The following is a 137,519-nucleotide window of genomic DNA, read 5'->3' on the forward strand; positions in this document are numbered from 1 at the left end:
GTCACTTTGAGGTGCGCCTGACCCAAGCCAAGATATTTTCAATTGCCTTATATGTGTGTGAAAGCTGGACAATGAATAAGGAAGACTGAAGAATTGATGCCTTTAAATTATGGTGTTGGCAAGGAATATTGAATAATGCCAAGGACTGCCAGAAGAATGAATAAATCTGCCTTGGAAGAAGTACAGCCAGAATGATCCTTAGAAGCAAGGATGAGGAGACTTCGTCTCACGTACTTTGGGTATGTTATCAGGAGGGACCACTCCTTGAAGAAGGACATCATACTTGGTAAAGTAGAGCATCCGCAAAAGAGAAGAAGACCCTCAATGAGATGACTTGACATAGTGTCTGCAACAATGAGTTCAAACATAGCAATGATTGTGAGGATGGCACAGGCCCGGGCAGTGTTTCGTTCTATTGTCTATAGGGTTGCTATGAGTTGGAACGAAACTGACGGCACCTAACAATAACAACAAAGGATGTTAAGACAACCCAAAGTCATTTGATTGGATTTGGATATCCTCTGAGTTGTCATAAGGCAGGTCACTTCTGCAATTGCTTAATATCTACCCCGCCTATTTTTCCAGCCTTATTTTGTTCTACCCATTCCCTACCCTGGGTCATCCCCTAGCATTCTTTGCTCTTGGCACAGAGAATTTCACACCATTCCTGGAACTTGTCTTGGCTGTGCACACTTCCGGGCCCTCGCACATGTCACTCCTTCTCCTTGTAATGCCTCTTCCCCAGATATCTCCTTTAAACTCAGTTCATATGTTACCCCTCTGTGTTGAGTATCCTCAACTCCTGGCTACATTTTTTTTTGCTGCTTTCATGGAATTGTCTAATACTTTGTATTTTGGAGCCCTGGTGGCACAGTGGTTAAGACCTTGGCTGCTAACCAAAAGGCTGGCAGTACAAATCCACCAGCCATGCCTTGGAAACCCTATTGGGAAGTTCTACTCTGTCCTATAAGGTCACTAGGAGTCAGAATCGACTTGACGGCAATGGGGTTTTTTTGAGGTGGTATGAAAAACACAGCTCTAATAGACTTATATCATTATTATAGTAATTTTTTAAATGTTTATCCCCTCCATTAACATATGATCTCTTTGAAGGTTTCAGTGTGTCTCATTCATCATGTGTCTCCAAAGCTGACTAAGGAATTTAGTACTTAGTAATTTTTTATGCACTCAGTAAATATAAAATGAATGAATACAAGTACCTATTAGCTTTTACTTTCCTTATCAGTATTGATCCAAATATATTAATGAATAGCTAAACACAAGTCAGTCAGATAAATTGTTGAATCGACTTGATAACCCTGTGGAAATAAACGAACATCGACTCAACTTCTCCCTATAAAAAAAGTTAACTCAAAGTGGAGATCATAGACCTAAGTGTAAACCTAAAACTATAAGGTTTCTGGAAGTACACACAGAAGAAAATCTTTGTAACTTTGGGGTAGACAAACATTTCTTAGAACACAACCAAAAAACAAGAACAGAAAAAGCTGATAAATTGAACTTCGTCAACATAAAGACTTCTGCTCTTCAAAAGACAACAGAAAAAATGAAAAGATTGAGAGAAAATATTTGCAACACATCAAAGTATTTGCATCCTGAATATGTAAAGAATCCCAAAACTCAAAAATAAGAGACAAACAACCCAATTAATAGTGGCCAAAAGATTTGAGCAGACACTTCAGCAATGAAGATATATGAATGGTCAACAAACATATGAACAGATGTTCAATATCATTAGTCATTAAGGAAATGCAACTTAAAACCACAATGAGTTGCCACCACACACCCATTAAATTGGTTAAAATTGGAAAGATTGTCCACACAATCTTTGTGACAATGTGGAGTAAATAGAGCTGCTGGTGAGAATGTAAATGGTACAACCACTTTGGAAAACAGTTTGGTAATTTCTTAAAAAGTTAAACATACACTTATCATCAACTTACCCATTCTGCTCCTAGTTTTTGCCCAAGAGAAATGAAAATATATGTTTGCACAAAGATGTGAACATTAATATTCATAATAGCTGTATTTTAATAGCCTAAAATGGGAAACAATCAAACGTCTATCAACAGGTAAATGAATAAACACACCACGGTAAATCTATAGAATGAAATATTACTCAACGATAAAAAAGGATGAACTATTGATGCACTGAAGCGGGTGGATGGATCTCAAAATAATTACGCTAAGGCAAAAAAGAGTATATACCTGTGATGGTTAAGATTGTATGTCAACTTGGCTGGGCCATGGTTCTCAGTGTTTATATATGATCACTCCCATGATTGAATGTGCTGTGAGTAGCCAATCAGTTGAAAGGATTTTCCTTGGGGGTGTGGTTTGCTTCTGAATATAAGCAGATGTTGTGGCTTTTTTGCTCACTCTGGATCCTGCGGCTGCCTCCTGTTGGTTGGACCTCTGGCTCTTGGGACTTGACCTATCAAGCTTATCTGCAGATCTTGGGATTAACTGATCTTCACAGCCTGAGAGCAGGAGCCCTGCTCTCCAGCCTGCTGATCTTGGGTTCACCAGCCTCTGTGGCTACCTGAATCAAGAATCCAGCTTCTACAGTCACGTGAGCCATTTCCTTGATATAAATCTCTTTCTGTATGTATTTATACGCTTTACTGGTTTTGCTTCTCTAGAGAACCCAGCCTAAGACAAGACCATATGATTCCACTTCTGTAAAATTCTATAATATGCAAACTCATGTGCAGTAACAGAAAGTAGAGCAAAGGTGGAGGAATGAATGGATTGGAAATAGGCATAGTCTTTTAGGAGTGATGGTGGTGTTTCTTATCTTGATTGTGGTGATGGTTTTAAGAGAGAATGCATAAGGCAAAACAGGTCATATTGTATCATTTAAAAATGTACAGTTTATTGTATATGAATTATATCTTCACATTGTACAAAAACATAAATGACTTAGCTAAGTCAGAAGTGCAAAAAGAACTGGTCTAAAAGTACAGTGCCTTTAAAATACATACCTTAAAAATAGTAAATAAGGGATAATAGAACTCAAAGCATTTGGGGATCTTTGGAGTTAAAACAAATTGATTACCCAACTATGTTATTTTTCATGATGCAATTAAAATCAGAGCCACGCTACAAACCAGAGTATAGAATGCTATAAACATTGAATGTGTAAAATAATAATGGCTACTAGAATTCAGTGATGGGAGGAATGTAAGAGGATATATAAAACTGCCAATTTCCAAGTATTTTATTCAGGGAGTTAATTCAAACTTTCTGAAAGAGAAATAAATGAAACCAAACTGAGTGCAACCCTAGAGGACAGAGTAGAACTACCCCATAGGGTTTCCAAGACTGTAATCTTTACAGAAGCAGGCTGCCACATCTTTCTCCCATGGAGCGGCTGGTGGTGAACAGCCAATGTTTCAGTTAGCAGCCAAGCACTTTAATTGCTGTACCACCAGGGCTCCTTAAAAGAGACATAGAGATTAAAAAGAAGAAAAAGACTCTCATAATAGGTAAAAATCAGATCATTGATACTATTTAAATCAGTTTTTACTCACGCATTTACCAGTTGTAGATGGTGAGACAAAGGTTTGAGTACAAGTGGTTTATTTGGGGCAGGATCCAAAGAAATGCTGGTAGAAGAGTAGAGAAGTGAGACAGGGAAGGAAATGAAACCAATTAAGGATACTTGATTGAGAAGTTACTACTGTGGGTGATTTCAACTTATTCCCACTGAGGAATTCTGGAACAGAACTCTGCAACAGACATTTCAGAGTCATCTTACCTGAGGGAAGAGGGAACTGGGGTATATGGCCACCAACTCCTGTCAGTCAATGGTTGAGAGCCACTTGCAGAGGGTCTTATTTCCCAACACTTCCAGCCTGTTCATAGGCAAACAGAGCAGGCTGCAGTGGCAAAAGAGAACCCTGAAGCATAGTCATAGGGGCTGAAAGTCGGAAGTTGGGAACGGAAATAGTACAAGTTAAGGGGCTAAAGGCAGGAAAGATGTACACTGGTCATCTATTACATGCCAGGTTCTATGGGCTATAAATAGACAGATGGCAACTTTGAGAAGCTTAAATTCTAACACAAACACCAACTATTTTCTTAATTAGTTCTTGACTTTATCTACATTTCCTCTAAGTTGAACACATCTTTTAATTTTATGTTAACTTTCTCACCTACACTACCATACACATGCAAACAATAGCAGAATGTCAGGAAGCTGTTATAAACAACTATCAAGTCTTAAATATTTAAGATACCAAAACTGGAACTCAACCTTTTTATTTTTTCTTCAACTCTGTGTGCAGGCAGTCGTTTATAACAGCAATAATGAAGAAGCAGGAGAACCCAATTTCTTAATATGACATTTAGACTTGCTTTGTTATTAAAAGTCAGAATCGTGAGAAAAGAAATGCCAAGTTTTGTTAAACCCTAAATGCTCGGTGAGAGTCTGTGAGAGCACTGTCCCTCAAAAAAATCATCCATGTGTGTGAGGGAAAAAATGTATATTACAGCTGTTTTAAAACAACCACCAGGAGAACTATTTTCTTGATGTTTTGATCCAAGTTGGCAATATCTTTTTTAGCTGGACACAAAGTATTTTTCCAAAGATGGAATGACTCTATTGAAATGACATGAAAATTTCGTAGCTGGAATCCTAGAAGGATGTGTGGTTTTCAATAAAGTATTAATGAAAAAAAGCATCATTAAAATGACACATTTCCTTGGCATCGTTTGACCCTCTGAATCCAGAGCTATTTCTGTACTTTTCACTTACATGTGCCAATGTTGTTGCTGTTGTGTGCTGTCAATTTCGGCTCATTGTGACCCTATGGGACAAGGTAGAACTGCCTCATAGGATTTCCTATGCTGTAATCTTTACGGGGGCAGATCACCAGGTCTTTTCTCCCTCAGAGCATGTGGTAGCTTCAAACTGCTGATCTTTCAGTTAACAGCTGTGGGTCTAACCATTGTGACACCAGAATTCCTTACACAAATGAATAAATTGTGTGTGTGTTTCTGTATTAGTTTGAGTTTTTTTTACTGTCACTTGAAATTCAGAGTTTTAACTACTACAGAAATTGGTACCAGGAGTGGAGTGGTTTCCAAGCAGCCAAACTCTACCTATGTCCATCACAGAACCGTGAAGAACATCCTGTAGAAATACAGAATGTTTAAGTAGAAAGAAGTTGTAGCATTATCTGACCCAGCCATGTCATTTATGGATAAGTAAATAAATCTCCAAGAAATTAAGCAAATTCATATGCCTTCGATGAATGAGAATTTACTGTGGGTCATTACAGCACAGCACCCTAAACATCTACAGGAAAAATACTTTTCGGGAAGAACACTCAAAGTCAATATACTGCCGTTTGAAGCTCTGCTGGTAGGAACTGGTCTCAGTTCCTGGTGCAGCTGATTTATTTATTCACTCAATGTTTTTTTAAGCAGAAAAATGTGTCATTCATTTAGTTAGATTATGGACATAGAGCAGTAAACAAGAGCACCAGGGACTCTATCTTCAAGGAACTTTGTATTTAACGGGCAAGAAAGTCAATAAACCAAGAGTTTTACAGAAATACTGTTACTGTTATACATACTGCTAAGAAAAAGTGCAAGGTGATATGAGTGAATTTAAGAGAGAGCCTGCCCTTATATGGGGGATCAAAGAAGTCTTCTATGAGGACATGACATTTAAATGGAGACCTGAAGGATAGTAGAAATTTGCCAGGTGGAAGGAAAGTGGGAGGCAGGGTGGAGAATTCCAGGAATGTGCAAAGTCCCTGAGGTAGGAAAAAGCTTGACTTCTTAAAAGAAAACAAACCAACATAAATGAAAAATTAGTGAGATGTTGTTGCTGTTGTTAGGCGCCATCGAGTCAGTTCCGACTCATAGCGACCCTATGCACAACAGAACACTGCCCAGTCCTGTGCCATCCTTACAATCGTTGTTATGCTTGAGCCCATTGTTGCAGCCGCTGTGTCAGTCCACCTTGTTGAGGGTCTTCCTCTTTTCTACTGACCCTGTACTCTACCAAGCATGATGTCCTTCTCTAGGAACTGATCCCTCCTGACAACATGCCCAAAGTATGTAAGACACAGTCTTGCCATCCTTGCTTCTAAGGAGCATTCTGGTTGTACTTCTTCTAAGACAGATTTGTTTGTTCTTTTGTCAGTCCATGGTATATTCAATATTCTTTGCCAACACCACAATTCAAAGGCGTCAATTCTTTTCCGGTCTTCCTTATTCATTGTCCAGCTTTCACACACATATGATGCGATTGAAAACACCATGGCTTGGGTCAGGCGCATCTTAGTCTTCAAGTTGACATCTTTGCTCTTCAGCACTTTAAAGAGGTCCTTTGCAGCAGATTTACCCAATGCAATGTGTCTTTTGATTTCTGACTGCTGCTTCCATGGCTGTTGATTGTGGATCCAAGTAACATGAAATCCTGGACAACTTCAATCTTTTCTCCGTTTATCATGACGTTGTTCATTGGTCCAGTTGTGAGGATTTTTTTCTTCTTTATGTTGAGGTGCAATCCAAACTGAAGGCTGTCGTCTTTGATCTTCATTAGTAAGTGCTTCAAGTCCTCTTCACTTGCAGCAAGCAAGGTTGTGTCATCTGCATAACACAGGTTTTTAATGAGTCTTCCTCCAATCCTGATGCCCCGTTCTTCTTCATATAGTCCAGCTTCTCATATTATTTGCTTAGCATACAGATTGAATAGGTATGGTGAAAGAATACAACCCTGATGCACACCTTTTCTGACTTTAAACCAATCAGTATCCCCTTGTTCCGTACGAACAACCACCTCTTGATCTATGTAAAGGTTCCTCATGAGCACAATGAAGTGTTCTGGAATTCCCATTCTTCGCAATGTTATCCATAGTTTGTTATGATCCACACAGTCTAATGCCTTTGCATACTCAATAAAACACAGGTACACATCCTTCTGGTATTCTCTGCTTTCAGCCAGGATCCATCTGACATCAGCAATGATATCCCTCGTTCCACGTCCTCTTCTGAAACCAGCTTGAATTTCTGGCCATTTCCTGTTGATATACTGCTGCAGCTGTTTTTGAATGATCTTCAGCAAAATTTGCTCGCGTGTGATATTAATAATATTGTTCTATAATTTCCACATTCAGTTGGATCACCTTTCTCGGGAATAGGCATAAATATGGATCTCTTCCAGTCAGTTGGCCAGGAAGCTGTCTTCCATATTTCTTGGCATAGATGAGCGGGCACCTCCAGTGCTGCATCTGTTTGTTGAAACATCTCACTTGATATTCCATCAATTCCTGGAGTGTTGTTTTTCGCCACTGCCTTCAGAGCAGCTTGGACTTCTTCCTTCAGTACCCTCGGTTCCTGATCATATGCCACCTCTTGAAATGGTTGAATATTGACTGATTCTGGTATAATGACTCTCTGTATTCCTTCCATCTTCTTTTGACGCTTCCTGTGTCGTTTAATATTTTCCCCATGGAATCCTTCACTATTGCAACTCAAGGCTTGATAGGGGAGGGTAACTCAAGATGAGGCTAGGGAGGAGGTAGATCACACAGAGACTTCCTGGCATGTTTGGAAAGGAGCTTGGATGTTATTCTGAGAGAGCCACTGAAGGGCTTTACTCGGGGTGGGGTGAGTTGTGCTTTGAGGGGGCCAGAGTAGATGCAGAGAGGTAAGATAGGCATTCGCGCCACAATCCAGGCCAGGGATGACGGCTTAGAGAGTTATGGTTTAAGTGGAGGCAGCAGTGAAGATGAGCAGATGAAGCTAACTCGGTTAATATTTAGGAGTTAAATGCAATATATTTTTTTTTTTTTTGTAGTTTAAGTTGTGTTTGTGTCAACTTCTTTTACTTTTAATCTCTTAAACACTTTATACCTGTTGCTCTCTAGTTGATTCTGACTCATAGTGATCCTACAGGACAGAGTAGAAATTTCTCATAGGGTTTCCAAGGAGTGGCTGGTGGATTCAAACTGCCAACCTTTTGGTTAGCAGCTGAGCTCTTAACCACTGTACCATCAGGGCTCCCTTAAATACTTTGGTATCACTAACGTGTTGATAGAACTGAAAAGAGTTCCAGAGAACATTAGTCAAATCTCTTGAATAGATGAAGAAAGTACGGTGTGCACAAGTTAACATGATAGCCCTATGGCACACCTTTCGCTACCAGCCAAGTCAGGACCAGCATTTGACTGGACCTTAGAATTGGTCAAAATCAACAGATTTTAAGGTATCACAACTTCCTATCACAGCTGACAGATTACCGCTCATAGCATTACTAACACGTATTTCGTATTTACCACGTGCCAGGGACTTTATGTACATTATTCCATTTCTTCCTTACAACATTGGATGAGGAGGGTCATTGTCAGCTCTATCCTGGCAGGTGGGGATCCTGAAGAGCAGAGAGGGTCCATAAGGTGTCCTAGGTCACACACAATCAGAAAATGGCTGAACTCAGGTTTTATCTCAGTTTTGCTAAATCTAGTGTTGGAGCTCTCACTCCGCCTCACGTCATAATTTGATGTGGGTTCCCAGTTATTACAGAGAACCATTTCCAAATTCCATACCATTTTTGAGTATCATTTTAAAATTCAAGAGGAAAAACTCAATAGACAAACTGTGCTGATTTTAAAAAGGCGATAGGGGCTGAGGGAAAAAATCGAGCCTTTATGTAGACTAAAAAATCTTGGTCCAGCTGTTATATTTGACATGTGTACAAGCTAAATAACCAGTCAGACTCAGTTTTGCCAAACAAAACGTAGAAAAGTGGAAAACTAATTTTCCCGTTCTCCAAATTCTCTTCATTCTTGCTCTCACACAAAGCACCATTAAAACCAAATAGCATAATTTACAGTATGGCCTTTTTCTAAATAAGACTAATTTTTAACGATTTTTTAAACAGACTAATCTACTTGAGAACCAAATGTTTCTTTTAAAGTTGGAAGGACTGTTATGTTCAACTAGAAAGTAATAAACTTACGTTTTAAACTTGAAATATAAAGGAAAAGAAACACACTTCCAAAGTAACACCAAAACACATGGTTTTTAAAAGCTTTTAATTAAAAAAAGGTAAAACAGGAGGCGGCATTTAAAAAGACAAGATGGTAATTAAATCCTAATATGTAGTTGTGTTTCTTTTAATTTGCTGTAATAATTCCTTTTCTTTGGAATACCTTTTTTATGTTCACACACAACATGCACACACACAAAAAGTTACCCCCAAAAAGCCTTCCAACATAAACAACGTGTTCAGGGTCTCCTTGGGAGCTATAAACAATGGGTGCACTTTCTCACTGACAACACAAACATGTAAAGCTGATGAAGAGGAAACTGCACCTGATTCTTCCATATTTATGCATATGGTGAAACAAACACGAGCACTTTGTGTCGAAGACTCAAGAGAGTATTTCCAGTTTTGACCTGCAAAGAACAAAAAAACCAGGACAGAGCTCTCCGTCTCTTTGCTAGAGAAGTTCCATCTGCTTTAAATACCAATGCTGCAATTGTGAAATGATTTGACCTAAGGTTTCACTGTCTAAATTCTTCCATTCAGAGTATAAACACATGCTGGCTGCTCCTTTAAGAGGTTTATGTTGTGTGTCTATTGCATGTGTCCTCTGTGTGTGTGTGTGTGTGTGTGTGTGTGTGTGTGTTTTTAAGTTCTGAAAAACTTGTAGCATAAAGGTTTGATGGAAGGATTAGAACTTCATTCAGCCTGCACAGGGTTCCCCCCAAGGCCCACCACTCTGCTGATAAAGTCAAGCCTTTTGGTACTCCTCAGAAGCTTACATCATACATAGAAAGGGAAAGGCAAAAATGAAAAAGAGGACAATGAAAAGGTAGGAGAGGAACAGAAAAACATAAGAAAGCTTGCCTACCATTTTATTAAATAAGAATATAATGATTTGTACTCCTGTGAAATTCAACATATTTCTGAATTCAGTTATGAATTTATGTTCATTTTGGTTTATCAAAGACAATTTATCTACTATGTATAAATACCAGGCAATGTTTACACATAGATCTAAATTTGTAAGATTGTTGCCCTGTTTTCAGGATGAGTTGGGATGATTATTTCCTTATTGGGTCACTTTTCTGTGACTGTGGTTAGGTTTTGTATGTTTGTGGCTTTTTTTGCTTACAAATACCATAGAAAAATAATTATCAAACCTCTATGAGTCCATATAAATGCCCATTTTCAAGATAAATTCAGCAAAAGTCAAAACAATTTGCAATGGAAGCACTGAATATGAAATAGAAAGTATTTCAGATAAATTACTAAACCTTGTGGTGGTGTACACAAAATGCTAAATGGTCATTTTGGAAGTGAAAGAAAAACTCAAATTGATTTTCTGGCCGGTTAATTTTTCAAATATTGGACTTTTCAATGTAAGTCATAATTTCTGAGATTTATAGTGGAGAAAATTCAGCAAGAAAATGCTGTCAGCATTTCAACCAAGAAAAAAAAAATTTTTTTTTTCTCATGCTGCTATTAAAAGGCTCGATCTCTATGCATACAAAGATACTATCACATTTTGCTATTAGAAAATATCTTTTCACTCTCCAATGGAACGCCATAGTCATATACCTTAAACAAAATTTAAAAAGAAACAAGGGGAGGGGAAAAAGGAGGAGGGCTTGAGGGGCAGAGGAAAGAACCAGCCTCATGCTCTTCCCAATATGGATTCAGTATGGCACAGGGGAAACCCTGGTGGCATAGTGGTTAAGTGCTACAGTTACTAACCAAGAGGCTGGCAGTTCGAATCCACCAGGTGCTCCTTGGAAACTCTATGGGGGCAGTTCTACTCTGTCCTGTAGGGTCACTATGAGTCAGAATTGACTTGAGGGCAACAGGTTTGGTTTTGTTTTGGTATGGCACAGGGTAACGCAACTTTTGCCAAACTTTAGCCCATAGACTGTATGTTTTAGAAGTATACTAAATTTGTGGTTCCCAGATTTTAAAACCCCTTGGAAACCGTATGGGGCAGCTTTACTCTGTCCTATAGGGTCGCTATGAGTCGGAATCTACTCGGCGGCAACGGTTTTTTTTTTTTTTTTTTTTAAAGTAGCAGTTATCAAAGGCAGAAAAAATACTGCCTCCTGGTAACCTCCTGAGTATAGAAAATAATTAGCACTTTCAGGTAGTGAGGATTGGAAGCAGAGCAAATTGTCCCTAAATCCTCTTCCAAATCTACCTAAAACTTTGGGATACAGCAGAGGAGTTCCAAGGTATAAAATTATACCAGGTTCCAAGGTCCGACATTTATCATTCTAGAATATTCTAGAGGTCTATCAGTGACTGCTGGAAATCCTGCCCAGCTTATTCAGATGAGCACCAATAGTTGAGCATTGTGGGTAAACCTGGCCCTCACGAAAGAAAAAGGCATTGCTGTACCCAAAGTCTTTAGAGCAGATTTTTCTGTGAGACTAGCCAAAGGAAGGGAAGGGATTTGAGCTACCAATCAATCCAAGTGACACCTGTGGGGTTTACTGGCCATGCTGAATAAGTAGAAAGAAAATGATCATGGAGGTGAGGGAATCATGTTCACCTGCTGGCTCCTTCACTGAAACCCTATTTGTGGGTATAGAGTATGCGTTTCCCTCATCTTAAGTACCCAGACCAAGGATGGCAGACCTAGAACCAAAAATATAAAATAACGATGTCAGCTCTAACGGTAAAATGAGGAATCATCAAATTCAACAGCAAAGATAAGCGTTTCACATCATAACAGTAGTTTCTTAACAAAATGAACAAACCACAGGTCAGTTAGCTGATCCAAACAAACCAGCAAGCAAAAAAACCCCAATGAGTTATTACCCTAACATTTTAGATATAACTTTGTTACTGCCATAATGGTGTTGCATACAAATAGTGATTGATACCTACATATTTCTTTGTAGTGCGGAGATTGTAATATATTTCATGTATCTTTTCAGGGTAAGACTTCTGCTGATATAAAACCTATGCTATACTACTGGATCCCAATATATAGGCTACTGTATTTATAGGGTCACTATGAGTCAGAACCGACTCGATGGCACCTAACAACAGCACACTTATACTAATAAAAGAGTATTTTTTTATTTTACACTTTAAGATCACTTTCTACACATGATGGAAATACTTAGTATTTTTATTTCCAAAAATGCCTCTGTACAATGGAATACATCTTATTCATACCTGTGTGCCTTATAAACCAAAAAAGAAAAAACAACCAACAAACCCATTACCATCAAGTTAATCTCAACTCATAGAGACCCAATAGGACAGAGTAGAGCTGCCCCATAGAGTTTCCAAGGAGCACCTGGTAGATTTGAACTGCCAACCTTTTGGTTAGCAGCCATAGCTCTTAACCACTACACCACTAAGGTTTCCATGTCTTACAGAATAGCAATTGTACTGGGTATGTTCATTTCTTTCTGTAATAAGTTCCTTATTTACCCAATAGGGATGATATATGCCCTACTAAACTCACTAGGCTGTTGCAAATCAAGGAGCTCATTTATGCATAAACCACTTGAGATGAATAAAGCATTTTATGCAAAATGTCCTTATGCTGATACCAACTGGATTCAATCAGATACCTTTGGGGAATAGAATATTGAACTTCCTCTACTGTAGCTAGGAGATAAGACCTGCCCGGATCCTTGGCTTACAGCTGGGTAACCCTAGAGGGAAAAAAAAAAATTTTTTTTTTTTTTAAGGACCTTTCTAAAGCTCTTAAGAAGTCGAATTTTTTTTTTTTTTTTTTTTGCCAGTGGAATTAGCTCAACTATATATTTGGTACACTTTAACTTTGAAGGTGGTCTTTGATTTCCACCTATTGCTCAAGAGTTTAAAAAAAAACAGATGGCCACAACTCCTGATGACTTGAGAGAAAATGTTTTTGTCTGTGGGTAAACACAAATCACATCTTTTGGCTAAACAAACCCCTTGGGTTTAACACAGTTATTGAACTTCCTTTCAGAAGCTATTGTTGCATAGGGTTTAGTCTTCAACAAAACTAAACAATTTTTCTTGAGAAACACCCCCAGACCTGCATCATCCTCTTAACACTGTCCAATTCACTGAAATCTGAGTGCTTCCCCAGATGTATTTTAAATAAAGCACTGTAAACATAATCTTCATCTTATCTAACCTTTTATCTCCTACATACACATCTCAGCATAGGGGCCAGCGTGTACTCAGACTGTTTTAGATATGTATTATAATGGAAAACACAGTCAGCAAATAAATACAGGAAAAGAAAAAAAAAGACTGGGAGGAACTACATTAAAATGACAACAACCTTTTCCATTGGTTGGTAGGAGCTGGCTAATCTTGATTTTGCTCCATGGACCTGTATTTTCTAAAAGTTTTTTTTTTTTAAAATAACAAGTATGTATTACTTTTATAATGGTGGGAGGAATTGCATAGAAAGAGTCTCAGGAATGCTACCTAAATATATCAGATGACACTGAAATGATTTAAGACACCAGGAACTGGAAGGCTCACAAATGTTCATTTTCAGACAGCTCACCCTGCTCAAACAATTTTATATGAGTGATTTTTTTTTTTTTTTTTTAAAGAACATTTTAGGGAAAAAAAAACTAAAGAAAAGCACATTCCCTTTTAGGGGCAACTAATTTAGCAAAATTTAACAGAGCCTTTTAAACTCAATAGTCACGGAGCACCATTCAATATCCATACAAAAACCATCCAGGCAACATCAAGAGTAACATTTCCTTGATCATGAGATGCCTGAATGATTTGCTTACAATTCAAAAATCAAAAGGAAAACAGCATGAAATCTTCAGTGCATCCTGTTGGGGCCGACATGGATGATGATGTGTTTCTCATAAACCCTTTTCATTGTTTTCTCAATTTGCTTCAGAAAAACTTGTGGGATTCGTCCACATAAAGTGTGGACAGTCTCCAAAAACTTCAACTGAAGAGGGTAATACATGGATTGAAAGAGATTGTCTTGAAAGGGAAACTGAAAGAAAGAAAAAGTTTATTTTAGTTGCTGAAATGCCACTTAAAATGCAAAAAAAAACTTACTAGAGAAACGAAAGGGCCATTACTGCAAGGATGCAGTCATAGTTTTGTATTTTGTATGTTCTTTCACATAGTGACTAGGAGGAAAGGCCTGGAGATCTACTTCTGAAAATTAGCCAATGAGAACATGATGGATCGCAACAGAATATTGTCCGGTAAAGTGCTGGAAGAAGAGCTCCCTAGGGTGGAAGGCACTCAAAACACACAGTGGCTGCACCAACGGACTTGAGCGTGCCAACCATTGTGAAGATGCTGCAGGACTGGGCAACTGTTGTCTCTGTTGTACATGGGTCACCATAATTTGGAGCTGACCCCACAGTAACTAACGATAACAACAAACATAGCAAAAAGGACCTCAGAGAACCCTAGGTTTAAATCCTGACTTGGCTGTGCAGCCACAGGCAATCATTGAACTTCTCCGGACCTCAGTTTCTTTACTTCTAGAAAAAAGATGATTTATTTGGGTCCTTAAAGCTCTTAAAATCTAAAGACAAAGCATATCTACTATTCTCTATATAGCACCTTCTTGTTGAGTAGGAGAAAGACTGAAGTAGATACTTGAAATCTACAATATCAAGACATGGAATTCTTCCTATTTGTAGCAATCTTAACGAAGAAACTTCAGGGCCTGTCTATGGTGATCTGAAATCCACAGTTTAGCAATTACATACTACTGAAATTTGTTAGCAATGAACTTTATTTTAATAATTCAAGTACTGGATACTGGCTGTTGTTTTTTCCACTTAATATTGAGCTTTTTAGATTCTGTGATTTTGTTCTTTTTAATTCTTCTGTTTCCCATTGAATGTGTCCGCGAGCAGTATTTTCCAAAATAAATCTTTCAGGCCATTTAGTTACAACCATGTGTCAAAGTTTTATTACAATCTTGCTGCAAGGGAAAAAGCCTCTAGTTGGTCAGGTCAAAGATTTGTTCTTGGCAAAGACATTGTGTATGAAAAGACTGGAGGAAAGAAAAGGGAAGAATTAATGGTTTAAGGTTAGTAGATTCTTGCCTGACAGTTGGCAAAGTGGATGGGTGTCTGGTTTCCTAGAACAAGTCTTAATCCCTTCTCAATTCATCAGAAATACTGCCTAAGCATGTTTATCAGAAATCTCAATTTCTTCCCAGAAGGGATTATGCATTAAAAAAAAAAAAAAAAATTTTTTTTTTTTTTTTTTTTTAATATAAAAAGGTGGTTTGATGGTAGAATCAAACCCAAGTTTGATTCCAGGCCAATGCAACCTCATGCAGAGCCACCACCCCTCTGTCGCTGGAGGCCTGCATGTTTCTATGATGCTGAACAGGTTTCAATGAGGCTTCCAGATTAAGACAGACTAGGAAGAAAGGCCTGGCAAGCTACTCCCCCCCCCAAAAAAAAGCCAATAAAAACTCTGTGGCTCACAATGGTATGATTTGCAACTGATCATGGGGACGATGCAGGACTGGGCAGCATCTCTATTGTGCATGGGGTGGCCATGCATTGGAGGCCAACTTGATGGCACTAACAACAATACAAGAAGGTTCTATCCCAGATCAGGTTGGGAACACTTTTTCTTTTACAGAATTTAGACAATTGATAGACCCTGTAAGGCCGGTCCTTAATCTGTCCTTTTCACCACTGTATCCCCAGCAATGGAATCCCTCAGTGGCGCAAATGGTTAAGCACCCAACTACTAGCCGAAAGGTTAGTGGTTCAAACCCACCCAGAGATGCCACAGGAGACAGGTCTGGTGATCTGTTTCCAAAAGGTCACAGCCATAAAAACCCTATGGAGCAGCTCTACTCCGCACACATGGGGTCACCATGAGACAGAAATCGACTTGACGGCAACTGACAACATCCCCAGTGGAGGGAAGAGAATAGGTTAAAAACTGGTGTCACCCTTGATTCCTTTCTTCCCCTCACAGCCCTCATCCAACCCTCCAGCAAGTCTTGTAGCTGCTTCTACAACAGTTCCTGAACATGGCTGCTCGTCACCACCTTCCTGCTACCACACAAGTCCATGCCAGCCCCTTCTCTCCCTTGGAGGGCTCTAATAAGTCTCATAAAGAATTTCTGTGTTTTCCCCCCATCCCCTTCCACCAAGGGTCATATTTTTAAAGTATAAATAGAACATATTACTCTCCCATAGAGGCTTCTCACTGCAATTAGAACACCATCCACACTCCCCCCTTGTCTTAAAGGCTCTGTGTGACCTGGAACCCTCCACTCTCATCTCCTCCTCTCCCTCCTACATCACCACTAAGGTCACCATGGTCACACCAAACTCTTCCCTGCTTCTGGGATTTCCTCCTGGCTCTTCCTTCACTGGAAACCCTGGTGGCGTAGTGGTTAAGTGCTACAGTTGCTAACCAAAAGGTTGGCAGTTCGAATCCACCAGGCACTCCTTGGAAACTCTATGGGGCAGTTCTACTCTGTCCTATAGGGTCACTATGAGTCGGAATCAACATAACGGCAATGGATTTATTCCTTCACTAAGGAGACCTGGTGGTGCAACGGTTAACCAACTGGCTGCTAAATGAAAGGTTGGTGGTTTGAACCCAGCAGCCACTTGGGAAGGGGCCGGTGGAGACCTGGTGATCTACTCCCCGTTGCTAAGTGAGAATCACTCAAAGGCACACAACACCAATTCCTTCTGCTTAGCAGGCTCTTCCTGCAGATCCACCTATAGCTGCCTCCAGCTGACCAAGCCTCAGGCTGGCAGGCATCTTCCCCGATGACCCCTGCTAATGCAACACTCTTCTCACCCCGCTCTGGTTCCTTTCTGACACCATTCATGATCTGGTATGATCTTTGTTTCTTTGTGTATGTGAATATTGTCTGGCTTATCCCACCAAAATACACACATCCTGAGGACAAGGACTTTGTCAGTCCTGTTATCTTCTAATTCTGAGAACCTGGGATTGGTCCTAGCATAAAATAGATGCTTCATACATGATTGTTGAAAGAATTTCTGAAAGAATGCCTATCTGACAGATGGATTTCCAGGGGCCATGATGGGGAGAGATTGCCTTATCTCCTCCAGGAGGTAGGAAAGTACATAAACATACACAGGGATTAGGACTAGGGCTAGGGTGTTGGAGGGTGAGAGAGCCAGATGCAGGGAGGAAGGGAAGGAGAGAGCAAGAGCGAGTGAGAGAGAAAGAATGTTTTCAGAGACAGGTGCAGAGAAAAAGAGAACTTAAGATAGTGAGAGAGAAAATACTTATAAACAGACATTTTTATAAAAAATCCATTTCAGTACAACTAGATGTTGCCCAGTTACCATCACTGAGTGCTCTGACAGGGATCACAATAGAAAATCCCAGGCAGAGCTGGAGAAAAATATAGAACAAAATTCTAACTCACAAAAAAAGACCAGGCTTACTGGCCGGACAGAGACTGGAGAAACCCTGAGACTACTGCTCCAGGACACCCTTTCAGCTCAGTAATGAAGTCATCCCTGAGGTTCACCCTTCAGCCAAAGATTAGACAGCCCATAAAACAAAACAAGACTACAGGGGCACACCAGCACCAGGGCAAGGACAAGAAGGCAGGAGGGGACTGTAATAGGGAACCGAAGGTCAAGAAGGGAGAGTGCTGACATGTCATGGGGTTGTTAAACAATGTCATAAAACAATATGTTTACTGTTTAATGAGAAGCTAGTTTGTTCTGTAAACCTTCATCTAAAGTACAACTAAAAAAGAAAAAAAAATGCATTTCACAGGTGATGAAAACTGAGGTCCAGAAAGGTAAGGACACAGAATTAATGACTGATAACCAGAAAATGACAAAATTGGGATTTGAACCCAGGTCTGTTATCCCCAAAGCCAAGGTCTGACCTACTATTCTATGGTGCACAGCATTGTGGAGGATGGGGAAATATATCCTTTATGATGGGGTTGGTCTAGATGTACTCACGCTTGGGGGATGAGTTAGTGATATTCCTGATTGAAATGCCTGAATGAAAATGGTCTTTTAAGGCCCAACTGAAGAACATCATTGAGTGTTTCGGGCAGGATCGTTCATGAGACAAAATTATTTGGCTTTCTTTCTGGTTCCCCATAAAACAAACAAGTTGTAACTCAAGAGCCACAACTGCTCAAGTCCAAACCACGGCTGACAGATTATAAAAGAAATCTGAGAGCAGCTATGATATCCCCACATTCTTGTTTAACTTCCACTTGTACTCCTGAATGGGTTTGCCCCTGGAGTCAGTGTTTGAGTATCTAAATGTGATGGTATCACTAGGAACAGAACAAATTGTCTGTGTAATCAAATCACCTGGCCTTTGGAAACCAAACAGCAGGAAAATACAGCAGAGAAGAGAGAGGTGTTCAATTATACACGTACTAAACTCTTTCCCTGCACGGAAGACAATTCTGAGAATTCCAGAGTTACAACTATTTGGGACTCTCCCTAGCAAAAGCACATTTTCATACTCAAAAATGTGTTACCAGTTTACACGATACATCCCCCTACCTCCCTCCTACCAAAGACTGTTCATGAAAACCCAAGGTTCCCAGGCCCTGATGAAAAAACCCCTGATGAGGTCTACACAGTTTATGTCAGTGGTTGGCAAACTTTGTAAAGGGTTAATACTAGCTATATTAGGCTTTGCAGGGCATACCTTCTCTGTCGCAATTACTCCCCTCAGCCGGCTCTTGTAGAGTGGAAGTAGTCGGAGACAACTTGAAATCAAATGAGCGTGGCTGTGTCACAGTAAGACTATCGAGACTGAAGCTTGAATTTCATATAATAGTCTCAGGTCATAAAATATTCTTCTTCTTTTATGTATTAAAAAATGTAAAAACCATTCTCAGACCACATGTTTTATAAAAATAGGGAGCAGGCCAGATCTGCCCAAGTTTCCTAACACCTACTCTATGTATTGGAATTACGGATTCAAAAGAGTAATCCCCGAAAGTAGCGTTTGCTGGTTTTCACACGGCAATCTCAAGGTAAAAGATGATGTGAACTGAAGAATTTCCCAAAGCATGAGATGCAAGATGCCAGCAGGTAGCGCTTGACCTGATTGTAGGTGATGAACCACAAAGTAAGGTTCTTTCAACCTTCCATTTACTACCAGAAGGTACAGGTAGTCCCCAACTTAACGCGGGGTTCCATTCTGACAAGTCCATTCATTGTAAGTCCACTCCGACGTAAGTCGAATCCTTTTTTTTTTTAATTTTCATAGCCTGCTGTGTGGCAGTGGTTTGATCAGTAAGTCATAATGTGGAACATCTGAGAATGATAGCACCAGCCAATCACGCGCTGCAACGTTATATGTAGTACACATTACTGATGGTAAGATGTACCAAGTGGGGTTCTTTGTAACTCCAATACATCCGAGGTCAGGGACTATCTGTAGTTCTAATATGTCTTTAACGCCTCCCTAACACTTGCTAATCGATCTCTTCAATGAAGTTAAGGGCGGGCTTCAGGTTCTAAGGAGCCTGGCTACTGGCAAAAATCCTGCGGGTGATGGTTCAGGCCAACCACAGGCAATTAAAAGGCTTTGCCTGGCAGGCCACAGGGAAGCTGCCCTTCCACGCCAGGCTCGGTGCCCAGTCAGTGCACTGCAGTTTTCTCGAGGGAGTTGTAGGCAAGGATTCAGGCCTCTCCCGTCAGCCATGCTCATATGCCCACGGCACCTAGATTCGTGGCCTCCTTATTAAAGATCTCGCCTAAAGCATTTTTTTCCATTTTGACTCAATACCTCTTCAGTCCCAGACTTTTCCCCTCTCCTTCCCCTCACCTGACCCACGGGTCAGTAAAAGGCAGGAGTCTGCTTTGGGTGCTTCTCAGCAGTAGGATGACTCCCTCTGTCTGCGCCGCACCCACCTTCTCCTTGCCAGGGCCGTTCTATGGGGAAATGGAGCACCGGGAGCTCATCTTGCCTCTTGCTTGCCCTGTCACAGTAACGGAATAAAGGCTTAACTGTTACTGTCCGTTTAGCTCACGTCCTAATTGACCACCTGGATACCTGATTACTTGAGAGGTTGGAGCAAGCAACCAGGCAACATATTTAGCTTGAACTGAATAATGCTGTTTTATTTTTGTTGTATTATCTTTGTTGTTGTTGGTTGTTGTGGAGTCAGCTCTAACTCATGGAGATCTTATGCATAACAGAATGAAACATTGCCTGGTTCTTCTGCATCTTCATGACTGTTGGTACATTTGGTAAGCTCAGCTTCCAGCCCTATATCGGACAATATTCTGTTGTGATCCAGAGGGTTTCCATTGGCTGATTTTCCAAAATTTTCCAGGCATTTCTTTCTAGTCTGTCTTAGCCTGGAAGTGCCACTAAAACCTGTCTACCATAGGTGACCCTGCTGGTCTTTGAAATACCAGTGACATAGCTTTCAGCATCACAGTGACACGCAAAGCACTACAGTATGACAAACTGACAGACAGGTGGTGGGTATTATCTTTACCCTTGCCTAATGCTCTCTATTATGGCAAAGGGCCCAGGATTTCCCTTCCTGGTATAAAATATCCTCCCTGTCATGGATTGAATTATGTCTCCCCAAAAACGTGTGTATCAACTTGGTTGGGCCATGATTCCCAGCATTGTGTGGTTGTCCTCCATTTTGTGATTGTAATTTTATGTTGAGAGGATTAGGGTGGGATTGTAACACCACCCTCACTCAGGTCACCTCCCTGCTCCAAGGTAAAGGGAGTCTCCCTGGGGTGTGGCCTATAAAAAATACCACCTTTTATCTCTCAAGAGATAAAAGGAAAGGGAAGCAAACAGAGTTGTGGACCTCATAACACTAAGAAAGAAGCAGCAGGAGCAGAGCATGTCCTTTGAACAAAGGGTCCCTGTGCCTGAGAAGCTCCTCGACCAGGGGAGGATTGAGGACAAGGACTTTCCTCCAGAGCCAACAGAAAGAGAAAGCCTTCCCTGGAGCTGACACCCTGAATTTGGACTTTTAGTCAACTTTACTGTGAGAAAATAAACTTCTCTTTGTTAAAGCCATTTACTTATGGTATTTCTGTCATAGCAGCACTGGATGACTAAGGCACTCCCTCAGTAAATTTATTTAAGTAAAAAAAAAAAAAAGAGCGACTTACTTGGAAACAGTAAAAAAAAAGAGTGGATATAGTAGAATATTAGGTGGCATGTGGCTATAGTGAAAACAGAGTGACTGGAGTTGGGGTAAATCGGTGTCATTCAAAGCTTCTGAAGAGCCATTTGGGCTTCAAAGGGACTGATGACCAAGTTCCCATCTGCTTCATGCTGTAAGCACGCACGGCTGCCTAACAGTGGCAGGAGGACACTTACATCCCGTATTGCTTCGTAGAGGGCTTTGAAAGTTGGCTGCTTATCATCATGGTAGACACCTCGGTTCCCATGCAGAACAGACACACCTTCACGTTCAGCCTCTTTGCAGTTGCTTCCGTACATGCAGTGATCGGGACGGTAGTTCCAATGGCAGGGGAACACATAGAGACACTCTGGTGGTGACAAAGAAAGACATATGCCCACAGTGAGTGTCAGCTCACATCTTATGCCTGGCGATTAAAACAATGGTTCTACAAACTGCAGACCATGCAAAATGTAAGTGCATATGAGTGTGATCATGATTCATGGGCCCAATTTCATGACATTTGTTAAACTTCTGATATCAGGAATTAAAGGGGCACACAGTAGTGATATTTTAAGTTTCATCCAAAGAAGGAAGACAGTATAGCATCGTGTACAAGAAGGCAAACCAGGGCATCTGGCAGCCTGGGTCTGAATTGCAACTCTTGCACTCACAAACAGTGAGACCTAGGTCCAATGACTTAACCTCCTTGTGCTTCAGTTTCCTCATCTGTAAAATGGGAGTAACAGGACCATCCTCTTATTTGATGATTGAGTGAAAAAATGCATGTTGTGCTCAGTAGTGTTAGTAGTTATTATCACAATCAATTCTTCACAAAGTTTTTGTGAAATGGACAGATGCAGAAAATAGAAGTCAAGCTTGATTACAAATAAACAAAAATCAAACAAGGGAAAAAAAAAACCTTACAATAGCAAAGACAAAAAAACTGAAAGTATAAAACAAAAATATCCCTACACCAAGGTGACTATATTCTTGGTGTCTCTCTCTCTGTGCATGTGTGTATTTGTTTTTGAATCTCTAACCTAGTGGTTCTTAACCAGGGGTGGTTTTGCCCCCAGAGAACACATGGCAGTGTTTGGAGGAAGACATTCTTGGTTATCACACATGGGGTAGGGTGCTACTGGTATCTAGGTGTACACACCAGAGATACAGTTAAACATCTTATAATGCACAGAACAGCCCCCCACAGCAAAGGATTATGTCAGTAGGGTCGAGGCTGAGAAACTGCTCTAATTCTACTGGACTCAGAAAATTTCCCTTTGATGACTCGCATTATAATTAGCAACAAGTTCATGACCCCCTTGCTTCCGGGTTCCTCAGCATGATTCCAGTACAGGCTGGAATTAGAGGAGTTACGGATGAAAGCTATCTGCAAATGTGTGCCACTGACGGTGAGGAAGGCCTTGGTAAGAGAGCACAGAGGATTAGAGCAAATCAGTGACCACTACTGGAAAAGTGACTTAAAGCAGGGCCTGTTGGTGGGCTGAAGGTATCCTCTTCTCAAGCAGAGGATCACTGCTTAGAGATTGCAGAGGGCTTCCAGATGAAAAGCAAAGAACGACGAGACCATCACACAGCCCCTCTGGTGGACCGTGTATATATATCTAGCAGGTTCTGTCTTTCAGAGGCCACAGCGACATCAGGAACCCTCTATCAAATTCCTGATTGTTCACAATGCACTATCAGATTTTCCTTCTCACAGATGAACTCCATTCCACCATGATGCACTTGTCCATAGATAGTCCATCAGCAGGGCGCAGTAGTAGTCATCCCTAGATTTGAATCCCAACTCTTCTGTTTATTACCTGTGTGACATCTTTGCATTTTAGTTCCCCCTACACTGGTAGCAAAGTGGTTAAGTGCTACGACTGCTAACCAAAGGTTCGGCAGTTCGAATCTGCCAGGCACTCCTTGGGAACTCTATGGGGGTTCTACTCTGTCCTATAGGGTCACTATGAGTTGGAATCAACTCAACGGCACTGGGTTTTTCGTTTATCTGAGAAAGGGGGAGTGCAATAATAGCTATCTCGTAAGGTAGAGGAGGCCCTGGGTGCCACAGATGGTTAAGAGCTTGGCTTATAGCTGAAAGAGTGGTGGTTAAAGTCCACCCAGAGCACCTCAGAAGAAAGGCCTGGTGATCTAGTTTCAAAAAACCAGCTATTGAAAACCCTATTGAGGTCAGTCCTACTCTCACACATCTGGGGTCACCATGAGTTGGAATCAACTCAATGGCAACTGTTTTTTGTTTTTTAAATAGGGTGGATGTGAGGATTAAATGAGTAAAACATCTAAAAAAGTGCTTTTGAACAGTAACTGGCACACAGTAAGTTCCCCACAGCCCCACTGCTTCCTTTTGTAACCCAATGATGAGGACACCCACCTGGGCATCTGTACTTGCCGCCTCTGCCGATGCCCCGGCTAATGTTCCCCGCTGAGTGACCGTCCCGGAGCCCACCTGTGTTTTTCTAGATGCACTGATTGTTTGACTCAAGTATTTATCGAGTGAGTACCTGATATGTGCACTGTGGACAAAGCAAATAACAGGAAAGCCCAGTCCCTGTCTTCATGGAGTTTCAGGTTTGGTGATGAATGGCTTTGCCTCTTCCCAAGTAGTTTAGGCCTCCACTACGGCAGCCTCCTTGGAGGACTGAACCCAGTGAGACAAAGAGAAAGTGGAAAGGGGCTTTGGAATCAGACATACATAGGTTCAAATTTGGGTTCTATGGGTTTTATAATGTTGGTGAGTTACTGAAACACTTCACATCAATTTAGAAGCCATACCAAGCCAAAAAATCAAACCTGTTGCAGTCAAGTTAATTCCTACAGATAGCGACCCTACAGGACAGAGCAGAACTGCCCTACAGTGTTTCCAAGGCCGTAAATCTTTACGGAAGCAGTCTGCGACATATTTGTCTCACAGAACGGCTGGTGGGTTCAAACCATCGACATTTTGGTTAGCAGCCAAGTGCTTAACCACTGCACCACCATGGCTCCTTTAAGAAGCAGTATAGAGAAGTCAAATTATCCAGGTTTGAATCTTAGCTTTACCACACATTAACTGACAGCCACAACAATGGACTCCAACACGAACAGTCGTGAAGATGGTGCAGGACTGGGCAGTGTCTCACTCTGTTATACATAAGGTTGCCATGAGTTAGAGCTGAAATGCCCCATAGGATTTCCAAGCCTGTAAATCTTTATGGGAGCAGATCGCTGGGCCTTTTCTCCCGCGGAACTGCTGGTGGGTTCAAACCGCTGCCCTTTCAGTTACCAGCTGAGCACTTAAAATTATTATTACCATTGTTATACCAAGAACTATTGCATTAGGTTGCTGAAAGGATTAAATGAGGTAAACTGAGTGAATCTTATTGTTTTTGACATACATGCCTGTGATACATGTTTTACTCCAGTTCTAGGCATAGGTACTCCAGGTACCTAGTCATTCTTAACCTTTTATAGGTCACAGATCTCTCTGCAAATCTCACAGAAGTTTTAGACTCTGTCTTTGGAAAAGTACAACTGGGTATATATTATAGATTGAATTGTGTCCCCCAAAAGGTATGTTGAAGTCCTAACCCCCAGTGCCTGCGAACATGAACTTGTTTGGAAAGAGGGTCTTTGACAATGTTATCAGTTAACATGAGGCCACACTGGAGTAGGGTGGGTCCTAATCCAATACAAGTGGTGTCCTTATAAAAGAGGAGAAGAGGTACAGGCACACACCCAGAAGGAAGATGGAAGCAGAGACCACAGCGATACATCTATAAGCCAATGAATAAGAAGGATTGCCAGCAACCACTGGAAGCTAGAAAGGAGCAATGGAGGAACTTCCCCCAGAACCTCAAAGAGAGCATAGCCCTGCTGACACTTTGGAGACTTCTAGCCTCCAGAGCTGTGAGACAATACATTTCTGTTGTTGTAAACCACCCAGTTTGTGGTACTTTGTTACAGCAGCCTAGGAAACTAATACAGTATATGTAAAGAACATCTGTTTCCAAGTTTAGGGTGTTACAGATTTCCCAAGGACCACCTAAGAATCCCAGCTGTCTAACCTCAAATATAAAACTGGATTCCAGAGATTTCAATTCACATCTTTACACCCTCTCCCTGCAGAATTCTCCCAGAGGAAGAAAAGTAAAACACATTGGGCGTATAAATGAAATAAGTATTCATTCACCACATTATTGCAAAGCACTGGTGTCACCACAATGCTAAGGAGCTGCTCTTGCCCTCAAGGAATTTATACTCTTTAAGGGACACAGAAGTCCTGGTGGTACAGTGGTTAAGCCTGGACTGCTAACTGAAAGGTCTGTGATTCAAACCCACCAGCTGCTCCGTGGGAGAAAGACATGGCAGTCTGCTTCCGTAAAATTAGAGCCTTGGCAACCCTATGGGGCAGTTCTACTCTGTCCTATAGAGTCGATATGAGTTGGAATTGACTTTACGGCAATGGGTTTAAGGAAGATAGTACATAGGGTGGTCAAAATAAACAAATGCCATGTCTTATTGGGGCTCAGAGAAAGGAGAGTTTATTTCTGGGAGGTGAGATGAGAGGAAGTTTTGAACTTTCACTTGAACTTCAAGTTAGGGTAGAATTTTGGCAGTCAGAAACAGAGGCTTCGAGAAGCATTTAAGGTAGAGAAAAACAGCCTGATCACAATGAAAAGTTTGGAAATTAGAGAATGTTTCAGAAAAGATAAACCATTTTAGCTTTGCTAGGGCAAAGGCCATCTCTTTGAGGGGAGAAGATAACAGTAGAAAAGTAGTCATATAAATATACTGCTTTGGTCTAAAATGGGAAACCCTGGTGGCGTCGTGGTTAAGTGGTACAGCTGCTAACCAAAGGGTTGGCAGTTCAAATCCACCAGGTGCTCCTTGGAAATTCTATGGGGCAATTCTACTCTGTCCTATAGGGTCGCTATGAGTTGGAATTGGCTCAATGAGTTGGAATTGGCTCAATGGCAACGAGTTTGGGTTTTTTTCGGGGGGGGGTCTAAAATGTTCAAGAAATATAATCCTAGATTAAGTTGCAAGTAGCCACGTTTGGTTCTAGCTTGTTAAGCCAAAAAAAAAAAAAAAAAGGGTGGGGTGGATATTTTCTTTTTGAAAGGAGAGAAGGTAGCTCATAAAATAAGAGGTAAAGATGAATTGGGCAGGAAATGGGTAGTTCCTGGGGTCTAGGGGATGGGGACTAATTCATATCAGCTTTTCAGCATTCTGCCAGGATGAATCAGCCTCAGTCACTCTCTGCTCTTCGGTAATTCCTCTCTAGGCTCAAGTTCCCAGGAGATAGTCTGCCTGGCTTTGGGGGAGCCAGGGGAGGGCAGGGCTCTAAGACTCCATGCAATGGGGGAAGAGTGACTCCCCTAAGGAAACTGGGGTGTTGTCATCGAAAGGAAAGGAAATCAATAGATATGTCTTTTTAGTCACAGATAAATTTTGCATGGGTTATACTTTGATATCTCTATTTCGGTAATGAGGTAGGGAGGGCGGTGCTGAGTTAGCCTCGTGGGCTGGGCAGAGGGAGGAAAACCTCTGTAGATGAGCTAATGAACATATAGAATGAACTAATGACAGCTATTTGGCACATGATCGATACCTGTCCTGAAACGGATCTCGTTTAAGCAAGATTATCAGTGCTGGGAAAATATGATGCTTAAAAAAGATGGCATGGTGAAATGTTCAGGAAATAATACACTGAATGCTTGTAAAATCTCAAATCCCCAGACCCCAAAACACTGCAATTTATTATACACTACTTTCTTCCAGCCCACCTATCTTCAAACCCTGGGTCTTTGCTATTTTTCTCTCAATTTTACATAGATAAAGAAACTCATTAACTGATAATCCCTTAGTGATCCCTTCAGGAGTCATATTTACTTCCAGGGTCTCCTAACTACTCACAAAGTACTGGGTGAATTGATTGCTCCTTACATTTCTGATTATTTCACACTCTTGGGGTCTCTAAGATTATGGAATAGTTTATGTCTAGTTATTTTAGTTCATGGTGAAACAGGCTTGCTCCTCAGCAGCTACTCTGTATCAATGGAATGGAGACTGATTACATTATTAACAGTTTTCTTTTAAATGTCCCATTCTGGAACTCAGCTTTCCCAGCATTCTTTTTGTCCTTCTCCCAGAATGCACCTTGCCCCAGAAACCAGTTAACCTGTTACACTAGAGTCGGTTCTGGCTCATGGTGACGCCACGTGTGCTCCAAAGGGTTTTCAATGGCTGTGATAACCAAGTCTTCTTCCAGGTTGCTTCTGGGTGGATTCTGAACTGCCAGACCTTTTGGTTTGTAGCTGAGTGCTTAACCTTTTGCTCTACCAAGGGACTCCTTTACCCCAGAAAAGGGAAATTAATTCTTCCAAGAAGACTTCACTGACCACACAATCTTAAACAAGCTCTCCTCTCTCTCCAGCTCTGATATGCTCCTTCTCAACCCCTCATCTGTTTCCCACATAGCACTTACCACAGTTTGTGGTTATTCTGAATGACAAGTTACTGTTCTTTGTGAGTCTATTTCTTCCAGTAGAAGGGGTTTTGTGAAAACAGGGTTTTGTTTATCTCGTCTGCAGCCATATGCCCAGCACCTAGCCCTATAGCTGGCATACGGTAGGTGCTCAATAAACATCTGCTGAATGAATGAATGAAACCATATGCCTCCTTCTACTATATAGGGAGAAACCCGTGAGAGCCGGAACTTGGCAGGACTGCCTTGTTTTTCAAGGTCTCACAAGTTTTCCGCCTTTGACAGGGTGCAGTCTTACCACTTTTTCTCTCTCTCTCTCTGTTAGTGGAAAATATTTGAGTTTTCCTTCTCTGACAGGTTTCCACCTAACACACATCCCAACTTTTGCAGGTTTTACTGTATATCCTTTTCCTCTCTCTTGCTGTCTCCCTCTCCTTTTCCTCCCCACTTCCCTTTTCTCTCATTTTCCTTGCAGTGGTCTCCTTCTCTTCCTCTTCCTTTCCCCTTTCACTCCATTCTCCTAATTCCATTCATTCAACCAACCAAGACTTGTGAACCCCAACTCCATTTAAGTTACGCACCATGAAAGACAAACACATAAAGTAGACACAACTCCTTCTCACAAGGAAACTAAAATCTCTCTCCTTCTCTTTTGTACTTTACATCAGAGCTCCTGAATTGCCCCGGCTCCCAGAACAACAATTCATGATCAGTTTTCCTGAACAGTCCTGATACCAAAGAGTTGAGCCTGTCAACCCTACAACATGCTCAGAATTGCCAGCTGCTGGGTGCTTTTTGGTATGGAAAATATGCTTGCATACTCAAGGGCAGGGCTCCAGTCATTCCAGACAGGATGAGAATAAGGTCCTGATAGTGCCGTAGAAGAGGCTTATGAAATTCCAAGTCAAGGACAGTAAAGCTTGTCCCATATGACCAGGTGTCCTGCTCCCTCTGGCCCTAGCTGCACCTCTCCTGACTCCCTGTTGTCACACTCAACACAAGGGAAATCTATGTGTTTATTCCACGGCCATTTCAGCTCTTCTCTCTCCCTTTGGGCAGAACCCCACTGCTTCTTCTCTGGCTTGATGCCTTGCCTTGTCATCTATACATGTCTAGTTTAAGTTTCTTTCCTGCCCACAAGCTACTTTTCTAGAAACTGACCCTGAAGAAGGCGTAGACCTAGAGGGCTATGTTTGTGTCACATGATCTTGTCCCTCTGGCCACCGATGACCACATGGAGGGTAGTCTCCTGGCTCAAAGAGAATTGATTCATAGCTGGGCTGGAAATCAATTCATAGGCTGAGTGGAGCCATTCTCAAGACTTTGAATTAGGAACCATAGGAAATCAATCATCTTCAATTTTAGACTTGTATAGTTGTGTTGACTTGGGGTTGGCAGTCATGCTGGGCCATGTGCAAACAAAGGATGCTGGCTGTGAGAGAGAATGGAAGCAGAGGCACAGAGAGAAGCAAAGATGACAGAGACCATAAGGCCTCTGAAGGATGAACAAATCAGCTCTGGTCCCTGGCAGCTCCCCAGAGCTAGTTCTCATCTGCCTGGCTTTACCTGATGCATGTATTCATGAGACCGCCCCAGGATCCTCCCAATATCTTCCCTTACTTAACTAAATGGCTTGAATGGTTTTTTGCTCCCTGCAACCAAAGTGCATTAATACACACCCATCTTTCTACTTTGGGTTCTCTTTTGGCCCTTTCCAGATTTGCCCCTTCTATGCACCTCGTGGGCAGCCAGCACTTGTCAGTCAGTGGAGGCCTACACGTTGCTAACGTGCTGACCAAGTTTCAGCAAAGCTTCCAAACTAAGGCAGACTAGGAAGAAAGGCCTGGAGATCTACTTCCGAAAATCAGCCACGGATCACAATGGTCTGAACCGCAACAGATTATGGGGATGGTGCAGGACCAGGCAGTATTTCATTCCATTGTACAGTTGGGGGCCAAGTCGGTGGCAGCCAACAACAACATGAAACTCTACTCTTGACTCAAACTCAAAGATGTACATGCAGTCTTCCACCCCTTGAAGAAGCTGCCTTGGCTTACCTATCAGGAAGTGTCCTGTGGGCAAGCTACCTGCATACCTGCTACAGGCTTGAGTCAGTCTATTACTGAACCCTGCAACAATGTACCCGCAGGCATTTACTCTATCTAATAATATGAAGAGTTTTAAACCAAACTCAGTACTGAAGTCACTCCTGAGGTTCACCCTTCAGCCAAAGATTAGACAGGCCCATAAAACAAAACAAGATTAAATGGACACACCAGCCTAGGGGCAAGGACGAAAAGTAAGGAGAGGATAGGAAAGCCAGTTAATGAGGAACCCATGGTTGAGAAGGGAGAGTGTTAACACGTAGTAGGGTTGGTAATCAATATCACAAAACAATATGTGTATTAATTGTTTAATGAGAAACTAATTTGCTTTGTAAACCGTCATCTAAAATACAATATTAAAAAAAAGTTTTAAACCATTTTTTCTTTAATGACTTTTAATCACATTTGAAAAAGAAATGCTATTGGCTACAGGAGGCTATAATAATAACACTCTAGACAAGCTCTACAGGTTTTACATGCATTGCTTCATCCATGGCAACCCAAAGAATCACAACAGTAAACATGGTTATCTCTTGTCCTGGGGCTAAAATTGCCTCCCTCTCTCTTTCCAGGGATAAAGGTCACAAATTATTTTCTCAAATGTAGTTTGGCCTGGTTAATAGAAAGTGCTCACAATCAATATGAACAAAGAAAAACCTTTAAATGTGACTGTGATCACTGTATCACTGGAATTCAGTTCAAAGAGCTCCTGCTTAAGAAAGTACCTGGGTCAAGTATGAAACAGGAAGACTAAACGCAGGCCACACCAAGAACAATCAAGGAGTTCTCTAACACTCCCTGACCTAAAGCCAGAGAGTTTGGTTACTTATTTGCTACTGCTCGGAACCAGGGGTTCCAGCAACTTCGCGGTTATTTTACAACATCCTTGTACTCCATGCCCATCTGGATCTAAAACGGGGAGTGCGGAAGCTATTAAGCTCAGCTGGTTTTCTGCCCCAATTAAAGACAAGGGGGCTGGTGTCTAATTGCAAAGCTGCTGACACCTGCCTTTGAGTATTACTCACTGATCATGTCCTCAAATAATCTGCAACAGGTTAAGAGGATTTCTGGGGAGGCAACTGTTTGAATCTTTTGAATTCCTCAGTTTGGGAAGACAGATTTGCTTACATCAGATGGTTCTAGATTCACAACAGAAAGGAAAATACAGCATTTAAACGTAAAAAAAAAGTAATGTAGCTGAGACATACTTTTTAGGGTATTTGTCCAGCTCTCTAAGATCCCCCATCTCTGGAAACCTCTCCTCTCCCCCAAATACACAGAGATAGAGTTGGAGTGGCCTGGGTTCAGAGTGTGGCCCCAGTACTCTCTGGATGGGTCTGTAAATTCTTTAACCCTTTTTCCCTTGGTATTTTTTCTGTAATATGGGGATTATATTCTTAGGGTTGTTCTGAGGATGATATAAGATAATGCTTAGAACAGCACCTGGCACTTAGGAAATAATCAATGTTATCCATTATTTCTTGGTTCCATGCTCCAGGTCCAGCTGACCCATACTGGAACCATCCGATTTGGGATGGCAGTTTGGGATTGGGATGAAGTTAGTCTTTCCATGTGGGTAAACCCATAGCATGAAACCCCCGTACTTTGCTTTCAGGTCTGAGGAGCAGGGAATACAGTCTCAGTGAGAGCAAGAGAGTTCACTTCGGGTTCCTCATTGCTTTTCCTTTCCTATGTCCAGTCCTGTGCTGAGCCTGCCTGCCTTCCTACCCTTGGCTTTCAAGAGACACCCGTTTGCTTAGAAAAAAGTAACCTTTCCGTCCACCCAGATGTGCCTGAGAAGAAAGGCCTGGCAAACTACTTGCAAAAAATCAGCCATTGAACCCTATGGAGCACAGTGCTACTCTGACACCCATGGGATTGCCACGAGTTGGAGTCGACGCCATGATGCCTGGTGTTTGGTTTTGCTTAGACTAGCTTCGTCAGTCTATTATTTGGTTAGAGTTCTAACCAATACACCTAAACCCAGAAAAAAGAAGAGATCTGCTTAAGATGGAAAAGGAGGAGGTGCAGACCTTAAATTCCGTTACCGTCAGATTGAAATGGATTAAAGCATGCAAGAAGGGAATGGCCACGTTTCCTTCTAATGAGTTAGTATTGGGACTTTTTCCCAGAAACTCCATATTGACCTGCTTTTTTTTTCATTTCCACGGTTTGATCTTTTTTGATCTAAGGACATATAAGATTAAGTTCTACTATAAAAAAATAAATAAAGATACACAGTTGGTGCTTCGAAGTAACACATAGCCACAGACAGAGCTCTTTATAAAAAGAAGTCTCCACTTCAGGATTTTTAAAGGGTAGTGTGGGTTGGAGGAAACCCTGGTGGCGCAGTGGTTAAGTGTTACAGCTGCTAACCAAACAAAGGTTGGCAGTTGGAATCCACCAGGCGCTCCTTGGAAACTCTGAGGGGCAGTTCTACTCTGTCCTATAGGGTGGCTATGAGCGGGAACTGACTCGATGACAATGGGTTTTTTTTCTTTTTTTAAGGAGAAAACATGGTTTTGATTTTTATGACATTAAGGTTTTAGCAAGAAGAAATAACAAAAGAAGGAAATTGTATTAGCCTTAGGCGTTAACGTAAAAACACAGACCAGAACTTTCCATTTCTCCCACCCTCATTGCCACCACCAAATCATCGATGTAGGAGTATAAGAATTTCCCTTGCCCTGAATGAAAAGAAAAATGGGATTTGGGACTGTAAATCCCAGTCTAAGGAGCCCTGGTGGCAAAGTGGTTAAGCACTTGGCTGCTAACGGGAAGATCTGCAGTTCGAACCCACTAGCAGCTGCTCTTCGGGAGAAAAGACCTGGTGATCTGCTTCCATAAAGATACAGCTTTGGGAACCCTATGGGGAAGTTCTACTCTGTTCTCTAGAGTCACTTTGAGTCAGAGTTGAATCCACAGCGGCAGGGTTTTGTTATTGTTTTAAGTCCTTATTCTAGGCTCTTTTAACCCTGAGCGAGTCACTTAATTCCAAGGATCCTGAAAATCCTTCACTCTAGTAACTGTTTAGGCTGCAGAGGGTCTGATGCCCAGACTGTCATCTTTTCGTGTAGTTCTGTGCCTCAGGTTAATTTTGATTGCACTTCTAAGAAGAGTGGTCCAGGAAAACTTAAGAAATACTCTTTAAAAATGGAGTCCAGTGTCTGAGGTTTCAATAAGGGCCTTTTGTGTCAGCAGCATGAAGACACGCCTCCGTCAGATACCCAGGGGGCGGATGAAAAGGAGTGCCGGTGGCAGGGTGGGAGGGGAACACGGGCTGCCCTGGGCACAATTCCAGCCTAGTCAATAGCAGAGGCCTGGAATGCACGCTTAGGCGTCGAGGTGGGCGTACTTCTACGCAAACCGTATTCTCTAAAGACAACCTACCTGGGTTGAAATAAAATATAATATTTAATAAATCTTGGTCTCCCCATGTGATGGCATTCTTGTATTTCTGGTACAGAGGGTATAACATGTCCTCCCAAGCCAGGCCTGTTGAAATCAAGCTGTTCTGGAAAAGAGAAAACCATCAGAGCGCTGAGGCAAAGCAAGTGTATTTTGTCCATTATGAAACTGTGCAGGGGAACGGGCTTTCCTTCCCCCTAGGGGAATGAAGCAAGTAGAGGAGGGGTCCAGCTAGCCTCAGGGCATAGGACAAGGCTGGTGGATTTACATGTTGGACCCCTTCCTTTCTTTCTGCCCTGTTTTTGTTTTGTTTTAAAGCTACAGATTTAGAGTTTAGTCAGATGTACCCGTGGATGGACCAGGAACTGGTAGTGGGGAGTATGGTTTCTACTCAGAAACCCATGCCAGAAATTGAACCTCTTTCTTATTATGCTTAGTTCTTGTCTCTGAAGTGAGGGAACAAAATACAGAGAGTAGAATTAAGGTAATCTTAAAGGCAAACAGGGGACAGTGGGAGATGGGGGAGGTCTGGGTTTGACTTCTGGCCAGTAGATCTCTTGCACAGCCACTGCACATCTGTCTGGAGGCTTGCGTGTTGCTACGATGCTGAATAGGCTTCAGCTGAGCCACCAGACTAAGACAGACTAGGAAGAAAGACATGGCAATCTACTTCCAAAAATCAACTCATGAAAACCCTGTGGAACACAAGGGTCTGATCTACAACCAACCCTGAGGCTGGCATAAGACCAGGCAGAGGTTTGGTCCGTTGTGCATGGGGTCACCACAAGTTAGGAGACAACTCAATGACAGCTAAAATAATTATTTATTGTCTTGAAATATTTGTTTATTTTTAAATATTTATTTATTTTTAAAATAACCACAATAAAAGTTCAATCAGCACAGAAAGATATAAAGTGGAAAAGTAAAAATCTTCAGCTATCCCCTATGATTTCCATTCTCATATTCTCCAAAAGTATCCACAATTTACAGTCTCTTAGGTATTCATCTAGGAGTTTCTAGGTGGACACAAATGGTCATGCTGTACAGCATTATACTGTGTTGTTGTTGTTAGGTGACATTGAGTTGGTTCCAACTCATAGCGACCCCATGGACAACAGAACAAAACACTGCCCAATCCTGTGCCATCTTCACAATCATTATGCTTGAGCCCATTGCAGCAATCTACCTTGTTGAGGGTCTTCCTCTTTTTCACTGGCCCTCCACTTTGCCAAGCATGATGTCCTTCTTCAGGGACTGATCCCTCTTGATGACATGTCCAAAGTATGTAAGACGTAGTCTTGCCATCCTTGCTTCTAAGGAGCATTCCAGTTGTACTTCTTCCAAGACAGATTTGTTTGTTCTTTCACCAGTCCATGGTAATTCTTTGCCAACAACACAATTCAAAGGCGTCAGTTCTTCTCCAGTCTCCCTTATTCGTTGTTGTCCAGCTTTTGTATGCATATGAGACGAATGAAAACACCACGGTTTGGGTCAGGTGCACCTTACTCTTCAAGGTAACATCTTTGCTTTTCAACACTTTAAAGAGGTCGTTTGCAGCAGATTTGCCCAATGCAATGTGTCTTTTGATTTCTCGACTGCTGCTTCCGTGGCTGTTGATTGTGGATCCAAGTAAAATGAAATCCTTGACAGCTTCAATCTTTTCTCTGTTTATCATGATGTTGCTTATTGGTCCAGCTGTGAGGATTTCTGTTTTCTTTACGTTGAGGTGTAATTCATACTGAAGGCTGTGATCTTTGATCTTCATCAGTAAGTGCTTCAAGTCCTCTTCACTTTCAGCAAGCAAGGCTGGTCATCAGCATATTGCAGGTTGTTAATGAGTCCTCCTCCAATCCTGATGCCACCTTCTTCTTTATATAGTCCAGCTTCTCAGATTATTTCAGCATACAGATTGAATAGGTATGGTGAAAGAATACAACCCTGACGCACACTTTTCCTAACTTTAAACCACACAGTATCCTCTTATTCTATTCGGACTACTGCTTCTTGGTCTATATACAGGTTCCTTGCAAGCACAATTAAGTGTTCTAGAATTCCCATTCTTCTCAATGTTATCCATAATTTGTTATGATCCACACAGCCGAATGCCTTTGCATAGTCAATAAAACACAGGTACACATCCTTCTGGTACTCTCTGCTTTCAGCCAGGATCCATCTGACATCAGCAATGATATCCCTGGTTCCGTGTCCTCTTCTGAAACCAGCCTGAATTTCTGGCAGTTCCCTGTCGATGTACTGCTGCAGCCGCTTTCGAATGACCTTCAGCAAAAATTTACTTGTGTGTGATATTAATGATATTGTTCTATAATTTCTGCATCCAGTTGGATCACCTTTCTTGGGAACAGGCATAAATATGGATTTCTTCCAGCTGGTTGGCCACGTAGCTGTCTTCCAAATTTCTTGGCATAGGCGAGTGCGCACTTCCAGCACTGCATCCGTTTGCTGAAACATCTCAATTGATATTCCGTCAATTCCTGGAGCCTTGTTTTTTGCCAATGCCTTCAGAGCAGCTTGGACTTCTTCCTTCAGTACCATCGGTTCCTGATCATATGCTCCTCCTAAAATGGCTGAATGTCAACCAATTCTTTTTGGTACAGTGACTCTGTGTATTCTTTCCATCTTCTTTTGATGCTTCCTGTCTTGTTGAATATTTTCCTGTAGAATCCTTCAATACTGCAACTCCAGGCTTGAATTTTTTTCAGTTCTTTCAGCTTGAGAACATTTTAACTCTTTCACTTAGATATCTTATTTATCACCAGTTATGTTGTTGCTACTGTCTTGTGCTGTCTGAGCAGATTTCAACTCATGGTGACCCCATATGTTATAGGGTAGAACTGCTCCATACGGTTTTCTTGGCTGTAATCTTTACAAAAGCAGGTTGCCAGGCCTTTCTTTTGTGGCAATGCTCGGTGAGTTTGAATCACTTGGTTACCGCCAAGCTTAAATAGTTCATGTCACGTAGATTTACCTAACTCCTTTTAATAGGGGATAATTTTTTTTTGACTCATTCTCCACTGATATTCATTTAGATTCTTTCCATTTCTCTGCTAGGATAAAAGATGAGGCAATGAACACCCTTGTACAAATATCTCTGTGGGTGTATATAAATATATCCCTAGGATAATTCCTAAAAATTTTCCATGGTTTTTGAAGCCTTGGATAAGCACAGAGTTCAAAGATTATGGAATTCAGAAATGCAAAATGATATTTCTGAATGGTAGGTAACCCAGCTGAATCGTGAAATTCATAGCTACTTAGGCTTTTCCTAAACAATGAAGTATTCCCTAACTTTCTAAATACTTTTCTCTCCCTTGGGTCCTCCCATTCTCACCCAAGGCCACATATTTCCAAAATCAGCACACTGACACTCCCTAGCAATGTCACTGTTCAAAAGATACACTATAGCCCAGATTTATACACAAGGAATTTTAAAGTATTTCCTTACCTTGAACTGGGTACTTCTGATGCGTGTTAAGTTCATTAACATGACTCCTGAATTAACTCCCGCAGCACCATAGAAAGGGTGACGAGCAAAACGACTGTACCAGCCAATCTTGGGGATTTCATGCTCAGGGGCCATGGCTGCAAGCTGGGTGGAATTAAAGTGCCTCAGAAGCTTCCAGATATCATCGACAGGTCTCAGGAAGAGAACATCAGTGTCCACATAGAGAAGGGAGTCCACATCCTTTAAAATCACCTTTGTGTGTATCAGGAGCAGAGGTGGAGAAAAACAAAAACAGGTCAGAAATAATGAAGTGTTCTGATACATATAAAATGTCACCAATTTTCATTGATTAATGTGGGTTCTAGAAAGAGTACCACCCTTGGCTCCCTTCCTTCCTTCTCTTTGGACTTGAGGAATAAGGGTCAAACAAGTGGCAGAGACTTTAAAGGAAGATAAATCTTGATCTAGATTGGTTCAATTCCAGGACCCTGGGCTGTATTTAATAATGGTTGAGTTTTTAAATGAATGAAAAAAAAAATCTGCAAATTACCGAGGCTTTCTTTTCTTCCTTCCTCCAGTAAGATCATTTTGTCTTTCTCTCTTAGAGCTAGCTTTTCCTTGGAACCGCCAGGTCTGCATGAGAAAACCTGAAGTGGACAATCTCTAGACCAGCTCATGCCAGGCTTTGGGGTAAACACTCTGTCTCTGGATTCATTTCACCTAGTGTTGGTGGTCATGGTTCTGCATCTTTGTGAAATGATATTTTTAGCTAAGATTTGGACTTGGGAATAGGCAAAGCAAGTTTTTGGCCACCTTCATTGGTACATCAGGTATCGGTGAACTCTTTCTTAAAAAAGGCAAGACAGTGAATATTTTACTCTCTGTTGCAAACTGCTCGAATCTGCCGTTAGAGCATGAAAATAGCCATTAACAATACGTAAATGAATGAGTGTGGCTGTGTTCCAATAAAACTTTATTTAGGGACACTGAAATCTTCATTTGATTTTTCCAACAATTTTAAATGTAAAAACCATTCTCAGCTCATGGGTGGTAGTTTGCCATTTTCCTTTGCAGACCATTCAAGCCAGCCACCTTAGGTAAACGAGTTCTCCAATGCTAACTGCTCAGCTTTACCAGAGTTTTGCCCTGGGTTTTGAGAATTCAAAACCTCAGCTAACAATAAAATGTTATTTGCCTTGTTTTGCCATCGTTCCCTAAATTTAATGGTGGCTTAACCAAAGAAACAATAGAATTTTCTTAGATTCCTGGGCTATCATCATCCTAATACCATAATAACACTCCATTGGGGCCCTCAATATTTAAAATTGATAAATAGGGGCATTTCAAGGAGATTTCAGACTTGAGTAATTTCAAAGCCTATGCCATGATTAGGATTTATCTTTCTTTCCTTACCTATTACAGGAATGGATTTTACAAACTAATAAAAAATAACTATCATCTACCATCATCACCATTTCATAGAAGAAGATGATCTTGACACCTATTTTAACTACCTGAAAATCCTAATGTCAGAATTAGGATGAATTCTTTAAATTGAGTACACTAATTTTTTTTTTTTTTAAACCCACCATATTATCCTTTTTTTTTTCTTATATTTCTTACGGGAGGGAAAACTTTGTCACAGATAAGCACTAGTCTGCCAACTATTTTTTGAAAACTACAACTACAGAGCCCTGCAGAGAAAGGGCAAAATATCTTTAAAAGCATTAATATATGTTATGACACTAATTAGGTATTACATGGAAATACTAGTTAAGATATCCTAGATGCCCAAGACACTCCCAAGGATTCACCCTCCTGCCAATCTCATCTCACTGGGAAGGAAAACTGAAGCATAGCCAAGTGTTCTGTCCAAGTTTGTGTGTCATAAAACATTAGTGATTGCGAGATTTTGGAAAATAAAGTTACAGCCAGATGAAGCCATGCTCTAGAATGTGTTTAAAGGAACATGAGACTTCATGGTGTTCCAAGAAACAGTCAATTTAGAATTAGAGCATCAGAGAGGAAGAGAAAATGATCTCAACCCTTGTGAAAAAGTACAAATTTTTTTCTCTTTAGAGCTGAGTATCTTAGAAGGCTTGAATAAAAGCATATGATGTTAATGTTTTAATTACATAACGGTTATGCAGAAATGTGTTGAGCAAATTCAAGCTCACTCATTTGGTAAGTTTCTTTTTTTTCCTTGGTCTTAAGGCATTAATTTCTTCAATTGAACAAATGTGATTACCGCTCCTCAATAAAACAAATAAAAAAAGAAAACAAAAATAGTTGAAGAATCTAGAAAAAGAAAACTAAAAAGATCTGGAGGCTGGAGGAAGTTCTGTATGAAGCTATACTAAAGACAGTGTCTTTAATCAGCAATGAAAAAGCCAAACGGGCTGTATCAGAAAATTTATAGAATCAGAACAATTTTAAATACACTAAGTTTTTTACCTAACCAATATCCTATTATTCGACATCGAGATTGCTCCCACTTTTTTACTATTATGAGCAACACTACAATAGATATCTTTTTAGAAAAATTTCTGAACACATAATATAGCATTTCATTTTAAAAAAATTTTATTAAATATTTACATGGTGTAAAAATAAAAGTATATTAAGGCAAATTCATTGATAAGTTTTTCCTTCTTTTTCCCTCAGTTACCAGGTCTGCTACTTAGAGGTAAACAATGTTATTGAATTCCTCTGCATTGTGCCAGAGACATTTTATGCATATAAGAATAAACAGCTATCCATATTCAGTTTCCCCTTTTTATGCTACAAATGGTATATCAGTCTTTACAAATGTCAACGGCCTTTTTTTTTTTTAAACAATAGTACACGTAAGAGATCTTTCCATATCAGTACATAAAGTGTTTTTATTATTTTTTATGCCGGTATAGTATTCCATCACGTGGATTTACTATAATTTATCCAGGCTGAAAATACAGAGCATTTAAGTTGTTCTCAAGCTTTTGTTATTACAAACAAGGCTGCAATCAAAAACCTCATGTTGAGTCATTTCAAACACAGATGAATCTATCTGTAGGATAAGAATATATGCACTTGTAATTCTGACAGACATTGCCAAACTACCTTCATAAAAGTGGACCAATTTATGCTTCTACCCACCATGTGAGGAATGTCTCCTTCCCCTCATCTTCACCAACTCAGTCTCTGATCAAACTTTTGGATCTCTGCCAATAAGGGGGCAACCCTCAGGTAGTAGTCTAACAGCTCATTTTAGTTAATCACTTCCTAGCCTTACCCTAAGGAGCCCTGGTGGTACCATGGTTAAGCACTTGGCTCGTAACCGCAAGGTTGGCAGTTCAAACCCACCAAGCGCTTTTGTGGGAGAAAAGATATGGAAAACTGTTTCCATAAAGATTACAGCCTAGGAAACCCTATGGAGCAGTTCTACTCTGTCACATGGGGTTGCTATGCTACGAGTCGGAATCGACTCCATAGCACCCAATAACGACAATAGTCTTACTGTGGTGGGTTGGTCTGGAATCCAGTAGCGGAAGGTGGTACAAAGTTAGCAGACAAGTGGCAAGCATTAAAAGGACCCTTGAATAACAGCTCTGGTTCCCACCAGATGGCAACCACACAAGCCCCAGACCCAAATCAGCATGGATGGGAGACCCTCTAAAGAGCCTTTCTCTAGAACCTTCCTCTGATGATGCTCCATTTTGAAGCCATGCTTTCTGGTGAGTTGGCTGCTACTTTTGGGAAACATACAAATCTTCACTTAAGGAGCCAGTTCAGCCTAAACTAGAGGTTGAAAACTGTGGGTCAAATCCAGCGTATAGATGGGTTTTGCTTAGCATCAAACCAACCAAGCTCACTGCCGTCAAGTTGATTCCAACTCATAGTGCCTTTATATGACAGAGTAGAACTGCCCCATAGGGTTTCCAAGGAGTGGCTGGTAGATTCGAACTGCCAACCTTTGGGTGAGCAGCTGAAAGCTTAAACACTGTGCCACCAGGGCTCCTTGCTTGGCATATATAGCATATTTTTAAAAAATAATATTTTATTATGTTTTTGGTGAAAGCTTACGCAGAAAGTTAGGTTCCCCTTTGACAATTTTCAGACAAATTGATCAATGACATTAGTTACATTTTCCACATTATGTCAACGTTCTCATTAATTGTGTTCTGGCTGTTCCATTTCCAGCACTCTAGCTTCCCTGCCCCCTTATCTTCTCACCTTCACAGTGTTTTTTTTTAAGTCACATGAATAGACAGATGCACATCCATGTCCATTGCAGCGTTATTCATGATAGCAAAAAGACGGAAACAATCTAGTACTCATCAACAGATGAATGGATAAACTATGGTACACACACACAATGGAAGACTACACAACAATACAGAACAATGATAGATCTGCAAAGCATCTCACAACATGGATGAATCTGGAGGCCATTATGCTGAGTGAAATAAGTCAATCACAAAAGGATGACTACTGTATGAGGCCACTACTAGCTACTATAAAAACTCATGAAGAGGTTTACACAAAAAAAGAAACAATCTTTGATGGTTAGGAGGGAGGGGAGGGGTGGAGATGGAAAAACACTAAACAGACAACAGATAAGTGGTAACTTTGGTGGAGGGTAAGATAGTACACAATACTGGAGAAGCCAGTACGACTTGTCCAAGGCAAGGTTGTGGAAGCTCCGTAGATACATCCAAACTCCCTGAGGGACCAAATTACTGGGCTGAGGGCTGTAGGGACCATGATCTCAGGGAACATCTAGCTCAGTTGGTGTAACATAGTTTATAAAGAAAATGTTCTACATTCTACTTTGGTGAGTAGCCTCTGGGGTCTTAAAAGTCTGTGAACAGCCATCTAAGATACTCCATTGGTCTCACCTCATTGGGAGCAAGGCAGAATGAAGAAAACCAAAGACACAAGGGAAAGATTAATCCAAAGGACTAATGGACCACAACTAGCACAGCCTCCACCAGACTGAGTCCAGCACAACTAGATGGTGTGGGCTACTACCACTGACTGCTCTGACAGGGATCACAACAGAGGCTCCCAGACAGAGCTGAAGAAAAACGTAGAGCAAAATTCTAACTCACAAAAACAAAAACAAAAAAGACCAGACTTACTGGTCTGACAGAGACGGGAGAAAACCTGAGAGTATGGTCCCCGGTCACCATTTTAGCTCAGTAATGAAATCATTCGCGAGGTTCGCCCTTCTGCCAAAGATTAGACAGGCCCATAAAACAAAATGTGACTAAATGGGCACATCAGCCATGGGGCAAGGATGAGACGGCAGGAGGGGACAGGAAAGCTGGTAATGGGGAACCCCAGGTCAAGAACAGGAAAGTGTTGGCATGTAGAGTGGTTGGCAACTGACATTAAAAAAAGTAATCCCAAAGTTACATCTCAGAGACATAGTACAAACACAGTGTCTAAGAATCTTGAGTCTGGCATTTCTGAGTTCAGATCCTGGCAGCATGACCCACTAGCCCTGTAACTTAGGACAAGTTGCTCAGTCTTTCCAGGTCTCAGTTTCCCCATTTGTAAAAGGTGGAAAGCAAAACCACCACCACCTCCAGCCCCACCCTGGGTTGTTATAACAATTAAGTGAAATAACGCACACACGGTACTCAATACTGTGGCTGATATACAGTAAACGAAAACCTGTTGCTGTCACGTTGATTCTGACTCACAGTGACCCCATAGGACAGAGCAGAACTGCCCCATAGTGTTTCCATGGAGTGGCTGGTGGATTCGAACTGCCAATCTTAACCACCGAGCCTGCCAGCAGGGCTCCGGTACATAGTAAGTGCTCAATAAATAGCAGGTACTGTTGCTGTAAGTGGTCTCTGTGTTGGCTCATTTAAAATGGCAAGTGTTAATTCGTTACCATTCGCATCACTCCCCACAGCACTTCAAAACGTGTCGACAGTAAAAAAAAGGCTTTTTATAGAGTCAAGCAGTGAAAAACTGAAGTTTTTGAATGTTTTTAATACCATAATCCACTTATTACCTTAACTGAAAACAAGTATGGGCGGCCTTTTTACTCTTTATCTGGAGGAAAAAAAAGACAAAAAAATCACGTTGCCTCTGTGAAGGCTAATTCTGCAGCAAGTATTGTTGGTATTAATTTGAAGAGGATCATTGTTGGCCGTGTTATGATGGAAGAGGAAAATTTACCAAAAGGATATAAAATTAGCCATTATAATTCCTTTATGGAAATTAGTCAGCACTAGAAACGAAGCCTTTGTTTTCTTAGAGTGGGGAAAAAAGGCCGCACACAACAGCTATTTGTACATGGTGCTGCTGGTTGTCACGGGTCTCCCCGTCCCGCCCCTTCCACTGCTCCAACCTGGGCAGCTGCCTTGATGACCTGCTCAGCCCTCTGGCCACAGGCGGGACGGGGACCGCAGGCGGGACGGGGACCGCAGGCTCACCGCGCACCTTCCAGTTCGTTTTGCTCAAACCTCTTCTGACTTTGACGGGACGACTTGGCGGCTGAAAGCTTGGGGTCTGCAATGTGACTACCTGTGTTCCAACCCCACTTCCACCACTGACTGTGTGATCTTGGGCAAGCTGCTTAAGCCGGGAAAGCCTCAGTTTCCCCAACCTATAAAGAAGGTTGAGAGCCCGCTTCACAGTGCCGCTGGGACCATTACGGGAGACCCTGTGTGTGAAGCCCCGGCGCCTTCAGTAAATGCCGTCTGATATCATCACTCTCACCGCGGTCTCCAAGGCCAGGTTCCTTGCCTCAGCCCAGGTCATTGTAACTGGCCTTGGTGGCGGCAGTGTTAGCGGCAGCAGAGGTAGCGGCAGCGGTAATAGCAGTAGAAGCCACAACAGCAGTAGCAGTAGCAGTAGTAGCAGCAGTAGAGTATTAGCACTAGTAATAGCCACAGCCACAATATGGTGGCAGCAGCAGCAATAGTAGTAGCAGTAGTAGTAGTAATTGTAGCCGCAGTAGTGACAGTAGCAGTAGTAGCAGCGTCAGCAACAGTAATCATAGTAGTAGCAGCAGCAGCAGGTGTAGCAGCAGCGGTAGTAAGGGCAGCAGTAGCAGCAGCAGCAATAGTAGTAGCAGCAGCAGCAATAGTAGTAGCAGCAGCAGCAATAGTAGTAGCAGCAGCAGCAGGTGTAGCAGCAGCGGTAGTAAGGGCAGCAATAGCAGCAGCAGGTGTAGCAGCAGCGGTAGTAAGGGCAGCAATAGCAGCAGCAGCAATAGTAGTAGCAGCAGCGGTAGTAAGGGCAGCAATAGCAGCAGCAGCAATAGTAGTAGCAGCAGCAGCAATAGTAGTAGCAGCAGCGGTAGTAAGGGCAGCAATAGCAGCAGCAGCAATAGTAGTAGCAGCAGCGGTAGTAAGGGCAGCAATAGCAGCAGCAGCAATAGTAGTAGCAGCAGCGGTAGCAGCAGGAGCAGCAGCGGTAGCAGTGGTAGCAGCAGCAGGAGCAGCAGCAGCAGTAGTAGCAGTAGAAGCAGCAGTAGTAGCAAGCAGCAGCAACAGTCGTAGCAGAAGTAGTAACAGCAGCAGTAGCAGCAGTAGTGGTGGTAGTAGCAGCAGTAATTGAAAGTAATAAAGAGAATGAGATACAGTTCTCAAGGCAGACAGATAAGAGGAAAAGTACAGTGTAGGTGACGACAGGGCTGGCACAGAAGCACAAAGCAGAGCACATAAACCAATCTGACGTGAAACTAGGGAAGGCTTCCCAGAAGTGGCACCTCACGTGAGAGATGAGTCAGTGAAGAGCAGGGCAAGGGTGCTGAAGGTAAGTGAAACAGCATGTGAAAAGGCCCAGAGATGAAAAGAAAGCATGCCACATGGTAGGGCTGCAAGTTGTTGGGTGGGGCTGTGTGGTGGGAGAGCGAGGAGTGGTGAGAGATTGAGCTGGTGAAGTGCCTTCCCACACCCCCACATCCAAGTCTCGGCAAGTCCAATAGGTTCTACCTCCAGAATACGTCCGAGTCTACCCATTTCTCTTTCTCCACTGTCTCGTTCTGAGCCCAGGGTGCCATTACAGCTCCCTGGCACTCTGAAAAGATCGATCCCGTCTCCCTACATCCACACTCGCCCAACTCCAGTCCATCCCCCACACAGCAGCCAGATGGATTCTGACATTTCCAGTGTGATGTCTTTTTTTGGCCCGTGGGTTACTTAGAAGCATGTTGCATAATTTCCAAGTATTTGGGATTTTCCAGATAGTTTTTTGTTATTCATTTCTAATTTAATTTCCTTTTAGTCAGAGAACATGCGGTATATGATTTCAATCATTTTAAATCTACTGAGATTTGTTTTATGGTCCAGAGTCCTGGATGGCATAAACGGTTAAGCACTCGCTGCTAACTGAAAGGTTGGAGGTTCATTTCCACCCAGAGGCTCCTTGGAAGAAAGACCTGAAGATCTGCTTCCGAAAAATCAGCCACTGAAAACTTATGGCCCAGCGGATGGTCTCTCTTGGTGAATGTTCCCTGTACGTTAGAGAAGAATATTTATTCTGCAGTTGTTGGCGGAGTGTTCTATAAATTCTATAGCTGTCAGTTAGGTCCCTTAGCTGATAGTGTCTTCTACATCCTGACCGATTTTCTGTAAGGGAGTGTTGAAACTTCCAGCCATGACTGTGGATTTGCCTGTTTCTACCCTCAGCTTTGTCTCTTTTTGCTTCATGGGTTTTGAAGTTCTATCGTTACATGCACATTCATTTAGGGCTGTTATATCTTCCTGAGGTACTGACCCTTACGTTATTACGAAATGACCAGAGGGCTTGGGGAAAGAAAAAAAAAAAAACCTACATTAGGTCTCGTTGCTTTTATCCTTAAACGCCTTGAAGACTTTTCGCTGCCCTTTAAATAGAGTTCAACACCGTACCATGGTCTGTAAAAGGTTTGGAAGGACGTACGTACTGGGGCCACCTCTCCAGCCTCATCTTCTGTCAGTGGCATTCTTTCACCTCCTAGAACACCCCGAGGGTTTTCTGGCTTTAGAGCCTTAAACTTTTTCCTTTTTTTTCTTAAGGTTTCAAGTTTAATCATCGTACTTTCTCCAAACACAAAAAAGCAGCAGTTACAATTCAACTCAACACAGAAGCCTGTGTACAAAGTAATTGAGAACTGAGAAACTGTGTAAAAAGTTAGGCTAAAGATGACTTTGTGCTTTGTTTCATGTGTGTTTAGTTTTGTTCAAGAGTATGGCCCTTCTTCGGTCATCTGAATTCAACAAAGAAATGGCTGCCTTGGTGAAATACCAACAGCAAACACACAGTAAAAACTGACAAATTCTAAAAATTAAAAAAAAAAAGCATAATTACCAAAAAACCCATTACTGCTCTGCATTTTGCTCTTTAAACTTGTGGGTATTTTTGTTTGTTTTTAAGGTATTTATTTATTTATTTTTCATCTTGAAAAGTGGACAGTAAAACAGCTCCTGGGAGAATTTACAACAAACTGAATGAGGGTCTGGGAGGCTGAGGGGCTGGAGCAGGTTGGGATGATTGGATAGGAAGGGGTTCCCTCCTCAGTCACTACAGCCTCACTGTATGACCAAGGAGGGATTCCTTAGTTAAAAAGGAGGGAATGAAGAAAAGGAGGAGGAGGTAGGAGGTGGTGGCAGGGGTGAGGGCAAAGAGAATATAAAAGGTCACTGTTGCTTGTTTGCATCCAGAGAGAAATGCCCGGCCCTGTGTAGAGGGAAAACTCCCTGGATAATGCAAATAGTTAACGTGCTCGGCAGCTAATGGAAGGTTGGAGTTCGGGTCTACCCAGAGATGTCTTGGAAGAAAGGCCTGGCGATGTAATTCCTACAAATCAGCCACTGAAAGCTGTACGGGGCACAGTTCCACTCTAGCACCCATGGGGCCGCCATGAGTCAGAATCGACTCAACAGCAACCAGTGGTGGTTGTGTACAGGAGGAAGAAGCTCCTCAGAGGGGAGGCAGTGGGATAGAAGGTGGCCGGGCAGGATGACCTCGTCCCCTAGCACCACAGCTCCCAGTGGGGTAGAGGAGGGGTCAGAAGAAGTGGCTGGTGAAGGACACTGGTGGGGGCCTCCAGGAACCCTGGGGCACCTGGCTACTGCATTAGAGCCGTAAACTTTTAATTACAGTTCTGTTATTGTCAAGGTCAGCACAGGGTAGGGAGTGAAATGAACCTAATAGAGAGTTGACGAGCTTTTAATTCTCTTCCTACTTATGACCAGGGTCTCCTCTGTCTGAGAGGCTCTTACATCTTCACTTAGATAGAAAGAAGCAAGTAAGTCCCCTCTTTCAGAAAAAAAAAAAAAACCTATGGATTTTTCATTTAACAAACGAATCAGCTTTTGGAATTTCTCTCACTTCACTCTCTATGCTCACCATAATGAGGTGGAGAAGGCCCTCAAGTGTGTTTAAAAACTACATCTTTATCAATTACAAAATACATGCACAACCCCTAATGCTTTAGTTATTTTCAAGGTTTGTGAACTATCGTTTTAGACAATTGCCTAAAGTATTAAAACTATGATGAGCGTGGAAATTAATGATGGTTCTGTTGATGTAAATGAAGTAGCAGTAAGTTCACATCCTCACCCCCTTTGGGGGTTCCAGAGACAGTTCCACGCATCTCCCAGAGGAGCCCCTGGGTGCCACAAATGATTAAGTGCTCGACTACTAACCAAAAGGTTGGCAGTTCAAACGTACCCGGGGTGCCTCAGAATAAAGCCCTGGTGATCTGCTTGAAAAGGCTACAGCCTTGAAAACCCTATGCAGCACAGCTCCACACCGCAGCACATGGGGTCACCATGAATCGGGATCAATCTGATGGCAATGGGCTTGGTGTTTTGGTTTTTGCAGCTCCTGTGGTTGATGACGGAAACCCTGGTGGCATAGTGGTTAAGAGCTACGGCTGCTAACATAAAGGTTGGCAGTTGGAATCCACCAGGCACCCCTTGGAAACCCCATGGGGCAGTTCTACTCTGTCCTATAGGGTGGCTGTGAGTCAGAATTGACTCGGAGGCAACAGGTTTGGTTTGGTTTGGTAGTTGATGATGAGCAACTTCCCATGCCTGTTAGTGACGTGCTAGCCGAGATCTCCCAAATACAAGGCAGAGTTTTTCACTTAATATTCTAGAACACCCATCCTTCAGATTCGAGCGTGAATGTCACCTCCTGAGAAAGGCTTTCCTGGAGACCTTCTTCCTCTTGTCCTCCTCATTCTCATCACCACATCATCCTACTTCCTTCTTTCCATCACTTCTCACAACCAGTGGCCTTTGTTAAATTCTTTTCTTGTGTATTGCTTGCTTCCCCCATTTAGAATTCAGTTGTTGAACCATCTTAGAGCCATTGTTAACTTTAAATCTGTTTCAAGGCTGATTGCAGAAAAGAAGGACAGGTTCTGGGACCTGAGTGGTTCTGTGAACAACTGAAAAGTCCCAGTTCCTGAAGAGAAAGCCAATATAACATCGACCACACAGAATATCTTTCTTTCACTTGTGTGGGCCTGTGCATTATTCTGTAGGTCTCTGTGAACAGGAGGGCCAGGTGTCTATCATTCCATTTACTTACCACTCTTGTTGTTGTTAGGTACCCTCGAGTCGATTTTGACTCACAGCAAACCCATGTGACAGAGTAGAACTGCCCCATAGAGTATCCTATGCTGTAATCTTTATGGGAGCAGATCTCCAGGTCTTTCTCCCATGGAGCTGCTGGGCAGGTTCAAATCGCTGATCTTTTGGTGGTGCAGTGGTTAAAAGCTTGCCTGCTAACCAAAAGGTTGGCAGTTAGACTCCACCAGCCACTCCCTGGAAACCCTATAGGGCAGCTCTACTCCATCCTATAGGGTTGCTATTAGCTGGAATAGATGGCGACAGGTTTTTTTTAAAAAAAAAACAAATATATTCTTAGGAGTTATTCAAAGATAATTTTTTAATTTCCATAATTATACAGGACCCTGTCTTTTTCTTCCCCTCCTGTTTTAAAACATCAGTCATTTCTGGAGCAGACACTTCTCTAGGGAAAATGTCTAGGGAAAAAGCAGAAAAGGAGGCCATCTGGCTGCAAAAGAGGAAGAGAAATCTGGACAGCGCCCCCTCTAGCCTACCTCCTTCTATCTAACAGAGCACTTTCTACTGGGTGGGAGATTCTGGGAAAAATGTATAGTGTTCCTTGCCCCTTCTCATTCTGTTGTTGTTGTTAGGTGCCATCAAGTCAGTTCTGACTCATAGTGACCCCATGCACAACAGAATGAAACACTGCCCGGTCCTGCGCCATCCTTACAATCGTTGTTATACTCGAGCTCATTGTTGCAGCGACTGTGTCAATCCACCTCGTTGAGGGTCTTCCTCTTTTCCGCTGACCCGGTACTTAGCCAAGCATGGTGTCCTTCTCCAGGCACTGATCCCTCCTGACAACACATCCAAAGTATGTAAGACGCAGTCTCTCCGTCCTTGCCTCTAAGGAGCATTCTGGTTGTACTTCTTTTAAGACAGATTTGTTCGTTCTTTTGGCACTTCTCATTCTACAGAAACATAAATGGAATAAACTGGGGCTTCTAGGATGTATGGACTTTTCTCCTTCATGACCAAGATTTCTTAATTTGCTAAACCAAAATCAGAAAAGAAATTCCACATTTCAACACATATTTTTAATTTCATAAAACAATTTCTCTTTTCTTTCACCATTCTCTCACTCTTTTTCAAAAAATGTACACTGGACCTATCTTGAAGCAGGCTATTATGGAGACAATAATTACTGAGGGAAGGGAGAAAGCCCAATAATAATTAACATTTTAAAATAAACTTAGGGTAGCCTCTGAGTGATCCTTTAGTAAACAGAACTGAAAATCTGAAAGATGCAAACCCATGGTTAAAAGAAGCAATGGGCCAACTACAACACCAATAACAATCCCACTATTCTAATTACAGTAACTGTGACCAGTTACATAGCGCTTATTATGTGCTAGGTACTATCTGCAAACCTCCTGTAAAAGACTTCTTTAAAGTGTTAAAAAGCAAAGACGTTACTCTGAGGATTAAGGTGCGCCTGACCCAAGCCATGGTATTTTCAATCACCTCCTATGCATGCGAAACCTGAACAATGAATAAGGAAGATCAAAGAAGAACTGAAGCCTTTGACTTATGGTGTTGGCAAAGAATGCTGAATATACCACGGATGGCCAGAAGAACAAACATATCCGTCTTGGAAGAAGTACAGCCAGAGCGCCCTTTAGAAATGAGATGGTGAGACTTCATCTCACATACTTTGGACATGTTATCGGGGGGACCAGTCCCTGGAGAAGGACATCATGCTTGATCTTTCAAAGAAGAGGGTCAGTGAAAAAAGAGGAAGACCCTTGATGAGATGAATTGGTACAGTGGCTGCAACAACGGGCTCAAACACAGCAATGATGTGGGGATGGCATGGGATTGGGCAGCGCTTTGTTCTGTTGTACACGGAGTCGCTAGGAGTCAGAACCAACTCTACGGCACCTAACAACAGCAACGCTATTCAAAGCGCTTGCCACATATTACTTCATTTAAACCCTCCCAACAACCTACAACCTAATGAGTTAGTACTATTATTATCCCTATTTTATAGATAAGAAAACAGGTTAAGTAACTTTAACGTCCACAAGGCCACACAGCTATACTAAACATTCAATCAACTGATATTTTGGTCAATGAAGAAACTCTCAAATGTCTAGGAATAATAATTCCTTTCACTTTCTCAGCACGTGTTATGTGTTAAGCACCGTTCTGGCCATTTCATGTACATTCTCTCCAGTGCCTCGACAACCCTGCTAGGATGGTATTATTTATTACGTACTCCTATGTGACAGATGAGTCTAAAGAGCTACCCAAGGTCAACACTAATAAATGGCAGCGCCTGGATGAAACCAGAGCTCTTTGACACCAAAGCTTATGGTCCTGCCCTGCCATGCTGACTCTCACCTAACATAAAGCAGGACACAGTATGTTTGCAACGCAAATGACAGCTGTAGTGGATGTGCAGCCATCAATGAGCAGTTGTTCTTACGCTTCAGCGTACATGAGAATCACCCAAGAAGCTTGCTTAAAGTGCCATTCCCACGGCCCACCTCCAGACTTCGATTAATTAGGTCCGAGGCGGAGCCCGGGAACTTGCATATATGTATGTATGATTTTTTTTCTTTTAGAGTTTAATAGTTTTACTTCATATTACATATTGCTTTAAAGTTTAGAGAAGCACTTTAAAACCTTAATCAGATTCATCGTTTATTGAGTCCCTAGTGTGGACCAAGCGACTGTATTTTCATACATTATCTAATACCCTTCTCAACATTTCGATATAGAACAAGCAGACCAGGTGTTTTTATTCCCAGTTTTCAGATGAGGAAACAGTCAAATTGTCGTAGCAACTTTCTCAAACTTAGACAATTTATTTGTAACATGTTGTGGAACAGAACCATCAAGCTAGATTTCTTAACTGGTATCTATTGGCTATTTTATTATATCTATAAAAAAAATTTTTTTTATACAGATATAAAAGAGTCAGAATTGGAAAAAACAATTACTGTCTCATAGGAAGTTCTCTTAACACGTTGGACAACCGTATTTATCAAACCAATACCAAAGTATATAATAGAAAAATGAGACAGCTATTTGAAATCTCGGTGACCACAAATATAATAGGCATATAAGTCATTGTATACATATGCATAGCTACTGTTGTTGTTGTTGTTATTAGGTTGTGTGTATGAATTTTTAAACTTTGTACCTGGAGATCATTTTAGACTTGTAGAAGAGTTGCAAAAATAGTCCAGAGAGTTCCCATGTTCCTTTCACCCAATTTCCCCCTTGCGTTAACATCTTACACAACCACAGAACATTTATCAAAACTCAGAAACTAATCTTGGTACAATACTATGAAGTAAACTACAAAACCTGCTTAGATTTCACCAGCTTCTTTCCCACTAATGCCTTTTTGCTGTTCCAAGGTCTAACTGAAGATCTCACATTTTATTTAATTGCCATGCCTTCTTGGTCTACTCCAATCTATGACAATTGCTCAGTCTTTCCTTCTCTTTACGACCTTAACACCTTTGAAGAGCGCTGGTTAGTTATTATGTACAAAGTCCTTCAACTTGGAGTTTGTCTGATACTGCCTCATTAGGCTGACGTTATGCATCGCTGGGAAGAACACCATGGAAATGATGCTGTGTCCTTCTCAGTGCATCACATCAGGGAGGCACAGGATGTCGCTATGTGTCTCCAGTGATGTTAACCTTGATCACTTGGCTAAGGTGGTACCTGCCAATGTTCTTGTTATAGACTGAATCACATCCCCCCAAAATATGTGTTGTAAATCCTAACCTCTTTGGACCTCTGGTCGTGCAACAGTTAAAGAGCTACAGCTGCTAACCAAAAGGTCAGCAGTTTGAATCCACCAGCTGCTCCTTGGAAATCCTACAGGACAGTTTTACTCTGTCACATAGGGTTGATTTGAGTCAGAATTGACTCCAGCAACGTTTTTTTTTTTTTTTTGGTTATAATCCCATCTGGGAATAGGTCCTCTTTGTTATGTTAATAAGGCAAGATTAGTGTAGGGTATGTCTTGAGTCAATTTCTTTTGAGATATGCAGGAAGAGAGATGCCAAGCCACATGAAGGTCGCCCAAGAGCAGAAGCTCAAAAGAGACGTGCACCTTCCCCCAGAGCCGGCACCCTGAATTCGGACTTCTAGCCTCCTCAACTGTAAGATAATAAATTTCTGTTTGTTAAATCCATCCACTTGTGGTATTTCTGTCATAGCAGCACTAGATAACTAAGACAATTCTCCACTGTAAACTTTCTATGTTCCCCTTTGTAAGTATTAAATATTTTGAAGGAGATACTTGGAAACCATGCAAATATCCTGTTTCTGGCTAAACTTTCACTCCCTAATTCTAGCATTCACTCATGGATCTTGTGCATGGGAATTATTACTATGGTGTTCTAATGGTGATTTTCTGTTTTCTTCATTCTTTCAAGATGTATTAACTGGAATTTTTATGTAAAGAAGACTTACCATTTCTCTTTCATTCAATTACTTATTCAGTTCCTTTTTTGTTTGTTTATATTAGTATGGACTAATAGATAATTATTTTATTTTGGGATTGATAACACAATATTATCACTATTTATTTTGTTGTTCAAGCTGTGCCAATTCCAGCCATTTGGAAGGCTTTCAGACTGGCTCCTGTGCTATTTCAATACCCTCCCTCCTGCCTCACCCCCTCTCTCTTTTTGTTAAACACGTCCTTACTTTCTGGCACAAGATGATCCAGGCTCATCTTGCATTTTCCCTGCCCTTCCTCTGGAATCAACCCTTTCTCCAAGGTGCCCTGGCTCTTTTTATTAAGGAATGATATTTAGAAATCAAGATCTGGATGCCAGATGGACTAATTGCTACTTGGATGTGTTACTACTTCTAGCCTCTGTCAATGAGTGTTGTTGTTGTTAGGTGCCGTTGAGTTGGTTCCAACTCATAGTGACCCTATATACAACATAACAAAACACTGCCCAAACCTGTGCCATCCTCACAGTCATTGCTCTGCTTGAGCACATTGTTGCAGCCACTGTGTCAATCCATTTCCTTAAGGGTCTTCCACTCTTTTCCAGACCCTCTGCTTTACCAAGCATGATGTCCTTCTCCATGGACTGGTCCCTCCTGATAACATGTCCAAAACATGTGAGACAAAGTCCCACAGCATCCTCGCTTCTAAGGAGCACTCTGGCTGTACTTCTCCAGAGAGATTTGTTTGTTCTTCTGGCAGTCCATGGTATGTTCCGTATTCTTCACCAACACCATAATTCAAGTGCATCAATTCTTAGGTCTTCCTTATTCCTTGTCCACCTTTTGCATGATTATGAGGCAGTCAAAAATGCCATGGTTTGGGTCAGGCACACCTTAGCCCTCAAAGTAACATCTTTGCCCTTATTTTTTTTATTATCTTTAGGTGAAAGTTTATGTATCTGTGCTTTTGGACACTTTAAAGACGTCCATTGCAGCAGATTTGCCTAATGCAATATGTTGCTTGATTTCTTGACTACTGCTTATTGATTGTGGATCCAAGTAAAACGAAATTCTTGACAACTTCAATCTTTTCTGTTTATCATGATGTTGCTCACTGGCCCGGTTGTGAGGGTTTTTGTTTTCTTTATGTTGAGGTGTAATCCATACTGAAGGGTGTAGTCTTTCATCTTCATCACTAAGGGCTTCAAATCCTCTTCGCTTTCTGCAAGCAAGGTTGAATCATCTGCACATCGCAGGTTGTTAATGAGCCTTCCTCCAATCTTGATGCCACATATAGTCCAGCTTCTTCATATAGTCCAGCTTCTTGGATTATTTGCTTGGCATACAGATTGAATAGGTATGGTGAAAGGATACAACCCTGACGCACACCGTTCCTGATTTTAAACCACATGGTATCCCCTTGTTCTGCCCAAACAACTGTCTGTTGGTCTATTACAGGTTCCTCATGAGTATAATTAAGTGTTCTGGAATTCCCATTCTTCACAATATTATCCATAATTTATTATGATAGGAAATACACATATGTATGCTACTAACCCATGTATACACTGTTGTTGTTATTGCTGTTGTATGCTGTCGAGTCGCTTCTGACTCACAGTGACTATATAGGACAGAGTAGAACTGCCCCACAGGGTTTCCAAGGAGCATCTTGTGGATTTGAACTGCTGACCTTTTGGTTAGCAGCCTGAGCTCTTAACCACTTTGCCACCAGGGCTTCATATATACACACACATCTCTGATTATATCTATATATCTACCAACCAAACAGTTATTGTAGAGTCGATGCTGATTCATGGTGACCCCACACGTGTCAGAGTAGAACTGTGCTCCACAGGATTTTCAGTGGTTGATTTTTGGCAAGTAGGTTGCTGGGGTTGCTGGGGCTTTCTTCTGAGGTGCCTCTTGTAGACTTAAACCTCCAACCTTTTGGTTAGCAGCAAAGTGCATAAACCATTTGTACCATCCAGGGACTCTCTCTCTTTCTATGTATCCCTCTATATCTCTACCTACCTACCTACCCACCTACCTCTCTCCCTCCCTACCTACCTACTTCTCTCCCTGACTCCCTATCTATCTTCATATCGATACCTGATCTCAGAAACCTCTGTGTGTGTATTTCAAACACGAGTCCATACAGTTCTGATACAGGTAATGAGTGGCTTACATTTAAGAAATATTTTGTTACAGGGAAAGAGGATTTGAGCTTATTAGAGCTTACAAACGACTTTTGGAGAATTTGGTATGCTTTTCACCTCGCTTAGATGTTGGGGGTGCAGGAGTAGAGAGACCAGAGCACTGTCCTAAGAAGAGTTTGCAGGAGGAAACACACACAGCAGCTCTGAGGACAGTGCCAGAGCAGCCTGGCTGGAATCGGAAATTCATGGTTTGGAATAAACGTGAAAGTTCAAAGGGGAAGCCAGTTAGAACATGAAGGGCCCTGAGTGCCAGGCTGAGGGGTTTGGACTTGACCCTATGAGGGAACAGGGATGCTAGGAAGATTCTGAGCAGAGAATTCACATGCTGAGAGCAGCACGCAAAGACCAAAAATCCAGTCGGGGCACGCACGGTGGTCAGGGAGGGGACACAGGTGGCAGAGAGATAGGCAGATGGGCTCGTACAATGATCCTTTTCTTTATGATTGTTGCCATATTTATTTTTTGTATTAATGTAAATACTTCCAGCCACAGAACACCCGGTCAGAAAGGGGTTTGTACTTCATGGCTCTATAATTGTGGCACCTGTATGTCCTTGCAAATCTGAACAGACAACTTGTATGCATTGTGTGAAAGCTTTGCTGTTCTTTGTTTTATCTCTTTTATTGGTTTAAAAAATTGTGTGAATACACAAAACACAAATTCATTCCCGTGTATTATAAGAACTTATGAACAATTCATCAGTCTACAAAGTTAAAGTTGCTCTTTACTTGCCCCTGTCCTCCACAAGGAGTTCCGGGCTGGTATTAATGACAAACATGCTCAGCTGCTAATAGAAAGGTTTGAGGTTCAAGTCCACCCAGCGGTACCTCGGAAGAAAGGCCTGGTGATCTACTTCCAAAACATCAGCAATTGAAGATGGTAAGGAACACAGTTCTACTCTGACACACACACGTCACCATGAGCTGGAATCGACTTGACGGCCACCTGGTATACCTGCCACACCACCACTCCAAGTCACCACAATCCTCTTTCCTCTTTTCAGAGTTAACCAACCTTAACAGTTGGGAGAATATCATCCTGGACTAATTCTAGCCATTTATCTACGTATATGTGTGCTCCTCACAATAACCAGGAATTCAGATCTCAACTCGAGTGTGACCCTCTGAGAGATCTTCCCTGACACCTCTGTCCAATGTTGTCCCTACCTCCATCATTCTCTAAACAGCACCCAGTTTTATTTACTTCCTAGTTCTTATTACTACCTGAAAGGAACTTATAATTTCCTCATTTTTCCTCATTCTTCCCCAACTTGAATGTAAGCTCTATGAGAGCATGGAATTCAGCTGTCTTGTTCCCAGTCACATTTTAGGGCCACTCACATAGCTGTTGTGTGCCCTCAAGATGATCTCGATCCACAGCAACGCTATAGGACAGAGTAGAATTGCCCCATAGGGTTTCCTAGGCTATAATCTTTATGGGAGCAGATTGCCAGGTCTTTTCTCCCACAGAGCAGCTGGTGGGTCTGAATTGCCAACCTTTTGGTTAGCTGCCAAGTGCTTAACCATTGTGCCAAGAGGACCCCTAGTCTCATAGTTAAAAACAAACAAACCAACCAACAAACCCATTGCCATCGAGTCAATTCCAACTCATAGCCACCTATAGGGCAGAGGAGAACTGCCTTACAGTGTTTCCAAGGAGCAGCTGATGGATTTGAACTGCCAACCTTTTGGTTAGCAGCCGAGCTCTAAACCACTGCACCACCAGGGCTCCGACACATAGTCAGTGCTCTATAAATATGGTTGAATGAATGGCCATGTGTATATATGTATGTGTACAGATACACACACACTGTTCTGTTGTGATCCATGGGGTTTTCATTAGCTAATACTTGCAATTTTTTTTTAATACTTGCAAACAGATTGTCAGGTCTTCCTTCCTAATCTTCAAGCTCTGCTGAAACTCGTCCACCAAAGGTGACCCTGCTGGTATTTGAAATACTGGTGGCATAGCTTCTAGCATTGTAGCAACGTGCAAGCCACCAAAATATGACAAACTGATAGATAAGTGGTGGAAGACAGAAGGACTGATGTATCTGAACTGTGGTGCTAGCAAAGAATATTGAATATACTTGGAATGCTAGAAGAATCAACAAATCAGTCCTCGAAGGGAAGAAATACAATCAGAATGTTCCTTACAAGTGAGGATGTTGAGACCTCGTCTTGCTTACTTTGAACACATCGTCATGAAAAACTAACCACTAGAAAAGGGCATCGTGTTTGGTAAAGTACAGGGCCAATGAAAATAAGGGAAACCCTGAAGGAGACAGACTGACAATACAGCCGTAACAATGGACCCAAACATACCAAGGATCATGAAAATGGCGTAGAACTGGGGAACCTTTTGTTCTGCAATACCTAAGGTCATGAGGAGTCAGAACCAACTGGATAGCAACAAAAACATGTGTACATGCACACACATGTACACACACACACGTTTTGGATTTTTAAAAAAGATCAATCAACTAATACTATACATATTTTCAAATTGTCTACTTTGGGATATTTCCCTTTCATTTAAATGTTTAGAAAATAAAGAACTTTCTGCTTGACACTATATATTCCCAAATAAGCCCTTTGATATTGTTAAAATAGTTTAAGACCGTAGAAAGAAAAGGCATCATTTCTATATATTACCCATTTTCCTTTTAAAAACATACAGTAGGAATTTGTACAAAAATAAATATCCGTTATTGTTTAAATAGTGATCCACCATATTAATGGCTTTAACTGGAGATTTTCAGGTTGTTCTTTAAAATATTAGCTTAAAATGACAAGGGGGGGGCCGCAGAAGAAAATTAAAGCATGTCAGTTTCGATTTTTGCTTCTACTGTGCCCCCTTGTGGAATTAAGTTACATATTCATTTTTTGTGAAGTTTTAACAGAAAGTTTAAACAGAAGTTTTAATTTTGTACCGATGTCATGACTATGTTCACACACGTTCCATCAACGAAGCAGACCCTTCTGATAGGTTTAATCTTTGATCTTCAGGAAGGCAAGATTCAGATTGCCTCTGGGTTGGGCAAGTCAATGAGGCCTTTGTTCAGGATGGTTCTCCTAAAATTATGGCCCATCAAACTTGTGTTTAGTCTTTGATTTCATCATCTCAGCTGTGTGGCCAACTGTTATATCTGCGTGCAGGATGCTTTCCACAGGCCTTGCGTAACTGAAGGTATCCGGTTTCTGTGGCCCATTCCGAGATAATGGCTCTCTCAGATCTTCCATCTGCTTCCATCTTTCCTTTTGGCTTGCTTCCTCCTGTTATCAGGTGTTATAATCCCAGCCAGCAAGTACACACTATCTTTCCTTGTTGGTGTAGACACACTGTTAGCCATGGCAACTGCCATTTAAAGCAGAGTTTAGTTCCTAAGTCAGATGGCGCCTCCCCAGAGGACGTGTTCCCTGCTAGGACATTGCCAAGAACAAGATCATCGAGTCACAGGGAACTGTGGCTCTTCACCCGAGTTGGATTCGTTTTCAAAGAATGTTTTCCCCTTTTCTTATGCTGGAGAATCAAATTCCACTAACATTTACTGAGTATACACGGGGTTCAAGGCTGGGAACTTTTCTAAGAATTTTGTCTTGAAATCCTCTCTACTATGTTTTGAAGCAGTTGTTAAAGCCCTTTTTATAAGTCTGTCCATCCATCCATCCACATATTTTGACAGAATGCCTTCTGCTCCTATATGCAATGAACTGTTAAAAGCCCTGGGATGGATAAAAGATCTTTGCCCTCATTAGGCTTACATGCTAGTGAAGGAAGCCCCAAAATTAAAAAAAAATAATAAATAAATGAAAAGTACTGTAGTATTCTAACTTTGAAGATGGTAGTCTAGGGGGAAATAAAGCAGAAGAGGGGGACAGTTTAAAATATAACTACCTCCCTGAACAGGTGAGTCTAAGTAAAGACATGTACTTCCCTTACACCCATTTAACAGCTGAAGAATAGATGGCTCAAGGACATATTCCAAAAGCACTTTGGGGGAACACTTTAGAGAGCTCTGGCACTTATTTAGGGTTCATAACGCACAAGAAATATCAAAGAATACCATTCTATTTCATATTATAGGAAACACTTGGGCTTCTATCCAGGTTCTAAGATTTACCCCAGGGAAATGGCTTAAATTCCCTACACTTCGCTCTCCTCGTTTGTAAAATAGATATAAAGAGTACATTCCTCCAAGAGTTGTGAAGAGTTAGTGAAATCATAAGCTTACAGATCTTGTCATATGATAAGCATAGTGGACACCTGGTGGTCTTTAAACCTACCATCCATTCCTCCTCTTTCAGTAGTGGGTCCTGAAGATGTATTTTAAAGCAGCATTTCTCACACTATTTTCAAGTGCAATTCACACTTAGAAATACATTTCCATCATGATCCTAGTATATGCATATATAAATAGATAAAACAGAAACAAAAATTTCAAAACTAATATTTGTCCTTACAATATCCAATGGACTCCCATTGATTTATATCCTATTCTACTTTATTTCATTATTTAAAAAGCTGATCATAACCTACTACAGTGATTTCAAGGCTCACTGGTGGGCTATTCCTCATAACTGGAGAAAAAGGCCTTATCTATTGACTTCCTACCCTGGAGGGAGAGGAGTTAGCTCTCTTTCACACAAACTTCCACCCCCACCACACATATGCCCACATGCTACCATTTCTATATACTGATATAAAAATATTATTTAGATCAACATACAATGTTATCTTATAATGCTGTGTAAACACTATTTCCAATTAAGCCAGGAAGTAAACCAAGATAATTTTCCCTTCTGTACAACTCTGTTTTCCTTAGGGCTAATAATTGTCTTTTTTACTGTGGTTATTGGTTTGTTTGTGTTGTTTTCTGTATGTTTATCAAAGTTTCTTCCAGAGATTCCTGATTTGCTCTAGTTAGGATTCCGTATAGCTAGTATCTCCCTTCCCGAGACTCCCTACAAGTCTCTTTTATGTGGGATTACCGGATTACCGGTGGCCTGGATTTTACTTTACAAAAACAATATGCACATTCTACGTTTGTTTGCCAACCACGCCCTCCCCCACAGGTATTTTCGTTTAAGTGTGCTATGCTAAATTTTTTTACAGCAACATGTAAAAAAATTGGCATAGTGCTCTTAAGAAAACACTTGGGCAGGCAGTATGGCTGGCAAACAAACACAGAATGCATGCATTATTTGAGTAAATATATGGTGCCCCTTCATTTGAGTTGAGCACCTTTTCCAGTAGCTCCCTAAGACGGGAATCATGGGGCGTAAATATTTTTAGAATTCTGTCTATCTGAAAATGTCTTGATTCTATCCATATACTCGATTTGTAGTTTGGCTGGGTATAGAATCCTAGATGGGAAATAACGTCTCAGAATTTTGAAGGTATTGCTTCAATATTTTAGTGCTTCACTGGTGGTGTTGAGAAGTTAAAGTCTTTCTGATTTCTGATCCTTTGGATGTGACCTTTTTCTTCCTTTCTGACAGTCTTATCTTTTTCTCCCTATTTGTTCTGGAGATTTAAAACCATATGCTTGATTCTGTGTATCTTTTTACATCTAATGTTTTAATCTGTTGGTGGGTCCCCTCAATCTGGAAATTCATATTCTCTTGTCCTGGGAAATTTTGTTTTTTCTAATTTCTCTGTTGATTTCCTACCCTCTGTTTTCTCTGTTCTCTCTTTCCATAGCTCCAATTATTAAGATGTTAAATCTCTCTCCTAATTTCCTGATCTTTTCATTGCTATCCTCCATCTCTTTGGTTTTTGTTTGTTTTTTGCTCTACTTTCAGGGAGATTTCTTCAACTTTCTCTTCCAGTTCTTCTACTGAGTTGTTCTGCTATCACACTTTTAATTTACAAGAGCTGATTTTTTTCTTCACTAAATGTTTCATTTTAAGAAATAGAATCTTATGCTTCTTTCACAGATGCAATATCTTCTTTTAATTCTCTGAGAATACTAGTGATAATTTTCTAGAAGTTTTATTCACTGTGCATAAATTATTTCTTCTAAATTGATGTTTTCTCTGTCTTTGTTTTGATCTCTGTCATTCCTACTAGAAGGTCTTTTCAAATATCTAGTGATTGCTGTTTTCCATTCATAGTTAAGAGTTGTCTGAAAGCATGCGGAGGGGGCCTGTTAGCTGGGTATTTCAGTGTAGGCAGATCTGGCTAGGGCACTTTAATGAGGAACCCCCTGGTGTCAGTGTCATTAAATCCCTAGAGATGTTTTCCAACCCCTTTCTTGGAAGACATCATTTTTCTAGCAGGTTCTGGGAGTTATATGGGGTGGGGGGGGCTGTGGTCTCAACTTTCAGTATAAAGGTTTTCAACTGAACCTCATGTTTTCAACATGATGCCTTCAATGGTGCTTGGATTTCCTGAGTCCAGAGACCCTCTGCTTTACCCTTTCTAGAAACTAAATCTCCAGTCTTTTCTCCAGGGAAAGGAGAGGCAGAGTCCCAGTTACACGGTGTGAGGCAGGCAATCTGGATAGGACCTAACTCTTTCTGAAACAACCTTGCAAACAGACGTCCTGCTTCTAACCTCATCTTCACTGCCACTTCCAGAGGTATCTGGTATCACTAATTCATTGACCTTTTGGGATTTTTTCATGTAAATAATTTGTTTCTGGGCTTTTCTCACTGCTGGTTAAAGATATAGTGGTCTCAGCTGACTAAGCCTCAAAATATATTTCAGGCTTTTACAACCAAACACTTCGAGGGACAGTGTAGCAGGGGTAGGGGTCTTGGGACCATGGTTTCAGGGGACAATCTAGGTCAATTGGGATAACAAAGTGTATTAAGAAAAAGTTCTGCATCCCACTTTGGTGAGTGGCACCTGAGGTCTTAAAAGAAAGCAAGAAGCCATCTAAGATGCATCAATTGGTCTCAACCCACCTGGAGCAAAGGAGAATAAAGAGCACCAAAGACACAAGGAAAATAAGAACCCAGGAGAAAGAAAAGGCTACATAAACCGGAGACTCCATCAGCCTGAGACCTGAACTAGATGGTGCCTAGCTATCACCAATGACTGCCCTGACAGGGAACATAACAGGGATGGTGCGGGAGACAAGTGGGATGCAGACCTCAAATTCTAGTAGAAAGACCAGGCTTAACGGTCTGACTGAGACTGGAGGAATGCCAGAGGTCATGGCCCCCGGATTCTCTGTTAGCTCAAAACTAAAACCATTACTGAAGCCAACTCTTCAGACAAAGATTAGACTGGACGGTAAGACATAAAATGACACTGGTGAGGAATGTGCTTCTTAGCTCAAGTAGACACATGAAACTATGTGGGCAGCTCCTGTCTAAAGATGACATGAAAAGGCAGAGGGGGACAGAAGCAGGTTGAATAAAAAAAAATAAAAGACACAGGAAATACTGGGTGGAGAGAAGGAGTGTGTTGTCACATTGTAGAGAGAGCAAGTAGGGTCATATAACAATGTGTGTATAAGTTTTTGTATGAGAAACTGACTTGAACTGTAAACTTTCACTTAAAGTACAATAAAAAATATATATATATACACACACACACATAGATTTCAGGCTTTCATTACCACTGTCTCCTGTTCTCTTTGTCTTAGAATAGAAGGTTTATGCTCTAAAATAAGCTTTAATTGTGAATTTGAATATAGTTTCGGGAAAAGATGAACAGAAATACAAGTGTTTTGCTTGCCACCTTTGATCAGACGCAAGCCTTTTTTGCCAAGCTTCCTGGGATTCTGAAAGCCCCCTACGTCCTTTCAATCAAGACCTTTTCTGATTAACTCAGCCTGAATCAATTTCTGTTGCCTGCAACCACAGAATTCTGTCAGTACGCAATCAACACATGCTATTATGATTCTTATAACATGCTTCATAGCAAACACAACAATCCTTCAGGTCCAGAACTAACCAACTCTGACTCCCAGCAACCCCATGTGTGTCAGAGCAGAAATGTGCTCCAAAGGGTTTTCACTGGCTCATTAGTTCCAGAACTACTAGTGTGGAAATTATGTTGCAATCAGAGAGACAGTGCCCTACAGTGTATCTGATGTCATAAGCTGAGGCATATTACAACTGGTCTGTGTCGGCTATGGCTTGACCAATTGGATGAAAACATGTTTGTTACTATTTACCAAGAGTAAGAGCCTTGTGAGAAAGTAGTTCAGGATCTCAGTAGTTTCATGCCACTTATCAGACCTAATAATAATAGCAATAATAATAAAAAATAACGGCTAACATTTAATATGGGCCAGGTACTATTTCTAAGGCTGTTAAATGTATTAACTGATTTAAATTTTCAAAACACTATGAGATAGGTAACATGTATTCTTATCCCCATTCTATAGGTGAGTAGATTGACAAAAAAAAAAAAAAGTTAAGCTATTACCCCAGGTTACAAAGTGGTAGGTGGTAGAACCAAAGTATGAACATATTTGGGCTGCCTCCAGAGCCTGTGGCCTTAACCACTATACAATATTGCCTCTACACATCTCAAATTATTTATTTCTCCACTAAATGCTCCCTAATACAGTGGCTATGAGGCACTGATGATTCAATGGTAGGGTCTTGCCTTCCATGCAGGTTACCTAGGTTTGATTTTTGGAAAATGCACCTCATTTGCAGTCATCACTTAGTTCGCAAAGTGATGTTTTTACTTTTCAACACTTTAAAGAGCTTTTTGCAGCAGATTTGCCCAAAGCAATACGTTGTTTGATTTCTTGACTGCTGCTTCCATGGACATTGATTGTGGATCCAAGTTAAATGAAATTCTTGACAACTTCAATCTTTCTTTTATCATGATGTTGCTTATTGGTCCAGTTGTGAAGACTTTTTTTCTTTATGTTCAGGTGTAATCCATATTGAAGGCTGTAGTCTTTGATCTTCATCAGTAAGTGCTTCAAGTCTTCTTCACTTTCAGCAAGCAAGGTTGTGTATCTGCATAGTGCATGTTGTTAATGAGTCTTCCTCCAATCTTCATGCAGCATTCTTCTTCATATAGTCCAGCTTCTCAGATTACTTGCTGAGCATACAGGTTGAATATGTGCACTGCAATGGATTACTTTATATGGTCCTTCTAGCCTTGGTCTTTGTGACTCACAATGATTGAGTGGGACTATGCAAATAATGTACATGGAGCCTGTGATTGTTGAGGTTATGTGTCAACATGGCTAGGCCATGATTCCCTGTATTGTATGGCTCTCCTCCATTTTATGCGTTGTATATTCTAATCTCTACATGTTAATGAGGCAAGATTGGTGTGGGATGTATCTTGAGTCACATCTTTACTCATGTTCAGACCTTCCCTGAGGTGTGGCCTACATCCAAGGTATATATGTGGGTGTCCTGGCGGGGCTCTCTCTCTGTACCTGGACCCCGTGTCTAGTTCATGATCATCTAACCTCCAGTTCTTGGGACATGAGCCAGAGGCCTGCCCTCTGACCTGCTGACTCTGGGATTCCCCAGCCTCTGGAGCTGCAGTAGGCCAGCAATAGGGGGCCTATTAGTCTGACCTGATTTGCCAGCTTCTGCAGCCTTGTGAGCCAGCAGCCTGTGGTCTGACCTTGCTGGTTTGGATTCATCAGCCCCTGCAGTCACGTGGGTTGGGAGAAGCCTATGCCTGACCCACGGATCTGGGTATTGCCAGCTTCCACGACTGCGTGAGCCGTTTCCTTGATGCAGTTCTTGAGTTCTGAGATGTTTCAGTGAATTAGGGAACCAAAAGACAGGAGGGAGAGTACTCGGGGGAGGGGAAATAGTTGATATTAGAGATGATGGAATGGTACAGCAATTTGGAAAAGTAGGACATTTGGGACATCTTTAACCTCTGCCTCACAGGAACCAGCTTTGTGCTGATCCTTATAAAATCAATTATTCACTTAGATGGTGTCAGAATGGTGGGTTCACTGCAATGGTCCAGACTCACTGGAATATGTGGTTTTGGAAAAAAGGGGTTAAACTGGAGAATGAGAAACTTTTGTTTTCTGGATGGGATAAAAAGCACCCATGGACTGAAGCAGCTGTTAATCTGCATTCAGTTACCCAAGGCAAAAGCTATTCATGGGATTTAGGAGTGGTGGATCCCACTCCATAGGAACTGGTTAGTAGAATGCATATGGAAACACAGAGTGATAAAGAAAGTACCAGAGATACAATTCCTAGGTTTCTATTATCAGTAATAGCTGCAATGGCAGGGAAAAAGAATTTAAAGGGTTGATTTTAGCACTGAACTAAGCCCAGATCTGGTCTGGTCAGAGTTACAACCATAGTCTCAGGGCCAACCCAGAAAGGAAAAATGGTGTGAGAACAACAGAAAGCTCCCCTACGCTGCTGGTCACCAAGAAAGTAGTCCGTGAGGGGAATGGCAAAACCGAGAAACTACAGAAACCAGGGGCTATAGTGTAAAGGAGTTGCTTCAGTTTGTAGATTGGTATCCTCAGCTTCCTGAGGAACTGTTACTAAAACGGATTGTGACAGCGACTAATTTAGGGGCAGCGCCTTTGGTTTTGAATGCTGTGTAATGGAAGAGTTACGTCTGGGTTGATGCAAGACTCACAACTCACTACAGAATAACCATGAATGATGATATAAGATACAGTTACACAGCAGGTTAACCCCGAAGGGAAGGTCAGCCTGGTGGCCTTGATAAAATTTGCAGTGAGACTTGTTTACCCTATGAAGGGAAACTTCCCCTCTCCTCCTCTAAATACCCAATGGAACACTCCAGAGGAAGCAGCTGATGTGCTGCTTATACGAGCCATGCTGGAATGGCTTTAGGATGATCCGGGTGTTCATCCAATAGTATGCCCCTTACACAGGTCACAGCAGATATGGTAATCAAGGGAGCCCCCTCTACATGGGCACCCCATGTAACCTTGCTACTGCAAAACAAAGCAACAATCCAAGAAGCCTTGTTGGATCTGTTGGCACAGGTTCCCCACGTGGGTCTTACAGATGCAAGAAACATAAGGGTGATTCATAGCAGAATGGGAAGAGGCAATGGGGAAAGAACTTACCCCAGCAGGACAGAGATTTTTAGATGGTTACTAAAAAATGAAGTGAACATAGTGGACATTGATGGAGTTGAGACAAAGCCTCCAATATAGCACTACAGGTGGTTGGGCAGACCCATGGAAACTCCTGCCGGTCCACCAATATTAAGGAAGATGAAACAAGTCCATTCTATTCACCCCAGTGGGGAGATATTTAATGATGGGAATTTCCACCTGGGACCATTTGAAGCAGAGCCTCAGCTATTAGATCAAGATAACAATTGACAAGGGGACCAGGATCTTCTGGTCCAGCCCCCAGCAGGGGACCTGAGGCACATGCACGTGTGTGCGTGAAGCAGCCTGGGGGTGGGAAAGAAACCTTCTTGGGGCTCCTGGACTATAGGAGCCCAACGTACCGTAATCCCAAAACCTGTCAATAAAACCTTGAAGGGGTCTAAGTTTAGAGTCGGTGGATATGGGGATGCAATGGTTTATGGAACTAAGGTGAAAGTTTGGATGAGAATTGGAAGAGTTAAACAGATCTTGTATGAAGTAGTTGTACCTCCCTTACCTGAATGTATTATTGGTATAGATATTATGTCTAACTGGGATACACTCCTTCTACCTGATATTGTAAAACTTAAGGCGTGTAAGTCTGCCCTTAGGCCAGTGTTGATTGGACATGCCAAATGGGAGCCATTAGAATTGCCCAAACCTACTCAGGTTGTAAATTGGAAACAGTACAGGATACCTGGTGGACAAAAGGAGATTACTGCTTCGATTAAAGACATGCTAAACGCTGGAGTGTTGGTGCCAAAAAAGACTCTGTATAACAGCCCTGTATGGCTTGTGAAAAAGCAGATGGCTCATGGAGGCTGACAGTAGACTATGGAGGCCTAAATAAAGTAATGCCACCTGTGGCTTCAGCTGTTCCAGACGTGGTACCAATGGTGCAAAAAATACAGTAGGCTAAAGGAGGCTGGCATTCAGTGATTGATCTTGCAAATGCCTTTTTCTCCATCCCAACCTCAGAAAAAAGCCAGCCGCAATTTGATTTTACATGGGAAGGATCACAATTTACGTTCACTTCATTTACCACAGGGTTACCCGAATTCACCAGCTTACTGCCACAGTTTGGTTAGAAGAGACTTGGACTTGGTGAAGATCAAGTGTAATGATACATTAAATTGACGATATTATGTTAACGCCAAACACCAAAGAACAGGCTAGGGCTGATTTGAATACAATGGTGGCCCTCATGCCTAGCAGAGGCTGGCTAATAAATCCAAGGCCCTGCCCAAATGGTAAAATTTGGGGGAATGACTTGGGCAGGAGCCACCCGTGACATTCCACAGGCAGCTAAGAATAAGTTACTGTTGCTGCCTACCCTGAAGACTAAGCAGGAGGCCCAATGTTTGGTTGGTTTATTTGGATTTTGGAGAACACCTATTCCACATCTGGGGATAAAACCACTGGGAAGAAACTTGCATTCGAATGGGGGCCAGAGTAACAGCAGGCTATTTCTGAATGACAAAGAGCAGTCTCACTCTCCCTACCTTATAATCCACACTCAGACATGATTTTGGAGGTGTCTGCCTCACGTGGTTATGCAGACGAGCTTATGGCAAAAACCTGAGAATGCCGCTCTACGGTGACCACTGGGATCTTGGACTAGAATATTTCCAGATGCCGCAGCATGAGCCACGCCATTTGAAAGGCAATCACTCGCCTACTATTGGGCGTTGATTGAGACTGCCTCAATGACAGAAGGACACAAAATCATCATGAGACCTGAAATACCCCTAATGTCTTGATTGATGTCAGAGAAACAAGCTAATAAGGGAGGTGCTGCTCAAAATCGTTCCATAATAAAATGGAAATTGTTCATACAAGAACATCTACTGTGGGAACGCAGAGAGGCACCCACCATATCCATGAGCAAGTAGCCTCTTTTCCCATAGGTTCTACCCTGGAATCATCTGAGAAGCTGCCAGAGCCCAATGGTACATGGACAGTGCCCTATGAACAAATTTCTGCTGACCAGCAGAAGGCTGATTGGTTTTCATGGATGGCAGTTCTAGGGTACACAGACAATATGTGATGTGGAAAGCTGCTGCATTAAGACCAGCAGAAGGAAAGGCTCTGATTGAAGAAGATGGGAACAGTTTAGCTCAATAGGCTGAACTGCATGTTGTCTTCCTAGCTTTCATGGAAGAAACTGCAAGCGGTGAGAGCCAATCTATTTGGCATGGGCAGTGGCCAACAGCCTGGCTATGTGGTCAGGCAAATGGGCAATGGAAAAATGGACTATTGAGGGACCCTCATGTGGGGCATGGACCTATGGAAAGCTCTCTGGAAATTTAGGGGGCTCATTAGAGTAAAAAAAAAAAAAAAAAAAGAGTATGTTAATGCCCATCAGAAAACCCCCCTTCCTGGATCGGAAGGCTGTTGTAATCAGCTAGTGGACCTGTTCGTATGCTCACTTGAGGTGGCCATTGGGCCCATGAAATGAGCAGACATAGGTGTCCTGCAGCAATGCAGAGATGGGCTGAGTCCAGACATGTTCCCCTTACAAGCTTTGAGACTCAAAATGCCTATAAGGACTGCTCCGTCTGCCAGCAAGAAAGACGGAGGTTGCAGATGGCTATGGGGCAGAGTCCCTGGGGAAGGGGGGAAGGCCCTGCATATAGCTGGCAAGTTTATTATATTGGGCCAATGACACTGGTGGCACCAGGTAGCTACAAATGGATCCTCACAGGAATAGATACTTACTTTGGATTGGGCTTCGCATATCCCGTGACAGATGCAAATGCCAAAAACACCGCCATTAGGTAATTGGAACAAAAGATACTATACCAACTTGGGCCACTGAGTGATATTTCATCAGATCAAGGGACACAGTTTATAGTCCACAGGGTGTGGCAATGGGCCAAGAAATATCATATTAAATGGACATACCATGCTACATACCACCCTCAGAGGAATGGTTTGACAGAGAATTGGAATAAGCAACTGACACATTTCTTATATAAAACGGGAGGAGACAGAGGTGTGAAAGGCTGGTTCATACACCTTCATGACTGTGTGCTCACACTCAACATGAGGCAGACAAAGGTAGGATCACCACTGGACAGATTCCTATGCTTCTGTGGGGGATCTGGGGAAGAGCAGGTGAGAGAGGATGCTGGTGCTACTGTACAGTTCTTCCCACATCACCTAAAATTGCTTTGTTCCTGCCAGAAGCTACAGTCCCAGGACCAGGGATGCAGCTGCGGGTGCCAGAAGCAGGGGTGATTCCTAAGCAAGAGATTGTAACTAGAGCCTGATAGGATGGATTATACCTTCCCTCCATCTGGCAAAATTGAAGTTGACACTGAAAACTGCCATATTGCCAGCGGGCAAGGTAGCCAACTAGTGTTGTACATATGTAACCCTACACAACATGAATGGGAGTTGATGGAGGAGGAGGCAGTTGCTAGACTGGTCTTGCAACCAGCAATCTGGACTAGCTCAGCAGCTGAACCTGATGTTCCTTCCCAGCATGGAAATGTTTGGGTAAAAATAAATGACAAATGGAAGGAGAAATAATAGCTGCAGGTAAAGCTATAAATAAATGGGTGATGCAGCGGGGGAAATCTAACATTATGTTGATACTCTTTTCAAGAGAGGCTCAGAGCAAGGGAATAATCTTCTCTCAGTTAAATTTTGTCAGAAGCCAGAAAGGTTGAAGACTAGACAAAATATTGGAGAATCTGACCAGATCAGATGTACATCTGCAGCAGACCAGAATGCCCAGTACCTGAGTAACCTCACGCTTACAACTCTCTTGCCCTACTCAAGGACTAAGTGTTAATGACTGTTTTGGACTCGTAAAATTCAAGCCGGATTCAGAAGAGGACATCGAATGAGGGATATCATTGCTGATGTCCGATGGATTTTGGCTAAAAGCAGAGAATACCAGAAAGATGTTTACCTGTGTTTTATTGACTATGCAAAGGCATTTGCCTGTGTGGATCATAAATTATGGATAACATTGTGAAGAATGGGGATTTCAGAACACTTAATTGTCCTCATGCAGAACCTGTACACAGAACAAGAGGCAGTCATTCGAACAGAAGAGGACACTTCATGGTTTAAAATCATGAAAGGTGTGTGTCAGGGTTGTATGCTTTCACCATTTTTATTAAATGAGTAATTTCTTTTATGAGCATCAGCACAAAGCTGGTTCCTATGAGGTGGAGGTTAAAGGTTGGGTATGAGATGGAGGTTAAAGATGTCCCAAATGTCCAACTTTTCGAAATTGCTGTACCACTCCATCATCCCTAACATCAGCTACTACCCCTCCCCGTACTATCCTCCCTCCCATTCTTGGGTTCTGTAATTTGGTGCAACATCTCACAAAACTCATGAATTGCATCAAGGAAATGGCTCACGCATTTGTGGAGGCTGGCAACTCCCAAATCCATGAGTCAGGCATAGGCTTCTCCCAACCCATGTGGCTCCACAGGCTGACGAACCCAAACCAGCAGGTCAGGCCACAGACTGCTGGCTCACAAGGCTGCAGAAGCTGACAAATCACGTCAGACAATAGGCCACCTACTGTTGGCCTAGTGCAGCTGCAGAGGCTGGTGAATCCCAGAATCAGCAGGTCAGAGGGCAGACCTCTGGCTCAGGTCCCAAGAAATGGAGGTTAGATGATCACGAACTGGACACAGGATCCAGGTACGGAGAGAGAGAGAGCACCCAGCCAGGGCACCCACATACATACCTTGGATGTAGGCCAGGGAAGGTCATAACTTGAGTAAGGGTGGGACTTGAGTCACACCCTCCTGCAAGGCTGTGACTCAAAATACACCCACACCAGTCCTGCCTCATTAACATGTGCAGATTAGAATTTACAACACATAAAATGGAGGACAACCATACAACACTGGAAATCGTGGCGTAGCCAAGCTGACACATAATCCCAACCATCCCAAGTTCCATATACCTTATTTGCATAGTTCTACTCAGTCATTGTGTGTGAGCCACAAAGACCATGGCTAGAAGGGCCATATTAAATAATTCATTGCACCCCAGGCACCCCCTGGCTCTTCTAGCCATTGACCCCTTTGTGCTTGAAGGATTGACTTCCCTCTTCCAATCATTTCACCTTTCTTGGAATGTGCACAAATATGGATCTCTTCCAGTTGGTTGGCCAGGTAGCTGTCGTCCAAATTTCTTGGCATAGACAAATGAGAGCTTCCAGTGCTGTGTCAGTTTGTTAAAACATCCCAATTGGTATTCTGTCAATTCCTGGAGTCTTGTTTTTTGTTTTTTGTTGCCAATGCCTTCATTGCAGCTTGGCCTTCTTCCTTCAGTACCATCAGTTCTTGATGGTATGCTACCTCCTGAAATGGCTGAAATTCAACTAATTCTTTTTGGTACAGTGTATTCCTTCCATCTTCTTTTGATGCTTCAATATTTTACCCATAGAATCATTCAAAATTGCAACTCGAGGCTTGACTTTTTTCTTCAGTTCTTCCAGCTTGAGGAATGCCAAGTGATTTTTTTCCTTTTTGGTTTTCTAACTCCAGGTCTTTGCACATTTCCTTATATTTTACTTTATCTTCTCAAGCCACTCTTTGAAATCTTCTGTTCAGCCCTTTTACTTCATCATTTCTTCCATTTGCTTTAGCTACTCTACATTCAAGAGGAAGTTTCAGAGTCTATTTTGACATCTATTTTGGTCTTTTCTTTCTTGTCTTTTTAATGACCTTTTGCTTTCTTCCTCTATGATGTCCTTGATGTCATCCAGAACTTGTTTAGTCTTTGGTCATCAGTATTCAATGTGTCAAATCTATTCTTGAGATGGTCTCAAAATTCAGGTGGGATAAGCTCAAGGTCGTATTTTGCCTCTCGTGGACTTGTTTTAATTTTCTTCAGTTTCAACTTGAACTTGCCCATGAGCAACTGATGATCTGTTCCGCATTTGGCCCCTAGCCTTATTCTGACTAATGATATTGAGCTTTTCTATCAACTCGTCCATAGATGTAGTCTATTTGATTCCTGTGTTTTCCATCCAGTGAGGTCTATGTGTACAGTTGCCATTTATGTTGTTGAAAAATGATATCTGCAATGAATAAGTCATTGGCTTTGCAAAATTCTATCATGCAATCTCCAGCATTGTTTCTATCACCAAGGCCATATTTTCCAATTACCACCCTTCTTTGCTTCCAACTTTTGCATTCCAATAACCAATAATTATGAATGCATCTTGAGTCTATGTTTGATCAAATCTTCAATTTCCTCATCTTTGGCATTGGTGTGTAAATTTGAATAATATTTGTTTTAACTGTTCTTCCTTGTAGGCATATGGATATCACCCTATCACTGATAGCGTTGCACTTCAGGATAGATTTTCAATTGTTCTTTTTGATGATGAATGTGATGCTATTCCTCTTCAATTTCTTATTCCCAGCATAGTAGACCATATGATTGTCTGATTCAAAATGGCCAATACCAGTGCATTTCAGCTCATTAATGCCTAGGATATTGGTCTTTTGTGATCCATTTCATTTCTGACAACTGCCAGTTTTCCTAGATTGACCTGATGGCGGCTACCAACAACAGCTAACTCGTTAGAACATCACTTGTAAGCATACAGGTCTCCAAACACCGGAACCAGTTATGGGTCTTCTTAACGACCCATAAACGGAAAAGAGGGAAGATTATATATCATTGCCCTCTATGTGTTACTAAAATCTAGGTAATCTAAGGCTTTTATTTGGCGTGGTAATCCTTTGAAATATTAAAGGATGGGAAAGTTTATTGGACAATATGGAGTGATAAAACTCTCTGGACAAATTTACAGGTCAGGACTACTAACAATTTTATCCTGTGTCTCCTGATATTTCCTAACTCTTTTTTTCTCACCCCCACCTCTTGAATGTGGATGCTCATGGCAAACGTTGGGAGGAACCAAGACATGGGATACTAAAATAATCTTGTTGTTGTTGTTGTTAGGTGCCTTCGAGCCAGTTCTGACTCATAGCGACCCAACATAAAACAGAACAAAACACTGCCCGGTCCTGCACCATCCTCGCAATTGTTGTTATGCTTATTAAGCCCATTGTTGCAGCTACTGTGGCAATCCATCTCATTGAGGGTCTTCCTCTTTTTTGCTGACCCTCCACTTCACAAAGCATGATGTTCTTCTCCAGGGACAGATCTCTACTGATAACATGTCCAAAGTATGTGAGATGTAGTCTTGCCATCCCTGTTTCTAAAGGCGCATTCTGGCTGTACTTCTTCCAAGACAGATTTGTTTGTTCTTTTGGCAGTCCATGGTATATTCAATATTCCTCTCCAACACCACAATTCAAAGGTGTCAATTCTTCTTCAGTCTTATTCATCTTCCAGCCTTCACATGCATACGAGGTGATTGAAAACACCATGGCTTGGGTCAGGCGCACCTTAGTCTTCAAGGTGATATCTTTGCTTTTCAACACTTTAAAGAGGTCTTTTGCAGGAAATTTACTAAAAGCAATGCATCGTTTGATTTCTTAACTGCTGCTTCCATGGGTGTCGATCATGGATCCCAGTAAAATGAAATCCTTGACAACGTCAATCTTTTCTCCGATATTGCTTATTGGTTCAGTTCTGAGAATTTTTGTTGTCTTTATGTTGAAGTGTAACCCATAGAGAAGGCTACTGTCTTTGATCTTATCAGTAAGTGCTTCAAGTCCTCTTCACTTTCAGTAAGAAAGGTTGTGTTATCTGCATAATGCAGGTTGTTAATGAGTCTTCCTCCAATCCTGATGCCCTGTCTTCTTTACATAGTCCAACTTCTCAGATTATTTGCTTGGCGTACAGATTGAATAAGTATGGTGAAAGGATACAACCCTGACCCACGCCTTTCCTGACTTGAAACCACACAGTATTCCCTTGTTTTGTTCGAACTACTGCCTCTTGATCTATGTACAAGTTCCTCACAAGCACATTTAAGTGTTCTGGAATTTCCATACTTCACAATGTTATCTATAATTTGTTATGATCCACACAGTCAAATGCCTTCGCATAGTCCGTAAAACAACGGTGAACACTTCTCTGCTATTCTCTGCTTTCAGCCAAGAATCATCTAACATCAACAATGATATCCTTGGTTCCATGTTCTCTTCTGAATCTGGTTTGAATTTCTGGAAGTTCCCTGGTGATTTACCGTTATAGCTGGTTTTGAATGATCTTCAGCAAAATTTTACTTGTGTTTTTACGATATTAATGACATTGTTCGATAATTTCCACATTCAGTTGGATCACCTTTCTTGGGAATAGGCATAATATGGATCTCTTCCAGTCGGTTGGCCAGGTAGCTGTCTTCCAAATTTCTTCGCATAGACGAGCTTATTAAATCTTTGTGAAAAGTACTTTTCTCCCTGAATGAAGCCTGGAAAGTTCCTTAACTGATCTCACATTATCACATTGGGTACCACTTGCCATCCACTGATCTCTGTCATGTTTTAAATTTCTCTCAGACCTCGAAGTCCAAACACACTGCTGCTGAGTTGATTCTGACTCACAGTGACCCCAATGGATCACTTTTACTAAGGAGATTGGTCTTTGTAATCAAACTGTAGTGAAATGTACAGATCCATTACAAAATCTCACACATCCCAATTAATTAGCCGGGTGGTGCTGTGAATTCATGAAACTCAGTTATTCTTAGAGAAGCAAAGGCTTTTGTAATAAAGGGAATGTAATAAAGTTTTAGCAGGCAAAAAGGGAAAAGTCCTCCAGGATCAATTTAATGAACAGATTTGATTTATTTGTAATCAGCATATTGTTTTAAATACTCTAAGTTTCTGAATTACCTGAAAGCAGTATGCATCTTGGAGAGCTTAATCAAGCCATTTGTAGTTTAGTTTGCACTATAATTTTGCTACTAGAACATTACTCATAGAAGTAGAAAAATAAACATCCACTGATTTCTGGGACTTTGTAAACCTTGACTTAGTGGGATCTGAATTCTACTAACCATACTTGAGATAACAATGATTGTGAGGATGGTGCAGGACCAGGGAGTGTATTGTTCTGTTGTACATGGCGTCACTAGGAGTCAGGACTGACTCAATGGCACCTAAGAGCAACAACAACATATTTGAGAATCTAATAGGCTTGACCTACAAAACTGTGTTTTGATCTTATTCTGAACGTAAAATCTTAGCTGAGAAAAGGTCTCTTCTGCAGGTTTGGGGTGGACAACAGCCTCACAAAGAGTGGGTAAGACTGTGGTGCTCAGTCAATTGACCACCTGCTAGAATGCTTGCATTTTAGTATCTCCATCTTCTCTGTGCTGTCTCAGCAGCACACTTGATTTGGTTTTATAGAGATGAATTGCAAGGAAAAAATCACCTAGACTTTATTTCAAATTACCCTGATGATCAATACATCTCTCACTGATGCCCAAAAATACCATGTTCATAATCTGCTATTATGATATACGACTGAGAAAAGATAAATGTCCTGTCAACCGTAATCTCCTTTTATTATTTTTTTTAAGAAGAGCTAGTTTCCATTATCAGAAGCAGATAAGGAATGCCAGCATCCATTTGTCATTCAAAACAGAACACTTACTTAGCTGGAAATGAATGAAAACCATCATGTAGTGGTTTTTGTTTGTTTTATTTTTTTAGTAGTGAAAATAAAGTCACAATTCAAGGTCAGGGAAAATTCAAATATGGTTCCCACTAGGTTGCTAATATTTTGGACAGGTTAGGGGGACAAGTTTTCACATTAATGTGGGCTTTGTAATACTTTCCCCCCACCTAAAACAGAGACAGGAGGTAGAAACCTGACATTTCTTCTCATCTTCTCAAGTGGCAATTAGTTGTTATATCACCAACCTAGAGATCTTAGTTCCGGGCTGAGAAAGTCTTTTCTTAATCCCATCCTTATACAATTAATCCCATCTCAAAACATGTATAATAATCTGTAGCATGTATACGATAGGTCATTTAGTGAGGGGGTGAGCTTGGAGAGCAGATCAGAACCCAAAACACAACCAAGCTTTCTCTTCTCACAGGTTCCCGTAGGAAACGTTAAAAGTGCTACTCACCATTCAGGGATTCCAGACCAATAGATGATAAGATTTCCCTCTGCTTGGATATCTCCCAGGCATCTCAAAATTTAAAAGACATTCCATATGGAACTCCTCTTCCCCACTTACCAAAACTGCTCTTCTTCCAGTCTTTTTCATCTCAACACATGGCACTATCATCCATTCAGTAGGCTGAACCATATAAAATTGCCTTCTTTGTAGGTCACACGTGGTTGACTATTGGCAATTTCAAACAGATCAGCTTTAATAGTTGTTCAGGTCAGAAACATCGGTGGAATCCTTATCATCTCACTCCCCCTCCAACTCTTAGGATTAGCCAATTATGAGGCCTGATAAATTCTATTTCTCAAGCAGACTCTGAATCCATCTCTAAGACAATCCCCATAGCCCAAAACCAAACCAAACCCGTTGCTGCTGAGTCGATTCCGACTTATAGTGACCCTACAAGACAGAGTAGAACTTCTCCATAGGGTTTCCGAGGAGTAGCTGGTAGATTTGAACTGCTGACCTTTAAGTTAGAGGATGACACTTAACCACTGCGCCACCAGGGCTCCCACCATAGCCCAAGTCATCATTAATTGCCTCACCAATTCCACTATCCACACTGCAATGAAGCAATGTGTACTCTTTAAAAATCATTCCATGACTTCCCAATGACCTTAAGACAAAAGTCAAATACCCCAACATGGCCTATAGAGCCCGCAGACTCCAGACTCTGCCGACCTCTTCAGTGCCACCTCAGTGTGTACTTTCCAGTCACTGTGACCTGCTTTTATTTTCTCACTATACTACTTCCCACCTCAGGGCCTTTGTACATACTGTTGTATCTGTCTGGAACCCTCCTTCCTCTCATTATCCCCCAGGCCCTTGTTGCCAGTATCCCCTACTCCCCCTTCATTCATGTCCCAACTTAAATGCCAATGCCTGAAGAGAATCTTCTCTCACATCTCCCAGACCAGGGCAGGACCCCAAGCTATACACATCCACGAGGCTCTGTTCTCTACCTCAGCACTGATCACATTTCTAATCACTTGTTCAATGACAGGATACCCTATTAGACTCAAGCTCCAAGAGGGCAAGACCATAGCTGTCTTGTCCAACGCCATATCACCATCACCAATGAGTGCTCAGTACATATTTACTGATGGCACGAACCCCTCACAAATGCCAAGACTGCAATTCACAATTCAAAGTCGCAATCTCTGCTCAATGATATTTCTCAGTTTTGATATATCTTAAGTGACTTTTCTATTTAGAATTTTTTAAAATGGAAACAAAAAACATTTGATTTAGAAATTCAATACTGGAAGGCTGAACCAGAACTCTGAGTTCTTCCTCAATTATCGCCTGGGCATGGCTCTATCTAGTAGGAGTTACTATTGTAAGAGAAATAATAATAACTGAAACTAACAGTTATTAAGGGCCATCTATGTTTTTTATGTGCCAAGCCGGAAACCCTGGTGGCGCAGTGGTTAAGTGCTACAGATGCTGACCAAATAGCTGGCAGTTCGAATCCACCAACCGCTCCTTGGAAACTCTATGGGGCAGTTCCACTCTGTCCTATAGGGTCACTATGAGTCGGAATCAACTCGACGGCACTGGGTTTGGTCTGGTTTTGGTATGTGCCAAGCCTACGGAGGAAACGGAAGTTTAGGGAAGTCAGAGAATTTACTGAGATTCACACAGCTAGTAAACAGTGGAGCCACAGTCACAAAGACCCATAATCCAAGACTTGCTATGGATGCGCTTAGGCCTCAGTCTTTGGGAAAGGCAACCTTTAGAACACAGGCCCCTCTTTCTGCACACTGCAAAGAGCACGAAGTAGAGAACCCAAGAGAAACACATTTTCAGCTGTAAGCATAATGTCTCCAAACACACCCCAGCCAACTTCACCATGTTTCCAAAAGCAATTCTCTTCCAACCTGCATCTTATTAAAAACAGATGTTCCTACCGGAAGAAAGAGTCTCTGGGCAGCACAGGGTTTGAATAATTTCTTCCATTCTTGAGGGTTTCCGGCAGAAAATGTGATGGGGTAGATTTTGTGCTCAAACTTCTTTGTATATGAGTCAGGCCACTGTCGTAACTGAAAAACATGGAAGGCAAGGGGAGGGCGATTAGAACCCCAGAAATAAGGAAAACACCTACAAAGCTTTTGGATGGTCAAATGGAAATTAATCGGGCAACTCACATAGAAAGCCTAATTTCATCACCACAATTAATATCCATGGAACAAAAGACCATTTTTTTCTGTCAAACTGGCAATGATTTAAAAAAAAAAAAAGCATTCGAAGTTGACAAGGGTGTTGGGAAATTGGCGCATAAACACTGCTGAACCCAAACCAAACAAAACCCACTGCCATTGAGTCAATTCTGACTCACGGTAACCCTATAGGACAGAGTAGAACTGCCCCATAGGGCTCCAAGGCTATAATCTTTACTGAAGCAGACTGCCACATCTTTCTCCTGTGGAGGGGCTGGTGGGTTCAGTCAACATGCAAGCACATAACCACTGCACCACCATGGCTCCTTAAACACTGCTGAGGTGGGTATAAATTCGAACAAACTTCCAAAAGGGCAATCTGGAAATTAACCAAACCAAAACCAAACCCAGTGCCATTGAGTTGATTCCGACTCATAGCGACCCTACAGGACAGAGTAGAACTGCCCCACAGAGTTTCCAAGGAGCGCCTGGCGTATTCAAACTGCCAACCCTTTGGTTAGCAGCCACAGCACTTAACCACTACGCCACTAGAGTTTCCATCTGGAAATCGGTAACAAAAAAAAAACAAAATTAGAGTTAAAAGGACTTTGACCACAATCTAATTTAAAATAACAAAACTTAGGAACGAACTAAACGTCCAGTAATAGGGAACTGGGTAAATTATGATAGAACTCCACAACGGACTAATGTGCAGTTAAAGTAGATTTATATGTACTGACAAGGGGAAACCTTTATTATATGTAGTTAGGTTAAAAAAAAAAAAGCGAAGTGCAAAAATATAATACAGTTCTATTTCATAGAGGGGAAAAAAGTATATATATTCTTATGCAGAGTAAAATCTGGACAGATATGCACCAAATCTTTAAAAGTACGTGCCTTTGGGGACTTGTAAGTCAATTGGCAAAATAAATTCTATTATGGAAATATTCTGCATCCCACTTTGAAGTGTGGTGTCTGGGGTCTTAATTGCTAACAAGCAGCCATCTAAGATGCATCAATTGGTCTCAACTCACCTGGATCAAAGGAGAATGAAGAACACCAAGGTCACACAGAAAGGGCCACATGAACTAGAGACATATCATCCTGACACCAGAAGAACTAGACGGTGCCCGGCCACAACCGATGACTGCCCTGACAGGGAGCACAACAGAGAAGCCCTGAGGGAGCAGAACAGTGGGATGCAGGCCCCAAATTCTCATAAAAAGACCAGACTTAATGGTCTCACTGAGACTTGAAGGACCCAGGCGGTCATCGTCCCCAAACCTTCAGTTGGCCCAGGACAGGAACCATTCCCGAAGACAACTCATCAGACATGGAAGGGACTGGACGATGGGTAGGAGAGAGATGCTGATGAGGAGTGAGCTACTTGTATCAGGTGGACACTTGAGACTGTGTTGGCATCTCCTGTCTGGAGGGGGGATGGGAGGGTAGAGAGGGTTAGAAACTGGCAAAACAGCCACGAAAGGAGAAACTGGAAGAAGGAAGAGGGCTGACTCACTGGGCGAGAGTAAGTGGGAGTATGTAGTAAGGTGTATATAAGTTTGTATGTGACAGACTGACTTGATTTGTAAACTTTCACTTAAAGCTCAATAAAAATTATTAATAAAACAAACAAACAAATATGTGCCTTTGGAGGTGGTGGTGTTGGTTTCATGTTCCCAGTTTATATTTCTGTATTCCCTAGAGCTTTTCCGGTGAGTATGTTACTTTGTTTGCGTATATTACGTTTACAACAACAACATCAACAACAAAAATTAACACCTACCCACTGCCACAATAATTCCTCTTCTAAGAGTTAATCCTAAGGAAAAATTCCAAAAGTACACCTAGATTTATAACAAGGTTGTTTTTTGCAGTATTGCTTGTAACAGTGATAAATTGGAAACAACCTAAATAAGAGAGAGGTTAAATAAGCTGTGGGGTACATCTATGCTATGCAGCCATGAGCAATGATGTTGTAGAAACTACTGAGTGGCAAACTATGATATGAGAGCCTAATAGAGCCTGTTACTTGTTTTTATTTAGCCCACAAGTTAAGAAGAGTTTTCACATTTTTATATGATTGAAAAAATGAAAATAGCACTTTATGATACGTGAAAATTATATCAAGTTCAAATTTCAGTGCCCATAATTAAAAATTTTATTGGAACAGGGCGACGCCCACTTTTTTTACCCACTGTGTAGTCAGTCACTTTTACCCTAAAGAGCCAAGTTGAGCTGTTGTAATGGAGACTGTATAGCTTGCAAAGCCTAAAAGATTTACCATCTGGGATTTTACAGAAAAACTTGGCCAATTCCTGTTGTAGAAGAAATTTCAGTAATAAGAGTGTCAATGATATAAAAGGTAACATAGAGTATGATTCCATTTTTGATGCTGATATAAAAAAAAAAGGAATGGAAATAAATATACAATTGCTCTCCCTGAGTATTAGCATAATGTTTTTTTTTCTTATTTACAATTTTCTGAATTTACTGTTTTTTGTTTTTTTTTTTACAATGTACATCTGTTGCTTAAATGATCACATCAAATTTTTTGAAAAATATGCCTATTGGGAACACTTCAAGTTTGCAATTTTGAGATGAGCACCTGAGAAAGAAACTTTAGAGTGAGAAAGCAGAAGTGTTAGTCAAAGTATTTAACTACTGATCTAAGAAGGGCACCAACCAATCAGAACTGACAGCGGTCATAAATACCCAGGTCATAAATACCTACTGACTCATCAGAACAGACATGGGACGTAAGCACCCAGTCCACCTGCAGAATAGCCCAAAATCGGCCCTGGAAGGAGTTACGGGGTGTTCCTATGGCCTACTGGCTTCAGTGGCTCTGTAATTTTAGTATCCTCTCTTTGAGAAGCAAAAAACCCAGTTGTATCAACCCAGCTGACTCATGGAAATCCCAGGTGTTTCAGAGTAGAACTGCACTCCATAGGGTTTTCAGTGGCTATGATCTTGGGGAAGGGGATTGCCAGGACTTTCTTCCAGTTTTCTAGAATGGTTTGCCAGTCTACCTTTGGCAATCTATGCCTTTTAACTAGAGTGTTCAGTCCATTTACATGTTATTTTCCATATGTTTGAATCTATTTTCTACCACCTTATTTTATGCTTTACCAAAAACAAACAAAAAACCTTTGCAGTGGAGTCGATTCCAATTCATGGCAACCCCACATGTTATAGAGAAGACCTTAGCTTGCCAGGCCTTTCTTCTGTGATGCCGCTGGGTGAGTCTGAACTGCCAATTTTTTGGTTAGCAGCTGTTATGGACTGAATTGTGTCCTCCAAAAATCCCATTACACCTGTGGTTATAATCCCATTTGGGAACAGAGTTTTCTTTATTATATTAATGAGGCAATATTACTGTAGGCTGTTTCTAAAGTGAATTTCTTCTGAGATACAAAAGAGCAGATTTAGCAAGCAGCAAGAAAGCAGTTGAGGGAAGATGGATGCCATACCAAATGAGATCTCCAAGGAACCAAGAAACAGAAGCTGAAAAGAAACAAGGACCTTCCCCCTTAGCCAACCTAGTCCCAGTACCCTGAATTTAGACTTCTAGGCTCCTAAACAGTGAGAAAATAAATTTCTGTCTGTTAAAGCCACCCGCTTGTGGTATTTCTGTTACAGCAGCACTAGGTAACTGAGACAGTATAGCCAAGGGCAAACCCGCTGCACCACCCAGGGATATATTTTATGCTGTAACAACAACAACAACAAAAACCCATTGCTGTTGAGTCGATTCCAACTCAATGCGACCCTATACTAGGTCCCACTTTTTCTGTTTCTCTTTTTCTTTTCTTTCTTGATTTTTTTAAAAACTCATTGAGATTTCTTTCTTTCCCACCCCACCTTCTCCTTTCTTCCTCTACTGTTTTGGAAGATAAGCACTCTATATTTGTCATACTTATCCTGGAAATTTTAACATGCATATAAAGTCAAAAGTTAATCAATAGGTTTATCATACTTCTAAATTACACAAGATCCATGGGATGCTTTAACTACAATAATTGTTAGTATTTTAGCTTAGTCTGCTTTATTAAAATTAGCCCCACAACTTAGATATTTTTTTTTTTATCATCAATCTTTATTTATCTTTACTTACGTGTTTATCATTTTCTTTATTCTCCATTTTGTCTTGCCGCTCACATCTTTCATCTGGGATCACCTTCTTTTATCTTGAAGTATATCCTTTAAAATTTCCTTCTTTTAGTGGAACTCTCTTAGGGTTATGTATTCAAATTGTCTTGATTATGCACTCTCGAAAGATAGTTTCACTGGGTCTATAGTATCTGGGTTGACAAGTATTTTCATTTTGCATTTCGAAGTTATTATTTTATGGTCTTCTGTCTCCTAGTATTTGTGTTCAGAAGTTAACTGTCATTCTAATTATTCCTTCTTTGAAAGCCATCTTTTTTCTCTGACTGCTATGAAGATTTTCTTTTTGTCTTTAGTGTTCTATTTTCACTGATATATTTAATTGCAGATTTCTTTCAATTTATCTTACTTAGGATTCACTAGGTTTCCAGAATCAGAACTGTGGAGTTTTCCATCATCTCTGGGTTATCCTTAGCCATTATGTCTTTTAGTAGCTGCTCATTTCTAGACTCTTATCTTCTCTTCTAGAACTCTTATTGGTAATACATTGCCTTCCTCACTCTATCTTTATTTCTTAATCCCTATTTGGCATTTTCCATCTCATTATTATCTCTTTGCGCCACATTCTATTTATCTTCCAGTTTACTACTTCTTCCTTCAGCTCTGTCTTTTCTGCTGACTACACACTTCACATGAGCCAGTCTCATGGCCTGTTATCATGATACCCAGGGATGTCTGGGATGCTTGGTCCTTCTTCAGACTTAGTTTTGCAGCTCTAAGCTCAAGACAGTACTTGGATCTCAGCCTAGAGAGGCTGAGGGTAATACATGCGAACTGAGTTTCTGAGTATTCTGAATTCTGTTCTGTCTAGTGTTCCCTGTATACTTTGCTGTATACTGTATAGAATGACACTCCGTAGTCATGTTGCAGATTCTGTACTGCCAAGACTCACTGAGATGGCCACTGTCTCATACGAGGTGCTCCTTGGCACAATCCAGACTAGCCGAACATGCAGAACTTCTCCAAATTCCACATATAATACTGGGCTTGGAGGGGAGCAGTTGAACTTCCAGAAGGTCTGATGTGATCCCTTCTCTCATTCAGACTCACTCTCTGCAACTGTGTGTCCACTCGTTGGGCCCTTTTGGGGAACACAGAAATCACACCTTTGTTTGTCAAGGGCAGGACTAAGTGAGGCAAGCAAGGCGCTTAGCATACAAAATTTAAGGAGGCACTCACTCTCAGGTTTGCAAAATTGCTAACCCAAGGCACGTGTTGTTTGCCTCACCCTACTCTCAGCCCTGCTTTTTGCTATTGGACACATGGCTGATTTTTCAGCTGCAAATCCTGATTGTGTTGCTATCTTTCTATATCTGTTAGACAAATAAACTTTGTTCTATCCAGTTGCTGCGTCTATGTCTGATCTCTTAGTTAATCAAAAGCTACTACTAACCTTTGTCAATTTGATGGTCGAACATTCTTTCATTAAGCTTTTTATTTCATTTTAAAGTTATACTTTGGGTTTTTTTTTTTTTTTAATCTCTGTAGTCATTTTTGATTGTCTCTTGTTCCCTCATCAGACTTAAAATTTCCTCCTTTATTTCTATAAACACATAAAGGTCTCTGATAAACCCAACGTCTAAGGTTTTTTTTTCCCCCCTACCTAACTCTCTTGGAGCTTATTTCCTTATGAGTTTGGTGGTTTTTTATTGTCAGTTTCTATTTTTATTGTGGGCTTCCATTCTTTGATGCCTGGGCTGAGAGTTAGTCCCTCCCAGAGGGATCTGTTTTTGCTTCTGGGTGGAGTTGTTCAGGAGCACAGTACCTACCAGGGTCTACTTTAAATTACAATTCTAAGATTGCACTTTTTAAAAAAGGATCTCACAGATACTTTAGTTTCAGGTCCAAAACCCACTTGAGGAATGAGAGTGGCCCTGGTTCTCAAGGGAGAGGAGACTTAAAAAAATTTTTTGTGTTAAATTTGCACTCAGAGCCAAGACATTTTTCCTTGTTCTTGGCCTCTGTGGGATATTATTAGTTTAGTTTAGTTCATTTTTTCCCTGAAGGTGTGGCCCTTCTTGGGCTCCAGCTTTGTGGGGAGTGTTCTCCATTCACCCTGTGCTTGCTGAAGGCTTTGAGTCCACTCCCCAGGGCCCATCAAAGTCATCAGTACAGGTCACTACCTACTCAATGACGTCAATGCTCGCCTACTTACTGGTTTTGTGCTTTCACCCCATTCTTTACCTCAGCAGATACCTGCCTCCCCACTCCATCTTCTTGCAGATTCACCCATTCCTTTGAAAGGTTTTAAAATATATTTTTGAGCATCTCCAGATGTTACAGGAAAGTTACAGCCTCTCTAATCCATTACATGGAAAATCTGGTGGCATAAGGGTTAAGAGTTACAACTGCTAACCAAAAGACTGGCAGTTCGAATCCACCAGGCGCTCCTTGGAGCAACTCTACGCTGTCCTTTAGGGTCGCTATGAATCAAAATCGACTCGATGGCAATGGGTAATCCATTACATTGCCCTCATGAGGGTTTAGCTGGCTCACAGTAACAGACTAGATACAATAAAGTCATTAAAACAAAGTTGCATCAGTCAGGATAAACCAGGTTTTGATAACAAACAATCCCCAAATCTCAAAATCTTAACACAATTTTATTTCCTGCTTATGATATATATTCAGGTTGGTAAGGGTTGGTAAGATTCTCAATTGCTGATGGAGGCTCCATCTCAACTCATATGTCAACGAACACCACGAGAGGGGAAGAAAATGTGGCAAAGCACCATTAGATCCCTTAGAGCTTCCACCCAGAAGTGACACAATTTACATTAAAAGTAACACACACCAAAATCACCCATATTTTATTGGGTAAAGGAAGATAAAAGATCACACCCAACTTTAGAAGAGACAGGAAAGTGCCATCTGAGAAGCAGTTTTAATTCCCCTGGAATCTAGATTTCTGAGGTCTATGGAGTTGGGGTAACCCACCAGGGCCACTGCCTTTCGATGTTCTTTTGAACCTTGAGGCTTGAAGAAACTGGTGTTTAAAAGTCACCTTTGAGTCAAATAATGGTCTGGACGAACTAGTAAAAAACCATTTTGCCTGAGACATTATGCTCTTTTGAAGAATTATCTATGTGCAGTCACTTCCAAGAAACAGAGACTCCAAAGGTCAGACCAGAGCTATGTTTTAGGGTAAATAAGTGATTATTCTAATTGTTCTTCAAGACAATGCTGCATGAAATCCTTCCTAAATGCAAATTGTTTATCAGTTTTCCATGGCAATGTCAATAAGATGAGAGATAAGAATTTTTGGAAGTTCTCTTATCTTTGGAACATTTTTGACTCCCTAGTCAAAATGTGGTTAAGTGCTAGGCTGCTAACCCAAGGGTCAGCAGTTCGAATCCTCCAGGCGCTCCTTGGAAACTCTATGGGGCAGTTCTACTCTGTCCTATAGGGTTGCTATGAGTCGGAATCAACTCAACAGCAGTGGGTTGGTTTAGTCAAAATGTTATCCCGATTTGCAAATCGTATAAACTTCAATCAGTTTCTATTATTGGCTTAATATGATTTTTGTTTTAATGCATCTGATCAGGAGTCTAAAAGAAGAAAACCTCTAATGAGGACCACGACTGTAAAACAATAAGGGCCCCTCAGTGAAGGGGCAAGTCCAACCCTTATCTTTACCTGAATCCTCCATAAAAAAAAACTAAACCTGTTGCCATCAGTCCATACAGGCCCTAGGGGACAGAGCAGAACTGCTTCTTAGGGTTTCCTAGGAGCTGCTGGTGGATTTGAACTGCCGACCTTTTAGTTAGCAGCCATATCGCTTAACTACTGCACCACCAGGGCTCCATATACTGCCCTGAAAGTTGCTGGTCCAGCCTCAGCTTGGCTCCTCCAGTAATGAGAAACCCAATACCTTCAAAAAGACTTCCTTACATGGAATTAAACCGACCTTTGTGAGACTTCCTCCTATCACTCCTTGCTTTTTTCTACAGAGCAACACAGAAGAACTCAAATTCTCAGTTTATACATGCTTTTTAATTAGTGAAGACGTAGCTCATCATTCTTCTTCCCTGGGCTACTTTTTCCTAGATCCTTGTTATGGATTGAATTGTGTCTCCCAAGAATATGTGTTGTACATCCTAACCCCTACATCTGTGGTCATGATCCCATTTGGGAATGGGTTTTCTTTATGTTAATGAGACAGTATTAGTGTAGGTTGTGTTTTAAGTCAATCTCTTTTGAAATAATAGAACAGCAGATTGAGCAAGCAAGGAAGCCAAGTAGGCACAGATGGGGGAAGACAGATGCTAGGCCACATGAGATCTCACAGGAACTAAGAAGTAGAAGCTAAAAAAGAGACATGGACCTTCCCCCGGAGCCAACAGAGAGAGAAAGCATTCTTCTAGTGCTGGCACCCTGAACGTGGATGTTGAGCCTCCTAAACTGTAAGAAAATAAATTTTTGTTCCTTAAAGCCACCCGCTTGTGGTATTTCTGTAATAGCAGCACTAGATAACTACAACAATCCTCAAGAAAAGAAAACTAAAAATGAAGAGAAATGGCCCTTTATGCTAAAAGCATGTAATGCTGTTTTAAGGCAGTCCTTTGGAGCTTTTTGTTTGTTTTAAAAAGGAAACAATACCCCTCACCCCTTTCTTGGTTACTTTATGTTACTATCAGGATTCCATGTTGTAAGCAATAAAATCAATTCAGGTGGTTTAAGCCAAAAAAAATTAATGTGAGGATACTGAGTAGCTCAGCAGGTCTTTGGGAGGGCTATAGAACCAGACTCTGGGGTTCACAATGACCCAGCTTGATCCAGACCCAGGTGGGTCTTGTTGGGTCCCTCTGTTATTCAGAACCTGCTACAAATTAAGCTGGTGATGAAACCCAGTTGCCATCACCAAAAATTACTAGCTTGCCCCATTGACTTTAGTCACAGAACTCCTACTGACACCTCTCTGTGGCAACCCCCCCCCCCTTTTCACCCCTGCCCCACACATGCACACTGGATGTTGCTGCTCTACTGGCCCCACCTATCACCAGAACGCATTGGTGGCTCCCTCTGCTTCTCTGTCACACTGTTTCCTGCTTCTGAGTCTGGGGTAGACACATAGACGAACTCAATCTAAATCACATGATCCCAAGCTAGGAAACCAAAAAACGAAAACTAAACCCAGTGCCGTCGAGTCGATTCCAACTCATAGCGGCCCTACAGGACAGAGTAGAACTGCCCCATAGTTTCCAATGAGCGCCTGGCAGATTTGAACTGCCGTCCCTTTGGTTAGCAGCCATAATGCTTAACCATTATGCAACCAGGGTTTCCAAGCTAGGAGGTGCTAGGAAATCAGCCAGCTGCCATTTTTTGCTTCTGCATGTTGGGAGATGATAAAACAAATGAAATTTTAATACATTAAGTATCTACAATGTCAATGGCAAATGCCACCAGACATACTGAACCGAAATAACTTTCTTTTTTTTTTTTAAAGTGTACTTAAATATAAAAGAACTCACCCACACTGAGGCTTCCAGGGGAATCATGACAGCAACCCTGAGGTAAAAATATGTTGCTCTGAGCCTCCTAGAAGTTATCATAGTGCCTCAGTTTTGGGATTAGCTGTCAGAAGTGTGTCATAACCTCCCCCTCCAACCAACTGGTGATTTGGTAGGAATCAGCTGCTGTTACTCTACCATGCTAAGCCTAGCAAAGTGCCCAGCATATAGGAGATGTCCCAAGGAATCTCTGGGGAATGAAAGAATAAATATATAAGTGGCCATCTAAGATGCATCAATTGGTCTCAACCCACCTGGAGCAAAAAAGAATTAAGAATACCAAAGACACAAGGATAATATGAACCCAAGAGGCAGAAAGGGCCACATAAGCCAGAGACTCCATCAGCTTGAGACTGGAAGAACTAGACGGTTCCTGGCTATCACCAACGACTGCTCTGACTGGGAACACAACAGAGAATCCCTGATGAAGCAGGAGAAATGTGGAATGCGGAACTTAAGTTCTAGTAAAAAGACCAGACTTAAAGGTCTGACTGAGACTGGAGGGACCCCAGAGGTCATGACCCCCGGACTCTCTGTTATCCCAAAGCTAAAACCATTCCCTGAGCCAACTCTTCAGACAAAGATGAGCCTGGACTATAAGATATAAAATGATACTGATGATGAGTGTGCTTAGCTCAAGTAGACACATGAGACTATGTGGTCAGTTCCTGTCTGCGTGAGATAAGAAGGCAGAGGGGGACAGGAGCAGGTTGAATGGACGTGGGAAATACAGGGTGCAGGGAAGGAATGTGCTGTCACATTGTAGGTAGAGCAACTAGGGTCATGTAACAATGTGTGTATAAGTTGTTGTACGAGAAACTGACTTGAACTGTAAGCTTTCACTTAAAGCACACATACACGCAAAGAAAGAATAAATATGTTGTCGATTTAGCCTTGCAATTATATTTGGTAGTAAGCAGGACAACTTGCCCCATGAACCATTTGCCCATGATACAGATGACAAAATTGAGGCTGAGAGTTCTGTGATCTAGGTAAGGGCCAGGAATTTAGGTCTAAACCAGCACCACAACCCTGCGTAGAAAAGAAAGAAGTGGTATCATATGCCCTGCCTGGCTGTTAACACCCTATTGTAAGTTCTTTGGTAAGTTATGCTTCACAGGTCTAACAAAGACCTGAGGAGATGAAAGGTCAAAGGGGTAAAGCCATCAGGGCAATTCCAAGCATGACACAACCTCACAAGTATCTACAATAATTTTCCCATATGTTTTAGCTTTCAATTTATAATGTTCTAGTTACTATGGAGAAACCCCGGTGGTGTAGTGGTTAAGTGCTATGGCTGCTAACCAAAGGGTCGGCAATTCGAATCCACCAGGAGCTCCTTGGAAACTCTATGGGGCAGTTCTACTCTGTCCTACAGGGTCGCTGTGAGTCGGAATCGACTCGATGGCACTGCGTTTGGTTTTTTTTTTCTGGAGTTACTATGGCTCATAACAAATTAATCAAAAACTTAGTACTGTAGTATAAAACAACCATTTATTACGCTCACAGATTCCATGGATCAGAAATTTGGACAAGGCAGAGTAGGTACAGCTTGACTCGGCTTCATGATGTCCGAGGCCTCAGCTGGAAGACTCTAAGGCTGGAATCATCTGAAGGGTCATTCATTCACAAATCTGGTAGTTGAGGCTGGCTATTGGCTGGGGGCCTCAGCTCCTCTCTGCGTAGGCCTCTCCATGTAACCTCTCTGTATAGGCTCCTTCGGGCTTCCTCACAGCATGGTGGCTGGGTTTCAGTGGCAGGTATCCCAAGAGCGAGCCAGGCGGAAGTTGTATTCTTTTTATGACTTAGCCTCAGAAGTCAGATAGCATTATTCGGCCACGTTATATTTTACACTCACATTCACTCACTCACACACACACACACACACACACAGATATATAGATATATTTAAGATAATGTAAGTTTAAGATAAACACTTACAAACATATTTAAGATAATAAAAAGTATGTTGTGTGAAGCTACTAAACTTTGGGGTAATTTGTTAAAATGCGATAGATAATACATGCATACACATATATACACATACATAAATATAATTACATATTTAAAAGGAGCCATGGTGGCGCAGTGGCTAAGACCTCAGCTGGTAACCAAAAGGTCGGAGGTTTGAATCCACCAGCCACTCCCTGGAAACCTTATGGGGCAGTTCTATTTTGTCCTATAGAGTTGCTATGAGTGGGAATCAACTTGAGGACAGTGGGCTTTGGATGTATTTAAAAATATTTTTTAAATTATATATATTTATATATGATACATACACACATATAAGTATATATATCTTTAAAAATATATTTTAAAATTATATATATAGTGAAACCTGTGAGAGCTGGAAGTTGACAGGACTGCTTTGTTTTTCTGCGTCTCTAGTTTTCCACCTTTGACAGGGTGCTGTCTGACTACTTTTGCATTGTTCATTTTATTAATTAATTTATTGGTATCGTTCATTTTAGTGGAAAATATTTGGCTTTCCTTCTCAGACAGGTTTCCACCTTATACAGGTTGCAGCTTTGATAGGTTTTACTGTATTTTATGTGTGTATGTATGTGTGTGTATACATATCTATTGCCTTATAACAAATTACCTCCAAATTTAGAAGCTTCACACAATAAACTTATTATCCTATACAGTTTCTGAGGGTCAGGAATCTGCGTGCCAGATTGTTCTGGCTCAGGATCTCTCGTGAAGCAGCAGTCCAGCTGTTGGCTGGGGCTACAGTCATCTGAAGTTTGATGGGAAAGGAGGATCTACTTCCAAGCTCACACACATGGGTGCTGGCAAAAGACCTGGGCTCCTTGCCACGTGGGCCTCTCCAAAGGACTGCTCTGACGTGGCAGCTGACTTCCCTGAGCAAGTGATCCAAGAGAGGAAGAGTACAACCAAGATGGAAGGTGCAGTACATTTTATAGCCTTATCTGAAAAGTGACACACCATCACTCCTGCCGTAGGCTATTGGTCACACAGACCAACGCTGGTACTGTGTGGGAAGGATTACACAAAGGTGTAAATAGCAGGAGGAGGGGACCCATGGGGACTCTTTGGAGAATGTAATCCGCCACACATACGCCTCTTCCTTCCCCTTAACTTCTCTTATGTCCAAGTCTGCATTTTATTTTGCTGCACTCTAAGCCCCACTGTCTTAGTTATCTTGTCTTATTTATCTAGTGCTGCTGTAACACAAATACAAGTGGATGATTTTAACAAAGAGAAATTTGTCCTCTCATAGTCTAGCAGGTTATAAGTCCAAATTCAGGGTGTCAGCTCCAGTGGAAGGCCTTCTCTCTCTTTTGGCTCTGAGGAAGAGTCCTTGTAATTAATCTTCCCCTGGTTGAGGAGCTTCTGAGGCGCAGGGGCCTCAGGTCCAAAGGACGCCCTGCTCCCGGTGCTGCTTTCTTGGTGGTATGAGGCTCCCACTCTCTGCTAGTTTCCCTTTCCTTTTATCTCTTGTGATTTGGTAGGATAAAAGGTGGTGCAGGCCACACCCCAGGGAAACTCCCTTTACATTGGATCAGGGATGTGACCTGATAAGGGTGTTACAATCCCACCCTAATCCTCGTTAACATAAAATTACAATCACAAAATGGAGGACAACCACAGAATACTAGGGATCATTGCCTAACCAAGTTAATACACATATTTTTGGGGTGACATAATTCAATCCATGATACCCAGCTTCTGGCATACATCAGGTAGTCAATAAATACTGGTGAGATGGATATTGTACAGGAAAATACCAGTGTCTGCCCATAGCCAGTTCTCCTCCCTTGCCGCACACAAGCACCACTCTTCACACCCCCATGCAGTTGGGTGAGCCTTGTGCCTGCTTTTGGCCAGTGAAATATTGTGGAAAAGAACTGTGATCCTGTCAAGCAGAAGGAGTGAAAAGCACAGTCATGATTCGCTAATCTTTCTCTACTGCAATGGTATTAAGGAACTACAGGTACTGAATGTCCCAGCAGGTCCAGCTCTAAGCATGAATCGTCTATTTTGGTCCCAGAGTGGCTGTGTGGAACAGACACCCTGCCCACATGTGAGGCGTGCAGTAGGAGTGGGGAGGCTCTCGGAGCTTTGAAGGAGCTGTTTGTTACAGCAGCTTGACTTGGCCTATCCTGACGACAGATACAGCATCTCTTTTATCAGGACTGCTAGCCCCAAGCTGCAGATGGGGAAGTGAATGCTCAAAAAGGCCACTGACTCACCCAAGATCATACAGCAAGTAAATAGTGGATCTGAGTTTTGAAATTCAGTTTTCTATTAGTTCAGGAAGTACTATGGTATAGAGGTTAAGTCCAAGTCAGTAAACCTGAACTGACACCCTGATGAGCAAATTTCTCTAAGCCTTAATTATCTCTGTTTGTAAAATGGCTACAGATTGTTACCTTCTTGAAAGGGTTGTTGTGAGGACTAAATGAGATTATATCATAAATAATAAGTTCTTGATTTAAAACAAACAAAAAAACCAGCTGCTCTCGAGTCAAGTCTGACTCATGGCCATCCATGTGTGTCAGAGTGGAAATGTACTCATAGAGTTTTCGATAGCTGTGATCTTTCAGAAGTAGAAGGCCAGATCTTTCTTCTGAGGCACATCTAGGTGGAGTCAAACTGTCAACCTTTTGGCCACCAGACAAGTGTTTAACCACATGCACCACCTGGGGACTCCACAGCTTTGACAAACGTTATATATTATTATTACCATCATTTCCTTTACGCCACAGCTTCAGAGCAATTACAAGTGCTTTACCTTTTCCCCTTTCCCCTTCCGTGACTCAGGTCTTTGGCAATGCATTTTCCCAACCAATTTCAAAGCCCCAAGACTATCTGTCTCCCTGACTTCTCTTGGTGAAGATGTCAATGTGATTTCGTTTTTTTTCCTTAGGAAACATAACACATTTTCTAGCTTTCTGTTATTAACTTCTCCCCGCCCAACATGTCTTCGTGGTATTTCTCATTAGTGTAGCTAGCTGGGGAAGAGGAGGCAGGAGTGTCAAATTGAGTCAGTAAGTACAAAACAAAACCAGTCTTGCTCTGCCAGCATTTCGGAATGTATTGAAAGAAAAAGCCTTAAAGGAAAACAAAGCTTGGTCTCCAAAGGTCTTCACGTACCTAAGCTGGGGAGAAAAAGCATTCCAAAGATCTTCTCATGTGCTAGTATAAAGTCAACATAAAGTCAACACTTGTTACTCAGTATAGTAATGGTCAAATACTCCATGACCCATTGCATAGTAAAATACTTTGTAGTAACCAAAAATGGACCTCATTATAGTGTTAAAAAGTAAAGATGCCACTTTGGAGACTAAGGTGCACCTGACCCAAGCCATGGTATTTTCAATCGCCTCATATGCATGCAAAAGCTGGACAATGAATAAGGAAGCCTGAAGAACTGATGCCTTTGAACCATGGGGTTGGCAAAGAATATTGAATATACCATGACTTGCCAGAAGAACGAACAAGCCTGTCTTGGAAGAAGTACAGCCAGGATGCTCCTTAGGAGTAAGAACGGCGAGACTTTGTCTCACAAACTTTGGACATGTTATCAGGAGGGACCAGTCCCTGGAGAAGGATATCATGCTTGGTATTGGGTCAGAGAAAAAGGAGAACCTAGACAAGATGGGCTGATACAATAGCTCCAACGGTGGGCTCAAGCATAACAATGACTGTGAGGATGGTGCAGGACCAGGCAGTGTTTTGTTCTGTTGTACATAGGTTGGTATGAGTAGAAACTGACTCAACGGCACTTACCGACAACCACCACCAAAAAGGATGAGGTGAGAATGTATGAGCCCAGATCTGGAAAGATGCTTATGAGATGGTCTTAAGTGTGTGAAAGTAAGTTCCAAAATAACACATAAAGAATAATCCTGACTTTGCAAAAGAAATCTATTTTAATCTCGGTATACACATATGGTTGGATACCATAGACAGACAGACAGACAGATAGATAGATAGAGGGATGCAATGGTGGTTCAGCGGTAGAATTCTCACCTTTCACACAGGAGACCTGGGTTCGGTTCCTGGCCAATGCATCTCATGCACAGCCACCACTCATCTCTCAGTGGACTCTTGCATGTTGCTATGATGCTAAACAAGTTTTGGCAGAGCTTCCAAGCTAAGATGGACTAGAAAGAAATGCTTGGTGATCTACTTCCAAAAATCAGCCTGTGAAAACTCTATGGATCACAATGGTCAAAGCCACAACTGATGCTGGTGATGGCACAGGTCTGGGCAGCATTTTGTTCCATTGTGCATGAAGTCACCATAAATTGGGGGACAACTCCACAGCCATGTAATGGATTGAACTATGTGCGCCAAATATATGTGTCAACTTGGTTAATTCCCAGTATTATGTGGTTGTCCTCCGTTTTGTGATCTGATATAATTACTCTATGTGTTATGAATCCTAATCTCTATGATGTTAATGAGGCAGGATTAGAGGCAGTTATGTTAATGAGACAGGACACAATCTATAGGATTGGGTTGTATCTTGAGTCGATTGGTTATATCTTGAGTCTATCCCTTTCAAGATATAAAAGAGAGAAGTAAGCAGAGAGACAGAGGGACCTCAGTACTACCAAGAAAGAGCCAGGAGCAGAGTGAGTCCATTGGATCTAGAGTCCCTACGCTGAGAAGCTCCTAGACCAGGTGAAGATTGATGACCAGGACCTTCCTTCAGAACGAACGGGAAGAGAAAGCTTTTCCCTGGAGCTGGAGCCCTGGATTTGGACTTCTAGCCTCCAAAACTATGAGAGAATAAATTTCTCCATCCACTTGTAGTATTTCTGTTATAGCAGCACTAGATAACTAAGACAGGGAGTTAACAACAACAACTATATATTTATACTCGTGCGTGTGTCTACACATACACACATACATACAACCCCCCCATCTGTATATAAAAAGGATAACCTATGGAAGAACCGCTCCAAATTATTCACTCTAGTTGTCTCTTGAGTGGGACTAAAGAGTAGTGAGGACTTTCATCTTTTAATTAGTAACATCGATACTGTTTAAAACAATTTAAACGAACGCACATTACTTGTCATTTAAAAAAATGAATAAACGGATGGAAACAACAAGCTACCTACCCGTAAATGAGAACGGTATGAGTAACGCCATCAAGGATGGAGCCCTGTGCCAGGCGCTTTAAGTGCATCATCGCATTTAACCCTCACCCTATCTCCAGGTGGTTGGCGCAGTTATCCCTACATCACCCACGAGGAGAGGAAAGCTCAGAATCCGGCGTTCAAGGCCACAAAACTGAGCATGCGGGAAGGTACATTACGGAACGCGAGATGCGCCTTCTAAAACGTAGCCTGTCTGCACTCAGTAAGTATTTCACCTGCTTATCAAACTCGGGCTTCAGAGCTTCCTCAGTGAAGATGTGAAACCGCATCCGCCGGTGGCTGAAGAGCACAGCCGACTTGAGCATGACCAGTGTCTCCTCCAGCCGGTCGCCACAGGCCACCACGGCCAGGTGGATCCAGAGCTCGGGTGGCAGCCCATTTTGGAAACTCCTGAGTTCTCCAGGTCTCCTAGAAAGAAGAAAAGCAAGTTACAGCTATTACCCAACTCATAAAAAAACAGCCAGTGAATGGTTGGAACGTTTCGAAACACGAACAGGCACAATCTGTTATATTTTATAAAGTGGTAAGCATTTTGACAATTCATCCTGCTTAAAGAAAAATACCATTTATTCCCTTATTTATCCTGGCAATCACAGGATGAGTCACTGTTTGGACTGCTATAGGTGTCTGAGGCTTTTTCTGCCAGCACTCAGCTGTCTAGTGCTTGCTGGCTGCCTACTGGCCCATGTTTGGAAATAGTATTGCTAAACTTCGACAGCTGACACAAGGGCTGTGAAGCTCCTACTCGCACAGGCCATGGAAATTAGATTTGAATGCAACTTGAACAAGAGGAGGTGGATCGTGCCTTTCCCATGTGAAACGAGCAACATGATATTCTCATCATCTGGATGTTTTTAGGTTGTGGTGGAAAGCATGACCATTGGACCAAAGGAAAATCATACCAGTCCAGGAGGTGAGCAGAGAAAACAACATATGTGCCCATGATACATCTTGGAAGAGTAAACAGGTGTTAAACCTAACTGTCTAGCTAAAGGCTGGTGAGATGACGAGTATGCAATTCAGCTTCCAGTTTGAAATTCATATTACACGAGAAATGAACAGGAGAGGGGTCAGGTTAAGCTGAAAATTATCAAGGTATCAAATACTGAGTCAACAGCTGAGAGGCAAACAGAGTCCAAGAGTTCAGAATAACCATCCAGCTATTTCCTCGTAATAAAAGATTTGTTCCAGACAAGGGGCTGGAGCCAAGCCTCAAACACACCACTGAGAAACATTTTCAGGCAAGTTGCAAGAAGTTGGCCTGGAAAAGGTGCCCTGAGACAAATGAAACTAATTTACTTGCACAAAAGATTTGGAGACCAGGGAACTTGGACGTCGAATGCTACCTTCCTTCCAAAAGCTTTGCGTTCAGTCAGCACTCTGCTCCCTTAGTCACTGCTCTCCTGAAAAATGGCAGGCTCGCTCCAGATTTCTTTCACCAGGAGGAAAGCCGAAGATGTGGGTGGGGCGCTTTAGAGAGATTTCCAGTTTGATTTCTTAAGAACATGCTCGGTACAAGCAAGGGATCCTGGCTCTGCTCAGTCCCGATGTGAAGAGTTACTTGAACTCTACTTATTCTGGGGATCACCGGAAGGACAATAGATATGTCCTAAGTATCTCTTGAAATTGTCCACTTCTTTTCATCCCCCGGCTACCACCTGAGGAGGCCGCCATCTTCTCTCACCTCGATCACTGTGACAGCCACCTGGGTGGGCCTCCTGCCTCCAATCTTACCCTTAATAACCCTCACCCTGTGGTTCTCCTTGTTGGAGTCCAAGTGATGTTTTTCTAAAATGTAAACAAACAAATACAGTTGCTATCAAGTCAACTCTGACTCATGGTGACCCCATGTGTGTCAGAGTAGAACTGTGCTCACAGAGTTTTTATTGGCTGATTTTTCAGAAGTAGCTCACCAGGCCTTTCTTCCAAGGTGCCTCTGAGTGGACTAGAACCACCAACCTTTTAGTTAGCAGCTGCGTGTGATAACTGTCCTTTGCACCACCTAGGGACTCCAAAATGCAAATAGGATCATGTTATTTCCTTGACTAAAAGCGTGAAAAGGTTCCCATTTTCCCTCAAGTCCAAACTGCTGCTCATGGCCCCTACTTACATCTCTTACAACTCCCCAGCCTGAATGTACAGCCATGCAAAATCATAGTCATAAACCCACTGCCCCTGAGTCAATTCCAACTCATAGCAACCTTACAGGAAAGAGTAGAACTGCCCTACAGGTTTTCCAAGGCTATAATATTTACATGAGAACATGCTACGTTACCTCCAGGTGTTGGCACATGCATTCTCTCTCATAAATGCTCTTCTTTGCCCTCTTTTCCTTACTAACTCCAAACCGTTTATTAATCAACACATCTTTACTGTATACTACTATGTGCCAGGCACTGTTCTAGGTGCCTGGAAGACAGCAGGGAACAAAACAGACAAAGATGCCTGCCCTTGCAAAATTTACATCCTGCAGTGGGTGGGGGAAAGACAAAGAATAAATGCCAGTCAGAGTCTAAGTAACTTACATAGGCCACAACCCAACTCAGTTTGTTCTTTTGTGGTGGCTTGCGTGTTGCTACGATACTGGAAGCTACGCTACCAGTATTTCAAATACCAGCTGGGTCACCCATGATGGACAAGTTTCAGCAGAGTTTCCCAGCTAAGATAGACTAGGAAGAAAGGTCTGTTGGTCTACTTCTAAAAATTAGCCAATAAAAACTTTATGGATCACAACAGAATATTGTCTGACTCACTTGCTTTGGATACACCATCAGGAGGGATAAATTGTGGGAGGAGAACATCATGTTTGCTGAGGTAGAGGGCCAAGAAGAGAAAGGGTGAGATGAATTGGCATAATAGCTGCAATGATGGACTTGAACATGCCAGTGATCGTGAGGTTGCTGCAGGACCAGGCAATGTTTCATTCTGTAGTATATAATGTCACCATGAGTTGGAGTCAATGACAGGTGTTTATCTATCTACCTACCTACCTACCTGCCTGCCTACCTACCTACCTATCTATCTCTCCTATCTAAATTACATAGAAAGTTAGAAGATGATAAATGCTATGAAAAGGAAAGAAGGAAATATAAGGCCCAGCAGGGTAGGGGTACTGGAAGTGGCTGGTGGGGTGGTGTAGTACCGTACAGTGCAAAGTTAGGCAAGACTTCACTGAAGGAGGTGAGAGAGTGAGCCAAGCATATTTCTGGGTGAAGAGCATTCCAGGTGGAGGGGACAGCCAGAGCAAATGTACTAAATCAGGAGTGTGCCTGGTGACTTCCAGGAGCCCATCCTGCAGGACTCAGGTGCCTGTTCTCTTCCTTAGCTTCATGGAAGGGTTTTCATGCTCAATATTAAACCCAGCTTCCAATTAACTCATATAAAGGGGTGGGAAGCATGGGTCTCAGATAACACTAAAGTCATAGTCAATCAAGAAAGTCAGTTAAAACTCTAAGCAAAATATATGCTACAGAAGAGATTTAATGGAAATTCACCTGCTTAAAATTATGCCCAATATTTAGGAACAGGAGTGTCATCCAAAGGTGCTCAAACAATAAATGCAATAGCCAAAAGGTTGGCAGTTTGAACTCACCCAGAGGTGCCTCGGAAGACAGGCCTGGCGATCTGCTCCTGAAAGGTCACAGCCCTGAAAACACTATGGAGCTGTTCTATCTGTACACACGGGGTCACCATGAGTTGGAATCGACTCAGTGGCAACGAACAACAACAATAAACGCAATAGCTTAGATATCTTAAACACGAAAACTTTCCCACCCCGTAATGAACAATTCCACCTAGCTCAGCTTCACACATGGGGCTTCTGCTTAAACAAAAATAATCAGCCTGATTAATCAGGGACATACAAATTCAAATTATAAAGAAACTACATTTTATCCTCAGATTGGTAAATATTTAAAAATAAATACAAGTTTGACCATTCTAGGCATTCGTGTGGATATGACAGCACTAGCCCCCTCAAACACTGCATGTAATTTGACCCAAACATTTTGGAGAGCCCTTTGGCAATATCTAGCAGGAGTGAAAGGACCCACATGGCCCAATGGTTATGCACTTAGCTGGTAACTGAAAGGTTGGTAGTTAGAACCCTCCAGCAGCTCTGTGGGAGAAAAATATTAATCTGCTCCTATAGATGTAGAGACTACAGCCTAGGAAACCCGATGGGGTACTTCTCTTCTGCCCTATAGGGTGACTGTGAGTCAGAATTGACTAGATGGCACACAACATCCATAACAAGTAGGAGTAAAGATACCTATACACCCTCCACTCCTCCAGTTCTTCTCCCACTTGTATAACCTGAAAAAAACGCTTGCACATTTGCACAACGCAAGAATGCTCAGAGCAGCCCTGTTCGTAATAGTGAAAAACTGGAAAGAACCTTGCTGTCCATGCGCTGGAGAATTATAAATGCATCAGACACATTTGAACAATGATACATGCCACTCTCCAGCAGTGAAAATGAATAAATGAGAGTGGCATGTATCATTATAATGCTGAAGATGAAAAACAGCAATTTGCAGAAGGATAATGATAGAAGGATACTCTTTAGATAAAGCTTAAAGACGACCAAAACAGCACTCTATGTTATTTCTGGACACATGTAGTAAAGCAAAATGCACATATGAGGATGATGAACATCAAACGCAGGCTAGTGGTTATCTCTGGGGACTTAAATCTTTGTCATTCAGCTAAATGGTGGGTACACAGGAATTCCCTGTGTTATTTGTGTCTGTGTGTGTACCCCACACCCATGAGCCAGAACCAACTTGGTGACACCCCCCCAACTATTTGACAAATACTTTTTTTTTTTTAATTAAAAAAGCTTGCTTCTCAACAATGACAACAAAATAAATTATCAAAAAAGAAAAGAAAGCTTGCCCTCCCCTGCAGCACACACAGCAGGTCACTTCTCCTGGTTTCAGGCTTCAGTGATTCCGGACTGCAATGTCCAAAGGACAGGGGCTAGGGGCTGCAATCTTTCATGGTTGTCTGGCGACAGGAACTAAAAAAGAAAAAGAAAGCCTCTCCTGGTGCCAGTTCAGGTATCAGTGGTTGGGATTTAATAAGACCTTTACTGTGCTCACTGTGATACCTCTCATGTTACATTAATAATCTCAGGCTTCAGGTAACAAGCGTTGGTGTTCTGCAGTCACAATGAGTAATAAAGTTTAAGAGCGTCGAAATGATGTGCCTTTCACCAACTCTGCCAACAGCAAACTCAGCAGCTCTCAGATGTCACTCAGGACTTTGTGAGGAGCCAGGAGTCCAGTGTGCAAACTTAGGGCTTTTTAACCCCTTGAATTGCTGGGCTTCGGCAGGGAATGGGTGGCGGAGAATTCTAGCACTGCTCTGACTGATGGTTAACTATGTACTTATTTATACTTTATAAAAGGGAATTGGAACAGACACTGCTGTCCAGGATTGTTTAAGACCTGTTGCTAAGGCTGAAGCTGATGATGACCATCTTGGCCACTACACAGGTACAGCCTGAATGGGAATCAACACAGAAGAAAGCAGAGCCAAAAGATGCCGGCTCCCAGCTTTAACAACATTACTTGAATACCTGGATCCAATAAATTCCCTTTTTCTGAAGCCAGTTTGAAATAAACTTACAACTTAGCAACCAAAAAGATTCCCAATCAATGTCCTAAGAATATGTTTCTAGTCATCTTGGACTTTTGCACCTTCTTTCATGTTCACCTTGATTTATCCCTTGAAATGCTCATTGCATCCATTCTTCCTTGTTGCCCACTCCTAGGACCCTGACCCAAATTCTCATCATCCTTCCAGTTTTATAGCTGGATGAGATGCCAGTTATCATTTAGGGCAGGGGAGACCCTACATGGCTGCACATCACATTCATCTGGGGTATCTGTTAATACACAGAGATCCCCATTCAGTAGGTCTTGGGTGAAGCCCTGGAACCTGCACTACCGTATACAGGTACCACACATCCAGCCATAGTTCTGCTATACTCAGGAACTAATTACCTGAGCTGACCTCTGACCTCTCTCCCAAACACAACCCCAATGCCCTCAGGAACACCTACTCTGCCCTCAGCCTCTTCTCAGCATAGTCTCCTCACTTTTTGCCTTAATTAAAATGTGCCTGCCTTATGAGGAGTCACTAGGTACATCAAATGGTTAAGCACTTGAGTGCTAACCAAAAGATCCGTGGTTCGAACCCACACAGAGGTGTCTCTGAAGGAGCAGTTCTATTCTGCACACATGCTATTGCCATGAGTCAGAATGGACTGGAGGGCAACTAACAAGAACAAGCTTGGTGAGGATAAAATCCTCCCCAGCAAGTCTTTCCCCAGCTGAGGCTATTCTTTCTCCCCTGCCTCAGGTGCTTGGGCCAGTAGATGGGGATGGTGTATCCTCCTTGCTCCCATGCCACATTCAAACCTGCAGATGTCTAGATAGTGAAGTCTGTAGCGTGAGGCAATTTTACCCTAGTTGGTGTCATCTATCGACTTTCACCTTGGCTCACAATATTCCTCCCCACACCGATTCCTGTCATCATTCTCTGGGACTTCAACTGCTACTTGGAAGATGCTTCCAGCTCCCTGACCCTCCAGTTCCGCAATCGCCACACCCATCACGTTTTCTTTCTTTCTACCTGAGCCACCCAAGCCTATGGTCACGCCTGGACCTTGACACAAACTGGGTCCTTCATCCAGAATGTGCTTGCCTGGCTCTTTGTGTGGCCAGCTCCTTCTCCTTTGGATGGCAGGAAAGTCTTCCCTGTCCATGGCGTGCCCTCTCTTTTACTCTGTCATAATCCTTGCTTATTTCCTTCCAAAAACTTACCTCAGCTGGTGCCTTAGGCTGAGTTCTCTAGAAGAGCAAAACCAGTGAAACATGTATATAAAAATGAGACACATATTTAATTCAAGGAAACGGTTCACACAGTTGTAGAGGCTGGAAAGTCCCAAAACCATGGGTCAGACATCAGGACGGAGGCTTCTTGTGATTCACGTGGTTGCAGGGGCTGACAAACCCAAAAATGGCAGGCCAGACGGTAGGCTGCTAGCTCACATCCCAAAAACCGGAGGTCAGATGATGACAAGTTAGATGCAGGATTCAGAGTAAGAGTGAGCCTTGCCGGAACACCCATTTATATATTGGAGGCAGGCCACACCCCCCAAGGAAATTCCCTTTTCAACCAATTGGCTGCTCATAGCAGATCTCATCATGGAGGTGATTACATTAAATTAGGTTATGGAAGAACAATCAGTCCAATGTCTACCAAACCACTGAGAATCATAGCCGATGCAAGCTGACACGTAACATTAAATTTAAATGTTAAGTATTTACACATTAAGTATTTAAATATTGTTTCATTGTAATTACATACAATCTATATTTTTAAAAAAACAAACCAGTTGCTGTTGAGTTGATTCTGACTCATGGCTGCCCCATGTGTTTCAGAGTAGAACTGTGCTCCACAGGGTTTTCAATGGGTGTGACCTTTCAGAACTCGATCGGCAGGCCTTTCTTTGGAGGCACCTCTGGGTGGATTTGAACTCCCAACCTTTTGGTTTATAGCTGAATACTTAACCATTTGCACCACCCAGGGACTCTAAAAAAAAAACCAAACCCACTGCCATCGAGTCGATTCCAACTCACAGCGACCCTGTAGGACAGAGTAGAACTGCCCAACAGAGTTTCCAAGGAGCGCCTGGCAGATTCGAACTGCCAACCTCTTGGTTAGTAGCTGTAGCACTTAACCACTATGCCACCAGGGTTTCCAAAATAAATATAAGACAATCTAAATAAACAAAAATGTCTTTAGAAAAAAAGACAGGAATAAAATACACAATGTACATTTTAAATTGAAAAACATAAAACGTGTTGAAATATTAAAGTTGGTAAATGAAAATCTTGCCCCATAAAACTGCTCTCGTGTTTTGTATGTTACATTCTGGTCTTTATTCCATTGAATACGTATTTTTACATCTGTACTAATACTGTGTATATTTTACATTCTACTTTTTTATTTAATTCTTTTGTTTTCTTGTTACTACGTAAGTCTTCATAACAATAATTTTTATTGTCTATTACTATTCCATTCTACTCTGTCCTGTAGGGTCGCTATGCGTCGGAATCGACTCGATGGCACTGGGTTTGGTTTTTTGGTTTTATCTACTATTCCATCCAACTAAAACATCATAACTTATAATCATTTTCCTTTTATTGTTGCTTCGAATTATTCTCAGTTTTAAAAACATGTTGCCCTGACCATCTTTGGTCTGCTGACATTTTTTCTTCTTTTACCTTATTTCCTTAGACTACATTCTCAGAAATGGAATTACTGGGTTAATACCTATTAGCTTATCAAGAAAGCAGCAATTTTGACAGCTTTTCAAATTTACCCAAGAGTTCTCTAGGAAGATTCCATGAGAAGAAATGGGGAGAAAACACCATGAGAAGACTATGGAAAGAAAAACAAAAAGCATAAGAAACACCATCTCAGCCACCTCTGAGTTACGTACACAATGTAAGCACAGAACTGACAGCTGAAACAAGATGAAACAGACTTGCGTAAGGTTCAGTGCCTCTTAATCCCACGTATTCCAAAAGGTGTGATGTGTAAGCAGTAGTTAATATTTAGATACCGCATCAAATAACATTGAATCACATAGTGACAAAGTTATTCCATTTTTAGCTCTTTTCTCAGCAATGTCAACGAAAGTCAAGTCTCAGCTTGATGTTCATATGTCTTGAGCACCTTGCTAATATTGCCTAATCATCCCTTTCAGTTGAAAAGGCAGCAGATCTCAGATGCAGAACCTTCAGCAGGTGAGAGTATCAAACTAGGGATGAATGATGTATAGTTTTCTTAGTGTTTGATTTGATTATTATCTTCTATTTATGTTATCATTGACAATTTATGGCAGTGATATAAAGCTTCCTTGAAAAATAAATATATTTTGGATGTGGAGAAATTAGAACCCTCAAACATTGCTGGTGGGATTGTAACATGGCTCATGGGATTATAAAGTGGTGTGGCCACTTTAGAAAATAGTTCAGCAGTTCCCCAAAATGTTAAACGTAGAGTTATTACCAAAACCAAACCCACTGCCATCAGGCCGATTCCGACTCATAGTGACCCTACAGAACAGAGTAGAACTGCCCCATAGAGTTTCCAAGGAGCACCTGGCAGATTCAAACTGCTGAACTCTTGGTTAGCAGCCGTAGCACTTAACCACTACGCCACCAGGGTTTCCAGAGTTACTAAATGACCCTGCAATTCCACTCCTAGGTATATACACAAAGGAAATTAAAACATGTGCCTGGGCAAAAACTTATAAACAAATGTTCATAGGAGCATTATTCATAATAGCCAAAGTGGAAACAACTTAAATGTCCATCACCTGATAAATGAATAAATAAAATGTGGTATACCCATACAATGGAATATTATTTTGCAATAAAACAGAATGAAGTATGAATGCATGCTACAACACGGATGAACCTTGAAAACAGTCACAAAGGCTACATATTTCATGATTCCATATACATAAAAATCCAGAATAGGCAAATTCATAAAGACAGTAGAATGACTGAGGGGAGGAAGCAACGATGGAGATTACTGCTAATGAGTACGGGGTTTCTTTCTGGAATGATGAAAATGTTCTGAAATTAGTAGTAATGGTTGTACAGTGGGGGCATTGGTGCTTCAGTGGTAGAACTCTTGCCTTCCATGCAGAAGACCCGGGTTCGATTCCCGGCCAACGCACCTCATGTGTAGCCACCACCCGTCTGTCAGTGGAGGCTTGTGTGTTGCTATCATGCTGAATGGGTTTCAGAGGTGCTTCCAGACTAAGACCAGGAAGAAAGGCCTGGATCTACTTCTGAAAATCAGTCAATAAAAATCCTATACAGATCACAATAGTGTGACCTTCACCTGATCATAGGGATGGTGCAGGACCGAGCAGCATTTCATTCTGCTGTGTGTGGGGTCCCCGTGAGTCAGGGGCAAACTGGATGCAGGTAACAACGACAATAATGATTATACAATTTTGTGAATATACGTAAAAGATAATAAATACTTTAAAAGAATATGTGAATTATATCTCCATAAAGCTGTTATTAAATAAATAAACATATATACATAGGTTTACATCCCTGGTTATTTTAAAGTAGGCAATGGTAGTATAGGGATATTACAAGAATCACGATGCTGGTGTAGAAAGGGCTGGAGTTTAAAAAGCATTGGATGGATTGTCCTGGCTCAAGCCCTCCCCACTCTCAAATGGAAAATGATATTTAGACCAACAAAAGAGGCTCCAAAGGAAAAGCAGCTTCATTGCTTCCATGCTGTCTGAGATGAAGCATCTCCTTAATCGCTTACAAGTCTCAAGTGTGTGACTTAATTAAACTTCAATTTCTGGAGTGTATAAATAATGAAATAGAGCATTTACGTGTAGTGCTATTTACTTTGTAGCCTATTACTGCAAAACACTGAATTATTAAAGCGAGTAATTGGTTCCACTCAGACCCTCTTTTTCTGCTACCTTTCTTATCAATGCTTGTCCTTAACTGACAAGCTAAATTAGCTCAGATAAACCTGATGCCGTGATACCAGCCAGCAGTAGAAGCCTGGCAGAGAATCGCAGTTCTTTATAATGTAGCCTAGAACAGGGCTGTTGGTAACTAGTTTTACTTAAGGGAGGAAACAGAAATATACGGGGAAAAAATGGCAGAAGATGAATTGACAAAAGGTGAGTATGCTCACCTCAGGGAAAGAATTGGTTAGTAGAGCCCTCCTTTCCTAGTAAAATTTTTTCACAAGATGAAATCATAGTTATTTTAACACGGAGAAGGTCTGCAAATTAGGCCAGAGCGGCAGTTGAGGAAATGGAAACACCTTGATACAGTCCCTAGAAGGCAAGTCTGGTGACGGGTAATTATATCCACATTAATCGTAGACACATTTAGTGAAGACGCTTAATAAAGTTCCCTACAAACCACAGGTTTGGGAAGACGTGAAGCCCTTGACAAGGTTTTCCCCACTGAAGCTCTGGCTAGAGCCTTCACTCAGAAACCCAGACATGACACTAAGGACTTTGCTAACAGTTAAATCACTTTTAATGACCCGTGGCTTTGGAGTGAAATCAAGTATAATTAATCTGGCAAGACAGACAGAAAGGCTGGCATTTGCCTTGAAGTCACAGTATTATATGAGTAATGTCAACCGAGTGCCAACAAACTGCCATAGTGGGTGAGACTTAATAAAATTATTTGATAAATACACAGGCTTATTTTGGTTCATGATATTTAAAACATGGCTGTGTTTCTACCCAAACTCCAAGGCTACTGCACAGTAGGTGTTCAACACCTACTAGTAGGTGTAGTTATGTCCATGTGTATATATGTGTGTTTGCTTCTAGACATCATTATACACATACGGTTTATGATCAGTAAGTTGTAGAGCAAGGATTCAAACCCAGGCAGCTAGACTCAAGAGGTGATGTTTTAAATCATTATGCTATATTTGGGGCCACATTAGCCTAAACAAACAAACAAAAAACCAGAAGCCATTAAGTTAATTACAACTCAGGCGACCCCATGTGTGTCACAGTAGGACTGCGCTCCATAGGGTTTTCACTGGTTGATTTTTTGGAAGTCGACTGCCAAACCTTTCTTCTGAGGCACCTCTGGGTGAACTTGAACTTCCAACCACTGAGTTAGCAGCCAATCATGTCAACTGTTTGCATCATCGAGGGGCTCCTAAGGGAATTAGAAAAGTCACCCCCTCTGGACAGAGGAAGCCTCTACCCAAGGCTCCCAGCTCCATGAACCAAGCCCGGACTGGATTTCAGGCCCCCATTCACAGCCTCCCGGGGTGCCCTGTGCAGGACACAATCCCCACAACAGCTGGTAACACCAGCATCAACTCCACCTTAGAGGTCAACATTCACTATGACTTCAGGTCCTGTGCATTTGTGTTTGTTCCCCCGCTCCTGCCCAGATTTTATGATGGTGCCTGGACTAATTCTCATTTCATTTTCTCTCCCTTATGATTGTTCCTGACACAGGAGGTTCTATTTCTCTACCTCCTTCTTCTTTTCAAATTAAGATGTTATTGAGATTTTAAAATACGAACCAAGAGTGCTAGTTTGAAATGGCTGCTGACATCCGAGGGAGAAGAATGAGTATTAGCTATTCTGCAAACGGACATTTCTGTCTCATCTCATAAAAAAAGAGCATGACGGACTTCGCAATATAAAGGGAAGAAAAGGAATCAAACGGTCTCCCCAACTAATTTCAATCCTTCTACGCCTCAGGCCAGTAAGAGATTTAAATTTTTTATGATAATCCATTTTATGTTGTTTTATAAACTATATAAGTAACGCATGTATTTATCACAGAAAAGTTAAAAAATACAGACAAGCAAAAAGGCGGGAACACCCATAGTACCAATTCCGTAACCATTAACATTTTGGTGTATCATCTTCCAGAGCTAACCCAGTGTGCTTACGTGCGTGTGTGTGTGTGTGCGTGTATAAATGTGTAAATACATAACTTTTTTTAAAAAAGGATCATTTTTGCAACCTGCCTTTCTTCCACTATAAATACTAACGATTTCAATTATGAAAATAGAGAGCGAACCCCCATTCATTGCTGGTGGAAATGCAAAATGGTGTAGTCACTTTGGAAGACAGCCCGGTAGTTTCTTACAAAATTAAACATAGGCTTACCATTAGATCGAGGAGCCACACTCTTAGCTATTTACCCAAATCAGATAAAGACATATGTCCACATAAAAACCTGTACACAGCTTTATTCATAATTGCCAAAAACTAGACGCAACCAAGAGGTCCTTCAACAGGATAAGCAAACTGTGGTATATCCATACAATGGAATGTTATTCAGCGATAAAAAGGAAACGAGCTATCAAGCTACAAAAAGACAGGGAGGAACCTTAAATGCATGTTGCTAAGTAAAAGAAGCCAAAAATCTACATGCTTTATGATTCCAACTATATGACAGTCTGGAAAAGGCAAAATCATAGAGACAGAAAAAAGATCAGTGGTTGCCAGGGGGCTGGGGAAGGGATGAATAGGTGGAGTGCAGGGCATTTTTAGGGCGGTGAAACCGTTCTGCATGATACTGTAATGGTGGGCACATGGCATTATGCATTTGTCAAAACCCAAAGGACTGTACAATGCAGAGAGTGAGCCCCAATGAACTTTAGTTGATAATAATATATCAATATTGGTTCATTAATTGTAAACCTAAGATGTCAACAATAAGAGAAACTGCAGCCGAGGGGATATATGGGAACGCTATACTTTCTGCACAATTTTTGTGTAAACCTAAAACTGCTCAAAAAATAAAGTCTATTAAAAAATTTTAAGAGAGAGAGATTTTATTAAAGGGATCTTTTACAAAGGAATTCTAGAAAGCAATCAAATGGTTCTGATTTCGAGATTTGTTCCAAAGTATAGCACAGTTGTTAGCAATTTGGCTCTAGAAGCACATGGACTGGCTTCATATCCCAAGTCTGTCCCTTGGCTGTCCCATCTGGGGCAAATGTTTTAACTACCTCTAACTCTCAGTTTACCCATCCGTAAAATGGGCACACTGATTATAATGGATACCTGCTTTTGTTTTTGGCTTTTCTGACTAGCATCCATATACAGGAGTTTTTGGTAAGAGCACCTCAATTTTCTTTGGGAAAAACACTTTTCTTCTGTTTTCTGGATCATTCCCTGGGCCCCCACCCCCAGCTGTACATACATGGCCCAGGTGTGGCTATCAATGGCTGAATATGCTTGTGATCCAAGTGAGGCTGGTAGAGGAAGCCCTGGGTGTTTTAGTTAGAGGTTATTAAAGGAGAAGATGCAAGCCCAGGCATGCTGTGAACCATCACATGGAGAAAACTCACCTGAGAGTGACCCTACACAGAAGGAAGCAGATGGCTATAAGCCTGGATACAGCTGTGACTGAAGCTTTACCTCCTCTGCACTTGCCAGCTTCATGAGCCAGTAAATCCCCTTTTGTGCTAAGTGATATGAGCTGAGTTTCTACCACTTGAAACTGAAGGAGACTTGTCCTATCCAGTAATAGTACCTACTTCATAGGTCGTTGTGAAGGCCAAATGTAATAATGCATGTGAAGTGCTTAATACAGTGCCTGGCATACTTTTAAAGATCCTCACTATCACCTTAAAAGGTATGGGATTGTTTTGAATACTATTAAATAATGTGTCATTTGGAGCCTTGGTGATGCACCAGTTGAGAGCTACGGCTACTAATCAAAAGGTCAGCAGTGGTGCTCCTTGGAAACCCTAGGGGGAAGTTCTACTCTAGCCTATAGGGTCGCTTTGAGTCAGCATATTTTTAAACATCTTCACTACTCTCCTAAAAGGTATGGGATTTTTCTGAATATTATTAAATAATATCTCATTTACTAATACAGATAAAGCCGTAGCATAGCGCTGGCATGAGGTGGTGCTCCATTCATTCATTCGTCGTTCATGTAACAAATATTTATTATCTATTATGAGATCTCTGGAAATGCTGGTAGCATTGTGATTAAGAGCTACAGCTGCTAACCAAAAGATCAGCAGTAGAATCCACCAGGCGCTCCTTGGAAACGCAGTTCTACTCTGTCCTTTAGGGTCCTTATGAATTGGAATCGACTCGGCGGCAAGGGGTTTTTCTTACGAGATCTCTGTTCTAGATGCCAGGGATACAGCAATCAATAAGAAGTAATGTTTACATGTTGTGGGGCGGGGGGAGGTAGACAAAATACAATTTTATTTGCTATGTAAAATTTTTATGTAAAAAGAAAACTAAAGCAGGGTAAAGGGGGTAGAGAATGATACGAAGGATCCTGTGTTTCTGGGCAGCCAGGAAGACTTCTTTAAGGAGGAAACATTTGAGCACAGGCCTGAAAGAAGTGAGGGAGCTAGCCATGCTAGAACATTCCGAGGACAGGCAAGTGAAAGCACTGAGGTGTGAGCCCTTCAGGGTATCTGTCAACCAGTGTGGCTGACTTGGAGCTAGCGAGGTGGGGAGCAGTAGATGAGGCCATCAAGCTAACTGGGCTTGAGATGGGGCAAGTGCTCAAAGGCCACACTGAGAAACGGAATTTTATTCTCAGTGTGACAGGAAGTCATTGGAGGGCTTCAACCATCAGAGTGATGGGATCTGGTCTACATATTTAAAACATTACTCCAGCAGCTGTATGGCAAATGGACTGTGGAGGATGCTAGAGTGGAAACAGGCAAACCAGGGAAGAGACTACGGCAGGCATCCAGGCGTGAGATTATGGTGTCATGGATTGAACTGTGTCCCCTCAAAATGTCTGACAACTTGGCTAGGCCATGATTCCCAGTATTGTGTGACTGCATACCACTTTGTCAACGGATGTGATTTTCCTGTGTTATAAATCCTGTCTCTATGATGTTGATGAGGTGGGATTAGTGGCAGTTATTTTTAATGAGGCAGGACACAATCTTTAAGATTAGGTTGTGTTTTAAGTCAATCTCTTTTGAGGTATAAAAGAGAGAAGCCAGCAGAGAGACGGGGGAACTCATACCACCAAAAATGTAGTGCCAGGAGCAGAGAATGTCCTTTGAACCTAGGGTTCCTGTGCTGAGAAGCTCCTAGACCAGGAGAAGATTGATGACAAGGACCTTCCTCCAGAGTTGACAGAGAAAGAAAAATTTCCGCTGGAGCTGACGCCCTGAATTCGGACTTTTAGCAGAATAAACTTGTGTTTGTTGGAGCCATCCACTTGTGGTATTTCTGTTACAGCAGCACTAGATGACTAAGACAGATGGTGTCTCTGAGTGGAAGTGTTAGAAATGGTGGGACCGGAGTTGTATTTTGGGATAGAAGTAAGAGAGCAAACAAACTGGGTAGGCATGGAGAGTGAAAGAAAGAACTCATGGACCAATTGATTAAAAATGAATTCTGAACAGAATCAAAACTCACAAAAATCAAAACTCACAGCTGCATAATAATATCACAGACGGTACGCATGATCCAGAAACCTTTAACGTGCTTTGACGTGCTCTGGGGTTATCAGCTAATTAGGGCCACAGACTTAGTAGATTGCTATATAACACCATCTGTCTTTAATGAGACCTTTATTCCAACTAACTCTCTGAGAAAGTTTATCTCAGAAAACAAAAGGAACTGCAGGAAACGGTGACTCTTGATGAGCAAGTACACATGTTTCCTCTCACTGGGGCGGCAAGGGAAGCTGCCAAGTATAACTTATTTCTTTCTGTATTCTCTCTGCCCTCCCCGCCCCCCGCCCGATGAATCTGGGAGAGCAGCAACGCCATTCACCACTGTACAGTGAGCACCTGGTACTGAGCATATGCTCAGTAAACACTTGCTGGGTGACTGTGGAATAAAATGACAGAGGGACACCACAGGGCTGAGAGGTAGCCTATGTCTGCCTTAGAAACCACCTTTTTAAAGAAAGGCAACAGCAAGGCAAACAGAAACCTGTATGCCAGTGTTCACTGCAGCACTATGCACAACAGCCAAAAGATGGACTCAACCAAAATATCCATCAACAGACAAATGGATAAACAAAACGTGGTCTATACATACAATAGAATGTTATGCAGCCATAAAGAGAAATGAAGTTCAGATGCATGCCACAACACGGACGAACCTTGAAAACACTACACTGAGCAAAATATGTTTGTTGCAAACGGACGAATACTGTATGATCTCATTTATAGGAAAAAAGCAAATACACAGAAATCAGAGATTATTAATGGCAGAAGGGAGAAGGAAACAGGGAGTTTTTGTTTGGAGAGTATTGAGTTTATGTTAATTGTGGTAGAATATTTTGGAAAAGGATGGGGAACATGGTGGCACAACGTGAAAAATGTAATCAATGTCACTGAATTGTAAATGTGGAAGTTGCTGTACTAGGGAATGTCTTGGTGTGTATACTTTCACCACGATAAAAGAAAGAGAGAGAAAGAAAGAAAGGTTGAAAGAAAGCAGCAATATCCAGGCCAACCCAAAAGAAAAAGAATGAAGCTCAAGAGAGGGCTGAAGTTGAGTAATCAGCTATAGTTTCAGGTTGGAGCTGATAAATGAGAAACAGAGATTTTGCAAGAGACAGCTCACAGGGCTAAGTAATAGACATTGTTAGGGTTTTGCAGCTAAGTGTGATGATCTCATCACAGGATCACCAAGTGTCAGAGCTGGCAGAAATGTTAGAAAACTTTTGGATTGATTCCCTCATTTCAGACATGAGGAAATTGAGGTAAAATGGCTTGGGACTAGAACCCAGTTGGCCTGACTTCAGATGCCAAATTCTCTTTTTACATCACCTTGACAGTTACATTAAACTACCTTTTCCGTATGTTGGCTCAAAGAAGATATTTCAGAGGCAAGCTGGACAGATGGTCCTCCAAAGACTACTCCCAAGTAAAATTCTCATTTTAGCATTCGGTTCCATGAAAAACACAAATCATCTCTCTGGATAAACTTTTCATTTTCTCATTCAGTGAAAACGAGGCAGCCCGTTATGATTCCCTTTTTGACGTGGCTGCCAGGAAGCTTAGAGCTAAATTTAAGACCTAATCCTCATAACAATACTGGCCTCAGTTTTTGACAGAACTTATTCCCCCCTTCTCTTTATGACTTTTCACTTTTTATAACTATTTCAACGGCCTTATTGTATACGTGTCTTCTACTGTAAGTCATCTCAAATTCTTTTTGGAAGTCAGCCAGGTAAAAATCACCAATAAACCAAAATGGAAGGAAGATTTCATTTCTCTTGTGTACTGAGACTGCTACTTAACAGCACAGTGTCCATTTTCGGATCCCATCCTTGACCTAAAAGCTCAGACCTCACCTCCTGGCTTTATATTTATAGAGAGGGGAGGCTGCCGCAGGACAGAATGCCTACAAATGAGTAGTTATAAAATTGTAGGGTCGGCCTGCTAACCAGGCAAGTCCCTGGAAACTTCTCCGAAATGAAAACAAGATGTGGAAGGAGAAGGCTGTGTTTCCTGTGTTGACGTGGCAGAACTTCACTTACAGCAGTGCCCTGGGGGAGGCCACGCACCGAGCTGTGGATGGTCAGCAGGTGGTAGACTGTGTCACATCCAACTCCAAGCTTTCTGCCAACCACAAGTCTGACCCTCCCCAGGCCCGAGAAATGAGCTCACGTAGCCTTCATCTCTTTTGGATCCTAGCCATGTGAAGAGATTAAAGCACTTGCTCTCTGAAAACACGAGGCTCTCTTTTCCCTCTCTAAAATTGAAATTCCTCCTCAACCACAAAAAATTTAACCCAGGCAGGACTAGGAAAGCAATTAAAGCAGCCATGCAGTGATCTTTCCTCCTGCTCCCTTGTTACTCCAGAATCTTCTGTTGCCGTGACTGTAGAGGTAGCAAAAGAAATAATAAATAAATCCCAGAAAATGTCAACTTCTCCAGAGGACACTAGACTTTCATGTTTATGCATACGAGCCTGAGACTTCCTGTGGCTTTTCTTTTTCCCCTCCTTTCCCGAGTTTTCTAATTTTGTTCTTTATTCCTATGGTGTTGGCCATGATTTCCATGATAATCTAGGAGATATGTTCAAAAAGAAAAATGGCTTCAGGAGGTTCTGCTGCTCATGAAAAGAGTCCTTCCCTAAAACATCCATTTGGATTCTGTTCATGATCTGCTGCTAGCCAGAGACAATTTGTTCTGAAAGAGACAAGAAGATGCTGCCCCAATGTTCCTCGCACCTTGAAGAATGAGACAGTTCAAAAAACCTACGGCGTTTCTTTAGAAAAACCTCAGAAAAACTAAGAAATGCAGGCAAGACGGTTGCCTGACATCAGCATAGCAGGTAAGAGCCAAGGTGAGCCCAGGCTGCCTGAATCTTTATTCTTATTTATCACATACTGTGAACCTTAAGTCCCTGGGTGGTATAAACGGTTAATGTGCTCAGCTGCTATTGGAAACTTTGGAGGTTCGAGTCCACTGAGAGGTGCCTCCAGAAGAAAGGCCTGTAGGTCTACTTCCAAAAAATCAACCACTGAAAACCCTCTGGGGCACAGCTCTACTCTGACACACATGGGGTCACTGTGAGTCCCAGTCACCTCAACAGCAACTGGTTTACCTGTGAACCCTGGCCAAACTGCTAACCTTGTGTAACACTTTCCCCATCTGTAAAATGGGGATAATATTAGTGCTTACTTCACAGAGCAATAGTTCTCAAACTTTGGTGTGCCTCAGCATCCCCTTGAGGGTTTGTTAAAACACAGATTACTGAGCCCCCACCTACATGGTTTACCAGGGCTGAGTTGGTGACCAAGGATTTGTTTTCCAACAAATCCCGGGTGATGTCGGTGCTGCTGGTACAAAGACCACACTTTGAGAAGCACCACCCTAGAGTTACGGTGCAGATTACATAGTTAAGACATGTCAACTAACAGCGTTAACGATGACTAGCTTTATGTACAGCTGTTAGCACTGGGCCAGGCAGTAAGTTAGCTATGGTAAATGGTTGTCAGCTCTCATTATTATCTTACAAATTGTTTCACCAAACTTAAAAATCACAGTAAACTTGTAATTGAACCCTAAGACCACCTATTATAAGAAATCTCAGTATATAAGACAGAAAATCCTACTAAGTTCTTAACAGAAATATCCTTATTTTAAAGAGTGCGTACTGTATATTCATAAGGACTTGTGAGGTGTTGTAAATACTTAAAGGCGATTCCATAAATCTTTGGTTCCTCCCTCCCCCCCCCAAAACTTGTCAGTCCCTAACTGTACACTTCTTATGAGGCATAAGAGACAGAAAGGCTGACACAGCTACTTTCTGAGGTCTCATGTCTTCTCTCTTAATTACAGTAAAAAAGCCAAAAACAGATTTGGTCATTATGGTCAAAATGAATTCTTCAACTCGTTTCAAGTAATTAACCAGCAAACGCAGGCGTTGCAGCAGCAGTTAGAAACATCAACAGCTCCGAAAGGGCAGAGGTAACCGACCCGCAACAAGGCGAGGGGTTTGTTAAAAACCTTTCCACAACAAAGGAAATTAACGCAAATCCCTAACCTGCAGCCGTTCCAGCAACCCTAAGGCCAAAGATAAAACGCTGGTGAAAAGCCGCGGCGCGTTAGGCTTCCCAGAAAATACCAAAGATAATGTCGAAGGTTACGGTAAATGGTTTATTCTTGTACGGCCCTTTACCCAAGCTGGAGCCTGAAAGAGAACGAGGAACAGGAAAACGCCCCCTCCGTCTTTCCCGTGCCACGCATCACTCCTCTCCAAAGAGAAACTTCTTTTTAATAAACTTAGGTCGAGTGCCTCCTCTGTTCTAAGCACGGGGGTATTCAAGGTTGAACGAGAGACAGGAGGTCCTTGGTAAACGTCTAACTTTTCCAACTCAATCAGATCTAAGTTTTCAGTAAAAATTCTCCAGTGAAATATGAGAACTAGATAAAGCATTCTTGCATCGTGATGGCTTTTGAAAAATTAAACAAAGAGCGCATGTTTGCAAGAATGCAAAAACACGCCTCGCCTTGACAGTTAAAAAAAAAGGTGGGGGGGAGGATATACAAACCACTTTCCCTGACACTTCTTCAAAAATGTACGTGATGATCAGCCAGTGCGCTGTTAGAAGGTGGTTCTGCATTTCCAGCGGGGTAAGAAACAGAAGTGGGTAGCCCGGGGGTGAAACTTGGAATCGGTCCCTCCAGCCCAGAGAAAGCCTCGCTTGGACTTGGCACGGGTGGAAGGCGCGAGGCGAGGGTCCCCAGATGGGATTCTGGGGCTGCCACGACTCACCTCGCCAACTTCTCCAGGCTCGCCGCGCCCCGGCGGCCGGCTCGGGGGCGCGGACGCCGGGGCCGGCGCCTCGGGGCTCCCGGGTCGGCCCTTGGGAGGGCGGCCGGCGCGGGCCGGCGCGCGGGGGCCGGCGCGAGGTGGCGCTGCGGGGCGGCGGCGGGGCGCGCGGGCAGCGCTGGGGGCTCGGCGCGGCCGGCGCGCAGGGACAGCAGCGCGAGCAGCAGCGCGGCCAGCGCGAGCAGGAGCAGCGCCGCCGCCTTGCTGCGGAGCTTCATGGTGCGGTGCGACGGCGGCGGCGGCCCCTGGGCGGCGCGGCCCCTCTGCGCATCGCGGCGCGCCGGGCGCCCAGGCGAGGCGAGCGCAGCAGCGCAGCAGCCGCCTCCTCTGCCCGCCCGCCCGCCGGGGACTGGGACCCTGGCGGCCGGCGAGCGGGCGGCGGCGGAGGAGGAGAGACGGGAGGAGGCGTGAGCGGGGCTCGAGGAGGAGCAGCCCGCGCCTACCGTACTGTGTGGAGTAGCCGCCCGTCGGCTCGCCCGCCGGCCCCCAGGAGCTCCGGTTTCAGGTAGCACGGCCTCAAGATCCCTCACTTCCTCGTTCGTTCACTCACTCACGCACTCACGCACCCACCCACTCACTCACTCACTCACTCACGCAAGCGTTCGTTTACTCGGCCAGTCTGTGCACTCTTCCATTCTATTCGCTCATGCCATCATTCACTCTTAAAACCCATAAACCAAACCCGTTGCAGTCGATTCTGACCCACAGTGACCCTATAGGACAGAGTAGAACTGCCGTCTTAGGGTTTCCAAGGAGCGCCTGCTGGATTCAAACTGCCGACCTTTTGGTTAGCATTCACTAATACATTCAATTATTCCATGCATCTCCCGCTTAGGTTATTTTATCCGTCTGTCTAGGTACTCATGTACGTGGCCTGCACGTGGACCACACATTCACTCAGACAGGAATATTCTGTCCTCTTCGTCCTTTGTTGGGCCCTGCACATGACGGTGCCCTTTGAAATATCTGTTGAATAAAATCACTCCAGATACAGATGTAGTTTAAAGAAATTACAGAATTAATTTCAAAGTCCAGATTTGAAATCTGACTCTGCTATTTATTGGCTTGGTGACTTTGAGCAAGTTGCAAAAATTCCATAAGCCTTAATTTTCTTACCTACCAAATGGGAGTGATAATACTGCCCAATGCCCAGGAGTTTTGTGGATATTAAAGTAAATAATGCATTCAAAGAAGCTAGCACAGTGTCCGGCTCCCAGTAGGTGCTCTGTGATAATTAGTGCATTAAAACACAGTTAATCATATATGATAAATGCAAATTCTATTTTTTCTTTTTGACATAGATTTGAGGTAGAGTAATAACTTCACAACGCAGGGTAGGAATAAATTCTTGCACCACCAGAACAAGGTTCCAGAATGTCCCAGCTCTTCTTCCAAGGTGTCCGCATTCACAAATCGGAAGCATTAGGGCAGCTCTCTTACTCTTTACCATGAAGTGTCAGCCAGCATTCTATTAACCAGAGAAGCCATTCTCTTCTCTTTTCAGCATGGCCACAGAAAAAGAACACCGGTTATAACAATGTCCCCCGAGCTTCCACAAGATTCCATGTCACCTTATAAATGATCTGAAATTCAATTACATTCAAAATAGTTCTTGTATTAGCAATGTATTTTACATCTTTGAGAACCCATTGTAGTTAAAGCTCTAGAAATGAAAATATTTAATAACATGGGACATCTTGCCAAGTAGGCATCTAGGAAATGGCAAGGTGCAAGCCCCAAGTGTGGCTGAGTAGATGTTGCAGGTGAGCAACCACAAACAATCCATCGGTTCTCAACTCAGGGAGGAAGCATCTGGAATTGTGGGAAGGCTGTTTGGGTTGTCACATGGCTGGCAGGTTCTACTGGCATCTTGCTAACCCCCCTGCAATGCTCCGGACACTCCAGCATGACACCAAATTATCCTGGGCCAAACGCCAACATGGGGGTCCTTTTGAGAAACACTGTGTTTAGATCTGTCAGTTTAGAAATATGTACTGCTGTACTACAGTTATATTGGTATATGGCCCAGCAAAGCAAGAATTCTAGAACTCTGTCTTGCCAAGAAGGACATATGCAATGTGGATAAAATAAGGCAAAGTAAGGCAAAATAATGTCTAGTTAGTAGCTGGGTTTTGGCCTTAAATACCAAAGTAGAACTCAGGACAGCCAGGCAGGACCAAGCAGAGGGCACAGTTGTCCCAAATCCCCTTGAAGCAAAAGGAAAGGCCTAGTTTACCTCCCTCCCCTGAGTCTAAACTCAAGTTTTGGATTTCACTGCTCTGATTTGTGGAACAGTACAACCATGGAAAAGGGGCTCCAGACTCCTGAATCCACAGCTTACTCAACATCTCACTGAAGCTCCAACAGACAAAATGCTTATTTATCCAACCTCCATTCTCCCCACCCCAGAAATCTCTCTCTCCCTGGAATTTGGACACTCCCAGTCACACAGTTGCCCAAGCCACAAATTGGATGGGAACCATCTTTGGTTTCTGTCTTTCCTTTACCTTCTGTGTTAGTTATCTATTGCTACATAACAAACTACCCCAAGACTTACTGGCTTAAAACAATACACATACAACCTCACAGTTTCTGTGGGTCAGGAACTTGGGCCTGGCTTAGCTGGGTCCTCTGCTTCATGATCTCTCACAAAGCTGCAGTCAAGGTGTCAGCCGAGGGTCTGTGGTCTCATCTGAAGGCTCGATTAGGGAAGCATCCACTTCCAAGCTCACTCACATAGTTGTTGGCAGGATCCAGTGTCTTTCAGGTTGTTGGACTGAGGGCCTCAGCTCCCCATTGAGTGTTACCAGAGTTCCTCCCAGGTAGCCCTCTCCATCAGGACAAGCACACAAGAAGAACCAGAAAGAGAGTGCAGCAAGGTGGAAGTCACAATCTTTTGTAACCTAACCTTGGAAAGGATATCCCATCACTATTTGTCATGTTCTATTTGTTAGAAGTCCACCACCCATGTTTCAGTTTGTCATACCATGGTAGCTTACATATTACTGTGATCATGGAAGCTATGCCACCAGTATTTCAGTTTGTTTATGTCTTTGAGTCTGAGCTGAATCTTTTGTAGGCAGCATATAGATGGAGTGTGTTTTTTTAAGCCATTCTGCCACTGCCTGTCTCATTATTGGTGCATTCAGCATAATTATTGATAGGCATGAGTTTAGTGCTGTCATTTTGATGTGTTTGTATGTGTGTGTTGACAGTTTCTTTGTTCCACTTAATTTTCTGTCCTGAGTCATTTATCTTTATGTATTTTCTTTTCATCTTTTTCATTGTTGATTTTGTTTTTGCAGAGTCTTTATGTTTTTATTGTTTTTTATTTTGATGTGTAGGATTGTTAGTCTCCTTTGTGGTTACCTTAATGTTTACCTCTATTTTTCTAAGTTTAAACCATTCTTTTATTTCATGATACCGCCTTGACTTCTTCTCCATATGGAAGTTCTATGACTACATTATTTAGTCCCTTTGTTTAGTTTTTTTTTTTTTTTAATTTTTATTGTGCTTTAAGTGAAAGTTTACAAATCACGTCAGTCTCTAACACAAAAACTTATATACATCCTGCTGCGTACTCCCAATTGCTCTCCCCCTAATGAGACAACCCTCTCCCTCCCCCTCTGTTTTGTTTTAACGGTGTCATCTTTTACATATTAATGTCTCTGTTTCCCTATTTTCAGTGTTTTAGCTTTGATTTATTTTTGTGACTTCCCTATCTGGGTTAATACTTGTTTGTTCTGTCCTGTGCTCTAGTCTTGGGTTGTTATCTGATGTTATTGATTCTCTAACCAGAGGACCCCCTTTAGTATTTCTTGTAATTTTGGTTTGCTTTTTACACATTCCCTAAACTTCTGTTTATCTGGAAATGCCCTAATTTCACCATCATATTTGAGAGACAGTTTTGCTGAATATAGAATTCTTGGCTGGCAATTTTTTTCCTTAAAGGCTTTATATATGTCAGCCCATTGCCTTCTTGGCTGCTTGATTTCTGCTGAATAATCAGAGCTTAGTCTTATTGTTTCTCCTCTGTATGTGACTTTTTGTTTTTCTCGAGCCGCTCTCAGGATTTTTGTCTTTGTCTTTGGCTCTAGCTAGTATGATTATGATATGTCTTGGTGATTTTCTTTTGCAGTCTATCCTATACGGGGTTCATTGAGCTTCTGGGATGGTCAGCTTTTCATCTTTCTTGGTATCAGGGAAGTTTTCTGTCAGCAATCCTTCAATGATCTTCTCTGTGTTTTCCATTTTCTCCTGCTATTCTGGAACTCCAATCACTTGCAAATTTTTACTTTTGATTGTAGCCCACATAATTCTCAGGGTTTCTTCATTCTTTTTACTGATTTTTCCTCAAATAGAGTTGTAGCCAAATGTTTGTCTTTAATTTCACTGATCTTGTCTTCCATCATTTCAAACCTGCTCCTCAGCCCTTCTATGACACTGTCCATTTCTGAAATCTTGTTCTTTATCTTTTGGATTTCTAATTGTTGTTTTTTATGATTTCTAGTTGTGAATTTATTTTGGCAGTTTTGTTCCTGTATTATTTTCCTGAATTCTTCAATTTTTTTGTCTGTATTTTCCATGAATTTGTTTTTTCCTCATTTTTTTCTGCTTTTTGCTTCAACTCTTGGATAACTCTGGATATTAGAGATTTGAATTCCCTGTCAGGTAGTTCTAGTGCCTTTTCTTCTACTAGAAAGTCATCTGATATTTTATTTTGGATGCCTACTGGAACCATCCTGTCTTTTTTTTTTTTTTATGTTTTGGTATTATCTGCTGTCTTCAGGACATTCAGTAGTTATACATATATATAATATTTTAATTGAAATTACTTACACACAGTAAGGTGCATAATTTTTTGAACATCTTACTGTGGTTTAGGTGAAAGTTTATAGGACAAATTAGTTTCCAATCTACACTTCATACACAGCTTGTTTTGTAACATTGGTTGCACACCTCTGAATATGTCAGCACTCTCCCCTCTCTCTCCCTGGGTTCCCCGTGTCCATTCACCCAGCTTTCCTGCCCCTACCTTCCTTCTGAACTTTGCTTTTGGGCAATGCTGCCCTTTAGGTCTCTATAGTTGATTGTTCTAAGGTGCATGTTCCTCACTGGTGTTATTGTTCTTCGTATAGGCCTGTCTATTGTATGGCTATGATGTGACCTCCGGGAGTTATCTCAGTTCCAAGTCTGAAGGGTGTCTAAAGGCCATAGTCTTTTGTTGTTGTTCTGTAGGTGAAAATTCACAACTCAAGTTAATTTCTCATTCAACAGTTTATACACATATTGTTTTGTGACATTAGTTGCAATCCCCATGATTTGACAGTGCACTCCCTCCTTCCATCCCAGGTTCCCTGTGTTCATTCAACCAGTTCCCGTCCCTTCCTGCCTTCCCATCCTGCTTTTGGACAGGAGCTGCCAATTTGGTCCCATATATCTGATTGAATAAGAAGCACATTCCTTATGTGTATTATTTTTTGTTTTATAGTACTGTCTAATCTTTGTCTGAAGAGTGGGCTTCATGAATGGTTTCAGTTCTTGGTTAACAGTGCATCCAGGACCCATAGTTTCTGGGTTCCTCCAGCCTCTGTCAGACCATTAAGTCTGGTCTTTTTACATGAATTTGAGTTTTCTTCCTGCTCTGTCCGGGACTCTCTGTTGTGTTTCCTGTCAGGGCAGTCATTGGTAGTAGACAGGTACCATCTAGTCCTTCTGGTCTCAGGTGGAGTCTTTGGTTCATTTGTCCCTTCAGTCTTTTGGGCTAGTATTTTCCTTGTGTCTTTGGTTTTCTTCATTCTCATTTGCTCCAAGTAGGATAGGACCAAGTGATGTATCTTAGATGGCTGCCCACAAGCTTTTAAGACTCCGGACAAACACTCACCAAAGCGGGATGTAGAACATTTTCTTAATAAACTATGTTATGCCAGTTGACCTAGATGTCCCCTGAAGCTATGGTCCCTAGGCCCCAACCCCAGCTACTCTGTCCCTCAAAGTGTTTGAATGTCTCTGGGAAACTGCTTTGCTTTGCTTTGGTCTAGTTGTGCTGACTTCCCATGTATTGTGTGTTGCCCTTCCCTTCACTGAAGTTGACCCTTGTCTACTATCTAGTTAGTGATTTCCCGTCCCTCTCCCTCCCCACCCTCGTAACCATCAAAGAATGCTTTTTTTCTGTATTTAAATCTTTTCTTGAGTTCTTATAGTAGTGGTCTCATACAATATTTGTCTAAAGGCCATTGTCTTGGGGGTTCCACCAGTGTCTATGAGACCAGTAAGTCTGGTCCTATATATGAGTTTGAATTTTGTTTTATATTTCTCTCCCACTCTGTCCGTCACCTACAATTGTGGTCCTGGTCAGAGCAGCAGGTAGTGGTAGCTGGGCACCAGCTAGTTCTTCTGGTCTCGGGCTAGCAGAGGCTGTGGTTCATGTGGTCCATTAGTCCTTTAGACTGATTGTTTCCTTGGGTCTTTGATTTTCTTCACTCTTCTTTGCTCCACAGGAAGACACCAATTGTTGTGTCTTAGATGGCTGCTCGAAAACTTTTAAGACTCCAGTTACTACTTGCCAGGGTAGGATATAGAACATTGCCTTTATGGATTATGATATTCCAATTGACCTAGATGACCCCCAAGACTATGGTCCCTAGCCCTCAAGGCAGTATCTCAGTCCTAGGAGATGTATGGTTGTGGCTAAGAAGTTTTCATGACTGGGTTCCTTGTGCACACAATTGCATACATGGGTTGCTATGAGTCAGAATCAACCTGATGGAGACAAGTTTGGATTTTTGGTTTACACACGTATATGTACGTGGATGTACTTCCATATACCCTTCTACCCCTGTTCAGCTTACATATCTACCTATGTATCCACTTGTACATTATTTTTATTACTGTTTGTTATGGATTGAATTGTGTCCCCCCAAACTATCTGTTAACTTGGGTAGTCCATGATTCTCAGTATTGTGCATTTGTCCACCATTTTGTCAGCTGATTTGATTTTCCTATGTGCTGTACATCCTACCTCTTTGATGTTAATCAGGTGAAATTAGCGGCAGTTATGTAAATGAGGCAGGACTCAATCTATAAGATTAGGTTGTATTTTAAGTCAATCTCTTTTGAGATATAAAAGAGAGAAGTGAGCATAGAGACAGGGGGACCACATACCACCAAGAAACAAGAGCTGGGAAAATAATGCACGCTTTGGACCCGGGGCCCCTGTGCTGAAAGGCTCCTGGACCAGGGAAGACTGATGACAAGGACCTACCCTCAGAGCCAACAGAGAGAAAAAGCTTTCTGCTGGAGTTGGCACCCTGAATTCAGACTTCTAGCATCCTAGACTGTGAGAGAATAAATTTCTGTTTGTTACAGCCATCCACTTGTGGTATTTCTGTTATAGCAGCTGCTATTGGGGGGTTGCAAGATTGTATATATATTAGTATTTACCATTGTTTCCTTTTACTCTTGCATATCTTTCAGTGTCTTCCTTTACCTTGATTGTGTTGTGCTGACTTCCCTCATGTTGTGTATTATCTCTCCCTTCATCAAAGTTAGTATGTGTTTACTATCTAGTTAGTGGTTTTCCCTTCCCCCCTCCATCCCTGGTAACCATCAAAGAATGTTAAGGTGTACAGTTTTTAAGGGCACAGCTTGATATACCACAAAAATCAAGATCTAGAACATTTCCAGCATCTCGGAAGATTTACAATGCTTTCTCCCAGTGGTTACCTCCAAGTGCAGTCACTTCACTTTTCTGTAACCGTAGGTTAATTTTGCCTGCCTTTGAACTTTATGTATAAAAAAAAAAAAAAATTTTCTTTTTTGAACTTTATGTATATAGAACCGTAGAATACATACTCTTTCATTCAACATTTTGTCTGTGAGGATTCATTCATGTTTTTCCATGTATCGGCATTTTTGTTAATTTGTTTTGTTTTTCTAGATAGTGTTCTATTGTATGAATAAACCAGAGTTTATTGTCTATTAATATGTTTTACTGTTGAAGACATCTCCATTGAGATCATTTCCAGCTATTATGAATATGCAGCTATGAACATTCTTGTACAAGTCATGTGATGAATGTCTTTGGTTATGTGCCCAGGATTAAAATTTCTGGGTGATAATGTAGGCATATGTTTAGTTTTAGATACCGCCAAACAGTTTTTGAAAATAGTCGTACCAATCTTTGATGGTTACAAGGGAGGGGAGAGGTGGGGATGTACCAGTTTACACTTCCACCAGAAGTTGTAAGCGTTCAGTTTGCTTCACGTCCTCAAAAATGCTTGGTCTTGTGTGTTGATTTAACTTTAGCCGTTCTGGTTAGGTGTGTAGTAGTATCTTGTTATAATTTTAATTCTCATTTCCCTGATGTTCAGTACCTTTTATATAGTGAAGCCTGTGAGAACTGGAACCCGATGGGACTGACTTATTTTGACAAGTCTTGTGAGTTTTCTGCCTTTGACAGGGTGTGGTACCACTTTTCCATCACTCTCTATTTAGTAGAAAATATTTGAGATTCCCTGGCTCTCTGGCAGGTTTCTACCTTACACAGGACTCGGCTTTCACAGGCTTTACTATATTTATTGACCATTTGGATATCTTCTTTTGTGAAGTGCTTCTTCAGATCTTTTGCCCATTTTGGAGTTGGGTATCTGGCTTTTCCTTATTAATTTGTAGGAATTCTTTGTACATGTGAATATGAGTCCTTTGTTTGATGTATGTTTTGAAAATAGCTTCTCTCAGTCTGGAGCTTATCTTTTCACTCCCACTCCATTAATAGCATCTTTTGATGAACAGAACTTAATTTTGTGAGGTCCAACCTATCAACCTTTTCTTTTACGGTTAGTATATTCGGTGTTTTGTCTAAGAAATCTTTGCCTACTTTTTAGTCACAAAGAAATTCTCTTATTTTTTTGTAAATAGAGCCGTCCAATAGACCTTACTGTGACAATGGAAATGTTTTATGCCTGTACTGCCCAATACAGTAGCCAGTGGCACAGGTGGTGATTGAGTGCTTAAAATGTGACTAGTGTGGTTGAGGAACTGAATTTTTAATTTAATTTAAATAGCTCATGTGGCTAGTGGTTGCTGTATTGAACAGTACAGTTCTAGACACTTTATTGTTTTAGTTTTCACAGGTATACCTACAATCCATCATGAATTATTGTTGTGAAAGTCAGAAGATAGAAATCAGGATTTATATTTTTCTAAGTGAGTATTTAGTTGACCCCTTTTATTGAAAGGGTAATCTTTCCTCCACTGAACTGTAGTAGTATCTTGGTCATAAATCAGGTGACCATCTGTGCTTTTTGGAATATTCTACAGCTTTTAAAACTTAATTTATTAGAAGGCAGCAAAGTAGTTAAGAAATGTATGTTCTGGAGTAAAATTTCCTGGTGTCAAATATCAGCTCCATTACATGCTATCTGCACAGCCTTGGGCAAGTTACTTCATCTTTCTAAGCTTCGTTTCCTCATCTGCAACATATATTTTGCATGTGAATTGAATAAAATTATTCCTTATAAAACTAGTGGTTAGAGCATAGAACATTCAACATATGTCAACTATTAGGTGTTACCTATATGTACTGACCTGGAGCATTCCAAAATCACCAAACCCACTGCTGTCGAGTTGACGCTGACTCATAGTGACCCGATAGGACAGAGTAGAACTGCCCCATAGAGTTTCCAAGGAGTGCCTGGCGGATATGAACTGCTGACCTCTTGGTTAGCAGCTGTAGTACTTAACCACTATGCCACCAGGGTTTCCTTCTGGAGCATTAGCCAGCTTAAATTGGTTCAATAAAGCATCACCTGAGGAGTAACGTGTTTTTACTGAGCATTTATAATCTATAATTTCTATTTTTTAAATGAAATCATAAATACATAATTAATAATAGTTAACATTTGTTATGTCTTAAAAACCAAACCCATTGCTGTCGAGTTGATTCTGACTCATAGAGACCCTGTAGGACAGAGTAGAACTGCCCCATAGGGTTTCCACGGCTGTAATCTCTTTTCTGTGCGTGTGTGTGTGTGTGTGTGTGTGTGCGTGCGCGCGCTTTAGATGAAGGTTTACAGAGCAAATTAGTTTCTCATGAAAAAAATTAGTACATGTTTTGTTACATTGGTTGCCAACCGACGATGTGTCAACACTCTCCCCTTCTAAACCTTGAGTTCCCTATTTCCATTCATCCAGCTTTCCTGTCGCCTCCTGCCTTCTCATCCTTGCCCCTGGGCTGGTGTGCCCATGCAATCTCATATACATGATTAAGCTACGTGTGTTATTGTTTCTTTTGTTGTCCTGCCTAATCTTTGGCTGAAAGGTGGACCTCAGGAGTGACTTCAGTACTGAGTTAAAAGGGTGTCCTGGAGCCATGCTCTTGGGGTTTCTCCAGAGTCTGTCAGACCAGTAAGTCTGGTCCTTTTTTGTGTGAGTTTGAATTTTGTTCTATATTTTTATCCCACTCTGTCTGGGACTGTCAATTGTGATCCCTTTCACAGCAGTCCATGATGGTAGCCCGTCAGTGTGGTGCAGACCCGGAGAGGCCATGTACCAGAGGCTTTACAGCTCAGCAGTACAGAAAGGTGCACCAAGAAGTTGGGAGCAGTGCATGGGGCTGGGTAGGTGGGAGACAGGAAATGAAGGAAGGGAGAGAGAGAAGAAACAGAAAGAAAAAAAAGAAGAAAAACAAAACAAACCAAAATTCACAGCCTGTCAAGGAGAGGGAATGACACACTGGGTTAATTGGGCAGGAGAAAGAAAAGGTGTCTATAGTCCAAGACAGCGAATCTGGCCACATTAGCTGGTAGGGGACCTCCACTCTGTAGGTCTCCTTGTTCTCTTTTTTCTGTCAGTTTCATATTCCATTCAGTGCTTGATGGAGTTCCTTATTCCGTCATTTGGTACTTAGAGTTCCAGGATCAACACTTGTATTTGTCTTACTTAGTTTTTTGGGTCTTTGCTGCAGAGGGACGGCATGGTGTTTCTGTCTATAGCACCATATTGGCTCCGCCTCCTGCACTCCATACTCTTAACCACTGCTCAAGGGTATATATATGTACATGTGTTTGTTTGAGCAAAGAAAAGGGCATAAACAGACATATGCAAGGCAGTAGTCAATGAATGGAGTCCCTAGGTGGTGCAAATGGTTAACACTTGGCAGCTAACTGAAACGTTGGAGGTGGAGGTTCAAGTCCACCCAAAGGTGTATCAGAAGAAAGGCCTGGAGATCACCTTTCAAAAAATCAGCCACTGAAAACTCTATGGAGCACAGTTCTACTCTCACACGTGGGGTTACCATGAGTTGGAATTGATTTCAGTGGCAACTGGTAGCCAGGGGGATGGGAGAGGAGGTTTTGGGCTATGTCTGTATCAGAATGTTTTCAACTGTACAAAAGTACAGTTGAAATACCTGACTAATTGGTTTAAACTAGGGCTTTTCAAACTTTAATGTGTGGATAAATCATCTTGGGCTCTTGTTAAAATGCAAATATTGATATAGTACATCTGGCCATGATCTGGAAACCCTGGTGGCGTAGTGGTTAAGTGCTACAGCTGCTAACCAAGAGGTTGGCAGTTCAAATCCACCATGGGGTCACTATGAGTTGGAATCAACTTGACGGCAGTGGGTTTTGGTTTGGGGCCATGATCTGAAATGCTGCTTTTCTAACAAGCTCTCGGGTGATGCTGCTCCTGCTGATCCGTGGACTACGCTTTGAGTAGCAAGAACTTAAATGATAATGACACTTTACTCTTTTATAGTAAGAAGCCCAGAGCAGATGGAGGACCAAAACCAATGAAACCCAAACCCATTGCCGTTGAGTCAATTCCAACTCATGGCGACCCTATAGGACAAAGTGGAACTGCCCCATTGAGTTTCCAAGGAGCGACTGGTGGATTCAAACTGCTGATCTTTTGCTTAGCAGCCTGAGCTCTTAATCACTGTGCCACCAGGGCTCCAGGATGGAGGACAGGATGAAATCTTTCCACTGGCTACAGCTATTAGTGTTCTTGTATCTATCTTTTGGTGAACATATGAATGCATTTCTATTGGATGTATACATACACAGTGTCTGAAAGCCCCGGTTGCTCAATGTCCTCCTCAACACTTGGTATTGTCAGTCTTTTTCGTTTTAGCCATTCTTGTATATATGTAGTGGTATCTCATTGTAAGTTTAATATGCATTTCCCTGATGGCTAATGAAATTAAGCATCTCTTCACACATTTATTGGCCAATTGAATGTCTTCTTTTATGAAGTATCTGTTCAAGTCTTCTGTGTATTTATTGATTTGTAGGATTACCCAGAATATGTAAAGAACCTCTATCAATAAATACAGTTTCATTTTAAAATGTACAGTCTACATCAAGTTTATCCTTCTTGTGATATGGATCCAACTTTGTTTTTTTCTAGATGGTTACTTAGTTTGTCTCAACACCAGCACTGAAAGTTCCATCCTTCCTATACCAACTGTAGATGCCACCTTGGTCAGATAACCCATTCCCATGTGTATTTTGGACTATTTCTGGGTTTTCTATTCTGTTCTGTTAGCCTGTCACTCATGTGAGGGTGCAATTTTATTTACTTAGCATTTATGTTTCTATTTCTAATAGGATGCATCCCATCGTTTCAGAGTTTTCCAGGCTATTCTTATTTATTTTTCCATATGAACTCAGAACTAGTTTGTCTCATTCCAAAAGAAGGAAAAAAGTTTATTGGTACTGAGACAAATTTATAAATTAACTTGCAGAGAATTGACATTTTCATGATGCTGAGCTTTTCTATCCCAGAAGATTACTTCTCTCTTATTTGGTGTCCTTCAACAGTGCATAAGTTTCTTTGGATAAGCATGACTGAGCCGGTGGGAAAGTGAGGAAAATTTCTGTGTCCAAGAAACTACAAGGACATTAGAAACCAGAGAGGTTATTCAGTACCGAAGCCAAACTTTTCTTTGAACTGGAAAAAATCTACAGCCCGAGCAAGATGTCACGTCAGATTGGAGAACCTCGAATAATGTTGGGTCTTCCCTGCCCCCTCATAAGTGGCAATTAGAATACGAACACAGAAAACAACCTACCTCACAGAGTAAAAAAATGGGAAAGATATTGTCTATGTCAACTGTGTTACTCAGAGGAGGGAAGGATTTGATTGAGCATTCTTAGCAATGCACTTTCACATGGGTTTGTCCCTTGTAGGTCAAAAAAAATTCAAGCAGAAATTTTAGTTAACCTAAACAGTCCCTACTTGGTAGTTCCTCTGGGAGCTGGAAGCAAAAGCAAATTCTCTTTGTTGAACAATTTTTAATCCTAGGTGAAGTGGGTTCCTGGTGGTGTAGTGGTTAAGTGCTACGGCTGCTAACCAAAAGGTCGGCAGTTCAAATCCACCAGGCACTCGCTGGAAACTGTATGGGGCAGTTCTACTCTGTCCTATAGGATCGCTATGAGTCGGAATCGACGGCACTGGGTTTGGATTTTTTTTTTTTTTGAAGTGGGTTGAATAGTGCTCCTCCCCCAAAAGTTCAGGTCCACTTGGAACTACAGAATGTGACCATATTTGGAAACATAGCCTTTGCAGATGTAATTAGTTAAGAATTTTGAGATGAAATCATCCTAATTTAAGGCCCACCTAATATCCTTGTCCATAATAATAATCATCATCATCTAGATTTAGGTGGACCATAAATCCAATGATTGGTGTTCTTATAAGAAGCAGCAGCAATGCAGAGACAGACACACAGGTAAGTAGGCCAGAGGAGGCAGAGATTGGAGTGATGCTGACACAAGCCAGGGAATTCCAGGAGCTACCAGGAGCTGGAAGAGTCAAGGAAGGATTCCCCCCTAGAGCCTTTGGGGGTAGAATGGCCTGTAAGCACCTTGATTTTGGACTTTTGGCCTTCTGAACTGTGAGAGAATATATTTCTGTTGTTTTAAGTTACCCAGTTTGTGGTAATTTGTTACGGCAGTCCCATGAAACCAATGCACTAGTTTTCAAAAAGTTAACATAGAAAAACTTCCAAGGAATGTGATTTTGTAACCCAAAACCATAAAACACACAAAGAAGTGAGTTATGATAAGCAATGGTCACATGAATAACAAACTACAGAAAACAACATGAAATGATTACAGGTATTGGAATGGTCAGTACAGAATATAAAATAAGTATTCTCGATAGTTTTAAAGAAATAAGAGAGGTTGTGGAAAATATGGTGTAGGAAAAAAAGACTATCAAAAGTTACAGGGTAGACTTGAAAGGAATATATACCTTCTAAAAATACAAAATATTTAATGATTAAATTGAGAAACTCAATTTATGGTTTAAATAGCATATAAAATGTTGCTGAAGAGAAAACTGGAAAAACTGGAGAATGGATCAAAGTAAGGTGCTGAAAATGTTAGCACAAAAAGAAAAGAAAATGTAAAAAATTAAGAGTTTAAAAGACAGCATAGAGTGAGAAGACTTAATATCCCTCTAAAAAATAGAGTTGCAAAAGGAAAAGACTTGTGGTTGGGAAAGGCAATATTAAAAATGAAAATGGGTGAGATTTTACAGAACTGAAAAAAGATACAAATCTTTACATTGAAAAAAGATAAAGCTTATATCATCTAGAGAATACCTATATCTTCATAAACTGGATGTTGGTTGAAACATGAACACTGAAAGTACTGATAGTGAGGGTTTAGAAGAAAATGAGGAACATGTTATTGGAAACTGAAGGAAAGAGGATCCTTGTTATATGGTGTTAGAAACCTGGAATTTCTGTGGTACAAACAGTTAACGCTTAGCTACCAACTGGAAGGTTTGTGATTCAAATCCACCCAGCAGCACTGAAGTAGAAAGTCCTGGTGATCTATTTCCAAAAGATCATAGAGATTGAAAGTTCTGTGGAGCTCAGTTCCACTTTGACACACATTGGGTCATCACGACTCAGAATCAACTTGGCAGCAACTGGTTTTGTACTTTGGATATTTAGCTGAGAAGATTTCTAAGTAAAGTGTTGAAGGTGAGGTCTGGTTTCTCGTTGCTGTTGTTGTTGTTGCTAGGTACCATCAAGTCAGTTCCAACTCATAGTGACCCTATGTACAACAGAACGAAACACTGCCAGGTCCTGAGCCATCCTCACAATTGTTGCTGTGCCTGAGCCCATCATTGCAGCCACTGTGTCAGTCCATCTCCTTGAGAGTTTTCCTCTCTTTCACTGATTCTCTACTTTACCAAGCATGATGTCCTTCTCCAGAGACTAGTCCCTCCTGATAACATGTCCAAAGCTTATGAGGCAAAATCTCACCATCTTCACGTCCAAGGATCATTCTGGCTGTACTTCTTCCAAGACAGATTTGTTCATCCTTCTGGCAACCCATGGTATATTCAATATTCTTTGACAACACCATAACTCAACTACATCAATCCTTCAGCCTTCCTTATTCATCGTCCAGCTTTTGCATGCATATGAGGTCGTTGAAAATATCATGGCTTGGGTCAGGTGTGCCTTAGTCCTCAAAGTGACAGCTTTGCTTTTTAACACTTTAAAGAGGCCTTTTACAGCAGATTTGCCCGTTGCAATACATCATTTGATTTCTTGACTGATGCTCCCATGGGCATTGATTGTGGATCCAAGCAAAATGAAATCCTTGACAACTTCAATCTTTTCTCCATTTATCATGATTCTGCTTATTGGGCCAGTTGTGAGGATTTTTCTTTTCTTTATGCTGAGGTGTAATCCATACTGAAGACTTTACTCTTTGATCTCCATCAGTTAAGTGCTTCAGGTCCATTTTGCTTTTAGCAAACAAGGTTGGGTCATCTGCATGTTGCAGGTTAATGAGTCTTCCTCCAATCGCGTTGCTGCATTCTTCTTCATATAGTCTGGCTTCTTGGATTATTTGCTCAGCATACAGATTGAAAGGATGCAACCCTGATGCACTTCTTTACTGATTTCAAGCCACATAGTACCCCCTTGTTCTGTTCAAACGACTGCCTCTTGGTCTATGCACAGATTTTGCATGACCACAATTAAGTGTTCTGGAATTCTCATTCTTTGCAATGTTACCCATAATTTGTAATGATCTATATAGTTGAATGCCTTTGCATACTCAATAAAACACAGATAAACATCTTTTTGGTATTATCTGCTTTCAGCCAAGATCCATCTGACATCAGCAATGATATCCCTCATTCCACATTCTCTTCTGAATTTGGGTTGAATTTCTGTCAGTTCTCTGTCAGTGTACTGCTGCAACTGTTACTGGTAGTAAAATACCTGTGAGAGGAAAGAGATAAATTGAGGGAAGAACTGTTAAGCAGAAAGGAACCAGAACTGGATGATTTGGAAAATTCTCAGTCTGCCTGGATTGCAAAAGATGCTAAAATTAGGAGATTCACTGTCAAAAAAGTGTGCTCTGGAAAGAATGCCAAGTATGTGGAGGGACAACCTTTTGCTAGTGCATCAAAAGGATCAAACATTCAGAGTATTCAATCACACAGAGGCTCTATGAAGAGATTAGGCATGTGACTCATGGATCCCCTCAACTTTCTCAACAGAAGCCAAGAATAGAGATGAAACTATCTGGAAAAACTTGTGGATGAGCCTCTTGTTTAATGGAATAAATCCTTATGGTATACATGGGAAACCCACAAGATTTTTGAGAATGTTATAACAGCAGAATCTCTGCCAGCTTGGACTGAGGGGGCAAGAAGAGAAAAAAATGAAAGAAGGCTGTTGGACCCCCAAAATTTGACAAGCAGGAAACAGCCTGTTAAAAACTACTCAGCAGAGAACACATGCTACTCTTCATGAAATAGGAAGAATGACTCAGAGGGCAGAGCTGTGGGCCCAGAGAATGGAGCCAAGAGCTACAGAGTATTATTTTTAGGCCTTGATGTCTAATGGAGTTTGCTCAGTTGGACTTCAACCATGCTTAGGGCCAATGACTCCTTTCTTCTTTCCATTTCTTTTTTCTCTTTTGGAATGGGGATGTCTGTAACTATTATCCTACACCTTTTCCATTGTTGTATTTTGGGAACAGATAACTTGCTTTCTAATTTCACAGGTCCACAGATAAGAATTTTTCCATAGGATGGCTCATACCCAGAGTCTCACCCATACTTTGTTTAGATGATTAAGATAATGGAATTTGGGACTTTTGAGATGATGAGATTTTGTATTCAATGCTGTAACAGGTTGAGATTTTAGGGGATGTTGGCATGGAGTAAGTGCATTTTGAATGTGGGATGGCTGTGAATCTTTGGGGGCCAGAAGTGGACTGTGGTAGGCTGAATGAATAATGCCCCCTCCCAAGGATATTCATGTCCTAATCTTCAGTGAAAGTCACCTTATATGGCAAAAGAGACTTGCAGGTGTGATGAAGTTAAACATCTTGAGATGGGGAGATTATCCTGGATTAGCTGGGTCATCCCTAAATGTAAACACAAGGGTCCTTATAAGAGGGGAGGCAAGAAAATAAAAAAAAAGGGAAGTAGGAAATATGATGACTAAAGCAAGAGGTTTGAATGATTCAAGGAAGAGGTGACACGCCAAGGAATGTAGGCAGCCTCCAGAAGCTAGAAAAGGCAAGGAGATGGATTCTCGCTTAGAACCTCTTGAAGCAACCATCCCTGCTGACATGTTGACTTTATCCCAGTGAAACTGATTTTGGACTTTGAGCCTTCAGAAGTATAGAAGAATAAATTTGTGGTGTTTCAAGCCATTAAGTTTGTGGTAATTTTTCAGAGCAGCCACAGGAAATTAATACAGAGGGTAAAAGAGACATTTGAAGACATGAAGTCTAAAAGATAAGTCCCCACGGAATCTCAGCCAATGAATAGTAAAAGATGTACTTCAACAAGAAAGAAGTTGAGCCCAAGAAGAAGTGGAATGCCAGAAGCAGTGGTGAGTAAATAAATAGATAAAACATATTAACAAATCTAAAAAGATATAAAAAATAACTATTTTGGAGGTTTATAATGAAGATGGGACTACCACTTATATAGCATAAACATGGGGGATTACAGAGGATATTTCAGAGGGAAGTTAAAAGGTTATGATAGATCCTTTGTTTAGAAGGAAGGTAGAAATATCGGTTATATTGTTTTCTTACAAAATCTAAAGTTAGTTTTTTTTAAACAGAGTCTGAGGCTAATTTTTTTTTTTTTTTAGGCTAATATTAGATGTACACATTAAAACTTAAGAGTGCGGAGGTGGAGCCAAGATGGCGGAATAGACAGATGCTTCTGGCAAGCCCTCTTTACAACAAAGACCAAAAAAAACAAGTGAAATGAGTATATTTCTGACAAGCTAGGAGCTCTGAGCATCAAAGGCAAGCTTAGACAACGAACTGAGGGGCAAGGGGAGGAAGAGACCGTTCAGAAGCAGAGAGGAGTTTCCGGACGTGAATGGCAGGGAGCCCTCAGGCACCATTCCCTGAGTGGTGGTGGCAGCTGGTACTGGTGTTTGGCCGCAGTTTCCTCAGGGAGAAGCAGCCAGCCACACAGCCTCCTCACACCTCTGGAACCTGAGGAGAATGGCGCTCTTGGCAAAAGCTAAGTACTTGTGTATATTTTACCGCTCCCCCTCCCCCAAGCCAGCTTAAGCAGTTGAATCCCTGGGCCTGAGATAGACCCTGGTGAGCACCTACATCCATCCTCCCAGCCTTGGAGAAGGAAAAAATTTGTAATTGGGGGGAAAAGATAATTTGCTAGCTCCATTAACCAGGGGGGCTCAGGACAGAACAGCTCCTGTCCAGGCATAAACCGTCCATGGACCTTGAGCACCTTTCCCTTCTGCATGGACCTGTATGGGCCTATATCGGGAGAATAGGCCCTTGTTGGCAAACTCCAACCATTTCAGGTGTGCAGTGGAGAAGTGGGTGTTTGATGTTTGACATTGCTTTGCCTATTAAACTAGGTCCTCACCTACCCACATCAGGGACCTAAGGATTGGTAGCTCCACTCAGGTCACCCAGCCACCCATGACAAGGGTCCAAAGATAACTGGTACCTCCCAGTCCTTACACCCAAAAACTTTGGGTGCCCATGGTCCCTTTGCAGAACCCATCTACCAGCACACTTCAGGGAACAGAGACGTGTTTTCCTCAGAGACACTTGGGGGTCAGTTCTCAGCCCCCTGCCCTGTTCAGAGCATGACCCCCTGCTGCAATCAGATACCGGTGTATACGCCAATCACCCCTGTCCCTCTAAGACTGTAGGACAGAGCCTGTACCACATACTTGATGATCAGCTACCTGGAAACCTGAGCTGAATTCATACAAGAAAACCGAATGGACTCCTAGACTGATATACCTGATAGCAGCTCTAGCCAGCTGGGGACAGGACACCAGAGCTCCAAAGGCGAAAATAATCAAGCTAGCTCACTCAAGCAACCCATAGGGGTATACCAAAGGAAAACAAAGCAAGCAGCTACGACACAGTAAGCAAGCATAAACTAATACAATAACTTATAGATGGCTTGGAGACAACAGTCAATATCAAGTCACATAAAGAAACAAACCATGATCACCTCAACAGGCTCTCAAAACAAAGGTCCCAGGGATCTTCTAGATGAAAGTGCATTTCTGGAATTACCAGATGCAGAATACAGAAGTTTAATGTACAGAACCCTTCAAGACATCAGGAAAGAAATGAGGCAATATGCAGAACAAGCCAAGGAACACACAGATAAAGCAACTGCAGAAATTAGAAAGATTATTCAGGAACATAATGAAAAGTTTAATAAGCTGGAAAAATCCACAGACAGACAGCAATCAGAAATTCAGAGGATTAACAATAAAATTACTGAATTAGACAACTCAATAGAAAGTCAAAGGAGCAGAATTGAGGAAATAGAAGCTAGAATTTCTGAACTCGAAGATAAATCACTTGGCACTAATATATTTGAAGAAAAATCAGATAAAAGAATTAAAAAAAATGAAGAAACCTTAAGAATCATGTGGGACTCCATCAAGAGAAATGACCTATGAGTGATTGGAGTACCAGAACAGGGAGGGATAACAGAAAATACAGAGAAAATTGTTGAAGATTTATTGTCAGAAAACTTCCCTGATATGGTGAAAGGTGAGAAGATTTCTATCCAAGATGCTCATCAAACTCCACATAAGGTAGATGTTAAAAGAAATCCACATAAGGTAGATGTTAAAAGAAAGTCACCAAGACATATTATAATCAAACTTGCCAAAACCAAAGATAAAGAGAGAATTATAAGAGCAGCAAAGGATAAACGAAAAGTCACCTACAAAGGAGAGCCAATAAGAATAAGCTCGGACTACTCGGCAGAAACCATGCAGGCAAGAAGGCAATGGGATGACATACTTAAAAAATTGAAGGAAAAAAATTGCCTGTCAAGAATCATATATCCATCAAAACTGTCTCTTAAATATGAAAGTGAAATTAAGACATTTCCAGAAAAGCACAAGTTGAGGGAATTCATAAAAACCAAACCAAAACTACAAGAAATACTAAAGGGAATTCTTTGGTTAGAAAAACAATAATATCAGGCATCAACCCAAGACTAGAACCAGAAGTCAACCGAGACAGGGAAATCCAAAAAAACAAAGCAAGATTATTAAAAAAAAAAAAAAGCCCAAAACAGGGTAACAGCAATGTTATTATATAAAAGAAGACAACATTAAAATAATAAAGAGGGACTAAGAAATGTAATCATACACCTTCCACATGGAGAGGAAGATATGGCGATACAAAGAAATAAAAGTTAGTTTTAAATTTAGAAAAATAGGGGTAAATAATAAGGTAACCGCAAAGGAGACAAACTATCCTACTCATCAAAATAAAATACAAGAAAAAAATAGAGACTCAGCAGAAACAAAATCAACAACAATGAATATGAGGAAAGGACAATATATAAGAAAATCTACTCAGCGCATAAAATCAAGTGGGGAAAAGAAACTGTCAACACACAAAAAAAGACATCAAAATGATAGCACTAAATTCATACCTATCCATAATTACCCTGAATGTAAATGGACTAAATGCACAATAAAGAGACAGAGAGTGGCAGAATGGATTAAAAAACAAGATCCGTCTATATGCTGCCTACAAGAGACACACCTTAGACTTAGAGACACAAACAAACTAAAACTCAAAAGATGGAAAAAAAATATATCAAGCAAACAACAATCAAAAAAGAGCAGGAGTGGCAATATTAATTTCTGACAAAATAGACTTTAAAGTTAAATCCATCAGAAAGGATAAGGAAGGACACTATTGATTAAAGGGACAATACACCAAGAAGATATAGCCATATTAAATATTTACGCACCCAATGACAGGACTGCAAGATACATAAAACAAACTCTGTCAGCATTGAAAAGTGAGATAGACAGCTCCACAATAATAGTAGGAGACTTCAACACACCACTTTCGGTGAAGGACAAGACATCCAGAAAGAAGCTCAATAAAGACATGGAACATCTAAATGCCACAATCAACCAACTTGACCTCATAGACAAATACAGAACACTCCACTCAACAGCAACCAAGTATACTTTCTTTTCTAGCGCACGCGGAACATTCTCTAGAATAGACCACATATTAGGTCATAAAGCAAGCCTTAGCAGAATCCAAAACATTGAAATATTACAAAGCATCTTCTCTGACCATAAGGCCATAAAAGTGGAAATCAATAACAGGAAAAGCAGGGAAAAGAAATCAAACACTTGGGAAAAAAAGACTAGATTATAGAAGACATTAAGGATGGAATAAAGAAATTCAGAGAATCCAATGAG

The 137,519-nt window shown here is 41.7% G+C and overlaps 1 protein-coding gene across 1 annotated transcript; it reads right to left on the reverse strand.

Moving 5' to 3' along the window:
- Nucleotides 1–9,057: 9,057 nt before the first annotated feature.
- GXYLT2 (glucoside xylosyltransferase 2) lies at nucleotides 9,058–115,986 on the reverse strand. The gene is made up of 7 exons (XM_064275011.1): nucleotides 115,712–115,986; nucleotides 95,127–95,319; nucleotides 77,844–77,975; nucleotides 36,601–36,852; nucleotides 33,120–33,243; nucleotides 21,326–21,498; nucleotides 9,058–13,994 (listed from the first exon to the last, which is right to left on the reverse strand). Exons 1-7 carry the CDS (start codon nucleotides 115,984–115,986, stop codon nucleotides 13,812–13,814), a joined length of 1,332 nt encoding a protein of 443 aa, XP_064131081.1. The 3' UTR covers nucleotides 9,058–13,811.
- Between the last annotated feature and the right edge of the window lie 21,533 nt (nucleotides 115,987–137,519).

Source organism: Loxodonta africana, chromosome 22 (genome assembly GCF_030014295.1).
Source record: "Loxodonta africana isolate mLoxAfr1 chromosome 22, mLoxAfr1.hap2, whole genome shotgun sequence".
NCBI lineage: Eukaryota > Metazoa > Chordata > Mammalia > Proboscidea > Elephantidae > Loxodonta > Loxodonta africana.

What these genes read in the sequence shown, in the direction of transcription:
- GXYLT2 (XM_064275011.1), bottom strand. Translation starts at nt 115,986, where the DNA reads ATGAAGCTCCGCAGCAAGGCGGCGGCGCTGCTCCTGCTCGCGCTGGCC. An exon ending in AGCCTGGAGAAGTTGGCGAG is followed by an intron (nt 95,320 to 115,711) that starts GTGAGTCGTGGC and finishes TCTTCTTTCTAG; the next exon opens with GAGACCTGGAGAACTCAGGA. An exon ending in AGCCCGAGTTTGATAAGCAG is followed by an intron (nt 77,976 to 95,126) that starts GTGAAATACTTA and finishes CATGTTTTTCAG; the next exon opens with TTACGACAGTGGCCTGACTC.